The sequence below is a fragment of the Miniopterus natalensis genome, chromosome 5, assembly GCF_054644295.1.
Source record: "Miniopterus natalensis isolate mMinNat1 chromosome 5, mMinNat1.hap1, whole genome shotgun sequence".
Classification (NCBI taxonomy): Eukaryota; Metazoa; Chordata; class Mammalia; order Chiroptera; family Miniopteridae; genus Miniopterus; species Miniopterus natalensis.
Window position 1 is genome coordinate 55098237 of NC_142085.1, and position 126852 is coordinate 55225088.

A 126852-nucleotide genomic window follows, 5' to 3' on the forward strand; every position below is an offset into this window, starting at 1 on the left:
GGTCCTGGGTTTGATTCTGGCCAACAGCATGTACCTCGGTTGCAGGCTCCATCCCTAGCCCCAGTCAGGGTGCATTTGGGAGGCAACCAATTGATGTGTCACTCTCACATCTCTCTCTCTATCTCTCTCTCTCTCTCTTCCCCTTCCACTATCTCTGAAAAGCAATGGAAAAAATAACCTCGGGTCAGGATTAAAAAAAAAAAGGGTCACAAAAGCAAGGATGAAAAACCTAAGACCAGAAGAAACAGCATCCTCTGCATATTTGTTGGAAATGCAGAATTTCAGTCCAGTCCACCTACTCATGACAATCTGCACTTAAGCAAGAGTCCAGGTGGTGATTCCTATGCCTGTTAAAAGCTTTAGAAGCCCTGGGCTCAGAAACCTTCATTATGTTCAAATTTAGGATATACTGCTTCATGAACACTGCATATAATCTTTAGTAATAAAAACAATGTGACTTTTTTGAGGCCAACCAAAAAAGAGTCACGCTTAGCAGAAATGACCATAAAAACCCTTGTTCCCACCCTCTCCTCTTATGAAACATCCTTTCTCTTTTCTGAATCCATCCCATCCACTTCTTCCTAGGTCATTTATTACCCCCTCCCCAAGGCTGATCAGATCTCTTTTCCACTGGTTCCTTCCTTTTCACCAATGAACACACAGAGGTCTCCCTTATGCATAAAACAGGCATATACACACATTTTCTCTCCACCATGCTAGCGCTCCACTAGTCTCTCTCTTTTTTTCTCCATCACTAAATTTCTCAAGAGTAGTTTGCATGCAACCAGACATCTATTGACCCAAATCAGCTCTTTTGAAGGTCCCAAGTATTGAACTGCCAAATCCAGAGGCCTGGTCTCTGTTACTCCCCTAGATTCCTCTGTAGTTTATGAATTCTTTCTTTAGCACTGTTGTCTCTGGCATCTGCTTTTCTTCCTCTTTTTACCCCCAACCATGGGCAGTCCCCTCAGCTTAGCGCAGGGTCTCCTCTTCCTACTATGGGGGATAAAAAGAAAATTAATACTTTTCCTCCCATCATATCTTTTTGGCTGGGCTAATAATAAAACTAACAGAGACAGCTTAACAGGAGAAAATAAAAATTTTAATACATGGGCATGGGGAGTTCACATAAGCATGAAAATTCCAAAGACAATGAGGCAACATTGGGTATATATGACATTTTTAGACAAAGAAGGGGGAGGGGATGGGGCATTAGATTTCAGAAGTGAGAATGGGCAATTAACAGGTAGTTGAGGAAGAGTGGAAGAAAAATTCTTAGCCAAGCAACTCAAAAACAATGGGACACAGGGGGTATCTAGCTAACAGGTACCTGCCTGAAGTTCTCTTATTTATCATACTTAATTCAAATGAGGCTAAGGCAATCATCCTAAGATCTCCTTCCTAAAGCATATTTTTCTGTCTGAATCTCTTGGGCAGGAAAAGGGGAAGGGTCAAAGTTTCTTTCTGAGTCTTTTGTTTCTTAATAACAAGTTTAAAATCAATATCCCAGAAAGGCAGCTTCAGGGGGCAAAACTTTGGTTCTCTTCACTACTCTATACTTTTGCTGCATACTCTCTCCCCTCCTCCACCCGATCCTGCTTCAAAGGTCACTCGCCTCCATGCAGTAAACTACTGGACAGTATCTTCAGCACCAGTCATACCATTGTAATTAGCTAGTTATTAATAATAGGAAATGATCAAAGGGAAAGCCAGACATTATAGGCATGTCATTTGAGCAGCTTCACCAGGAAGCTGCAACTTTTCACTCCCCAGGAACCACCAGTCTATTCCCCACAGTACACTGGGGAAGGGGTCCAACAAAGGGGAGATAGATGCATAAGCACTGACATTGGGATGACTAGGGAAGATGCTTGTCAATCAAATCTAGGAACAGAGATCATTGGCCAGAGAAGGGGTGGAGGCAATGCAAGCCCATGAAAATTTGGGGATACATAATTTCCCAAACAGAGGAATTTGCTCTCTTGTGACTCTTCGCTCTCTTGCATTCACCTGTACGGCCCTAGGCCATGTAGACCCCATACACAATGGACTGATGGACTGCAGTAGGAAACACAAGCTAAGCTAGCCTGATGCTGGATTAGACTATGCCCTAACATGTAATGGAAACTTAGGACACTGGCGCTGATTCTAGCTCTGCTGAAGCAGAAGCTACGCTTCTTCCTTGGCGGAGAAAAGGAGAAATGGGACCTCGGAAACTCAGGGGTATAATTCCACAAAAATAAAGCTTTCTACAATACCTCATCCTCCTGAAATTGTTATTCCAATAGTGCCCCAAGGACCTCTCCCCACTGATAACACTAGAATCTCTAGAACTTCAGTAGTCTTGTATTATTTTCATGGGTTTAATATTTAATAAAAGCCTATGGCATGCTATTGTACTGTGCTAGGCATTGGTGAACAAAGCAGAGCAGACCCATCCCTGCCCTCATGGAACTGACAGCCTACCCGGTAACAGATAGGAAGCAATTAACGCAAGTGAGAAAAATACTGAGGAAAAAGCCAGAGTGAAGTTCCTAGTTGAGGAAGTAGGGTTTTCAGATAAAATACAAGCCATCCAGTTGAAGTTAAATTTCAGATATAAAATACCTTTTCATTTAAGTATACCCCAAATATTGCATGGGATATACTAAAAAAATTATCTTAATTTACCTGAAATTCAGCTTTAACTGAGAGTCTCATATTTTTATCTGCTACATCTGGCAACCCTATCAGAAGGGGTTGGTCAGTAGGAGAGGTAAGTCCTGAGGAATAGAAAGGATGAGTAGGAATTAGCAAGCAAAAGGGGTGGTAGGAGAGGGGAATATTTTGGGGAGACTGAATAGTAGAGGCAAGAATTTATGAGAGCGTCACGCTTTTGAGAATCTGAAAGAAGTATGGTTCAGCTGGATCATAAAAAAGAGGAAGAGTATTGGGGAACAAATCTAATGGGGGGAAGTCAGATCTTGCAAAGTTTGTATTGCAGTAAGGATTTGGAGTACCCTGAAGCCAACTGGAAGCCATTTACAGATTTTAAGCACAGGAGAAAATGGACCTCAAATGATCCTGGTGCCAATTTCAATGTAGAGGTGTGATTGCACACACCACCAACAAGCAGTTCTCCGGAGGTTAAAGATTTAGTCCCAGGAGACTTCCCCCCACCCAGCCCACTTCAGATGCCAACTGTAAGCCCAGATTGCCGCCTGTACTTCTGACTGATCAGCTATAGATTGGGAGTTCCCATGACCCACTTCTCCTTGGATTCAATTAATTTGTTAGAGCAGTTCACAGAACTCAGAAAAACATTTTACTTACCAGATTAACAGTTTATTGTAAGAGGATGTAACTCAGGAAAAGCTAGATGGAAGAGATGCATAAGGCAAGGTGTATAGGAAGGGGGACCACTCTCACTTCGTCTCCATTGACATCACTAGCCCAGAAGCTTTCTGAAACCCATTCTTTTAGGGTTTTACTGAGGCTACAATTGAGGCATGACTGATTAAATCATTGGCCTTTGGTGACTGAATCAACCTCCAGCCCCTCCCCTCTCCCCAGAGGTTGGGGGGTGGGAGTGGGACTGAAAGTTCCAACCCTCTAATCACATGGTTGGTTCTCCAGGCCATCAGCCCCCATCCTTAGGTGCTTTCCAAAAGTCACCTCATTCACATAACAAAACACACCTCGATTGCTCTCATCACTAGGAAATTCCAAGGGTTTTAGGAGCTCTGTGCCAGGAAGGAGGGTGAAGATATATATTTCTTATTATAAATCACAATATCACAGGATCTGAGCTTAAGTTTTAAATGATATTTCTGGCTGCCAGATGGAGGAAGAAATGGAAGGGGCAGGAGTGTATGTAGGAGCTCCATTTCTGAGGCTACTGTGACAAAACCAGAGATAAAACTCAGCCTGTTTTAAACTTCCCTATGTGCAGCCACCAGAGTCTTCATCTCAAAAGGTTGCTCTGAACATATGATCTAACTACGAAAAATATTCAGTGGCACTTACTGCACACCAAATAAAATCTCATCTCTTCTCCATCTGTTGCTGGAGAAATCAGTGGGTCCAATTTCCCCGACACTAGTGGAAGTGGGGTTCTTGCAATATCTTCAGAAAAGGAATTTTCTAAGACTCGCATGGGAGAATGAATAGTTTTTATTGGCATGGAATTACATTTCTTGGGTTGCAAAGTCCCATTGGTCTTAACTCAGTCCTGGTAAAGGTGCAGCTGGGGCTCCAGTAGAGGTAAAAGTAGGGCCAGTGTCCAGAGTGTCCATTCCATGGTGGAATTGAATCCAATGCAGCATTAGGCTAGATTTAGTCCATCAGTCCATTGTGTGGGTCCCCCATTGCCGTGAGTCACACGGGAAAATGCAGGGGAGTATGCCCCCTGCAACAGGAGAGCCATGAGCACAGGCAAGCAGCAAGAGGCAAGAGAGAGAAGGGTGCTCCTTTGTTCAGGGACTTAAATATCAAATCTTCCTGGGCTTGCAGTGGCCACATATATTCTGGCCACTGACTTGTTCCCAGGTGTGACTGACAGGTAAGCATCTTCCCACATCTCCAGACCTTACTGGGCATGGGTCCATCGTCTAGTCCCTTCCTCCAGCGATCCGCAGGGAACGGACTTGGGGAATGTTAACTGCAGTTTTCCGGCAAAGCTGTATAAATGGCATGCTTATATTATCTAGTCTCCCCTTTACTACTTCTTTGTTAATAATAACCAAGTTATTATAATGGTATCATTTAGCCAGGTACTCAGGGGTTTCTATAATCTTGTCAGAACAAAATTTATCCTTCCTGTATTATCTTTGTCATCTTCCTGCAGTGACTTAGGTTCCAGCCAAACTGGACAAACTTTTCTGAGCTTTTATTCATAGGGCTCTACCTGGTTCATTGTCATCCACTTTACTTCTCTCTTTCCCCAGTGTCTTGAATTCCCCTTTCTTCAAGCTCCAGTTCAAAAGCCTCTTCAAAGGTGCTTTTCCAAGCCTACTCAGAATAGAAACATACACCTTTAACAAATATTTAACACAGTCTCATGATGTGTCAGGCACTGTTAGAAGTATGGGATAAAGTCCTCTCACGGAACGTGCATTCTATTGAGACCGGAGTAAGTCAAGGCAACTGCAGGACATGGGAAAGAGTGTGACCTCTGAGCTCATTCTGCCTAGATTTAAATCCTGGCTCTATCACTCACCTTATGATGCTAATAAAGTTACTTAATTGTCCCATGCCTCAGTTTCCCCATGGGGATAATATATCAGAAACTATCTCATATAGCTCTGAAATTAAATGAGTTTAAGACAGTATAGGGGCTTGGGCCTGGGAATGAAAAAAATACTAGGTGGCCAGAAAATCAAGTTAGGACCAGCTGACCATAAGAATGCCACCACTCCTATACTCCCTGCTCAAAAAAAATTTGCAGAAATTAATCTCCCTTCTAACTGCTTACTTTTCTTACCCTGACATGGAAAATTCTAAAAGCCCATTTTTTTCATGCAAGCCTGATTTGTCCCCAGCTTATAAAAACAGCCAAGCAAAGCCACCCCCAGTTAGTTCAAAGGACCTTCCTTTCCTCTGTGCTGTCTTCTTTGTGCTTGAGAATAAGCTTAATAAAATCTGTCTGAAAACTTCTCCAGGGTTTCCTCTCAATTCCTGTCTTGGGGAATCCAACCACCCCAACATTTTGTGTCACCCCAGATGAGACCCCTTGTGTTCTTATAGCAGAGAGACAAAGTGGGGAGAAGAGAAGTTGCGCTCATGGTGTCTGGGGAACAGCACCTGAACTTCTGATTCAGCCCCAGTGTGACTGGCGAGTCTGCCTCCTACCCTCCCGCCCCTCCTGCCCGGATAGATTTTGTCCCATTCTGTTTGTCTCTGTCTTGCCCTTGTGTCCCTGAAAGTGGGTTTGAGTCCCACTGCAGTTGCACTGGCCCAGAGTGGCTAACCAATTGGCAGATGGATTACTTCCCTCTATCCCACCCTGAGTGTCTGGGGTTAAAGCCCCTGAAATTGGGTTTGAGTCCCACTGCAGGCATCGTTTTGTGTTCTATTTCTGTCCTGTGTTCAGGAAGTCTCTTGGAGGAACTCTGCCACAATTTTGTGGACACCAGTGGAGCAGTTAAAAGCCTACCTACAGGGTGATGGCCACATGAAGACGCCCATGAAACGATAAGCAGGTCATGAAACAGGGTAGATTGGCATTAGCCTCCTCACTTCCCACCTATGTGAAGCAAATGTCCATGCAGTGAGGACACCCTTCCCCGCTGCAAACCCATTTTAGGTTTTCAACCTCTGCAAGACCTCTGCTCTTTTGTCTCACTAATCTTTGTCTTCTCACACCTGTTCTTCCTACTTTGGTGTCAGCCTGGCCACTTGTTGGGTATCCCTCTTTAATTCTTCTCAGTATTTCTCCCACCTTCTGTCTTTGACTTGGGGTGCTGAAGTCTCTGATCTTTTCTGTCGACTCTTTTCTCGGATCTGTGATCCTATGAATTCTCATTGCTGTATCTGTGAGTCCGAATTCTCAACCTGGACTCAAATCATCTGGCTTACCCAGGAAGATCTTTTCCTTCTCTTTGTTTGCCTCATCAGGCATCTGATTCACTGTCACTTATATACAGATCAGGGGTGGATTAGAAGTTAGCCAAACTGGACCTGGTATAAGGCTGGGGAAATTGGGTATTTCTACACAGGTCTGGGTTCCCTAGTTGTCCTTGCTCTGACTCTCCCTTCTCACTTTCCTCCCTCTCCTGTCTAGCTGCCTTCTGGATTGCTACCAGGGGCATACCTATTTTCTTAACAATCACTCTACCCAGCTCTTGGCCCCCTGATGGTTGGCCATTATCATGGGAAACACTCCTGGCAGTATCCCAAGAGATTCTCCCCTAGGATGCATCCTCACTAATTGGAACCAATTTAAGTTGAACCATCTAAAAAGGAAGAAATTCATTTTCTTCTGTAATGAGGCCCATCCCCAATATTCTCTTGGGGACCAAGAGAAATGGCCCAAGAATGGTTCTTTTGTAAACGCTCCAGCAAATGGTTGGAAATTCCCTATGTTCTGGCTTTTGTGAAACTGTACCAGGACCCAAAGCTCCGAGATTCTTGCTGTGTCTGCATGGTCTCACTCTCAAAGAAACCTGACCCCATAGCCCTACATTTGACCCCCTTTTTTTGGTCTCCTCCTAATTTGGCTCTGGGAGCCCTTCTCGACCCAGTGCCTCCCAGTCACCCCGTCCTGCTGGCTGACAGTCCCCCAAATCTTCCTGCTCCTAACCCCTGTGCTCCCTCAGCTCTAAACCTTTCCCCTCCCCCAGCTCTATCCCCCACTAGAACCAGCAGTAGATGGCCTCCTGGCCTTCTCAGGGAACTTGGAAAGGAGTCCCCAAGAACCATTTGACAGAAAAATGGAAGGGTCCATACGAAGGAATTTTAGCAGTTCCCACAGCGGTAAAGCTCGAAGAAATCCCCAGCCAGATCTACCTCTCTAGGCTAAACCTTTTCCTCTGCCAGACCCGCAGTTCGACCAAGACGCCCTGTATATCTGTGAGCCCTTGGAAGACCTTCAACACCTAGTCAAGAGGCACTTCAAGTTCAGGTAAGTACTGTGGTGGATAGGCCTAATCTTTGCTTTTGTAACTATTCTCATCTTGGCTTCTGCCGCTTCCCCTGCAATAGTAGCTGAAGAGACTGGACACTATTTCCAGCTCCTCCAAAAACCCTTAAGACTCCCTACCCAAATTTGCACTAGATAACCAAGTAGCCCTACATTATTTATTGGCCAAACAGGGAGGGATTTGGGCTATAGTAAATACTTCCTGCTACATGTATGTAAATACCAGTGGACAGACTGAAGAAAGAACAAAGAATCTAAACCAGGCCAAATGGCTACACAACCTTAATAACCCCAGCACTCAAACTATATGGAACTCCATTAAGGGGTACCTACTGAATATCACTTGGCTCCTTCCTCACCCGGGAACCCTGGTTACGATCTTATTTTTACGACTTCTGGCCCTTGCCTCTTTAACTTTCTTGTAAACCTTGTTTCTTTCAGATTATGTCAATTCCATGTCAAGTTGATGGTTGTGCAAGGATTCCAGCCCATCCTGGACAAGGAAGACTCATGTCCTTACCCCTTTCTAGATCAGATGGCAAGAGAATTTTATTACTCTCAAGTATAGAATCAGTGCATTAATACAGCAGGAAGTAGCTACAAAAGAGACCTCCCACCTTAATCCCTTAAGAAAAAGAATAAAATCTCTCAGGGGGGGAATGAGACAGTATAGGGGCTTGGGTCTGGTAATGGAAAAATACTTGGTGGCCAGAAAGCCAAGTTAAGACCAGGTGGCTAGAAGGAATGTTGGATAGGCTGACCACCCCTCCACTCTCTGCTCAAAAAAAATTGCAGAACTTTCTCTCCCTTCTGCTTACTTTTCTTACCCTGACATGGAAAATTCCACAAGCCCTCCTTTTCCAAAACCTTGTCTTTTCTTGCAAGCCTGCTTTGTCAGCAACTTATAAAAGCAGACAAGCAGAGCCAGTCCCTGAGTCATTTCAGAGGACCTTTATTACCTCTGTGCTGTCTCCCTTGTGCTTGAGCACAAACTTAATAAAATCTGTCTGGAAATTTCCTTGAGGGTTGCCTCTCAATTTTTATCTTGGGGAACCCAAGAACCCCAATACCTATAACAAGCTAATACAGTGGTACCTCAGTTTTCCGTCTCCATTGAGAAACATCTCGGTTTATGAACTCCATAAGCCCAGAAGTAAATGCTTCGGTTTTCAAACACGCCTCAGGAGTCGAACATGCCACACGGCTTCTGCTGAGTGCAAGATCCTGGGGCCTAGCTGTTGGCTGTCGATCCCTCGGTTTTCCAACGTTTCAGAACTTGGTCTTCTGGAATGGATTACATTAGAAAACCGAGGTACCACTGTACTTGAAAACCATTTAGAACAGTGCCTGGGACATTGTAAACATTCAATAACTGTTAATTATGTAGCCATATAATGCAGAGTCCCTGGAGGGAGAATGATCTTGGCATATTCAAGGGACAATATGGGCAAGGAGGCTACTGTAGACATAATTAAATAGCAAAGGCAGAGGGTGATGAGGTCAGAAGCAGGAACCAGGTGGAACAGAAATTGGGAAGAATTTTAGATCTACTTTGGGTGGGATGGAAAGACACTGGAACGCTTTGCTCAAAGGACTACCAAGGTGCCATTTATGCTTTAAGAAGAACACTGTATTTTGAAGACTGAAGAACAAAAATGGAAGCAGAAAGACCATGTGAGTGGCTCCCGTAGCAGTTCAGGTGAGATCACGGTTGCTTAGACTTAGGTGGTACCAGTGTAAGTGGTAAGAAGTAAATATATTCAGGGTATATTTTAAGGTAGAATCATTAGGATTTGCTGGTGTGGAAAGGAGGGATTAAAGATAACTAGGTTAGAAACAGACAGTAGACTTTGGGGCAAGGTAGAATTTATTAAGAAAGGAAAGAGTGGGGGAGGTACGGGTTTGAACGGAAAGTGAAGTTCTACTTTGACCAAATAAAATTTAAGCTATTAGACATCTACGATGAATGTCAAGCAGGTAGTTGGGTATGTCTGGAGCTTAGGAGATAAGTTAATATTGGAAGTAACATATGGATCATGTTAAAAGACATGGAAGGAGCAGACATACTGTGTGTAGCTGGAGAAAAGGACAGTTCAACACTTAGGAGTCAAGAAGAGAAGAACAATCGCTCACCAGAAACTGAGAGAGGCTGAGGTAGGAGGAAAACCAGGAGGGCGTGGTCTCTGGTGATGAAAGTGTTTCATGAATGAAGGTGTGATCAACTGTCAAATGCTTCTGAGAGGTCAAGCAAGGTACCATTTAGTTAGCTCAAAGCCATCCTTCACTCTGCTCTCTTCTCTCATAGGGCTCTATTGGTCCCTTTCTCATTGCAACCTTCAACTATTACGTTGTATCTTTATTTTTGTCTTCTCTCCTCTTATAGAGGCCCCTTAACACCAGAGAACGTGTTGTTCCTCTCAGAACGTCTACTACCCTATTTGCTCAGTAAGTGTCTGAATGGATGAATCATGTAGAATGCTGTAAAACCTGGGAGAATATGCCTAACACAGAGTCAACAATTAGAGCCTGTTTGACTGAGATGCCCTAAGTGGTTTCCTTTAACACTAATGTGTGTCGCCTGCGCTTTGTTCGGCCTAGAATGAAAGATACCCACCATACTTCTCAGACTAATGCTTATCACAATCTGGCTGGCATTTCTACTGTTTTACCCTGTTTCATGCATGGTATAGTCCAAAAGTAACTTTCTACCTGAACGGATTACATTCGAAATCCAGGTACCACTGTAGTCACCTTCGATTCCTATTGACGCTCATACCTAAGGACTGAGAAGGGCTTTTCTCCAATCCACTGACCACTTGTCTTGGTTTCTGTATTTGGATATATGTTTTGTAGAAACTTAGGGTTCCCAGTCCTTTCACTAAATCTTACTCTGCAGGTGCCCTGTCAAATGACAGCACTACTAAGCAGCTGACTATCCACCCAACACTGGCGTTATGAGTTCTGAACCCTTGCATCCCCTGAACATAGCTTGACATTGTATTAGATACTTACTCACTACACACTTGGTGAATGAATTTCAAGAATGACAAAATGGGACAGATCTGGATGATGCAATGAATGGGCTGGAGATATTTTGTTTGGGAGTCAGAAGCTTGAGAGTTTCTTTCAAACCGAGTCACCAGAAAGGGAGAAATTAAACCTTACGTTACACATTCCAGATTGTTAGGATCTAATGACAATGTAGCATTTTCCAAATTACAGTTCAATAGGATGTGGTACTAGGGGGAAAATTCCTATAATCAAGAAAGCTTGGGAAATGCTAGATCAAATGTTTCAGCTTAACGTTAAAACTTCTCAAAGCGTTTACTATGTCCATATGCTTTAGGCTCTAAAAGGGAGATATACTACACAGCATTTTCCAAACTTTTATTCAACAAATATTTAGGACAGTCCACTATGTTCTGGGCACAGTGCTAGGTCATAGGAATACAATACTGAACCAAACAGACCTGCTCCCCGCTCTTATGGAGTTTATGCTCAGTGTGAGAAACAAATACCACACAAATATGTATTATAAACACAGTAAATTATATAAAGGAAAAGTTCATCGGCATTTTCTAAGTAATAACATGAAGCAAGATGCCTCTTCCACTCAATATAAAAAGTTGAAACCCAAATATTTCTCTTAAAGCTTTTCATGAGCATGGTTCTAATAGTCTAGTTTGAATAACCTTGCTTATAGGTCTAACATATTTCCCTTGCTAAAAATGCATTTCTTTTTCAGAAGCAAAGTCTAGAGGCAAAAGCAAGACAAACCACTCATTTATGAAAAGGTCAGAATTAATAAATACCTCCAGATGCTTGATGAGAATAGCCCCCACTTTTGGGGTTGCTTAAATTAGAGTGATGTCGAAACAGAAGATATGTACTGTGGTCTATGCTGCAACTAAAATGAATGTGGACTGACGCAAGGATCCGATCCACAGTGGTTCCTACTGAAAGTAGCAGATTTGAGTAAGCAAGTCTTCATCAGTAATGCAAACCCGAACCAACTGCACTTGGTATGCTGATTTCTAAATGACAAGGTTCTTATTTTTATAGATGGTATTTTTAACAGGGTAATACAACGATTTTAACGTGTCATTAGATACTCTTGAGTTTATTTTTTCTTTTCATGAACATTTGCAAAGCACGAGCTATGTGCTAGACAGGCCACAAAGAACCAGAGAAGACAAAGAGGAAAAAGCCTGGTTGCGTTTTATTTATCCTTGTGATTGGGGGGGGGGGGGGGGGGGGGGGTTGGGGGGAGCTAGAGGGAAAGCCAAATTAATCACTTTCAGAAGAAATCAACTGGTATGTGAAAGCATGCTGACATTTCCAAACCTTCAGATTTGTCTTTATCTCACTGCTGGTCATTCCAGCATATTATCAGTTAACAAACACTGTTAATTAAGTATTTAAAGACCTAAATATTTAATGAACCTCCTAAATGACCTAAAAATTGAGTTCTTTCCCACTGTATGGTTGCTATATAGGGTGGGGCAAAAGGAGGTTTACAGTTGTTCATATGGAAAATAATTAAACAATAATACAAGAATGAACTGTTTTGCATACTCACAACTGTAAACCTACTTTTTTTAAAAAAAAAAGTTTTCATTGCTATCAGAGATAGGTAGGGAGAGGAAGAGAGAGAAACATCAATGATGAGAGAATCATCGATCAGCTGACTCCTGCACGCCCCCTACCAGGGATTGAGCTGGCAGCCAGGGCATGGGCCTTGACCGGGAATCAAACCATGACCTCCTGGTTCATGGGTCAATGCTCAACCACTGAGCCACACTGACCAGGCAACTATAAACCTACTTTTGCCCCACTCTGTGTTATGCCTACTACTCATAATTCACGTTTGAGAGAATTTAAAGCATTCTTTTATCAAATAGTTATATTGTAAATAACATTTTATAATTACAGTGTCACTTAATCTCAAATCATCCAAAAAGAGGCATGTCTCTCTTTCCTTCTTTCCAACAGCCCTACGGGTAATTTTTAACATTTTCAGACCAGGAGATGATTTTATTTAGAAAACACTTAAGAGGATGATAGAACTCAGAAAGGTTAAATATTTTTAATGATTCCGTCCTAGTGATTAACTATGAATGGGATTGACTATTGAAGGGGACCAAAGTTTTGCCACCCTAGAAGCTGCCTTTTGGGAGATTGATTTTAAGTGAGTTTCTAAGAAACAAGTCCCAGAAATAATCTTTGACCCTTACCCCTTTCCTAAGAGAATCAAACAGAAAAACCTGCTTCAGGAAAGGAACCTTAGAATAATCACCTCAAGCATTAGGCAGGAAGGATCCAGCAAAGGCTTATTTACTGAATGCCCTGCTATGTCTTATTGTTTCTGGGTTGCCAAGCAAAAACGTGCCTACCAAGCATGATCCCCTATGCCTCAACTACCAGTAGTTTACTTCTTCCTTCAAAATCTCAGACCCCTACCCCACCCTTTCTTCTTTGTCCAAAATGACACAAATACCCAATGTTTCCTTACTCTCTTTGGAATTTTCATGTTTATGTGAATTCCCTGTGCACAAGTATTAAAATTTTGGGTTTTTTCCTGTTAATCTGCCTGTTAACTTGATTAGCCCATCTAGAAGAACTTAGGTGGAAACGTGTTAAGCAGATAGACATGAGCAGAGGAAGGATGATGGGCCAGGTACAGAAAGGTCATCAGGACAGAAAGCCCCAGGTATCTAGCAACTGGGCAAAACTGGGAAAACAAGGACCTCAGCCCTCCAGGAACCTTTCTTCCCCTAGCTTATCACGGTTTAGACCCCTGACCTTTCATGTTGCTGGTCATGTAGTTTGGACCCTCCCCTGGCAGGCCCCCTTGGAGGGGGAAGAGAGGCCAAAGAGTGGCTTCGTTCAACTCCCATGCGGGCCCTTGCAAGACCACTCTATTAAGCATTAATCTCTAGGAATAACATCTAGGCCTCAATTGTGTTTCAGCTCCAGGCCCAGAAAAGCAGCAGAACCAGGCAAGCGATGCCATGGCTGACTTCAGGACCAGCTGCACTGACTGACGACTCCCTGCCCTGGTGCTGACCAATCGATCAGTGGAGACTGTGACCCTGAAAGGGCACACCTGGAATACTGATGAATATTCAGATCCTTGAGATCCTCCCCTGGGACCTCCTCTAACATTTTCACCCTTAAAAGCCCTCAGGATGGAGGACCCAGCAGGCTCTCCCTCTCGGGAGCATGCCTGTGCCTTCCCAGTCCACCTCCTCTTCCCCTCAGGTGCATCACCTTTCTCTCTCCTAAGTTCCTTTCTTTTGCATCTGTAACTTGTTTCCTAAGCTTGTGTCTTCTACAGATCACTTCTACCTCTGTGACTTTCTGACTAAACTTTTTCTTACGGTCTGAGTCTTGACTCTGAATTCTTTCTTAGCTAGGTTTCAAGTACCAAGGTAGCTGACCCAAGGTCTGGTCTGACTCCACTAGTCTAACACCTGGTGTCATTTTCACTGCTGCCAACAGAAGTTTTGTTTTATTTTAAGCCCCACACTATAAATGTTGTTATACTTGATTTTTATCCTGCTATACCCCAAGATTCTACACTTCTACTTCAACTACGTTGGCACATCTAACAGGAAACCAACTTACCTCAGCCCTAAATATCAACAGTAAGATAAATACAAGTAAGACTCATTCTTTAGCATGACCCACATAATCCTTTACATTTTTCTGAAAATTTAAAGACAATGTTATCTCTCATAGCCTATAAAAAAATAAACATATTCCAGAAAAATAATCATTAAAAGTTACTGTCACTCAATATCAAATCTTGTATATTATTTTCTCAATTTCTTTCTAGTTTCCAGAGAATGGGGGGTGGCGGTAAGGGGAGAAATAAACATAACAGGACGAGTTCACTCATGGGTTCGCTTTGGACTGCTTAGGCTATGTCTATATATGACCATGCTGTAAAGACTGGTAGGTCAATTTCATTCCATTACAATCAGGCTACTTTGGGTCTCTAGGTACATAAGGTGCTTATCAATTCAACTCTATCCATGGTTAGAACTAAGATCATCCGAATGCAAAACATTATGGAAGACAAGCAACTATTTACTTTATTTAGGCTGAACTTATTCCTTCCTGGTTAAAAATGTCAATAATTTTAAAACACATTTCATTCTCTAAGGGGGTTCACTACCAAGGATGAGTTAAACCAGCATAGAAAGATTTCTGGCCGCCTCCAATTTTCTTTCCTACATTTTCCTTTAGGTTTTATTTCTTAGAGGAACTTTTAAGACTGGCATAAGCCTAAGGCGACTTTAATGAGTTCCCTAATAGGTAACTTGCTTTATATAAACTTCATTTCCAACTTCTAGAAATAAAGACAGACAGAAAATTTGTTTGATTTTTTAATAAACCATAAAATTTAAATATTCAAATAAAAAGAAACAAAAACATATTTAAACCAGCACTAATCTGCGTTTCTATTTTCCCTCTGGGTAGCGGAGGCTTGACTTACCTGGGACTAGAGTAATACAGTTGTGCTGGTATAAATCATTAGAACAAGTACATAAAAATGGGTGAGGGCTTGATAAGATCTACTTTCCAATCTGGAAGTAAAGATCAGCAGCAGCTCCCGTGAGCGACTGCAGAGACCTACCCGCGTCTCGCCTGTGGAAGAGGAGGGTCTTACTGCCCTGACCGCACTCGCTGCCTCACGGCTCCGCACTCCCTGGCATTTTCATCCTTTTGCTCACTGAAGCTCACTTCAGTCTGTCAAAACATCAAGGGGGAAAATCCCCAAACTGAAGAGACGAATAAACACTTTTAATGTGAACAATCATATTCAGAATCAACCTCTTTTGAAAAAATACAAGTCAGTGGGTTTTGGTTTTTTTTTTTTTATCCTTAAGTAACTCAAATATTGTTATTTTTTTCCACCTGTACTAAAACAGCACTTTTCATTTTATGGACATTCACCAGTTATTCACTGCTTTCTTCTGTTTTTCTCTGATCACACTAGTACCTATTTTTCTATGTGATTGAGCTTATACCTTTCATTCCAGGATATTTGATCTTTGACTAACTTTATCTCATGTTGGTAATAAGTCTGTTATTAAATCAGTGAAAGTCACAGAAAGAAAAGAGCAGCGGTGAGCATCAGCAGGATCTCACTTCAATATTCATAACTTTTAGAAGAAAAACATCCATTTGTATTGTGCAACCTAAAACCATTATTGTATGATACTATGTCTTTTAGCATTACCCAAATGGGTCGACATTCAGTATGGACAGCTTACAAAGAACAAAGTGTAATGCACAAATACTTCCCGCTGGGAGAATCCCAGCAGTGTGGTAATAAAGTGCAGCAAAACCTTCCTTATACTGAATGAGAATCTAGTCACCCCTGAATATTTTTGGTAATGTTAAGGAAAAGCTACTGCAGTCAGGAGGTCTGTAATCTTTAGACTTCAAAGACTCGCTCCCAGGGACCACAGTGAAATATTAGACCTGAAGCCAATGAAACACACTACCTTGGAAAGGAATCAGTTTTCCCAAAAATGCAAACTTATTCTATACAGATGCTTAGTATACTATGATCTGACAGGTTTGCAGTGGGAAAACAGCAAAGATAAATAACATTATTAATATCTTTAGCATGTAAAGGACACAGATTTTAAAATCGGCAAAAATCGGCAGCTAGAACTCCTAGGAGAGCTCCTGAGACAGGTTATCCTGTGCCGATGACGACCGGTCTCAATGGTAACACGTGAGAGTAAAAACAGTGATCTACTATGCGTGAGTCAAAATACTGGAAAAGTGACAAAACTGTATGTTATTAAATGACAAAACATATTTCGAAGCTTTATTTAAAAATCTCTCACTGTTCATTATCAAAGTTACAAGATTGTTTGCATACCAATAGACAGACTGTAAACATAGGAAATTTTCATTAAGGAAAGATGGGTTTACTGTAATTTGATCTTTTACAAAAAATTGCTGCAAGTTATTGATAACAGAATTTCTCTTTTACTTTCTTAAGTCTAATTCTCTTGAAAATTAAACCAATGTTTCCACTCCCTCGAGCTAAAGTTCAACCATGGTCACCTTAGGAAATACCCCTGTTTATTTGTTAATCAGAAATACAAACTGAGTGGCACATATTTCCATTTTCTTCTTAGGCCAAAGGTTTCGGCTTCATTGTATTTTACAAGAAAACAGAAGACTTGCAGTGGTCCTGTAAAGTCTTTCCTGTCGCAGCTGAGGTTTAATGACGGCAGTGGAGGAAAGCAGTGGTGATGCAAAGCAAGACCAGCCCCAGTGCCCTTATCAGACAGGGAATCTTTTTCCTGTTTGGCTTGCAGCAGGGTTTCTGGTCAGGTTGCCTCCACCAAACCTGACTGAAGCAGAAGGGTGACATGCTCTGGTAAATCCTGTGTAAGGGCGATTCTGTTCAAGCAAGTAGTCGATCCTTCAATCTGTTGGTTGTGGGATGATACTAATATGGAGAAAATTATCCGGGTAGCTCAGATGTTCACTCAGCCACTGTAGAGGTGTTTCCAACATTGGCTCAATTCCATGAATCATCACTTGATTCTTTTTTCCCCCATCTATTCCAAGAAAGAAATCCAATAATAATCAATACGACTCAAAACAGTTGAAGGAAAAATAATCTGCCTTTTAAGAGTCCTTAGTGAATTAGATGGATTTTACAGCTTCAACAGATTAAACCTGGTCTGTCCCCTCAGCAGGAAATGTGGACATGGAGAAAGTTGAAATGTTGCAATATGTATCACCCAAAACAGAAACCTGAGAGTTACAATGAATTCTGATAAAAAAATTCTGTTGCTCTATGTGAAAGTATTCATTCTTTCTTAATTACTGTGCTTACCTAAGATTGACGTTAATGAAACTATAGTGGAGAAAACAGCCCACTGTACCCACTGACCAAAACTTATTTTAGCTGTGCATTAAAAACTGTACTACATGGCAATTAAAAATCGTGGGTCTAAGAAGTAGGTCAATACAAATTAAAAAAAATAAAATAGGTATGTGAGTAGAAATCATCAAGAATAAGATCTATTTAGGAATAAAACAGATGGGAGCTGCAGGTTAATTTTCAGTAAAGTTGTTCAAATATCTGTCAGGAAGTTTCAGAGACATTATTAGGATAAGAGTTCAAGTTTCCATGAGAAGGAACTACGAGTCTGTCGCAGGGATTTGTTTTAGAGTCACGAAACCTGATTGACTCTCGTCAACACCCATTCACTAATTAAAAGGGTGCAGCAATTCATACTTTTCTTTTAAATTCCAATTTCATTACAAATGAAATTAAGGTTAGTTTTGCTTCTTTTATGGTTTTGGTATGATGTGCTGACAATCTTTAAAGTAAACAGAAACACCTAGGAAAGCAAAGAAAGCAAAACCATATATCTCTTTTGGAAGAAAAAAAAAGAAACTTTGCATCACTCCTTTAGCACAATTCTTGGTTTGTCTCTTTTAGCCTCTTCAAAATACAATGTCTAAACCTCTCAGCTTCCTGGAGAGAGAAGACAAGGAAACAGGGAATTCATGGAACCACATGAGAGGGAAATACCCTATTTTCTCCTCTTTTTTCTCTGTTCAAAATAACTTTTGCATCTCTAGTGCTCTAATGTCTAGGCAAAATGGGCTGATGATGTATGGTGATAATGGCTTGGCTGGCACCTGAAACAAGAGACCTTTTAACAAAATATTTAAACTTCCTGTTAGAAGCAGCACAGTCCTGGGAAGTTACAGTCAACAGACTGACAATACGAGAGGACACAAAAACACTACAGAGAATTGCTAGAAGAATGCCCCCAAAACCACCCTTAAACACACTATCAATCCCTGAAACAGTCAAATAAAAGTTCCAAACAAACCCCTGAATCACTGTGTCATAGTTTAAAACAATTTTGGGCCCGGTCGGGTGTGGCTCAGCGGTTGAGCGCTGACCTAGGATCCAGGCGATCGGGGTTCGATTCCCGGTCGGGGCATATGCCCGGGTTGCGGGCTCGATCAATGACTCTCTCATCATTGGTGTTTCTATCTCTCCTTCTCCCTCTCCTGTCCTCTCTCTGAAATCAATAAAGATATATTTAAAAAAAAAAAATTTTGGATTAAAGACATCACCTCAAAATACTACCACACCAACCTAAAAAATGCTTTCATTGTTTTGTCTGCCAATCTTCGTTGTATCTATACATGCATTTTGCACAGTTGTGATCAGTGTTAACACAATGATTGGTTTTCGTAATGATGAGTAAGTATCATCTATAAATAAAGCTATATACAGAATACTATAGAAAGCAGGGTATTAGTACTCTGAGAACACTGAAAACGTTGGTATTCAAATGGATAAGCCCTCCGCTATCTGGAATGATTCACGCTTCGTAAATTCTAGATTGCCAAACTTTACTGTATTAAATCTTTCTTAGAATATTTGAAAACATTTCCGGTGTAGTTCTCTTTATATTCTTATTATATATTTCTTTGAAATATCTTAATATTCTCAGAATCTTCCTCCTACTTAGCACTGAGTCAAAAAATGAAAGAGCAGTGGTGTAAGAGTAAAAGTTCCTTATCTGTAAGGTTTTTCCTTAAACCAGTCACTTTTGGATATTCTGAAACCTAGTAGAAGAAACAAGTCACAACTCAGTATCCAAAATACTGTGCCTCAAGTATTTAAATGTGGGAGGAAATATAATATGGCCCACTCATGCATAGCGTGTTTGAAAGGTGAAAGACAAACCCTGTTACACAAGAGGATACTGGGAGTTAAAGTTGTACAACAGAAGCTGGAGAACATAAGCATGATCCAAACACTGTATAACAAACTCAATAAATCACATAATCACAAACCTGAATAGGCAGCACTGATTCTCTGCTTTAAATTGGGGTCACTTTTAATCTACAACATGAAAGTGTCACTAACTAAATTAAGACAACGAAGGAAGCGGATCTAGAACTGTCATGTCCCTCAACATAACAGTTTAAAATTTCAAATACATTATTTGGTCACAGCCTACATTTGTCCAAACATGTCACCTGTGTAGAATCTTTTTTGTTTTCTGACTTCCTCCAGAAACACACTGTCACAGAGGGATTCTTAGAGTGGTGCAGCAATTCTCCTGGTAACAGTAACTTCAGAGTCTCTCATTCATCACTGTATCTCCAGTGCCTAGCACAGGGCCTGACACTTAGTAACTTTAGTCTGTAAATGTTTTCAGGGCTTGGATAACTTGGCTGCTGGTAAAACACACTGCCAAAATTAATTTTTTGAAAATAGCTTTTGATGGCTAGCATGACTATATAGAAGAGCCCTACCTGTAAAGACTGTTTTGCTTATTAAAACAACAAAAAGTCAAAATGTTTCCAGATAAGCCAAGTACATTTGCTATCACCTAAACTCATGCTACCATAAATAACAACATAGCATGACGGTATTATTGGGACAGGGAGAAAGGTCCCCTTAGCCCTTCAGTTCTTCAGGCTGGCTGAAAAATACAAACAACATACAGATTAACATAAGAAAATAAAAATTTTAATACATGTGCATAGGGAATTCACATAAGCATGAAGACTCCAAAAACAGCGAGGCAATACTGGGTATATATGACATTTTTGGGCAAAAGAGAAAAGGGGGGACAGGGTACTAGATTTCAGAAGTAAGAATGGGCAATTTATCGTAGTTGAAGTACAAGGCAGCAAATTCTTGTTAGGCAACTCAGAAACGACAGGAACACAAAGGTGGGGCGGGGGGTTGTATCTAGCCTAACTTGCCTGGTCTTCCTGGCTAATGCTAGAGTCAAAATTCTTAAGGTGATTAAGTCAAGTCTCCCTTCCTAAAGTAGGAATCTAAGAAAAAGGGGAAGTAAAAAACTCTTCCTGAGTGTGTTGGATTTTAAATGATTTCAGTCTGAAATAATCTGCATGCAGGGTGGCACATTTTGGGGATGCTTGCTCCCGACCCCCACAATACATTCTGGTAACATCAGAAAGAACAAAATGGAGCGGTGAAAAATCAGCAGATGTTTCTTTCCTAACAGTAGAAAGGAAACACTTGATGATACTGCTAAAGCAAATCATGTTTTTGGTAAATATGTCTTTGTGTTTCAAAATGCGAATCTAGAATTTAATACTTGGGGATAAGAAATATGTCACTACAAAGCAAATGACTCAGGAGAAAAATGTTACTCCACACTTCACCCACTCAGATTTTTTTAGAAGTTAGTTTGATGCTTTAAAGTAGGCAAACACTGAGACAGTAATTAAGTGAACTGGTTCTATATGAAATTCTCTCATACAGGGCACTTTTTGGATATAACTTCAATTTTCATATAATTTCGAACATACAGAAAAGTTGCAAGAATAGTATAAGAAATTCCTCTTCTTTCATCAGTTGTTTACATTTTGCTCCATTTGCTTTATCATTCTGTGTATATGTAATTACTTTCTGAATCATCTGAGAGTAAATTAGAAACACTAAGCTCATTGCCCCTAAGTATTTTAGTGTGTACTTTCTATTATCAAAATTAAAACATTTTACCACTGATACTGAAGGGGACAAAGGTTAGCCACCCTAATATTGCTTTCTGGGATGTTGATTTTAGGCTGGTTATTAAGAAACAAGACTCAGGCCCTGGGGTGTGGATCAGGTGGGTGGGCATCATCCCATCACCAAAGGGTCACAGGTCTGATTCCGGGTCAGGGCACATTGCCCAGGTTTCAGGCTCAATCTCAGGCAGAAGGTACCCAATGGATGTTCCACTCTCACATTGATGTTTCTCTCTCTCTCTCTCCCTTCCTCTCTTTAAAAATCAATAAAAAGATAGAGAAAAAAACAAGACTCAGAAAGAACGTCTGGCCCTCCCCTTTCCAGCCCAACAGATTCAGTTGGAAAGACCTGTTTGGGGAAGGAATTCTCAGCATATTCGCCTTATCCTAACATGATTTATGTATGACAGGTAGGAAGACTCCAAGCAGAGACCCCCCACCATGGTCCTATTGTTTTCTGAGCTGCCTAGCACGAACATATTTGGCACTTTCTTGCTACCTATAAATTATCCATTTTCACTTTTAAAATCTAAGACCACCTCTCCCCCTTTGCTCTTTTGTCCAAAGTGACATATAGACACAAACTTGCCTCAATGTCTTTGGAATTTTCATGCTTATGTGAATTTCCTGTTTGCACATATTAAATTTTGAGTTTCTCCTGTTAATCTGCTGTATGTCATTTGAATTACTAGCACAGCTAGAAGAACTTAGAAGGTGAGAGGAAAAGTATTTCTTGTAGCCCCACAATATAATACTATTATGTAATAATTTCAAATTTTATCAACAATCCCAATTATTTTTACTCCAGTCCAGGATCTAGTCTAGGAATCATACGTTGCATTTAATTTTCACTTTTCTATACTCTGGATAGTTTTTAGCATTTTATAACCTTGACAGCTTTGAAGAGCACATGTCATTATTTTGTAAAATGTCAACAGCAAATATTTAAAAAATTATCACCTGAGAATGTGTATTTATTGATTTTTAGAGAGAGAGGAAGGGGGAGAGAAAAACACTGATCAGTTGCCTCCCATGTGCATCCCAACCAGGGATTGAACCTGAAACGTAGGTATGCACCCTGATAGGGAATCAAACCTGCGATTTTTGGTGTTTGGGATGATGCTCCAACCAACTGAGCCACCTGGCCAGGGTTCCACACAGCAATTTTAAAAACTATTTTAATTAATCTTCTAAATATAAAAATAGTCATTCATAAATCCTTTGGGTTTGTGACTTAAGGAAAAGGGTAGAAACAAATGTCTAAGGCATGTATTTTCTTTAGGTGCAGATGGAGCTCAATTCACATAAAGATCATATATCAACACAGAGACTATCAGAATAAAGTTTCATTTCTTATATGTATCTCACTTGTAAGTCCAAGTATTATAAAATAATATAACTTCGTATCATCACCAACAGCCTGATAAAAACAAATTCAATTCTGAGCTAGCATCTACGTTATGGTATTTTTGGTTTTTTTTAATCCTCACCTGAGGATATGTTTCTTTTTTAAATTGATTTTTAGAGAAAAGGGGGGGAGGGAGGGGGAGGAAAGAGAGAAACATCGATGTGTGTGAGAGAGACACCGATGTGAGAGAGAAAAATTGATCATTTGCCTCTCGCACCCACCCTGACCTGGGATCAAACCCACAACCTTGGTATTGGCCCTGAGTGGGAGTCAAACCCACAACCCTTTGGTGCACGGGATGATGCTCCAGCCAACTGAGCTACCTGGCCAGGTCTATATGAGACTTCTATGCCTGGACAGGAAAGCACTTCCTTTAAATTTCAAATTGCAACACTAGTTTCAAATTAAGAGGCCAATCACCTAACCTTCTGAAGTCTGCTTCGTCTCAGTGTGGATAAAGAATTCTAACATCAGGGCTGCATGAAGGATTAAGTGGAATATCCAAGCACAGAACTCAGCAAAGGGTTTGGACATGGTAGGTATTCAAGAGTGAGTGACTTTCTTCCTCATTCTTCCCTCCTGCTCACTCTCTAAAATATAAGTGTCAAATATATTACTAATAGTTAGTGAAGACCTAAGATCAGCTTTTGAAAAGTCATGGGTTGGTAACCAGTGAACAATCACTGTAATTCTCTTCCTGAACACACATTTATGAGAATAATTGTTTTACTACTAACACGCAAAGGCTATGAGCGTCTGGCCTCATGTTAATATACACTCCGCATATTATTATGCAGTGTGGCACATGAATTTTATGACTGTGTTAAGACAAAAAAAGAATGACAGCAACAAAAATCCAAAGACTCAATCATTATGCAAACACCGGAATGAATAACATTTTTAAAAATTCCTCAAGTGCTGTAAACCCACTGGATTAAGCTGGCAGTGCTCTCAACACGGATATTCAGAGAGTACATCATGGCAAGTCACATGAGCCCTATTGTGCTATGATTATGTTGCTTAATAGGCCTTGGTAAGGTTCTTATTCTTTTAAAAGATGAAAACATTCTTGGGGGGAGGGGGATGACTTCTAAAATCTTTGTTATACATTTTTAAAATATTTGAGAACTCACAATATGTGATGAATCTGTCTTTGGGAGATTTCTATTAACAATGGCTCATAGCCTCCCCCATCCCAATCTACATTTTAATCCTTATTTTTTAGCTGTTTTTCAACAAGGAATATGACCTAAATATCTTTAAAAACAGGTCACTTGAGTCTAGAGAGGCGTAAGTTTCATTCTTACCGTTAATAAGTAAACTAAATATGTGAAATCTCTGAATTTAAAGGAAGCTAAAGAAATGGCTAGTATGTCTTCATGGGAAAATGATTTTAATCAGAAAATTTCAGTTTAAATAAAGAACTTTCTTTTTTAGTTCACACTCATGAATATGGAATAATAGAAATCTAACACCATACACTGTAGCTATGTTTTTAGCTTTGTGGCTTCACATTTACATTTTATAATTCAGCAGAAAATGACTTGATTTGCTCTTTTGAAATGTGTGATGCTGAAGGTAAAACTTCTAAATAATACTGAACACTTGTGAAAAAGTTTTAAACAAATAAAGAGATGAGCCATTTGATTACCAATGGTCTGAACAATTTTGTTCAGTCTGACAAATTCTTTAACCTCTGATATGTTCATTAGTAAAACGCCAACTAATTGAATCCATCGACATGAAAAACCACAGGCTGAAATCTGAAGTGCATACATCATGTTGAAGGATTCTGACTCAGCCTCAGCGGTAATAGTCAGTGAGGTCAGGTCAAAGAGGGTTAAACCCAGCCAGGATACAGCCAAAGGAGTACATCAAACGCGGATTTTAAAAGGGCAATTAATCTTAGACAGAAATGCTTCCTGGGGAATGAGGTCTCAATCTTAAGAGCACACTACATGATGTAGCAGTAAAAATGAACATATACAAGCTTACGGAGCTTTTATCCTATGATCACAAACAGAAGGAGAGTGCTGTTTATCAGAGAAATACAAACCCATTTAAAAATACTTACATTAACTTCTTCCGGATCTATACTCACTTAGCAGTACAGGTCTTAATGAACATATTATATCACAGTTAATATGTACCACATATCTCTTTCTATGTATAAATTTTATATATTTAAAAAAATTATTTCTGCCTATGATATTCCCAGAGCCTTGACTCTTAACATTTTATACATGATTTTCAAAACATGGCCATGTTAATTCTTTCATTGACTTTCGCTTATATCTTTATATTTCTTAATGAGGACATAAACCAAAATTCAAACTAAAAAACAATCCCATATAATTAGTTATATTATAAATAGGGCACTATATTAAATTAAGTGATTGTAAGGCCATTTAAATAAACTAAAAGCCTCCTGACAATAAAATAAAAATGTGGTAAAAGTTAGAAATTAAAACTTGCTCATTTACCCCTGCCAAACAACTCTGAAATACAGGTTCAAATGTTTTGATCTGCTTCCATAAAATGACCCAGTAATTCTAGTTGGACATAATAGGGCCCATTAATATTTGTCAAGTATGAATAACAGAATAGCTCAGAATTGGTTCATTTAAAATATAGGCGACAGTTACACAGTTCATATATGGCCAGACTGAGGTTGCACAGGACTTATTTTAATGAAGAGATGACTAGCTTTTAATAGTCTGCATGTGTTACTATTTTGTTAAGGGAATTTTGTTTTCTAGCGCTAAAGATGAAATATTAATTGTGCAAGTGTCTGTTCCCACTTCGAAAAAGTCATGTTAATTGATTTAACTTCTTGAGATTTAGGTAAAGAACAACATTGAGGGAAATCAGAAGCATGTTCTTGACAGGTCTAGTAATCTCACCTTTATTAACGGAGAATAACAAAAATAATCCGTTTATTACTTCTTTGATTTTAGAAGACATATGTCAATGGATTAACTCACTAACAGATTCTAGATCAACATTAATCCATGTTACCCAGGCATTGGGACAAAGAACGGAGATGGAGGGAAAGTAAAACAATTAAGGCAAAGAATTTGACTCATTTTGCTTTAGAATTTGGTGGAATAATGATAAATTCAAGAAAAAAGATATAATTATCAAGTTAAAACTGAGCCTAACAAATTGCTTTTGTCCAAACTGGAGTACAGAAGATCTTCGCTCCTGAGGGCTACATTTGAAAAACTTTTTGAATTCCCACCGTGAATAACACTGTAACATTTTTTTAAACATAAAATATACATCCAATGAGAAAGAAAAAACGAAGAGCAGAGTGTGTTAGTATGAGACTGAAAGGGCAAGGCTCCCATTAGAGTCCAGTGACCCAGTTCCGCATGTTGGGCTCACAGTATCTCAGCAAAATTACAAAAGGGCCTTCTTCTGGGACCTTCTTGTGAATAGCTAGAACCTTCAAATAAATGTGTGTTCTGCTGCTTAGTCTTCAATGAAAAACTTTCACTAGCAGCAACATTTTCAGACCTCTAGCCTTAAGATTTTCTTTTTAATATATTTTAACAAGTAAATGATAACAGAGCTGGCCACAGTGACTATTTAATTTCTAAAAAAAGTAACTATCAGTGGCATGGAACTCTTGCCACAATCTAAACTATAAGAAGTTACAGTATCAGCTCACAATTCAGAGTTCACTATATATTTACACATCTGTACATAGGCTGAACATCAAGTATTTGTCTCTGCAGAGTAGGTTTATCAAAACACCATAAGAAAAAAACATTTATTTGTGAAAAAAATATTACCAAAATAATACAAAAACACCACCAAAAAGCTAACTGTAAAACCCTAGAATAATATTATTATAAAAATCATTTAAACAAACTTTTCATTCATTTAAATCCATCCTCTGAGGCAGGTACTAGCAAGTATTCTCATTTTATAGAATAAGAAACATTAAAGGAAAAAAAAGAACCACTACTGAAATAATGTTCCAAATTAAAAACTGTGTAGATACACAAAGAAATATTAGAATGAAAACAAATTCTAAGTGAGTGAAAAAAGAATTACTGAAATTGTAAAGGCATTATTATTCTTACTTCTGAACCCTAATTCTGATGAAGTTTGGGGGTTTGTAGGTTTTGCATTTTGGTGTTATGAAATGCCACCTTTTTAGGGGACAGTGCCACCATTCTAACAAAAATGACTACTGCTGGTTCAGACTTCAACTGGAAGGATCTGCCTTGGATGAATAAAATGAGATTTAGATATTTCTTTGCTCTAATTGCTTTCTCTCTAAAAAAATTTATTATAACCCCAAACAGTTAACTCACTTTATAAACACAAGCTAGCCATATTATAGAGCAAAGGAGGAAAAAATATGAATACATTATCTTTTCTTAATTTTTGTAAAAACCATTCTGTGGTTTCTCATAAAGCATATAAAAAATAAAGCAATATAAATTTAAGTTAGAATGCCTAAATGGGGCATTATGACTCCCCTAGTCTAAAGTTGTTAAAATTATCTTCCAATGTACAAATTAAGCAAAAAAATAGATAAAACTTAAGTCCCTTAGTTCCTCAGTACTTTTCCCACATTTCTGACCTCACTGAAAAATTTCTGCATATTTATGAGATAAGTAGAAAACTATGGCTAGTCCTTCAGCAAATAGGGACATTTTTGACCAAACAGTACCCCTTAACTAGCCCCTGGATAGCTGGTGAAGGATTCTACCTCTACAGTGGTCATGTGGTATATGATCTAGCCCCTCCTTTTCATCTAATTTCTGCTCACCTTTTAGGACTTATCTCAGTCTTCACTATCTACTCCAGAATGGATAAAACAGGAATTCTAGATGCTTCCTACTATTCTCTGCATATCTCTAGTCCTGTACATACCAATCTGTACATCTTTCTGTCCACTCCAAATGGACCAAAGTTTCTTAAATGTAGGGACTATGTCTTACACATCTTATTATCCCCAGTGCCAGAAGACAGCTGACACAAAGAAATTTAATGATGAATAATGAAATCTACAACATCAACTGGAAACCAAAAATTAAAAATGGTTAGGAAGGGACTCAAAGTAAATAAGGTCCCAGGAAGCAGGACAGAAATGGAAATGAAAAAAGGCAAGTGGCTACAGGATTGCACTTGTTGGAAAGAGAGATGCAGGAATCCTTACTAATTTGCCATGGAATGTAAGCTTTTCCTTACACATATGCTCCATTTGTAAAATATCCATATGAATTCAGGATTAAAACAGCCTGTCACAGAGAACTCATCAACTGGACCTTTGAAATAAGTTTATAAAGCACAGATAGACACTTTTATTCTCCTGAGCCTAACCTACTAGGTTTTTATACATTACAATTAGAAAACTGGGAAATGAAATGATTGGGCAAAGCTTTAGGTGTTCTGCGTTCTCCCGAGTAAAAGAATAAAAGCTATGGGTCTTAACTTTTGTTGGTTTTATTCTGGTATGTTGTTTTTAGTGAAGAAAAAAAATATTTCACTTCACGTCTGGTACAGAAGCTTAGCTCTGAGTCATTTTAACTAAAGCTGACACCACAGAAAAAATTTACCTGAGCTCACCTTTGATTACTTCCTGTTACCTCTAACTTGGATAACTCCTCTAGCCACTTATAAAACAACAAAAAGAAACACACAAAGCATAATTAGTTACTCCACAAGAACAATGACCTAAAACACGTCTTCATAATTCTTAGTAATTCTACCTTCATGTGATGAAATAAAGATAAAATTCTTCATGCATGAATCACTTCTTTTAAGGAGTAGTAGACAATGGTGCCACATAAGTTTTATGCAGTACTTTCTCTATCATGTGGTGACAACCAGTTCTTATCCAAACACACCCAATCTTAAAGTCTCGCTTTCAGCCTAAGTTGGGTGCAGATGTTTCAAAATGCTTCATGTTTGACACTGCCACAGGCATACTGAACCAGACAGTAAACAATTCTTAACTGAAATAGTGACCTGTTTTGAATATTTCCCACAGGTCCTGAAATGACAGTTATTTTCCAATATGAGGCGACAAAAGAAAGAGGCAAATAAAAGTTTTTCCAGATACTCGTGTTAGAAATGTGGCATCCTCCTGGTAGGAAAGGTACAATCAAAAGAACCTCAAGAGTTTAAGTGCTATTTATAGCATTTCAATGATGTCTGTATATGGGGGGGGGGGTGTGTGTGCGCGCGCGAGCGTGCGCGTCCCCATCAATATAAGTACGTGACAATTTGGGTGGAAAGAACACTGTCGCACAAAGATATCCACCAATAGCATCTGAATAACACCTAAAAGGCAAGTTTGTGGATTAAAGTTATGAGTGGCTACCTCACCACACCCCCTTCAAAAAAAATACATGGGAGGTCACCCTGTATATTCTTTAGAAATAGATGTAAATATAGGACATGCTAAAAAATTTAGAAGAGAATAAAGAATCTTTAAAAGACTAAAAGGCCTCACAAATGTGTGTGCGGTTCTTACGCAGGGCCACGCTCGCCTTGCATGTACTGTGATCTGGGTGCAGGGTGGCAAAAGAGCACAAAGGTGTATTCTGCCAGCCCAAAGCACGTGACTGCTTTTCAAGTAAATGCCTTCATGGCACAGCCACCATTTTAATAAATTCAACAAGAGTGGTCAGAATCATATACAGGAACTCTAAAATAACAAAATGAACAAAATAAATATAGACGTTCAGGTTCCTAAGATCACACCTGGAAATACTATAAAAGAGAACAGCACGTAGGTGAGATTAGATACCAAACACAAAACATAAAATAAAGAAGTAAGATAAGGCAAACATTTCAGAATGTTAACTTAAACTAAACAAAAGGGTTGAAAATGTGAAAACGAAAATAAATGGTAGCACAGTAAAGTGGAAAAAACCAATGAACCAGGAGTTAAAGATCTGAGTTCTAAACCTAGTTCTGCAATTAAGTAGCTAAGAGACTTCTAGCAAATCATCTAAAATAAAAAGAATGACCAAGTAACTCTAAGATTCTTTAAAGATATCAAACACAAAACTAACATCCAGCCAATTTCTTCCTGTTCTTCCCTAGGAAGTTTCCTTGCATCATTCTGTGTATTTGTTGATAAGTGTGCTGCTGGTTGGGGGATAGATCATTACAGTATAACAGTTTTCTTCCAAAGTTGAGTTTCATTTTAATATTCTCACTCAATAGTGAAGGATCTTATAAAGAAGTATTATTTTAAATGACACAATATTTTGAAGGCAGATTGTCAAAAAAATCTAAGAAAATAAAAATAAGGTAGCCATTTGAATATCAAGCTATAGCTTAAATTTCAATTACTCTTAATTGATAAAGGCATTTTTTTTTACAATGTTCTTTAAAATACTACAAATTACTCAAGAGAAAAAAATACAGTGCAGACAAATGAATAATTGAAAGCCAATGTTTGCAGTGGGGGTAAGTAGGAGGCCCATGTCCCATCTCTGTTAGCAATAAAAATGATTAATCTCTTAATTATACTTCAAATGGAAAAACTAGTCTATATTCTCAAATCTTCAAGAAAGTAGCAAAACAGACATGAAATAGTTTTTGTTTGTTTTTTAAAAATAAACTCTTACAGCATGGAACACATAAACTGGAACAGTAAGTATTCCTAAATCAATACCAGTTACTGAGAATAGCCCAGTCAAAATTTCTGTAACTTGACTTCAAAAATTAAAAAAGCCTATTTAATTACCCCTGTAAGAATATACAGAAAAATGGCATACTGGTTATCTTTGCAGAGGGGAACTGGGTTAGGAATTGGCGAATAAAAGTTGTAAAAGAACTTTTCTCTAAATTCCTGTAAATACATTTTGATTTTAGAATATATAAATGTATTATTATCTATTAGATAATTTTTAAATTACTAACTGAATACAATACATAAAAATCTTCATCAAACTTAAATACTTTACTCTTCTAAAGAAAAAAAACCACAAGACCCATAATAGGAGAAAATTGTAAATCATGTCTGATATACATCCAGAATATATAAATAACTATCAAAACTCACTAATAAGAAGACAAATAATCTATAAAAATTTGAGAAAAGCATTTGAATATATCCAGGAATAATAATAAGCACATGAAAACACACTCAACATCATTAATCATTAGGAAAATAAAAACTAAAACCACCATGAGATACCACTACACAAGCACTAGGATGGCTGTAATAACACAAAAAGTATATGTTTGTGAGAATGTGAAGAAACTGGAACCTGCATATATTGCTGGCAGGACTGTAAAATGGGCAGCCACTTTGGGAAAGTTTAGCAGTTCTTAAAAAGTGTAACACAAACTACCATACTACCCAACCATTCCACTCCTAGGGATCTATCTACCCAAGAAAAATGAAAACATAGGTCCACACAGTGATCTATGTATGCACACGTTCATAGGAGCATTATTCATAAAAGTGAAAAGGTGGAAACAATCCAAGTGCCTATCAATTGGTGAATGAATAAAATATAATATATATACCCAATGGACTACTATTCAGCAATAAAAAGGAAGAAACTACTGAATATGCTACAAATTGGATGAAACCAAAAACATTATGCTAAGTGAAAAAAACAAGTTTCCATTTTGTATGACTCCATTTATGTGAAATATCCAAAACAGGCAAACTGCAGATAACAAGCAGACGAACAGTTGTCTACAATTGGCAGTGGGAGCACAGATTAGCTGCAAACAAGCACAATGGAACTATTGATGTGATAGGAATGTTCTGAAACTAGACTGCAGTGATGACTACTCAATAAATTTATTAAAAATAATTAAACTCCCAGGAAATTATTTAATTGAAACTCTTACTGAAAACTAAAATTACACAGCAACAAAACAGATTAAGATTTGAAGATAGTATTATAATCAACTTAATGTTAATTATGCTATGACTTAATGATCATAAATAATGTTTCAGGTTAATGACACAAAGAAAAAATTCAGTAACTGTAATTTTGAGTAAACAACACCAGCATTAGAAATATGAGAACATGTAAGGCACCATCAAAAACCTTGACTATGTGGTCTAGTAGAGTACAGTGACAGCAAGACCTAATAATGTATTTATAAACTCTTAAACCAATAAAGTCTGTTCAATTTCAATAATTCTGAATAGTGGTCAATGATATATATTTTTTAAAATATATCTTTACTGATTTCAGAGAGAGGAAAGAAGAGGGAGATAAAGAGAGATAGAAACATCAATGATGAGAGAGTCATTGATCGGCCGCCCCCTGCATGCCCCGACTGGGGATCGAGCCCACAACCCGGGCGTGTGCCCTGACCGGGAATTGAACCCCAATCACCTGGATCCTAGGTCGATGCTCAACCGCTGAGCAACATCCGGCCAGGCGATTTTTTTTTTAAATCAATCTTTCCTGGTACTGGTTCTGTTGGTATTTTAGATGCCCCTTCCCCCCGCCAAACTGAACCTTTGTGTGACTTAGAAGTGCTAGATACACACAGGAATGCCAGGAAAGGCAAGCATATTTGATTAAGAAAAACAAAGGTAAGATATTTTATTTTACTACCTCTTATTCCTTTAGAATGAAGAAACACAGTGGATGATTAAAAACAGTATTTACCATAATATTTACCAGAACTGAATTTACAAATGAGAGAGAACCAGGACACCAAATATGTGATAAGAGGATAATTTAAGAACAGTGTATTTTATTTTGCCAAAGAAGAGTCAATTCCTTATTTTGTTAGTGTCAATAATTTATAAAATAATAAAGTAAATATTAAGTGCTTTGGTTTCAAAAGGTTCTTCCCTACAAGGTAATGAAAATATCTTCCTGAAGTAACTAGTAAAAGTTATTAGATACCTTTGGATATAAATGCAAACGCTTACATTACCTCAGTAACAAAGAAATGAAAGAAATGTTTTACTGTTGCTAATTATATTACCTTCAGGAGCAATTGCAGAAGGACAAACTTCTTTGAGGAGATCTCCTAATGTGTGCAACTGTCCATCTGTAGCCACAGGACGAAAAAGCTTCTGAATGAAAGGTCGTTCAGTTGTCGTCTATTTGAAAAATGAAGAAAGAATTCAAACAATTAAGTCTCTGTTGCTACAAATTACAAGTTAATAGATCAGAAATGTAAAGCTGGCATTAGATACCTTTGGATATAGTACAATCAGAAGCCATACATCACAAATGTGGTATTATTGTCCAGAATGCTTAACATAAAGTCAAGTAAACCTAGTAATGAGAAAACAATCAGACAAACCCAGGATGTGCAACACTCTAAAAACTGGCCTGGACTCTTCAAAAAAGTTTTCAAAGGCAATAAAAAATAAAACAAAACAATACAAAAACATTAAAAGAGCTTGACAAGATATAACAATTAAATACAAAAAATAAACCTTGACTGAATACTGGATTGGGGAAGAACATTTTAAAAATCAGCTATAAAAGACATTTTTGAAATAACTTGGGAAATGAGGAATAAGCATTAGATAATTTTATTGAATTAATGTCAAATTTCTTAGGTGTGATAATGGGGAGGGAAGGGAAGAGAAGGGGAAGGAAATGTAGAAAAATGTTCACTACTGGTGAGTCCAGATGAAGGGTATATATATGGTCTTAGCTGTTCTATTATTTTAACTTCCCTCTATGTTTAAAAGTTTTCAAAATAGCAGATACAGCATTTCTACTGACAAGTGTTTATTAGCACTACGTCATAACTTATTGCTAATAATTTCAATGCTTTATCCACTTTTAAAATTAAGTTTCATTTTCCTAAACTACCTCTACAGGAGCATGTCAGTGATGATGGAAACCTCATCACGACACAGAATGCAGAAGCTCTACAATCAGCCAGTCTACGAAGAGAAGTATTGTTTATGAGCTCTGTGATCTTGCATCCAGTTTCTTAGAAAACTTGGGAAATTCTCTATTTCTTAAGTTTGTTGTGGGAATAATTAAAGAACTGTGCTGAGCACAGAGCAATGTTTTATATTTTATAAGAAAATCGACTCAATTATCTAGCCATTAAAGATAATTTTGCTTTGTTTTGTTTTCTTTTAGCACAGAAGTATACCTCAATTTCTTTGACATAACTGTTACAGATTTGGTTTTAAGTGCAGACACAGACTAAACTGTAAGAAAAAAGAGACATGGTGCAAGCATGTGAGCTACCTTTCCCAACTTTACATTGTGCATTCAGTGGGTATATAATGTTGAAAATAATAGTCCAATAATACATTGAGTGTTTGTGGCAAGTATGAAAGAAAATTTAGAAAACAAAAACCTTGATAATTAATATGCATCAAATATAATACAATTCACTGCAATATTTTAACTCCACTTCTTTAAAAGCATGATTGATATTCTTCAATTTAGGAAACTCATGCTTTTCACACAAGATGAAACTGAGAATAGTATTGTGCAAAATCAAGGATTAACTATGTGAAGATAATAAAGGTTAGGGGCCTTCAGAGAAGAAATAAATGAATAGGGGACTGAAGTAATAATTTAAAATAGCCACCACCCACTTAGGGCTTTCTATGATCCAAGCAATGAAGAGGCTTTTAAGACTTTTTAGCAAAGGAAGTGACATGATGAAAGAGGCTTTTTCTGAAGACTAATGGAAAGCAGCACTGTGTACAATGACTTGGTTAAGAGGTAACATCAGGATGACCGGTGAGAGGCTGTTTGAATAGAGCAAGCCTATGTGATGACAACTGGGACTGGGTAGGTGGAAAAGGAGGGGCAGAACTGTACCCCCAGTTTAAAAAAAAAAAAAGCTAAAATGTATCATCCATAGTCTGATCTGAAAATAATCAGGTTTTAAGCAAAGTCAAAGAAATATTTTCAAGATTCAATCGCCCCCCTACTCAGTGACAAAACTGTGAAATGGTTTAGCTATAATAATGTAATATGTAATAACAATAACATTAAATTTACAATAAAACAATATGCCAAACAGAAAAGGCCAACTAGTCTTAGCTACATTATTAAAATGTAGAAATTCTCCATCCCCGGTCCTAGAAAAACAGCCTATAGTTTCTGTGTACTTCTTTTTCTATTCTCCCCCAAATCTGGGTGATTATAAAAAAAGGTATAAAAATCTTTATAATGAAGTTATTTACTTAAGGGCAGCAGGGAAGCCCCAGCACTATTAACATATTCTGAGTAAATTCTGTAGAATGGTAACCAAGAAAACTCCTATGAAAGTAAAGTGCTGTTTATCATATAACAAAAACATTATTTTTAAAAACGAAGATCCAGCCCTGGCACGTGTGTCTCAGTTGGTTGAGCACTGTTCCATGCACCGAAAGGTCGCCAGTTCAATTCTCAGTCAGGGCACATGACCAGGTTGCAGGTTTGGTCCTGTCGAGATGTGTGCGAAAGACAACCTATTGATGTTTCTCTCTCACATCGATGTTTCTCTCTTTCTCCCCACCCCCCAAAAATCAATAAAAACATATATTTTAAAAAATAAATAAAAGATGAAGAGTCAAATACCCCAATCAAAAATCTAATAAACATTTTGTTTAATACTGATTAATGTGCCTTTAAAAACTTATATATTCTTATCCTTAAAAATTTATTGTTAGAAAAGAGCAATTAAGTGTCTGAGTAAGTCACACCAAATATGGAAAATACTCAATTTCAGGAGTTACACTTAAAACAAAAGCCCTCCACAGACAGATCATACATTCGAGTATAGAGGTTCTGAAAGGCAATGGGAATGGAGGATAAATTCATACAAATTTCTTAACAAATCTCATTAAACCTAAATTGGAGCTAGCAGAGAAGACTAAATGATGTTAGGGAATATTTAAAAGCTATCTTCCTTTTGAATATAGCAAGAATTTTAGAAATACAAAAAGAACATACATTCTTTAAACTCTGATTTAGGATACATGAAAGCAGACAATGCTAACATCCACTGTAATACAAATCTTAGTCTGACAGACAAGAAAGCCACTGTAACAGGAATATAGCCAATACTTACTTAATCTAGCCATTTATTTGTAAATATGCAAACTATTTCAGTGACTCCAAGAAACAGTATTACTCTCTCATGAGAAATAATATGACTTGGTAAAGTCATTTTTGAAACTGCCCCTGTTACATTTGGAATAAAAAACAGGTACTCCCGGCTGGCTGCTCCCTATCTCTCCCTTAGTCATGCACCCTCACCAATGAAATAACAACTTCTCCCTATATGCAAAAGTTATGTTGTTGATACTGGAAATATACTGAACCAAATTTGTAAAAAATATATTTACCAAATTTGGGGGAAAAAATTTTTTTTAAATTCTCACCTGAGGATATGTTTTTATTGATTTCAGAGAGAAGGGAAAGAAACAGTGATGTGAGAGAGAAACATTGATCAGCCGCCTCCCATACTCTTCCCGATCAGGGATTGAATCCACAACCTAGGTATGTGCCCTGACTGCGACTCGAACCCACAACGTTTTTGTGCCCAGGACAATGCTCCAACCAACTGAGCCACCCAGACAGGGGGAAATTTGTAAAAATGTTAGTTAAATATGTAGTGTTCAGTAACCCTACACTATAGCTAAAGCAGATGCCGCCAATGGGGTAAAAGATGAAGGGTACATAGATCTTTGTGTTATTTGTTACAACTGAATGCGCAGATTGTAAGTTAATTTATGCAATGCATTTAGAACAATGCCTAGCATGTAGTAAATGCTCAATAAGTGTTGTTGCTGTTCTTTTAAATGTGACGACACAAAAAATACTAATATGTGTTATGTATTGAGTTGTAATATAAAATACGGTTTTAAGAAGATATACTCATCTTCTAGTCACATGTCACTACATAATATCAGTGTTAATTTTGTTTTCTTAGTCATATATATTGTATCAACACATAGTATGAATTAGAAATGTGGTTTTTGTTAAAAATGACAAAATACAGCTAGAAGGGTACGTATCTGGCTCTCTGACCAAGGAGTCGATGATCATAAAGAGAAGGAAGAATCACGTCAGATAGTAAAGGGAGACTCTATTCACTGAAACAAAGTGATTAAAAGTTATGAAAGATAAAAACATATATTAGAAAGAATACAACCTAAAAGATGCCCAGTAGATGCCTGATGATTCACTGGATTAAAAGGTGGGGGCAGGTTGTGTGTGTCTATGTGAGGCGGTGGTAGTGGTGGTACTGGTGCTGTCTCCTACTGACACAGCAGCAAAACCTGATGATAAGGGGCCCAGTTTGTTAAAACAGCTTGCACAGAATCATCCTAGGTTCAGGAACTACAACCAATGACCTAATCACTATATACTGAATCCCTAATATCCTTTACACTTCAGTGAGTCTTAGATGGGACTGAAGAAACAAATGTTGCATTGATACTTTATATATGCTGAATTTTTCCAGGTGTATCAACAAGTATTGATATCATCAGCTACTCTGTATGTATGCTTTGCTTTTTAAGTCCTCTGAAATAGTCAGGATGATTTACTACATTTATAAATAAAATTTACTTAATTCACAAGAGTTGCTTAAGTATATCAAAGGATTCACTTGTTAGATTTGTGGGTGTTTTTTAAAAAATCAGTATACTGAACTATAACTGGAATTATCAATGTCTATTAAACAATAAAGAATGTAATTAGATTTATAAATTTATTTCATTACATAGGTGTACTATGTGTTGTAGAAGAATTAAATCTGGAAAAGGGATGAATTAAGAAATATCAATAAGTAAAAAGATTGCTCTCATTTTTATACAAAAATTACTATATTTGTAACTAGTATAAATTGAATTGAAAGGCATTAGAAAAACCTATATTTCACAATATACAAGTCTAACAAAGTGCAAATAGCTGTAAGTATGCTGTCTATGCACAAAAGCTACCTTCAATATTAAAGACACCAATTACGGGGGCTGCGAAAATCAGTGTATTTTCACTTGACACAGTTTTAAAATAATGAACTAAATTTACTATATTTGAAAAACTTTACATAATAAGTAGTAAAAGCTTCATTAATACCAAAATGGTGACAATGATGAATACCAATAAAACCTTTCTTATAGATCCTTAGAGTTCAAGAAAACAAAACCACAGTACTTTTGAGAATCACGTAGTTATTAATAGTGGTGACAGGCATTACAAGAATATAAAAATAAATAAATTGCAATGAAGGATATTTTATTTATTTCCTGCCTATGCTAAAAAAAAAAAAAAATTTGAGATTTCTTATAACAAAAACTATTAATACATATATAGCTTGGATATAATTATCCCATCTCTCTTGTATGTGGAATAAAACAACCAACCAACCAAGGTTGGGGAGGGATGGGTGAACCGTTTTTGTTTTTGTTTCAACAAATTGAAAAAAAAAAAATTTAAGGACTAATCCTACTGCATCTGTAATATGAATTGGAATTGGGGACTCCCTTGGTTTGCTTGAGAAATAATGAGATATGAACTTGTATGGTGGCAAAGAAAATGGAGAGAATAGATATAAGGGATGTGGATAAGTGACATGACCTGAAAACAGATTTGTTCCACTGACTCATTCATTTGTTCATTCTTACATTAACCTATCTTTTATTGTATCAAATACTTGTTAGAGGTACGCAGCAAAAAAAAAAAAAAAAAATGAGTAGAGTTTCTGCCCTCACAAAGCTCTCTGACCAACCCTTAGCACCTTAAAGATTAGTCCCACTCCCTAAGTGTTGACGGCTCCCATCCAGAACCACATCCTTTCAAGCTCTTTCTGCTTCCTAGCCTGTTCTCAAACCTCCCAGTTTCTGATCACATCTTACTTTCTTGACTATGGTTCCAGCCCACTTCCTTGGCAGCACTCCAGCTCTCATCTCTGGCTTCACTTCTTAGATTCACTTCCTACTTCCTATTTTGGGTTACGGCTGATTTCATATGCTTTGGGTAAATTCTTGCCTAGTCCAGCCAAGCCCCGTGGTCTTTGCAACTAGGCAGAATCCTTATGGCTGCCTCCTGTCCTCCAAACAGCCCCAGATCCAGGCACTCAGAGTCTAGCCATTAAAAAACAACAACAAAAGAATTACCCCAATAGCAGTACCCTAGTTTAGGGCCTCTGAGTAATGACCAGAGAGGGCAGGGGTAAATTATGGCATAAATCTTCATTCATTAAATATTTATTGAGTACTTTCTAGGGTATCACTCTGCTAGGGGATACAAAGATGAATAAAGCACACATAAATAATTGCAATACAGTGTTCAGTGAAAACAGAAATATGTACAAAGCACTAAGAGAGGAAATTTAAAAGCCCAAGCACAAAATTTAATTCTGGACTTTTTGGCAGCTAGAGCAAAAATAAAACCCCCAAATCATAACTGGTTACATAATTTCATTTCCTAAGAGTAGAAGATGTACCAGTAGGTACAAAGTAAAATATGCTAAGTGTAGTAGAATGTAATGTATTAAAACAGCAGGAAGTTTCAAAAGAGAGTGAAAACAAAGGAAGGAATATAGAAGATCTTTAAGGTTCCAACTTGCAATAGACAATATTTTTTAAAACAGAGAAAGAGATAAGGCCTTTCAGGCACAGTTCAGCACCAACTCTTCCCTTTCATAAGTCCCCTCTCCACTAAAGTATTCAGAGGGCAGCTGGAACACAATGGTAACTGTGAGAAATTAGTGGATGAGGAAAGGTAAGCGGGCTAAGAGTTTAGCATAGAGACCCTGTCATGTCAAATGCGGTAGGATTAGGAAAGGCTTGGTTGGAATCCCAACTCACAACACAACTGACCGTGTATCTACGGCAAATTACATCAACCTCTGGGAGTCAGTTTCTGAACTGAAAAATGGGAATATATATCTCTTTAAAAAATGACTGCTGTGATAATTAAATATGATGAGATCCATAAAACACCTTATGCAACAGGTGCTTTACAATGATTAGTTTTTTTCATTCCTCCTTTTTAAACCACGATTAAGTGCGGAACCAAAGAAAGGCAACACTATTTATTTAGTCTTTACAGAACCACTAACAAAGAGAATGAAAAATAATTGGTACTTGACCATCAGTTCCCTTTGAAGTCTTGTTAATTAGAATAAATATGTGGCATAAATAAAAACAGGGGTTTACACAGGATATGCTCCCAGACTTTACGAACAATGACACATGATATGTGCTTCAAACTGTCACATGCATATTTGGCCTAAGTTATATTCATGCATGTCAAATTTTGCATCACATGCTTTTTAAAAGAAGCCTCATATTAAAATTAGCTTAAGAATATACACAATTACAATACCCCATTAAGTAAAAAAATCAGACCATTTTCAAATGAATGCTTTTAGACCTTTACAGTAAACAGCCCTTTTGGTGGTGGGAAGTGGGAACAGGGGAGCAGGGTGGGGAGTCTGCGCCACTTGATCAGACGACTTTTACCCTCTACGTGGGGGAAACAGGAGGCTTGAAAATAAGCACTTTCTGTAGTTATGCTACCAGAGTCTGAAGTCCACTTTTAATATTCCCGACAACTCTAAAAAATAATAATTAACATTTGAAAAGCTGTCATTATTATAGTCAGGGACACTTAATCCTCAAAGCAGCAGTGTTTCAATTAAGACTATGATTAAATGAAAGCACCATCAGAATTATAGCCACACATCTGGTTTGAAGTTTATGTTTTGTCTTATTTAAATTGTTATATTTATTATAATTCTGTCTAGACAATACCAAATATATTTTATCACACAAAGAGTTAAGGAAAATTTTCTTCAAATACAAGCAACAGTTTGTGTCTTCTCCATATCCTTTCATTGAATATGTGTTACAGAGAAACACCGTTTTCCTTTTGGTCAAAACTGAGATCAATTTGGTGCTGCTTACAAGGCAAATTATAAAACAAGCAATACTGCTTAAATTTTTTTTTATATGAAATCATTAGTAAAGTGGCCAAAGGAGAAGTTTCTTATAAAAAGTGCTAGACTGATGTTTTTAGTAATAATTATCTAACTTCTTTTAAGGTTTCTCAAAAAAGATTTCAAAATCATACCAAGGGAGTTAGTTTAAACTTCATTATCTATAAGAGCTTTAAAATATCTTTGCTAATTTTTCCAAAGCCACACTGAAAAGGTAGGCTAATACAAGAGTAATGTAATGAATAAACTGTTTTCTACTGAAGACTCAAAGGACACTTTTATGTATGGACAACTTCTATCTTTATAGTATATGTATATAAAATAATTAAGCAATACTTTTAAAATGTAGAAATAAATCAAAGTAACAAGAAGAAACATCTGAGTAAAAGGTTTCGATGACCTCAGAATTGAAATTCTGTTCTCTTGATGCCCAGTCAAGTGTCTTATCCACTAGAAAAGTGTTTCTAAACCTGGGTTAGGATCTAGAAAGCTCTACAAACATCTCCAGCCCTCTGATCATGGTCTGTAGGTTTTACAATGAATGCTAAATACAGTGTATAATATGGGAATGTTGATAATTGTTTCTGACACAAATAACTGGCCTTGGGTTTGGCAGTCGTTTCTTAGATATGACAACCCAAAAACAGAAGCAGAAGCAACAACAACAAAAAACTGAACTTCATAAAAACTAAAAATCTCTGTACTTCAAAGGACACACTCAAGAAAAGCAGAAAATCCACAGTTTGGGAGAAAATATTTGCAAATCATATATCTGATAAGGGATTACTGTCCAGAATATATAAAGAACTCTTACAATGCAACGATAAAGAGACAACACAATTAAAAAATGAGCAGAGGATTTAAAGATATTTCTAAGATAATATAAAAATGACCAGTAAGCACATGAAAAGATGTTTAATTAGTAATTAGGAAAGTACAAATCAAAACCAAAATGATAAAAAATAATGAGTATTGGCAACAATGTGGACAAACTGGAACCCTCAAACATTGCTGGTGAGAATGTAAAATGGTGCAGAGGCTTTGGAAAATAGTCTGGCAGGACCTCAAAAGATTAAACAAAGAATTACCACAGTAATTCTTTTTTAGAATAGCCCAGTAATTCCACTCCTAAGTATCTACCCAAGAGAATTGAAAATATATGTCCACACAAAAATCTGTATATTAATGTCCATAGCAGCATTATTCATAATAGCCAAAAGGTGGAAACAATCCAAACATTCATCAATTGGTAAATGGAAATATGATGTCTCCATACAATGGAATATTACTTGGCCATAAAAATGAACGTATTGAAATATGCTACGACACTGATGAAACACAGAACTGTAATGCAAATTAAAGAAGCTAGACATAAAAGGCCATATATTATAAGATTCCCTTTACACAAAATGCTCAGAATAGGCAAATCCATAGAGACAGAAAGTAGATTAGTGGTTTGCCATGGGCTGGAGGGAAGGGGAAATGGGGAGTGACAGATAATGGGGCATGGGGTTTCTTTTTGGGATGACAAAATGTCCTGGAATTACAGCAGGTCCTTGAATAATGTCATTTTGTTATAACATTGATGGGATAGTGGAGGAACTTAATTTTTCTTTATATCATTAGTCTCTGGTAAAACTGATTTCATTATACATTGTTTCCCTTAAAGTCGGAGAACCTATCAAATACATTAAATGAGGAACTATCACTATGTAGTAGTGATAGTTGCACCAACTCTGTGAATATTCTGAAAACAAAAAAAAATCAATAGAGTATACTTCAAGAGGGTGAACTTTATGGTATCAAATTTACACCTCAATAAAGCTGTTATTGAAAAGTAAATGTAAGTAAAAGTCCTCATGTGGGTGGTAGGGGGAGCACTTGATAGCCCAGGTTCATTATAGTTTGATTTTTAACTATTTATCATACATGTTTGTTTAATAAGTTTTTAAAAAAACAATATATTTTGCCCAGCTGGGCGTGTGTCAGTGGTTAAGCGTCGACCTAGGATCCAGGCGATCCGGGTTCGATTCCTGGTCAGGGCACATGCCCAGGTTGGGGCTCGATCCCCAGTCAGGGCGTGCAGGAGACAGCCGCTCAATGACTCTCTCATCATTGATGTTTCTATTTCTCTCTCTCCCTCTCCTTTCCTCTCTCTGAAATCAATAAAGACATATTAAAAAATAAATAAATAAAATAAATAAAAAACAATATATATTTTTAAAAACCTGTAATGTTTTAAAAATTTTTTGAAGGTCAGGAGCTCCCTAACAATAAGGATCAGAGAAATATTCCTGTCCTCATCAATTCAAATAGTTACAGGTTTTTCTTTAAGATGTATATAGATAGCATCATGGCAATTTAAAAGTTGTCTATGGGAATTTAAATAACTTTGCCTTAACTGTCCAGCGAAACACATTTAAAATTCATGTTCTGACACTTAAAATGAAGCCAAAAAGTTGTAAAGTTACAAAATGCTAGTTTAAAGGGGGAAGGTTTACTAAAATACATTCAGAATTTAATAATAATAAGTAATCTCTCTTACCAAATACAGTGTCTGGATCATAAAAAAAAAAAAAAAGTATTGATAAAGTGCTGCCCAAATTGTGGGCTCATTATGTCTACTGTTTCTGAGCTTTCCCAGAACCCTCTCTACCAGTCAGGATAGCAAAGAAACTCATCGTCCTACTTCCTTCCTCACTAGCTTGGATGCTCTAATTCCCACCCACACTGCTGTGATCAAAATGGGCGAGGACAGACTCTGTAGTAAGAAGAAATATTCCTCTTGCAGATTCTCAAGTTAGAATCTGGAACGATACAGGAACAATATTATAAATGCAGTTAGGGTTTACAGTACTAATACCATAGTTCAATTTTATTAGTAATTACATGGCCTGTCCTAGGAATTTCATTATTATTTATAATACAAGTCCTTATCACCATAAAAAAATCAAATTTTTGGAACATAGTATATGAAGAGAAGGCTGTCTACAGAATTCAAAGCAGGGTAATGTTCCCAACAGCATTTTATTTCAAGATAATCTAACATCACCAATTCTGCAAGTCAAATTAGTTTCTTTTCCATAATGGAAGTCTTAAAATAGCATAAATATATTGTCACTTAGTACAATTAAGAGGTGAGTTTTAAATAGGGTATGAAGAGAATTGTATACATCAAAGATTAATTCTTGTGTAATTTAAGTGACAGTTTGTCCATCTGAGAAAAGGGAGACCATGGTGAGGGGCTGAACAAGAAGCATTCCGCTACAAAGAATTCCTTAGCAAAAGAGGATGCAGTGTGGCTGAAAGCTGTAATCACTGCACTTAATTTAAAGTCCTCTTAGGAACCAGGTCTTAAAAGATGATAAACTTGGTCCCACGAATAGTTATCAGCCAAACTACAAAATGAGTGCAAGAGTGTATTATTCCAATTTAAAAGACAGTGCTTTAAGGAATTTTATTTACTGTTCCAAAAACAGCATCATTATTACCCAGAATTAATTACAATGAAAAGAAACCTTCCTTATTACACAGAATGATCACAATAATATTTAATGTGAACACAGTTAAAACATTCCAAAGTAATAAAACTATTCATTTCCATGTGCTATACAGCTTAGGAAGGCTTGGAAGTGCAAAGTTTTAAAAACTTTAACATGATAATGTGGTAGGGAGAAAAGCAAATTTGTTAGTTCTACTCCATTAAGGATTCCTCAAACAGCGTAGAAACCATAGTTCAAGTTACACTTTGATGTGTAGATCTTTTTGAAAGCTACTCTACCCTGTTTTATATGAAGCATCTGTAGCTAAAATGAACACCTAGTGAAGAGTACGGATGCTGCATTACATAAGCAGACGTCAGAACTGTCCCAAGCTGATTCTAAGTTACTTTAAACATGTACACACGCAGAGTCAGAAATTAGCTATGGCGTACTTCTTAGAAGTAACAGATAATTACCCTCATCATGATGAAAAGGATTTTAAATGTAAGCTAATAGAGGTATTTTTCCTTCAGCAAAGCTTTGCTTTTAAAAGTAAACTTCAAAACTTTAATTAAAATAGGAAGTGCTTTACTATGTAGTAAAGACGCTCTTCAGAATAGTGAGGCAGAGAAAAGGAAGGACCTGTCAAGGAGGAAAGGGGAGACAGAAGATGGAAAAAAAGGAGAAAAATAAAAAAGGGAAAGGAAGGAAAATAAAAGAGGGAAAGGAAGGAAGACTAAAAGGACAGAAGTGCCTACTGGAATATATTATTTCCTTCAAATTTTAAACACCAGCAGAAATTCTTTCTTTCACACGAAATAACCAATGTTCCTTTTATCTATGTTTTGAGAAATTTATACAAAATGTTAATAAGCACTACACTAGATTTCTGAGTCTTTAGCTTTGAAAACATGCTATTTCTTAAAATATGTTAACTTTCTACATTTCAAATGTAATTTCCATTTACAATGTTTTGAGGCCAGGTTTAATATGGTGTAAAACATGGTTAAATGAAGTTCGAGAATAAGTAACATACATTAGTTTGATTTCTCAAAGTTTTGTGTACATTAACTCAGCCATATATCTAATATACAAATCACTCATCAGTGAACTCAATAATTATTTGAAATCTTCAGCTTACTAATTCATTTAATCTCACAACTAGTACAATTTTAACTAAATTATGTTTTGTACATAAATGTGTCACACCACATGGATGCAGGCAGGTGACTTTCATGAGATCACACCCAGGTAGACAGACAGTCTACTCAAATATGGTCTCCAAATGCAGGCCTGATTCTGTGCGAGTTAATTATGATCAGACTCATCATTCCATTGACAGAGACCTCTTTTTACCCCACCCCTCAGCAATACACTCAAACAGTGGCTCTTTGAACCAGCACTGACCCTCCTTTAAATTTATAGCCTTTTTTGAAGCAGACCTTTGAGAGATACATCCTGTCTAAGACAAGATATACAGTACTCTGTAAAATGCTCCCAAAGCATCAAAGTAAGCTAATACAATTCAATGTTTAAACTAGGCTATATTTCTTAACTAAGAATTAACATTTTAATATATCGCAATCTGCAAAAGAAGCAACTTGCCTAAAGATCTGAGGAGTTTCAAATATGTATATCAATATCTGTACCTATAAGTAATAGCAATATAGTTGATAATACACACATCAATATATCTGTACATACATAACTGTATTTACATAATCTCTTTAGTGCTTGTCTTAACATTATAAACAATCTGTATGGATCACAAAAACAAAAGTATTATATAACCCCCCACAAAACCTTAAAAATTAAAAACAAAACAAGTATGACCTAACAAGTAAGACATATACTTCATCAAAGAGCATGATACCAGAATATGAAATGTCAAACAAAATTTTCCAGGATCAGATCAGAAATAAAGAATAGGATATTGGTTTTTGTATTTAATTGCTTTTTCCTTCTAATAGTCCTAAATAATCATCCTATATATTACCTACTCGAAATTATTAGCAAGCAGTTATTTTAAAAGTATGAGTAATCAGATCAAAAGCAACTCTCATATTTACCCAAAAGAAGGAACCACTACTAAGAATCAAAGCCTAGTAATTCTGTTCTTTACAGACAGGTGCTGTGTGTTCTGGCATGTTATATGAAAATCATTTATGAGAAGAACAGAAAAAAAATCAGAAGGTAGTTTTCACTATTGGAATAGATAAATGATTAAGCAAATTTTCTTACACTATGAAAAATTGTCAACAGATTAAATGACCACCCTAAGGGGTACCATTTCTGGATGTTGGCATTCTCTGAGGTGAAAAGAAAAGGGAATTGAAAAAAAAAAATGTGATTGTGACAGAAACCAATTTGGGTCTTAGAGATCTTTTTGAATAGTGGGTTGAAGGAATGAACATTCTTTGCATAAGAACTAAGTTTAGGCTGGCAACTGCCAAGACCTTATTAGGCCAGCAGTAAATCGGGAATCTAAAACCCATGTCAGAGAAAAACGGGAAAACTGTGAGTCAGGGAAAGATGGGAATACTGTGAGTCAATCAAGGCAGCAGCACACTCTGCCTGACTGTCCTAAGGTATAAGCTATCTCTGGCATATATTACCAGGGTTGACAATTCCTCCAAGAAACTCAGATATTTAAACTGTAATCTGAGGTTCCTTAATAAATAATAATAATAATAAACCAAGAAGCAAACTTAATTGAAAAATATTTTCTTAAAGGAGTTATATACTAAGATCTTATTTTGTGATACAAATACTATTGAGTACTTAGGTATGAAGAGCTGTTTTCATTTTAGTCAACAGTTAAAACTTTTTAAACCATCTCACATTTAACCTGCGCTTTTGTTAAATTTCAAACTGACCAACTGGAGTCTAACTCATTTTTACTATATCTGCTCATAGTCTCAAAGAGGTATTAAGAAGAGGTGAAATTATCAAAAGCAGAGAATGAGAAAGAAAATACATACCAATAACTGACAGTAAGGTTCATTTTTACATATGCTACAATACTGTAAAAACACACTAAACATCTTACTACAATCAAGAATTTCTCTGTGGCCCTAGCCGGTTTTGCTCAGTGGTTAGAGTGTCGGCTTGCGCAACGAAGGGTCCTGAGTTCGATTCCGGCCAAGGGCACGTTACCTTGGTTGCAGGCTCAATCCCCAGCCCCGGATGGGGTGCAAGTGGGAGGCAACCAATCGATGCGTCTCTCACATCGTTTCTCGCTCGCTCGCTCTCTCTCCCTTCCACTCTCTCTGAAAAGCAATGGAAAAAAATATCCTCAGGTGAGGATATATTAAAAAAAAAAAAAAAAAAAAAGGCATTTCTTTGCGCAGGAAGCTACAAAATCATTTTTAATGAAATAAGACCATCTTATGATAATTCAGTTCTTTTAAAATTAGGAATTTAATACACTGGCGTTTAATATTACCCTATAGTACCACATGCTTACACATGGGGAGTAAAGTTCATTCTCCTTCTAAGTTTGAGAGTTCATATTTTAATGTGATAACTAAAAATTGCTTAATTGGCAATTAGAAAAAGAACATTCTGTAAATAAGAGAAAGAAAACCACATAATTTTAGCTATCTGTTTCAATCTTTTCACACTAAAGGCAGGATGTTATGTTTTTACTTTCTGTCCATGCATTAAAGGACTAAAGGCAGGAAGCAACCGAAAGGGCAGAATAATGAGGAGCCTGGTGTATGTAGAAGGTGGAAAAGTCCCAAATGGAAAGTTATGATACAAAGGGGTAAAAAATAAAAGTAATAAACTTAACAATATGTCAAAGAGCATAGTCATTCAGAGTGTGGGCTCTGGGGCCATACTGCTTGGGTTCAAATCCCAGCTCTTCCACTTACTAAGCTGAGAGACCCTGGGCAAGTTTCAACAACCAACCTTTATTTCAATTACCACATCTATAAAATGGGGACAGTGCTAGCACATATCACAGAGAACTACAGTGAGGATTAAATGAATGAATACATATAAAATATTCAAAATAGTATCTGACACATAGTAAAGTATTCAATAAATGATAAGTTACTGTTGTTATCTGTCTATAATTACCAGCAATGTTTTTTATCCTGGAAATATTAAATGAAACAATGACCTAGCTTAGTGTAACAAATCAGTAATGAGAAAATAATGATTTTGTTTAATAATAACTTTAGTAGTTTAGGATAGTAATTTTTCATTATTTTCATTTTTCTAGCCAGCAATAAAATTAGGGAAAACATATATTATCTGTGTTATTTTGAAATTAATAAATAATGAAAAATTTTAAAAAGCTCTAATAAATATCATTTGCTCTCATCCAACACTTTAAAAACAGCAAATCATCTGCAGCAAAAAGTTCCCCTTCCTATACGTGACAATTGTTTTAAAATATACCTGCCAAATAAGCTGATAATTAATAGTTGCTTTCATTTTTCAAAAATCCACATAGAAAGCTATTTCAATCTAAAACCATGTCAGAGAGTAGTGGCTAGCTCATTTTTATTTAGCAAGAGCAATCAAAACTTGCTGTGTTGGGCTGCCCCCTACAGGTCTCAATTTACCAATTTCTTTTAAAGGGTGCATATATAGAGAATATCATCTGAGTTTTACATTAATATTAATACTAGTGCAGACTATTATTCATTAGCTCATTAATCCATTCATTTGAGCAGAAAATAGTCTCTGAGAAACATCTATAAAGATACAAAAAGAAATGAGACAATTCCAAGAATCCATAGGTTAATGCTTACAGAGAAACTACATAGATTTCAACAGATCCACGGTAAAATACTGCAAAACAGCTTAAGAAATATTTATATTATATTACAATGCTGTATACAGAAAAATAACTAGGCTGGAATTTCAAGGCCCAAGTTCTACTCCTATCTCTGCCACCAAATATCCAGCTGAACACTGGAATATGAGCTTTGTGCAAGTTCTTGTATCTAAAATTAGGTTGGATTAGATGATGCCCAAATACTTCCTGTGGTTCTAATATCCTATAATTACATTTGCCAAAATAAAAGATAGAAATGTTTTAAAACAAAGTTAAAAGAGATATAAGAAATAACTTCTACATGGTATGAAGGGTTGGAGCACATATGAAGAAATCAAGAAACACTTCTTGGGGCAGGTGACATTTGAGATGAGTTTAGAAGCATTCTGGGAGTAGAGGCTATTCCTAGAAGGAATGAACGTTTTAAGAAAATGAAACATCAAGCATGTTTGGGGAACAACATATGATAGTATCTAGTTGCAGTCTAGCTGTGCTTTATGAAAATCAAATTAACAGGAACTAAAAGTGCAAATGACAAGAAGAAGATAAATACAAATGGTTCTGGTACAATGTACAATTCTAGGAAACGATCAAAAGTGATTCCAAGGTACTGAGTCTAGGAACTTGAAGGAAAGTGGTAACGAAATAGGGAACTGAAACAGAGAGAGTAGGTTATGTGAGTATTTGGTAGTGACAAGAAGCAGATTTTGGGGACCAAATAGAGCCTCACAGAGAAGAATAAGCTAAGACCATTTATACACCGATAAATGGAAGGAGCTATTTATTAGCTATGTTCCACTAGTCATGAAAATGAAAGCCTATAGGAGGCATGACAAGCATCATCGTTTCTGATAAAATAATTGACAGCAAATTTGTAATGATTTAAGTCATTAACAGCTAATAACAATACAACAAATAATTTGCATATTATTTACTATGTACCAGACACAACACTGTATTAAAAGAATTACATATAATCTTCATAACCACCACATAAAATATTACTATCCCTCTTTTACAGAGGTCCAGATGTGAGGTGAATGCCCCAAATCACACAGCTAGTTGGGATAAAAAAAAAAAAAACTTCTCTATCTTAACCACTTGCTATATCAATGAATGTTATAGATTCAATTCTTCCAAATTTTTCAAATTTTCAATTTATCGGAGAAGCTAAGTGGAAGAAAATCCCAAATAATCAAGAATGTATGACTTTTACAAAAAGTAATCATATATCATTTATAATAATATTTATGTTCTTAAGCAATATATTGAGTTAAAATTTTTATATTTAGAAATAATTAGAAAGGACAGATTTCTCTTTTTTAAAAACTTAGAAAATTCCTTAGTGTTTATTCTCTTCCCCAAATTTCTATGAAATCCACCTATCTAAATTTGAAGATTAATAATTATTATAATTGGTGATGTCCTCAGTAACTGCAGTAAGGACCTCAAATATCCCTTTCTCCGTAACAGCAATGAGAACACTGTCAAAAATATGAACATATCTATGACAAATAAGAGACTGAATCAGTAATCTAAAAAACTGCCCACAAAGAAACACCTGGGACCAGATGCTTCATGGGTGAATTCTACCAATTATTTAAAGATTTAACATCAATAAAGGTGTTAAATCTCCACACACTCCCAAAATAGGAATAATAAGAAACTCAATCTTAAAAAGGACATCTATGAGAAATGTATAGGCCAACATCATACTCAATAGCAAAAGATAAGCTTTCCCCCATTAAATAAAAAAGACAACAATGTCTGCTTTTCCAAGTCTACCTTGACACTGTACCTAGGGGTTCTGGTCAGGAAAATGAGGCAAGAAAGAGAAATAAAAGGCATTTAAAAATGGAAAGGAAGATCATTGGAAAGAAAGAAGTAAAACTATCTGTAGACATAATCTATATAGAAAATTTTAAGGAACCAGCAAAACAAAATATTAGAGGTAATAAACAAGTTCAATGAGGCTGCAGGATACAAAATCAATATGCAAAAATATTATTTATATACACTAGCAATGAACAATTCAAGTATAATAAAACATCACTGAAACAAACTGAACACCTAAATAAATGGAAAGGAACCCTTGTGTTCATGGATTGAAAGACTTAATACTGTTTAAGAGCGATAACGCACAAATTGATCTATGCATTCAATACAATTCCTATCAAAATCTCAGTTGCCCTTTTTGCATAAACCAACAAGCTGATCCTAGAATACATATGGAAATGAAAAAAAAAATCCAGAATTAGCCAAAATAATCTTGAAAAAGAGAACAAAGATGGAGGACTCATATTCTTGATTTCAAAATGTACTACAAGGCTATAGAATTCAAGACAGTGAGGTGATGGCATAGGGTAGACCATAAAATCAATGGAATAAGATTGAGAGTCCAGATATAAACCCATACATTTGCAGACAATTCATTTTCAACAGGAGTGTCAGGGCACTCCAATGAGAGAAAGAGTATTTTCAACAAACCATGCTGGGAGAACTGGAATACATACCCACATACAAAAGAATAAAGTTGGACCCCCTACTTTGCACCATATATGAAAGTTAACGCAAAATGAATCAAAGACCTAAACGAAAGAACTAAAACTTTAGAAGAAAACACAGGAGGAAATCTTTATCACCTTGTACTAGGCAATGGTTTCTTAAATATGATAACATAAAAGCATAAGCATGCAACGAAAAAATGAACAGGACTTCATCAAAATGGAAAACTTTTTGTGTTTCAAATGACACCACCAAAAAAGTAAAAAGCCCACAAAATCAAAGAAAATATTTGCAAAGCATATATTTCAAGTAAAGATTTCGTATGCAGAATATATTTCTTAAAAACCCTTACAACCCAGCAATGAAAAGACAACCCAATTTAAAAATGAGCGAAGGTTTTAAAGAGACATTTCTCCTAAAATATACAAATGGCCAGTAAGCACATGAAAAGATGTTCAACATTCTTAGTCATTAGGGAAATGCAAATCAAAATCACAATGAGATACCACTTCATATTCACTTAGGATGAGTACAATAAAAAAGATGGAGAAGTGTTGGCAGGGATATGGAGAAACTGAAACCCTTATACACTGTTGGTAGGAATGTAAAATGGTGTAGCCAATTTGGAAAAGCTTGGCAGTTCCTCAAAGGATTAAAAAGAGTTACCTGCCACATGAAAGAAAGCAGACACAAAATGACATATGTTCAAAATGGCACATACAAAGAGAATGTAGATTAGAAGTTGCCAGGGGCGAGAGCGAGGAGGGAATGGGGGTGACTACTAATGGGGCTGGGGTTTCTTTTTAAGGTGATGAAAATATTCTGAAATTAGATAGCGGTAATGGATATACATCTCTGTAAATACGTTAAAATTGTGTATTTTAAAGGGGTGAATTTTCTGATATATGAATTATATCTCAAAAAAATTAGAATATTTGAGTAAATTTCACACAAGTTTTTACACTAAAGGTTCTATGGCAATTCTTTGTTTTACTGTCAAGTATCTTTTAAAAATTTGCTTCAGAAATCTCTAAGCTAATACCTTACACTATGCCATTTTAGCTGTTTACTGCTACCTATAATAACTTCTCTTCAATTCCCGATCAGTACCTTGTGGCGCTGAAGGTGCTTAAGATTCCAGATCTACACTGTGGGAAATAATGTAATAGCTAAGACTATAAGAAAATTAAAATAGGCTTGTCTGATAACTACATGTAACACTGTAACTGTTCTTGTACTATATGATTATTGTCAAGTTATGACCAAAAATTAATGACTGAAATACAAAATAAAGTGAAATTGTTTTTACTATCAAGTAAAATTAGAAGAGAGGTTAACTGCAATTCACACTAGGGAAAAGGGTAAGAAATCAACTCAAACCAAGCAGTGAAGAATTTTTTAAAATGTTAAGATTAAAAACAACAAAAACAATGAAAAGCAAAATAAAACAACCCAGAGCCTAAGCATATTATAAGAACCTAACCTAACAAGGAGGGGCTTAAGCGGATTAATTTAGTTTGGATGTAATCATCATGTAAGAAATTCCCAGGGCTCTCCCCAGTCCATAATTTGATTGATTACCTAATTTTAAAAATTTACTAAGGTATAAAATTACATAAAATAAAATGAACACATTTTAAGTGTATAGTTCAAACTGTAACAAACTGTTACAGTTTTAAGACTATCACCCCAACAAGATACAGGGCATTTCCACCATTCCCCAAAGTTCCCTCTTGCCCCTTATTAGTTCATCCCCCCCCACTTGGTCTTCCTTTCTGTCACTACAGACTCATTTTGTCTATTCTAGAACTTCAATAATAAAATTTTTTAAATAATTAAGATTCCAATTAATTTCAGAAAATAATTTGAGAGTTTGCATTGAAATACAGTACACAGAAGGAAATTTTTAAAATTAAAGCAAAATGAAACCAAATAAAAGAATGCTGGGCCTTATTTCTTTATTCCTTTAAAATGCAAATCACAATACTCCGAATGAAGTCTTCATTAATTGAACCAACCTACACCCACAGAGCATTAATCTCATATGCAATTGCTAAAATTTCAACATTCACCTTCTTGCAAAAAAGATACTCTTTTATACTATGCCCATGTGTATATGCCATTTTAAGACAGATTTGCACTCCAGTCCCTGTCCCACTGCTCACTAGCTGTGTGTCCTTTACCTTGTCATTAATTTTCATCTTATAAAAAATAATACTTGCCTTGCCGGTGTGGCTCAGTGGTTGATCCATGAACCAAGAGGTCATGGGCTTGATTCCCAGTCAGGACACATGCCCCAGTTTCAGGCTCAATCCCCAGTAGGGGGCATGTTTCTCTCTCCCATTGATGTTTCTATCTCACTATCCCTTTTCTTTCCTCTCTTTCTAAAATCAATAAAAACATTTAAAAAAAATAATAAAATAAAAATAAAAAATATTTGTCCTGTCTATACAAGAATGTTATGAAAATCAAATGAGGTAATATGAAGGTATTTTACAAAATATAAAGTGCTATACAAATATAAGATGACTTTTTTTTATTATACACCCCACAGTGCTTTGTTCTACAACTTTACAGCAATAGTAGAGAATGGGAGTTATTGCCTAACAGAAAATTCAGCCCAGAATTCTACAGTAAAAATGTATGGTGTGACCATTACATAAAATTTAATATGAATGCAGAATGACCACCACTTTCATAGGTCATCAGGACTTCCTTAGTTTGTTCATATAGTTTGTGTATTTATTAAGCACCTATTACGTGTAAGGCACTGTGAGAAGCACAAAGATAGAAGCATAAAGATAGAAGTTAACTGCAGAAGATGTCTCCATAGATGTTAAATAATGTTTAAAATACTCTGGGAAGAAATTAAATTAACTCCATAAATTGACCTCAGATTAATATCTATACTTAAAAGATGAAAATGAATGCTATGTCTTCAACTGGCAAGTTATTTATCATTTTATAATTGCTCACCTGGATCAGAAGTGAAGTTACTTTAAAAACTAAGCATCCATACTATACTTTTTATTTATACGAGATATAAATTCTATTTTTAAACACAGATGTCTCAACATATATCTGAGCATGCTATTCTACAGCTAGGGTGTCAGTTAAGAATTAGACACCTTTCCTCAAGGATTACTGTTATATAATTCTTTATACAAAAAACATTAACAACTATACATGGAAAGGATTCTGGGAGTATGGAAGCTTAATGCTTCCGCTTCTCCCCAACTACCAATTCTATCTCCCACCCAACACAGCAGCTCTCCTGAGCTAAAGCAGCTGCTGAAGTGAGCAGGCAGGCAGGACCTACATGGAGGGAGCTATAAACACCTGCAGATTTCATCTGAAAAAAACCTTAAAATCTATAAGAACATAAAACAAAATGTGAATAATAAGAAAGATGTATCATGTTCTTATGTGATAAGATTTAATAACATAAGGTGAATTCTACCAAAATTAAAATAGAAATGTAATGTTTTTCCACTTATAATTCAATAGGACACCATGGTGTCCAATAAAATGGACTTCAATAAAATGGTTTAAAAAGTCAAATGGAAATATTAAGAATGAAGACTAAACATGAAGCCCAGCTGGAGTGGCTCAGCTGGCTGAGCATAGACCCATGCACCAAAGGTTGCTGGTTCAACCCCCAGTAGGGGAGCATATGGAGGCAACTGATGGATGTTTCTCTCTCAAGTCGATGCCTCTCTCTCTCTCTCTCTCTCTCGCCCCCCCCTTCTCTCTCTAAGTGTGTCCTCGGGTGAGGATTAAATTAAAAACAAAAAAAAAAAGGATAAACATGAAAAGGATGAAAAAAGGGGGGGAATTTCCCCAGCACATATCAGAAGACTAAAATCACATAAAAACAATGCTGGCATAAGAATAAACACACAGTCCAGAAACAGATCCCAGTAGTCAAACTATTTTAATGTAAAGCAGAGGTGGCATTTTTATCCAATAGGAAAAGGACAGTTTATATCAGGAGTAATACACTATGGCCTGAAAGCCAAATTGTGCCCTTTGAGTGTTTTTGTAAATCAAGTTTTATTGGAACACAGCCATGCCCATCATCTGCAAATTGTCTATGGCTGCTTTCAAGCTCCAGAGTTATGAAGTTGCGACAGAGACCATCTGGCCTGCAAAGCTGAAAATATTTACTATCTGGCTCTTTAAAGAAAAAGTTTGCCAACCTTTAGTTTATATAATAAATGATCCTATTACAGCCAGCTATCACCTGGAAGAAAATAAAGCTGTACCCTTATATCTCACACAGTATTTAAAAATAAGTTCCAGATGGATTAAAGACACACACATACATATATATAAAATCAATCTTACAAGAAAAGCTAGGGAAGAAAACTATGTATAACCTGCAGCTATATGGGGAGAGGCCTTCTTAACAAAGAAAGAAATCCATATACAACGAAGAAAAAGATATAACTGGCTATACAAAAGTTAAAAACCTTTTTATATAAAGATACTATTAAAAAAATCAAGACAAATCTTACAGTTGTGATTATTTTTATAAAGTGATTTACAGAAAAATGGTTAATATTCAGGGTTGGGCAAAAGTAGGTTTACAGTTGTGAGTACACAAAATACAGTTTAGTCTTGTATTATCATTAATTATTGTATTATTTATTTGTATTACAACTATAAACCTACTTTTCCCCGATCCTGTACATAAAAAATAATCTTTTAGCCCTAGCCGGTTTGGCTCAGAAGTTAGAGCATCGGCCCTTGGACTGAGGGGTCCTGGGTTCGATTCTGGTCAAGGGCATGTGCTCCAGCCCCAGGGGGGTATGTGTAGGAGGGAACCAATCGATGTCTCTCTCCCTCGCTCTCTCTCCCCCCCTTCCACTCTCTCTGAAAAGCAATGGAAAAAATATACTTAGTGAGGATTAAAAAAAATCTTTTATACAATAGTATCAATAAACCAAAAGAAAATATGAAACACGAGGCAGTTTACAGGAAAGCAAATCCACATGGCTAGCAAAGGTGAATGGATGTATAAACTTACTAAGTGTGAGAGAAATACTAACTAAAGTAACAATAAGATTGTCTCTGTATATGCCAGTTATAACACCTATTGCTGGTGGAGATATAAGGGGAGAAGCATACTTTCCTATCTTATTGGTAAAAATCTGAATTCATACACTGTTGGAAAGTAACCCGGCAACCTTTTTTTAAAAAATTATATAATCTCTACCTTTTGACTCAAAAATCCATTCTTGGGCATCAATTCCATAGACCTAAAAAAATACATATACGATGCTGTTTACTGCACTACTTCTGTGGTGACAAAAACTGGAAACAAATAGAAAACTGGAAATTAATTTATCAGTAGAGGATACTGAACATGTTATAGTATACCTACAGACTGAATATAATGTAGACATTAAAAATAAGAACTTGGGTCCTACAATCCAACAACAAAAAAACCAACCCAACTTTAAAACGGGCAAAAAGACTTGAATACGCTCCAGATGAATTAAAGATTTACATATAAAAGTCTTCATATATATTTCTCCAAAGATATACAAATATCCAAAAAACATATAAAAAGATACTCAACATCACTAATAAGTAGGGAAATGCAAATCAATACTACAATAAAATACTACATCCCACCCATTAGGATGGCTACTATAAAAAGAAGAAAAACAAACAAACACGATAAATAACAAGTGTTGGTGAAGATGTGGAGAAAATAGAACCCTTGTGCATTGTTGGTAGAAATGTAAAATGGTGCAGCCACTATGGAGAACAGTATAGCAGTTCCTCAAAAACTTAAAAATAAAATTGCCAAATGATGAAGAATTCCACTCTAAAGAATCAAAAACAGGGTTTCAAATAAATATTTGCATACCCATTGTAATGGTTAATTTTATATCAACTTGGTTGGGCCATGGTACTCACATAATTGGTCATTCTTCTGGATGTTTGGGTGAAGGTAGTTTTTGGATGAGATTAATATGTAAATTGGTGAACTTGGTTTGAATAAAGCAGATTACCCTCCATAATGTGGGTGAGCCTCATCCAATCAGTTGAAGGCTTTACAAAAACAAAGACTGACCTCCTTTGAATAAGAAATTCTGCCAGCAGACTGCCTTTGGACTCAAGAGGCAATTCTTCACTGAGTCTCCAGCTTGCCAGCCTATCCCATCAGATTTTGGGCTCACCAAGCCTCGACAATCATGTGAACCAATTCCTTAAAATAAATCTCTCTCTACATCCTGTTGGTTCTGTTTTTCTGGATAACTCTGACTAATATACCCATGTTTATAGCAGTATTATTCAGAGTAACTAAAAGGTGGAAATAATCCTAGTGCCTGTCTACTGATTGAGGAATAAATAAAATGTGGTATATACACATACTTGCTACAACATGGATCAACCTTGACAATATGTTACATGAAATAAGCAAGTCACATAAACACAAAAACAATGACTTCACTTATATGAAGTAACTAGAGTACTCAAGTTCATAGCTGTTTAATGGCTATAATTCTGGTTTGCAAGATGAGAAGTGTTTTAGAGACTGGATGCACAACAACGTGAATGTATTAAAAATTACTGACGTATACACTTATAAATGGCTAAGACAGTAAATTTTGTTATATGTATTTCATTTTACAATTAAAAATTTTTTTAAATTTTAAAGAAAGGTATTATAAATAACTCTTAAAAAATTAAGTAAATATAAGCTGTAGAATAGAGAATATTTACATTCTAACCTGTTAAAGATATTAAATATCCCTGCACAGTTCAAAATATATTACAAATTACTAAGTATTTCTTTTTGAAATGACCAAAAACCAAAATTAGAAGCAATAACATTCAGTTTACTGCCCAATTTAAGTCCCTCCTCTTGTCCTCTGGCCTTTCTGCTAGATGTTATTGCAAGGTATTAACTAAAATGGAAAACAATGAAAGAACAGAATTATAATGTCTCACCAAAGCTGCCACAATCCTGGGAGAGGAGGAATTCTAACAAATAATGCCATAATTCGCCCCACAGTTCTCCTGTCTTCACTTTATCAGAAAACAAGCACTGCACTGTTTATCACCTTCATGTTTTTGTTTAAACTAAAAATAGTGGTATACTGGTTCCTAAAAGCATTCTCTGAACTTATTTGTAACCTCTAGAATAACATATAGAACAAAAAAAGGTGATTAAATACTCTTTATTGAATACAGATATTCAAATTATTGAAAAATATCTATAGGGCCTGGCCAGGCGTGGCTCAGCGGTTGAGAATCGACCTAGGATCCAGGCGATTGGGGTTTGATTCCCGGTCAGGGCACATGCCTGGGTTGCGGGCTCAATCAATGATTCTCTCATCATTGATGTTTCTATCTCTCTCTCTCCCTCTCCTTTCCTCTCTCTAAATCAATAAAAATATATTTTTTAAAAAATAAAAAAATAAAAATATCTATAGGATAAAGAAAAAATTCCTTAATATGGTCCTACCTTTACCTCTGCAGCCTTATTCCCATCCCCAAACTCTGTGCTCAAGACTAACAAGTTGTCCTCATATTGAAAATGTGCCCAAAGACTACCTTAATTCCACCCATTTGCAGCATCTCAAGCGATATAACATTATCAAGAAAGCCCTCTTTGCCCTCCCAAACTAGATCAAATTCCCCTTAAAGGAATTAGGCTTTTATTGCACTGTATACCTCTCCTTCCCAGCACCAATCACAGGTGTGATTTTACATTACTTTACATACTTATTTGATTAGCTCCTTTCTACCTCTACATTATAAAATCTATGAAGGGTGAGGTATAATATTAATCACGACTTGTAGCCCTGTGCACAGCACAGGGCATAGCATGCAAATATCTGTGAGTAAATGAACTTGTTGAATTAATGAATGGATAAGACAAACTTTTCTTACACAACGTATATTGGCAGGTTAACATTTATAAATCCATTGCTTCTTGGAAAACAGAAATAATGTGCCAAATATTCACTTACAGTCATTATACAATCTTTTTAACAGACATCTTCATTAATCACCATCTGTTTACATGCGCCAGTCGAAATAACATTTTAGTTCCATTTCTGAAACACTTCCTGCCATTAACCTCATCTCTAGAATACTGGCTAATATGAAGCACCTGGATTTCAGGAACACAGACCCGAAACTCACACACCAAACTAAACTGTTATGTAAATGACAGAAATGACACATTTTGGTCTGTAATAGGCCTCTAGAATACTTTTGGATTTATTTTACTTATACCACTAAAATTCTGAACTAGAGTATAGTCATTTTGAGCCCATGATAAGTGAATTATGGATGAAAAAGAATTGAAGTTTTCTAACAATTGGTACAAAAATCAGCCTTTAAATATCACCAGTTAGCGATTTTCAAAGGTTTCTATCAACTTTATTTGGTCAAGGTGTACTTCACTTTATGTGATAATTATGTCCTAAAAATTCCATAAACTTAACTTTTATAAACAAAATCATACTTTGTAAGTCTCACCTAGGTCTGAATTGAGCTCTTCCATTTTTCATTTGTGTGCTCCTGAGTAAGTGACTTAAAAGTCCCTCAGCTTCAGTTTCCTTCTATATAAAATCAGATAATGATCCCTATATCATCATAAAATGGTTTTGACGCTTCAAAGATAAAATGGGCCTCACTCAAGCATGCTCAGTGCCCTTCTTTTTTACCCCTTGCTACAGAGGGATTCTATTAGGATTCTGCAAAGAAAAAAGTATTTTAGCAAAATTATGCCCCTCATATATATTATTAATAAATCTGGACTTTCAAAGTTTTATTTAAATTTACTAATTTAAGGTCTCAAATAGTACAGAGATTTATATCTAGTATGTTTAAAAGGTGCAGATGAATCAAAATGCAGGGTAAGTAAAAGCTATGTAAATCAATGGAATATGCTAACATACCAACAAATCAGCTGTAAAGGAGTCAGCATCAAAAATCTGTATTACCTTTAGATCATATAATTAGGAAAACGGAAAGCAAAGCCCTCCTTCCTTTGGTTAAGGCAAGAATGAAAAATCGAAAATACACGATAGGGAATGGAAAAAGCTAAGAAAATAAAAATCGGCAAAAACTGAGACTCCTAAATTTTTATATTCACTTACAAATCTCACTTCTAAAATTTTAACAAATTCAAGTAATTACCAAACTGGAAAAGGGGTAGAGCCAACTAGAAAGTCATATAGGACAGTTGAGAACCTCAGGCTCTGTCTCCTATTTGAGAAAAAAATACTATCTTGACACAGGAGAGATCAGGCAGCAAGCTCTGCCCTAACAGAGGTCCCACCTGGCAGCCACGTTTTGTCAAGCAAATTTTGAGAATTCTTTAGCTCCCTACTTTCTATCTAATTATAGAACTTTATGAAAACCATTCTCTTTCTCATATTCATTCTCTCTTTCTCTCCCCCTCCCTCTCTCTCACATTCTTTCTCTCTAAATCCTCTGTTATGACACCAGTAAGAGGTATGATACAAATGACAATTTTCCCCAGAAAAGAATGATAAATGTGAAAAGAAAGACCTCCATTCTGTACATCTGCACTATTATTCTAATAATAATCCCTGTGTTAAGTAATTGCATAACACATTTTCCCTATAGGTGCTTAAAGTATTTACAATACAGAAAGCACAGTATAGTTAAATATACATGCCAGCATAAATAAATGCTGGGAGGTATACATCTCAAATTAGTTTTGGAACTCTTCTTTTGGGGATTCTTCAGAGTCTCATATATTTTATTCAACTATTCCACAAATAAGATGCTTTGCTAAACCCTGGGAATGTATTATGGCACATTATTATGGAGGTCATGGAAAACAGAACAGCCCCAAATCAACTACTAATTACTGATGAACAAATTTAATGAATTAACAAATATTCACAAATACCTACGACATGCCAGGCACTTTTTAGAGCCTGGACACACAGCATGAACAAAACAAATGCTCTGCCTTCATAAAAAGATGAACCACCTGAAAAGTATAAATTTCACTTTTAGAAGTGATTAAAAGTCATACGGCACCACAGGAGTTGAGTCAAACCGTGCCATAAAGAAAAGGACTGTTGTAAAAATGATCAACCTGCTCTGAAGCCAGGAGTTTAAATGTTTTAGAAAATAAGAGCTTCACTCGTATAATTACATAAGCCAATCACATGGCTTCTTGAAAGAACAACTGCAACCAGGTGTATGAATTCACTCAGTCACGCCCCTTTCATTTTCAGGATGAGGAAACAGAGGCCCAGGGAGGCTGAGGAACCTCCTATGGAGGCGCAGGTGTCAGTGTCAGGCCTCCCGCAGAGCCTGAGAGGTCTGCCTTCCAGTTCAGTGCTCTTTCTAGAAAACAGCTTTTTCTTTCAAGGTCAATAGCTTTATCCTTTTTGTCTCAAATATTTTACAACTTTCTGAGCTCAGTGAGGTTTGCATGTAGGCACAAATCATCAGACTAGGAAAGTGAAGCAAAAGGTGGTCAAAATAATTTTCTACTAAGCAAGTAAGGCAAAACCATGATCTTGGCCATACACTGTATACTATGCAACCCTTCCAACAGCTCTTTCCCGCTTGTTCCTACTCTTCTCCCATAATTTCAGTTAATTTTAAAAGTGTTTTGTGTTCTTCAACTGCTACAACAGCACTGCCCTTGTTAAAAACCACCATACATCTAAAATCAAGGAAACTCTGCTAGCTTTTCCAGGTTTGAATTATTTGAACGACAATGTCCTTTTCAGCTCTAAAATTATGTGATCCTTGAGGCTTTTAATGCCCCAGGATTAAATTAAATAACTACTTATGAAGCACTTACAGTGTAAAACCCTGTGCTAAATCCTACATAGATTTTTTTTTTTTTTAAGATTTTTTAAAAAATTGTTTTTTAGAGCGAGAGAAGAAGGGAGAGGGAGAGAGAGAAACATCGATGTGAGAAAGAAACATGTATCAGCTGCCTCCTGCATGACCCCCACAGGGAATTGAGCCAAGCAACATGGACATGTGCCCTGATCAGGAATCAAACCAGCAACCTTTTGGTGCATGGGAGGTCGCCCAACCAACGGACCAACACCAGCCAGGGCCATACTACATAGATTTAAACAAAAAACATCGGACCTTACATCAAAGCTATTACTGGCATGTTGAGGCTATTACTGCATGGGTGCTAACTAGATCAAGAACTATCTAACTTGGGCAAAACACTGAACCTGTATAGGCCTAGAGAAAGAGGTAATTTTCACACTGTGCTTCAAAATTTCCATAAATATCTGATGCTACAACTTTTGGCCACAGAAGGAGTGTCTAGCGGCCTGAGTCAACTCCACTGGTCCCCATCCACCTACCTCACCCCACCCCTTTTTTTTTAATCCCCACCCAAGGATATGTTTATTGATTTGGAAGGAGACATTGATGTGAGAGAGAAACAATCGGTTGCCTTCCACGTACGTCCCAACCAGGGATTGAAACCACAACCTAGTATGTTTCCCAACCAGGAATTGAACCCAGGACCTTTTTGGTGTATGGGACGATGCTCCAACCAACTGAGCCATCTGGCCAGGCCACCCACCCCTTCTAAGCTGAGAACCAAAGTGGGCTGCTGCTTAAAAAAATATTGAAAACCATTCAGAAAAGTTAAGGACTGCTCTAAAATTCTATGATAACCTGTTATTGTTTTTAATTCATATTTTAATCATCAGTATTTATGTCAGTGATGGTAAAGAAATAAATCCCTATGAAGAATCTTACCCACTCTACATATTATACTCAGTCCATAAAATCTCACTCTATTTTGGCTTTTCTCTGTGGAATAACTAAGCATATCACTACTAAATCCAGTTCTGTAAAAATACTCCTAAAGCTCCTTTTAAGGAATGTCAAGGTGGTGAATACAGATTCATCTAATGTGAGATATTTCTTCTCTCAATATAAACGACTAGGCGTCCTGCAGTCTTTCTCAAATTTTTTTAAAGCAAATATTGGAACTGTACTATTTGGCCAATTTGGAACAGACCAGTTGCCAAAACTGTTAACCCCTCTTCTCAGAAGATGGCTTTATTCCTTGCTGTACAGAAAAGACTGAGACTTTCCCATATGAGCAGCAACAAATTTTCCCCTCCTTTTCCTTAACAGTTCTCTGCAGTCCTCTCCTCTGCTGGGTTAACCTTTACTAGTTAATTCCACTCCTCAACTGCCATGCTCCATCAATTATTTTCCTTCTTATTTGATAGACACATTCTTCCATAAAATAACCTAAAAATCCTTTCTGTCTTAGCCTTCTCATTACTTCACCAATTCTGTATTATACTGTGGATGATCAATGGCTTATGATATATTGCCCCGATTCCTCTAAATAAAATTTCTTTCCTATGTAACTGTTAACACCCAAGAAAGTTTAGCTTTCCCTGACAATAAAGTTTTCACTTTATTGGGGGGAAAAATTATACCTCATCACATTTTCCCCCCTTGCTCTGGTTAGAAAAAAGCTCCAGGTCAAATTTGCAGGTCAATTTTAATAAATTTGAGGGTCTCACTTATTAAAAACTTATGTAATTTCACGCTGAGTTTCCATTTTATATTTCAGTAGCTTTGATTTTAAATTTTAATTTTTTTATATTTTGTGATTATATACTCTTGTACATTGCCTCAGATTCTTCATGATATAAGATAAAGTATAAACAATAAACTATGGTATTTCCAAACCCACTGTAATAATTGCTTAACAAAGACTTACAGAATTAAAATTTTACTTTCCTATTTAAAAAAAGGAAGCCGAGGAGTGTGGCTAATTAGATAATCTGGTCTTATTCCACTGAGCATTTTCCTCATTTTATTCCTATTGTACATATTATGAATCTATGATCTAAAAAATAGTTTGTCATTATGTTAATAAAATCAATGAAAAGTAACCTTATTTAAGTCAGAAATATTTTTCATTCTTTGAGTATATTGGGATTTTTGTTTACTTGTTTTCAATTAGACAATTTGTTTCCTCTTTGAACACACAGTTACATAATGGCTCTATAAAAGATTTAAGACGAGCTATCAAAGTAACTATGAATAAAGACTGTGGGATACTGAAAATGGCTACAAAGAGAAGTTATGACACTTCGTCTTTGAGTCTGAATGGAAGTTTTGCCAGATTAGAGTCTATGTCTTTAATATTATGTTTCCAATTTCTATTCTTAACTGCTTTTTCATATAGGTAACTTGCTTTCTGCAATACCATTCACTCAACAAATATTTACTATTTGCTACATGGCAAACATATAGGAGTTTCAAAGTACTCTACAGAAACACGGAGTTTCCTGACCTCATGAAAGTGTGCTGCTGCAAAGAGCTCCCACCATCTATTTTTTTGCACAACAATGAAGACCCAGCTTCTAAAACACACTCGATTCTTCTTATGTGTGGTAGTTATTTATAGTCACCACAAACACTGAATTAGCAATACTGAACCATTGCTCCTAGGGGGGGTATAAAGTTGGGTTACTGCAAACCTCTGGTCACATGTTCTTCAACTGATCAATATATCACTTTGTTTTATGTGTGTTTCTGTATAAAGACAGCACTTCAGCACTATGCTTGGGAGCTTTTTTAAGGATCAAAATCACCAACAAAAAGCACAAAATGTGGCACTAAATAGAGAGGAAAAAGTCACTGGTTCACAGTAAGAGAGCAGAAACAAGTCACAGCAATGCTGAGAATGTACGTATTGGGCAAATCAAATTTTTCGTCCCTCTGCACATGTCCAGGAAAGCACTGTTGAGTGCTGGCTTTGGGGTTACAAGTGAATTTTAGCAAGCAGGAAAATCTGCAAATACAGAATCTGTCGATAATGAGGTTCAACTGAGTATGAGTCAAATATTTCAGTGCAGTCTCTTATTTGCACCAAAAGAGAGAAATCTGGAAAGCCCTAAGAAATACTACTATGTTACTATGCAAACTTAAAGAGTTTTGGACTAGGGTACTTCAAGAAGTAAGATAGCCTGGCCGGGTGTGGCTCAGCGGTTGAGCGTCGACCTAGGATCCAGGCGATCGGGGTTCGATTCCCGGTCAGGGTACATGCCCAGGTTGCGGACTTGATCAATGACTCTCTCGTCGTTGATGTTTCTATCTTTCTCTCTCCCTCCCCTTTCCTCTCTCTGAAATCAATAAAGATATATTAAAAAAAAAAGAAAGAAAGAAAAAAAAGAAGTAAGATAGATGTCTTAGGCTTTCATAAGTTGTTACTGTTAAAAATGTAACTTCCTACCTGATATATTCTAAAAGGGATGTAACGAAATCCATTTTCTTCTGCAGGATATTCCATGAGTTTCCGATTGATGGCCCAAAACTGGTCAAATCTATCTGTAACGATAAATTATTTATTAAAAATGAACATTATAATTTATTTTTTAAATTTATCTTTATTGTTCAAAGTATTACAGATGTCTCCCTTTTTTCTGCATCTGCCCTGCCCTCAGGCCCTCTCTACACTACTGTCTGTGTCCATGGGTTATGCATATATACACCCACTCCCCTATCCCACCTTCCCTCTGAAATTCAGCAGTCTGTTCCATGCTTCTATGTTTCCGGATCTATTTTGTTCATCAGCTTATTTTGTTCATTATGTTCCACATGAGTGAGATCATGTGATACTTATCTTTCTCTGACTGGTTTATTTCACTTAGCATAATACTCTCCAGGTCCATCCATACTGTCCCAAAGGGTAAAAGATCCTTCTTTTTTACAGATGCATAGTATCCCACAGCTTTTTTATCTACTCATCTATTGCTGGGCACTTGGGCTATTTCCAGATCTTAGCTATTGTAAATGCTATGAACACAGAGGTGCATAAATTCTTTCTGATTGATGCCTCAGGTTTCTTAGGATATATTCCTCGAAGTGGGATCACTGGGTCAAATGGCAGTTCCATATTTAATTTTTTGAGGAAATTCCACACTGTTTTACATAGTGGCTACACCAGTCTGCATTCCCACCAGCAGTGTACCAACATTATGATTTAATACCTCACATGGGAAGATAAAAGTTGTTAAACTTCTACCTCTTAGAAGTTTATTTTTTTCTTAAGCTTATGTTTCTATAACTAGACAGAAAACAAGATATAAAATTAATTTTCTACATTAATGCTTCCTCTTCCTAGGTAATTCATAGACATTTTTTCTCATAAGAAAAAGCCTAAACAGATTATGACTACATGTGTTATCAAGGCAAAAAACATCAGACAAGGATGAATGTCTTGATTTTCCTTTGCTCTATTCTTACTGACTAAACTCTAAAGGCAACAGCTTCAAATGACCTAAATTTTAAACAGAACTTGCTTAAAGAAACAAAGTAAAAATACCAAACACAGTGAACATTAAACAGCAAAAAAAGATAAAATTACAGGAAATGCTTTGAAAGAAATGTGAACTGACTATCAAACAACACCTTTTTAAAATTTTCAGGTTCAAATTTTTTAAAAACACACTTTACTGAGATATAATTCATATATCATAAAATTCATCCTTTTAAAGTGTACAACTGAGTGTTTTTTAGTATATTCAGAGTTAAAGCAACTACTGCCAATGTCTAATTTCAGAAAATTTTCATCATCCCAAATCTGTACCCATTAATAGTTATTACCTTTCCCTCTCCTCTATCCCCTGGAAATCACTAATCTCTATTCTCTTCCAGATATTTGATATAAATGGAACGTACAATATGCAGTCTTTTGCATCTGTTCTTTTTCCCCCGCAACCCCTCTCTCTTTCAAGCCTATGTTTTCAAGGCTCATTTATGTTGTCGCATGTATCAGAACTTCATTCATTTTTACGGCCAAATAACACTTCATTGTATGGAGATACCACATTTTGTTTACCCATCCATCAGTCATGGAGCATTTGGGTTGTTTTCACTTTTGGCTACTATGAACATTCATGCACAAGGTCTTCTGTGGATTCATTTATATTTTCAGATTCACACACACACACACACCCCTAGGAGTGGAATTGCTGAGTTATATGGTAACTGTTCAACTGCCACATAGTACCTATGTCTTAAGGAATTGGCAAATTGTTTTTCAAAGAGGAAATACCAATTTACATTCCCTTCAGAAACGTGTAAGGGTTCCAACTTGTCCAAATCCATGCCAACACTTGTTATTGTCCATCTTTTCTACTATAGTCATCCTAGTGGGTGAAGTGGTATCTCCTTAGGGTTTTGCTTTCATTTCCCTAAGGACTAATTATGCTGAGCATATTTTCATTTGTTTACTGACCATTTATGCTATCTCCTTTGGAACAGTGTCTATCAAATCTTTTGTCCCCTTTTAAATTGGGTTGTTTTTTACTGTTGTATATTATAAGAGTTCCTTATGTATTCTGGGTACACGTCCCTTATCTGATAAAGGATAAGCAAATATTTTTTTCCCCATTCTGTGCATTGTGGTTTTTTTGTTTTGTTTTGTTTTTTAATATATCTTTATTGATTTCAGAGAGAGAAGAAAGGAGAGGGAGAGAGAGAGATAGAAACATCCATGATGAGAGTCGTTGATCAAGCCCGCAACCTGGGCATGTGCCCTGACCAGGAATCAAACCCCGATCGCCTGGATCCCAGGTGGGTGCTCAACAGCTGAGCCACGCCCGGCCAGGCTGTGCATTGTTTTTTAACTCCTTAACTCACCCAGAATTTTACCTTAAATTTTTTTTCCCCCTAGAAATTTCTCTCAGAATCAAATCTCTGTAGAGCACAAAACAGCTCCAGAATTTCAGATCAGTTTGGTTATTAAAGCACAATTCTCATCTACTAGATTAGTCTCAATCCAATTTACTGTCTATCCATTCATTCTGTTTGGCCCATCAAAACTAGATAAAAAATAAAGTTTAGTTGTTTCTTTTTATACTGTGACAGGCCGTAGGCCTTCTCTACTCTCACCCTCAAGTCCAATCTGGGGAAAGACTGATACTACACTAAGACTGGTAGGACAGGGAATTTAGAATCCAGCTAGTTCAGTGCAGTTTCACAAATGACAATTAAGGTGTAGGTTGTGATGAATTTAATTCAGAATGAAGACCAGACACTTGGTCTTTTGATTCAAAATCCACAACCATTTCAACAGCTGCAATCACAAAACTGTATCTTGATGTTAAGAGAAGCCCCTTTGACCACAGTCCTTTCATATATGAATCAATTATTCTTTCAGTGCTTTTAAATGAGAACCTTTGTTCCATCAAGTATTAAGCAAAAATGTGACAGCTAAATGATTCTTCATGCACACCTGAAATTTTACTGCCTCATCATTAATGATCTCTAGCACCTACCTACAACGCATGCATATATATGCTCAAGCCAAAGAATGAATGACAGAATATTATGTATAGAACTTTTCATGGAAAGTTTTGGGTTCTAATTCTAGGTTTGCAACTAAATAGCTAGGTAACCAGAAACAAAATTGAAAATTCTACCCTAATTCACTTTCTCACCATTCAAGTCTCAAAAGAAGTGTCACATCCTCAGAGATTTCCCTCATAATTGCAGCTAACACACTATTCATTTTTCTCCTTAAACACTTATCATTACTTGAAATTACCCTATTGCTTAATTATTAATTATCTCTTTCCCTAAACTAAAATATAAGTTCCAGGAGGGTAAAGCATTTGTTGTCAGCCCTATAAAGTTCCTGGCACAAAGTACATGCTCAATGAAATTTTGTTGAATGACTGATTTAGGCAATTGGGGAAAAACAAAATAGTGTAGTATAGCATAGTGGAAAAAGAAGACACTCTGGAGCTACACCACCTGGGTTTGCTTCCTAAATTTGCCAGTTATTAATATCTGGGTAAGTTTAAGCAACATACTTTTAAACTTCGTGTACTAATTTCCTCATCTGTGAAATGAAGATACTGAGAGTATATATTCATAAAGTCATTGGAAGGAATAAATGAATACACGCAAAATACTTACAAAGGTACCTGGCACAAAGTAATACTACAATGAGTGTTTTGTCTCTCAGGCTGCCAAAGACACTGAGCTTCTAGAGTCAGCAACAAGGTAAATGAAAGGTCAAAACCAGTATGGGAAAGTGGTTCTGCTAAAACCCCATCATTACAAGATTGCTGGAGTGTTCAGTCTGGCTCAGAGTGTTTAATTCTATGTGAATGCTACCCCCTGAAGTGATACGACTGAATGAACTTTGCCAGCAAGGTGGGGAGAATAATAGCCATAACATAATCCAGATGCAACACTTCACAACACCAAATGCCCTTCAGGTTCCATCTTGCTTCCTCCAATCCTTTCAACTACTATATAAGGCCCTTTTTTTTTCACTCTGTGGGAACAATTTAGTTGCCGTTTACCTTCCATCAATTTCAACTGCATTAATCTTCAGCTATATCATGAAATAGGTAGTGGGGGCAGGAATGGTGGTCCAAGAACATCTAAGTCAACATTTGGGGAGTCCTCTAGTCTTGACAGGCTAGTCTGAGTTCCACCTTTACTACCTTTAAGATCTAACAACCACTCCTTCTCAACCCCTCTCTCTCCTAATATGTCTTAAAATATTAGGGAAGAACAGAGTGAAAAAAATGAAGTTTCTTATTAATCTGGGAAGAGGCTCACAATTGTTATACCTGTACAGCATCAATCTACCAATGGAGCCAGGCAAAACTAGTTACTTTATAAATGGTTAAAAAAAAAATTGCTGAAAACCTAAAGAAAGCTAATCTCATCAAGGATTGGAAAAAAAAGCAGGCTGTAAATTTTAACTTTGACATCACAAGCCAATAAACCATTACTGCGAGTTACAACATCTTTAATGTATTCCGAGTCAATCCAGTAACTAGCTTTATTTTTAAGCAGACAGAATTCAATTATAGTATTCCAACTAATTAAGTAAAGTTTATTTCAAATTTGTTTTGAAATTGGGCCAGTAACAACATAAGAAAGATTCAAAATTTAAAATTTTCACAATGTAAAAAAACCCCCACTTATTCTATGTGCAAAGGAGAATAATCTTCAATTAGACAGCAGTCTTCACTCTAAAAGACAATCTTTAAAAATTATCTTGTTTGCCAGAAAGAGATTTACAGAGCTGTAGTACAGTGGCAGGCCAAGACTAATTAACTAAATGTATTCCTGTATAAATCACCTATAGATTTATAACCAATAACCTGATTTATTACCTTTCAAAACTACTATAAATTGAGCAAATGTTTTCCTCTTAGGCTAGATTATAGCTTATCCCTTTCCTATTTCAGGAGGCCAGACACAAACTGAAGCAGTAATCAAGCTCATTTTCACTTGCGCAGAGAGCACTCTAGAGTCATGGCAAAAATAAAAATCTATCTTAATTTTTGAAAGACAGACACAGAAATGGATATTCCATTACATTCACTGTCTCTTTGCAGTTTATTATGCAGGATATGGTCATTTCTAATACAAATCCCTCATGCTTCTGATAAAACGTAAATGAGAAAATCCTACTAATAATTACTCACTGGAGATGCAGTAAGTAATGCAACATTTCTCAGCATTAGGTGCTCCCTTGGATCACCAGAGGAGCTTCAAAAAACACTGTCAGATTCCAATTATTTCAGATTCCCTGACAACTGTATGGGAAGCTCTAAGATGATTCTAATATGTAGCCAGAGTTCACAACCTACAGATGCAATGAAAAATACTCTCATTTTAGAATCAGAGATCTAGGTTCAAAGCTTGATCCTACCTCTTACTAGCTCTGTGAGATCATTTGCTCATTTTCAAAGTTGATAATGTTTATCTAATTCTTCTGAGGAATCACTGAGATAATGCATATAAAAGTATCCAGGATTGGGCCCGGACAGGCGTGGCTCAGCGGCTGAGCATCCACCTAGGATCCAGGAGATCGAGGTTCGATTCCCAGTCAGGGCACATGCCCAGGTTGTAGGCTCGATTCCCAGCTGGGGGCATGCAGGAGAGGCAGCCGATCAATGATGACTCTCTCATCATTGATGTTTCTATCTCTCTCTCTCTCCCTTCCTCTCTCTGAAATCGCTAAAGATTTATTAAAAGAAAAAAGTATCCAGGCTTGGGACACCACAGGGATTTAGTAAATGTAATATAACTCCAGGTAAATTCTGTTCTATTTCAAATCCATCTAACCTGTTTATGGTGGTTAGATGAAAAATACCTCTCTTTAAAAAGGTCCCAATTTGCAAACAGTTCATATTGTGAATATCTAGTTTAATTCTAGGCAAAGAAGAAAAAAGAAAGAACAAAACAGTTGATAAAAGGAAAAGTGTACTCAAACAAGTTTTTACTTTGTAGGATCTGCACAGAGTTAAATCTATCAAACTTTATTTGCTCCAATTATATACCCAAGTGAATACTGGGAGCTCTAAAGAATTAAAAAAACAAAAACAAACAAAATAGAACATGTATACAATAGGCTTTTTCCTTCACTTAATATGTAGTTGGGGAAGCCAATTGACATACATAAAGTTATCGCAAGTTTTAATAGGCCTGATTAGTCCTTTATGTTGAAATCAGTAGTGCTTGACGGTTCAAGTCCTCCTCCACCCTGCCCCCATCTCCTCAAAGACAGATGACCAAGTGACAGATGCTAAAAAGCATGTTAAAGGTTAGGCTGGTAAAGAAGTGGTACTAAACAAAACACGACTAAAGTGATGCTAGTTAAAAAGTTGTGGGTCCAGTCCTGGCTGGTGTGCCTCAGTTGGCTGGGTGTTGTCTCATGCACTGAAAGGTCACTGGTTTGATTCCCAGTCAGGGCACATGCCTGGGTTTCTGGCTCAATCCCCAGTAGGGGGCATGTAGGAGGCAGCCTAAAAATGTTTCTATCTCACATCGATGTTTCTCTCTCACTCCTTCTCCCTTCCTCTCTCTCAAAATCAATTTAAAAAATCTGTAAAAAAACCAAAAAAAAGTTGTGGATTCTGATTGTAATAGGACCTCAGAGATCATTTTTATTAATAATAATATACCTGAAGAGAATTTAGACATTTTTAAAACTCAATATGGGTTTTACATCGATTTTCACAGCATTTTACATAGGAGAAAACTGTGGTTCAAAGCAGGTAAATGATTTACCCGAGGTCATCGAGCCAATAGACTCTCAGGGATGCTACCATATCACAGAAAACTCAGTTACATTTCCATAAATAAAAACGATAGTTGCTTGGTAAAATTCCAAGTTGAGTCAATTCAATAACCTATGATTCATTAACAAGAATCTGGGAAACCATTAATGAATGGAATGTTCATATTATCAAAAATTCCAGAGTTCTATACTTCAAATTCATGGTAGTGTCAGGTATAATAGTGAAGGGGACCAAAGTTTTGCTACCCCAAAGCTTTGCCTTTTGCAATATTAATTTAAGCTGGTTATTAAGAAACAAAAGACTCAGGACCTTTAACCCCCTCCCTTTCCTGTACAAGAGATTCAGCTGGAAAGACCTGCTCCAGGAACGGAAACTTAGCATATTCACATTACACCATTAGATAGGCAGGCACCAGGCAGTGGCCTAGTTGCTAAATGCCCCCATGTCCCATTGTTTCTGGGTTGTCTAGCAAGAATTTGCCTGCCACCTGTGTTCTGCTCTTCCTCAGCTACCAATAAACTGCCTATTCCTTTGAAATCTCAGAGTCATGCCCCCTTCTCTTTTGTCCATAACAGCATATAAACCTCAACTGCCCAGTGCAGTTGAGGTCTCATTTTATATGACACTCTCAAATGTGCATTCACATAATAATAAACTTTGAACGTTTTCTCCTGTTAATTTGTTTCTGTCCATCAAATTACTAGCCCAGCTAGAAGAACTTAGAAAGGGTGTGTGTGTGTAACTTTTTTAGCCCCCAGAATAAGAGTAGTTTAATTTCATCTCCTTTGGCAGTTATAGATGACAAAACTGAACAGTAAGCAAGTCACTGTGCAGAAATAACTAATATTTACTTCAAAATGTTCACTAAGTCATAATTTTTTCAGTGAGAACCAGGGGAAATGCACCATGATAATCAAGTGAAAACACTCAATTAGGAACTACCTCTTAGAAGAAGACAAGGACAATGATGAGTGAAACTGAAAAATCATAGTTCAAATTTTAGCCATTAGGGATTATTCAGGTAGCACTTACAACAAAATTAATTTGTCTTAACAACTCTTTCATTTCCAAAACAAAGTTGATTCTTAAAATTACACACATACCTCAAAAATTAGGTATACATTTTATTTCCCAAAACAAGTTTACTTTGAGCTAAATAGTATTTTACTTTTTTAAAAAATTGATTTTTTAGAGAGAGAGGAAGGGAGAGGGAGAAAGAGACAGAAACATTGATGAGAGAGAAATATATCAATTGGCTGCCTCCTGTGCAGCTCCTACTGGGGATCAAGCCCGCAACTCGGGAATCAAACCATGACCTCTTGGTTCCTGGGTCGACACTAAACCACTGAACCACACAGGCCGGGCAAGCTAAATAGTAGTTTAAACATATTCAGTAGCTTTTAGTGATGAATGATATACAGAATGTATTCTATATAGCACAAAAAATGTTAATAAGAACTTCCAAGAATTCTAACAGTAAAAACAATAGTTATTAAAATTTGAAATTATCCTACCCATTATTTCTCAACTTACTCACTTACAACTCAAATATCTGAATCTCACACAGTATTCTTTTGAGTATAATAACATTACTTGAGTATAATATCATTAATTTGATAGGTAAAAATATTGGGGGGGGGATTTAGAAATGTAAAGCCTTTCACCTTAACAAGCCTATGAGAAAATCTAAGAAGTATATTAACAAAATAAGAAGCTAAAGAAAAACAGCCACAAAATCTTGAGGTTTAGTTTTGAGTGTGGCTTATGGTAATTTGAAATAAAGTGACATTTTGTTGGTTAAATCTTTCATGGAAATTAACTCCAAGAATAGTCTGAATCCTAAATGGACTATGTGGGAAGAAATGCTCAAGTAGAATGTTACTTTGAAGATAATAATCAGAACTTGACTGAACACGCTGCATCTTAGATGAACAAATTTGTTTATTTTGTACTCATTTTTTTTAATGGGCTGCTTCTTTTCTAGTGTTTGGTTAAAACCTTGCAGCTCTCTGAATTCAGACAATGAAAACACTGGCAGAGTTTAATAATATTTAAATGTGATTTTCACATGAAAGGATTTCTGAACCTTCTACAGTTTTTAAAACAGTGAGAGACATGCAATGAATAATAAGAAATTAGCACTATTATAGAACTGCACTTACTTCTTTGGTTCAGGAAAAGACATCATTAATACAGAGAAATCTGACATCCAGAACTCATTTTCACAGCCACTAAATCAGGCCTGGTCTGCATAGGCAAAGATGGAGTAAACAGAATGCCACAGGGGTAGGGTGGGAGAGTGGTAGAGAGGCTTAAAATTCTGAAATTCTGAATAAAGTAATTTCCATGTCTTTGTTTAAAAGAACATGAAATAGGTACCTGGGAATAGGTCATACACTGGCCAGCATTAGTTACAGATTGTTGAGCTAAAGTATTTATTGGGCAATCCAGACCCCAGAAAGATAATGAAGAAATGGGTTGGAGACGAGGTAAATTTAAATGAGAGGTAAGAGAGAGAGGTGTTATTAACACATGTAGAACCAGATCAAGTGCCACAAGGAAAGCTGGAGAGCGAGGTAAAAGGAAGCAAAAGAAGGAAAAGAAAAAATATAGAAGACACGTTACTTCAAAAATGTAAGCACAATTAGTCTTACTGAAATGACAGTATACTATTGATTTACTTGTTATTTAATAGTCACCTCAGAAAAAATAAAATAACCCCCATCGTCCAGTTTACATAACAGAGTTGACTGGCTAAAATAACTTTTTAAATTTGTTTATATGCCAAATTCTTTTTGTTTAAACAATATAGTTCCAAATATGGTCTAATGAGTCATTAAATTAACAACTGAAAGCACTAGTTCTCAAGGGCTGAGCTGGTAACACAGATGAGAAACTTCATAAATGGTTTGGCCCAGGCTTTACATTTTCAAACATACCTTGCAAGGCTGTTGTGATGACAGTAGCAGTTCATGAAAAATGCCTAGGACAGAACTTGGGGATCCAATAAGTGGTCACTGCAGCTCTAAAGGAGAAGCAGTTTTATCCATTAACTCTACAGCACCTCTCTCCAGAGCAGTGGTTCCCAAATGGTGTGATTCTGTCAATGACGGGATATTTGGCAATGTCTAGAGACATTTTTAACACCATGATTGAGAGTAGGGAGTAGTGTGCTACTGGCTTCTAGTGAGTGGGTGAAGGATAGGAATGCTGTCAAATATCCTACAGCACACAGGACAGCCCCATCCCCACCCCAACATCAAAGAATTAACCAGTCCAAAATATCTATAATACCAAGGTTGAGAAATACGGCTCCAGTGATTCTCAAACTAAGTCTTGTGTACCACAATCATCTGGAGGAGGGTTTGCTGCACCACAGGCTACTGGGATGTACCCTAGAGTGTGATTCAGTTGGTTGAGAGCACATTTCTTTCTTTCTGTTTTAATGTTTTTTACTGGTCTTAGAGAGAGGAAAAGGGAGAAGGAGAGAGAAACATCAATCGGCTGCTTCCTGCACACCCCCCACTGGGGATCAAACCCAGAAACCGGGCATATGCCCTGACCTGGAATCGAACCAGAGACCCTTTTGGGTGCACAGGAGGATGCTCAACCAACTGAGCCACAGCAAACAGGGTGAGAGTGCATTTCTAATCAGTTCCTAGGTAATGCTGATGCTTCTGGTCAGTTGTCTACACTTTGAGAAACACTGGTCTAAAGAAAAGTGATGAAGAGTTAACTGACAAAACAAAAAAAAAATAGGAAAGTAAATACATCTTAGCTTTTCTGTTCTGTTAAGGAGAATTATGAAATTAAGTTTTGAAACAAAACATTCAAAACAAAATAAGTTAAACTATATATGCATATATACATTGGTATAGGTCTTGACAATGATTCTTTTGGATTTGACACCAAAAGCAAAAGCAACGAAAGTAAAAAAATAAACAAGTGGGACTATATCAAACTAAAAAGCTTCTGCACAGCAAAGGAAACCATCAACAAAACAAGAAAGCAACCAATCAAATGGGAGGAAATATTTTGCAAATGATATTTCTGATAAGGGGTTAATAGTCAAAATTATATATAAAGAACTCAGACAACTCAACAGCAAAAAACAAAACAAAAAGCCTTAATCTGATTAAAATGCAAAGATCTGAATAGATTTTTTCCAAAAATGACATACAGATGATCAATAGGTACATGAAAAGATGCTCAGTATCACTAATCAAGGAAATGCAAACTGAAACCACAATGAGATATAACCTCACACCTGTTAGAATGGCTATTATAAAAAAGATAATAAAAAGTGTTGGAGAAGATGTGGAGAAAAGAAAACCCTTGTGCACTGTTGGCGGGAATGTTAATTGGTGCAGACACTAAGGAGAACAGTATGGCAGTTCCTCTAAAAATTAAAATAGAACTACCATATGATTTAGCAATTTCACTTCTGGGTACTTATTGGAAATAGAAAACAAAACACTAACTTAAAAAGTTATATGTTCACTGCAGCATTATTTACAATAGCCAAGATATGGAAACAACTAAGTGTCCATTGATAACAAATGAATAAAAAAAATGTGACTGACATGATGGAATATTATTAAAAAAGAGAAATCTTGCCATTTGCAACAACATAAATGGACCTCAGGGGCATTATGCTAAGTGAAATCAAAGACAAATACTGTATGATCTCACTTATATGTAGAATCTAAGAAACAAAAACAAACAAAAAAAAAGCTCCTAGATATAGAGAACAGATGGTGGTTTGTCAGAGGAAGGGTGAAGAGGTGAAAGAAATGAGTAAAGGAGGTCAAAAGGTACAACTTTGTATTTATAAAAGAAATAAATCCTGGGGACATAATATACCGCATGGTAACTATATAGTTAATGATATAGTATTACATACTTGAAAGTTGCGGAGAGTAGATTTTAAAAGTTCTCATTACAAGAAAATAATTTTTTTCTAACTATGTAAGGTGATGGGTGTTAACTAGACTTATTGTGGTGATCATTTCTGTAATGTATACAAATATTGAATAATGTTGTACACCTGAAATTTAATATACCATTTAATGTTAATTATAGCCCGGCTGGTATGCTCAGTAGCTGAGCGCTGACCAATGGACCAAGAGGTTGCAGGTTCGATTCCCAGTCAGAGCACATGCCCAGGTTGTAGGCTAGATCCCCAGTAGGGGGCGTGCAGGAGGCAGCTGATCAATGATGTTTCTTTCTTATTGATGTTTTTCTCTCTCCCCCCCCTAAAATCAATAAAAGCATGTTATGTTTTTATTCAATTATACCTAAATTTAAAAAAAATTTTAAAATATTTTTAAAATTAAAATCAAAATAAGTTAAACTATAATATGTGTGTGTGTGAGTGTGTGTGTGTGTGTGTGTGTGTGTATGTAAGGCTGAAAGGAGGACTCCTGCTCTAAATTCAAATAGTAATGATGTTCATGACCCCAAGAGTGAAAATCATTGACCAGACAGATGTTTGTTTGCCTTTCCTCTATATAGTATACCAATATTCATAAGGAAAGCTTCTTAAAGTTTTTTAACTGGATCAAATATAAATAAAAGATCTAAGATAGCCTTTTTACTATAGATGATTTGAAATTTTATTTAAAAGGATGTTACAAACTAAACCTTTGTATTGCTGCAACATGAGTTCACCAAAAATATTTTCAATTACTAATCAGAGTTTAGGCTGAAGTATTAATCTAGTCATATAGATTTATACATATATCAACTGAATCTCATACAAAATGTATTCCCTACCATGAAAGATCTCTGGGACATATGACCATTCATTGTTATTAATGGACTCTTTCCAATAAACTTATGTTAGTGTAATTTGTAGTGTATTATGAAATAACTGTCTAAATGTTTTCAACATGTAGTTTTATTATCCATGATGTTCATTGCCAAGTATACCCAAAGCACTGTAAGAAGAGGCTATGATCCAAATTATTACCAAATTTATTCACTTAAATCATGTAATTTCCAAGAGCAATATTTCTCCAGAAGCCTAGCAGGGTATATTTATGGCTTTATATTAAAATGGCAATGTATAAACTTTTTAGATTTCCATCATTATTTTTAATTACAGAAAGTAGAATACTGAGAGATTGATTTAAAACACGTAATACAATATAGTAAAAACATTTGTTTGTTCCAAAGTAAAATTTAACTGAATGCTCAAGCAGGTTACAAATTTGTTTTAAGCAAACTTCTCAAAGTGGTACATTCTTGAATGCCACACACACACACACATGCAGAAAGAAAAACACATGATTTAGTGAATATAAGAAGCTGCCAAACATGCAGGATATAAGGGGCTGCTCCATGTTTCATTGCCCTGTATCACTGGGAAGATTAACTGTCACACCTTAAGAGATGAAATAAAGATGGCAGTTATTGTGAAAGTAAACAAGTATGTAATTAGAAGCTGTAGCATTTGATTCAAATCTGTTAAGCCTTCTCCATCCACTGGCACACACAATACTTAACACCTAACTCAATACATCTCCACATGAATGTCTCAGAGACATTTCAAACTTTTGACCTCAAAGCTGATGTTTTCAATTAGGCTTTGTTCCCCATCCCAAACCTATTCTCTATCTAGTTACTTCATGTCACAGTATAAAGATCACTATCCATCTAGCTGCCCAAGTAAGAATCCAGGAATGATTCTTTCTTTTCTTTCGCCCTAAATTTACATCTAATCTAACAACAGATTCTGTCAATTCCACCTCTAAAAACAGCCCCAGATTCATTGACTTATCTCCATCTCTACTACTGTTACTAGTCCAAAGTTCCTGTGCCCCCATGCTTCAAAAGGCCAAAACTAAAAATATCAGAGTTTGGGGTAAGGAAAGGTTTATTGATTAAGAAGGCACCGAGAAGATGGGAGACCTAAGCATCTTACGAAAGTACAGAGTTCAGGCTTCCTTTAGGCCAATGGAAGGGGAAATGAGAGGGGCAAGAGATGACTGATAAGCACAGACATCTGGGTGCTAGCAGGGGTCTGAGGAAGATTTTGTAGGAGGTTCCTACAAATCTCTGATAATCATTTTTTTTTTGTACACATTTCCCTCATCTCTTCTGTAAGGGACTGTTTTTTTGTAAAACTCAAGCCACAAGCAGAATTCCTGTAATGATTATTAGCATGTCTATCTGCAAGACTAAGTAGAAGCTATTACCCTGGAGACCATGGGAACAAAGCAGGCTTGAACAAGGTGGAGTGAGAAAGGCTGAGCATTTCATTGTTACACTATTGTCACCCTAAAGGCCATTACCATCCTATTCCCAGATCTACTACTAGAGCCTATTTCCAGTCTTCACTCACTTTCACTCTCCATTCAGCAGCCAACATGTCCTTATATTATTTTCTACATCATCACTCTTACAGAGTTGAGTCCAAAAATCTCATGTCTCTCTGTTTTAGTAGTATTGCTATTATGACACCACACATTTCTGGCAAGTTATCTACTACCTTCCACCTACGTCCTACTTAAAAGGGACAGGAGGAAAAGGGCGAGAAGGTGGGGGGTGGGACAACAAAGAGGGGAAAAAGGGAGGGGAGGGAAGAGAGAGAGAAAAGGGGGAGAGAAATTATGAACACTAATTATTATTCCAAGAAGTCCTTCTGGAATCAATTGAGAATATCTCATTATCAGAATTCAGATATAAGTGATTACCACTTTACAATCCTTGGATTTTGAGTCTTGTGGGATTTTAACACTGCATTTATAAGGAAACTTCAGCTTACAGAGTAACCTGCCATGGCCACACAACTGATAAGAGATGGCAAAGTAATGATCGGGCCCAAAGCTCCTCTGAGCAACAGATTCTCAGTCAAATATTTATTCTATTATATGCAACTGACAAAAACAAAGCAATCTAATTACAACCAAACTGTCTCTACCATATAAGCCTCCAAAGAGCTAGAACCACTGCATTTATCTTTTATATCACCTACCCAACAAAAGTACTTTCAAAATGTTATGACCTGTTACAAAAATCACCTTTAAGCTAATCACTATTTCCTCTTAAAAACCAGTTTTAAGTTAGAATGGTACACTACAAAATAATTTCTCTAAAACATTACCTAGCTCAAAGTGATTAGCCACACTTTAGAAACAAATGTATATATTCAAATTTAGCAGTCAAAACTTGCATTTATTTGAAGAATTTATTTAATGGCATCATTTCTTCTACAGTATATTTTAAAAAATAAGGCTGAAAACTAACTCATATACTAAAAATATTTTTTAGAGATTTCCTCAAATCTCTAGCTTATAAGAAAAACAGCTTGAAATTTAACAGAAAATAGCCTGCACATGTGACAACTGTCTTATAAATAATAAAAATGGTACTTTTTCTTTTCTTTCTTTTTTTGTGGTCACTAACTCTGTTGTACAGGGAAGTTAAATACTTTTACATCAAAAATGAAAACCCATAAAAAACACTGAAAGGCAGAGTATGTCTTAAATGAGTTTTCTTGGTTTCAAAAGCTTTTCTTATTTCTCTTTCACAGAGATCTGAAAAATTAAAATTAGCATTTGAAAGTATTCAAAAAATGTTTAAATCGTTTAGTTGTTATGCTCTACAGGTGCAGTTCTGAATATATAAATTTACCATCTGCTGTGTCTCAATCTTGACCAATTTGCAATTATACTAACCAAATGGTGAAATGCCTTTGACTTCACAAATTAATAGGACTTTCTTTTGGATGGAAAAATTCTTAAACATAAACTCTATTTCAGCAAATAAATTCAAACAAGGCACTTCCACAATTTTATACTAATATTAAACTATTTATAAAAAGCTGTAATATGACTTCCTTATAGTATGAGAAAGAAATAAAGGAGTCATTCAGTCAATATTTACTTTGTCTACTCTATGCCTAACACTAGAGTAGGTGCAGGGGATACCAAAATATGTAATATAGTCTAACAAGGAGAAATTTATATTCTAGCAGAATGCATAAACTATAACTATTCCAGAGTATGATGAAATATGAGAGCAAAAGTGCACATAAACAGACAAGGTGCCAGGAGTGTATGAAAACAATAGTTCTGCCTCCACTGGCTGTAAGCTCCTCAAAGACAGAATCCATATTTATTCAATCACTGCTGGGGGATTACTAGCTCCCAGCATAGTGTTGGGCACATGGTAGATGTTCAATAAATATTTGTTGGCTAAAAAAGAGGGAAGGTTTCACATAGAAGGTGACAAAAGAGATGAGCATTAAAACACAAGTAAAAGTTACATAGACAAAAAGGATGGAAAGGGCATTCCACTCAGAAGGGACAAATTAATTACACCCACCTTACACTAATTTACTCTAATGTAAATAATAACATTTTCTACAACCAGCCTTCACCCAGCTAAAAATTTCCTAAAATGAGTATTTTCATTTTTAAAAAGTAGAAAATAAACTATCAAAGTCTCCACTATCCACAGGATACCGCACATAAGATTTTAAGTGTATCAGCCCAATCACTACCAGTACAAACAAAACCAAAGAAAAGTAATTTATAACTAAGTACAAAAATGGAATAAAATAGTTTTAACCACATACCATTTTAAGTTGAATTTCATGAAACTCAAGTTATAAAATTTAACTTACTAAGTAATATGAGCTAAAACAAAAATAGGAAAAAAAAATTTAAGTCTTCACCTGATTTGTTCTGATTTTTAGAGAGAGAAGAAGGGAAAGAGGGAGGGAGAGACAGAGAGAGAGAGAGACAGACACACCAATGCAAGACAGAAGCATTGACTTGTCTCCCAGACATGCCCCAACCAGGGATCGAACCCGAAACCTAGGTATGTGCCCTGACCGGAAATCAAACCCGCAACCTTTTGGTGTACAAGATGATGCTCCAATCAACTGAGCCACCTGGCTGGGGTGGGGAATTAATTTTATTCCAAAAAATATCACTGAAGGCAGTTATTAGACTAAGTCTGATACGTTATGTTATACCAAGTTCTGAGTGTGTGACATTTTCAGTCATGCTTTAGGTCAATGATAAATATGAGCTAGCTGTTGGTTTGGTCAACCTTCTATGGGCTGACAAATATTTTCTAAAATGGTCAACAAAGGTAGTAAATATTTTAGGCTGTGGACTACATGGTCTTTCCACTATTTAACTCTGTTTTTTTGTGGCATGATAGTAGCATAGACAATACATGAATGAATGGGTGTGGCAGAGTTCTAATCTTTATTTACATAAACAGTAAACAGGTGGCTGGCCATGACCACTGTTTGCTAACCCCAGGTTCTAGAGTCTCAAAGTGACTTCTTCATAATTCTTTTATCAAGACAGCTTTCAAACACTTTCACACATACTGTAGTAGTACAAGTACCACATGACCTTACTCATATGTGGAATCTAGGGAATAGAATAGACTGACGAACAAGATACCACCACAGGTATGAAAGCATGGAACAGACGACAGATCTGAGGGGAGGTGGGAAGGAGGGCGGGAAGAGATTAACCAAAGAACTTACAAGCATCTGTGAACACTCTCCAGGGACACAGACAATGGACAGGTGGGGGCCTGGGGAGGGGTGGGAGATGGGTAGAGGGGGGTAAGGGGGGGAATAGGGGACATCTGTAATATTCTCAACAAAATAATAAATAAATAAATAAATAACAACAAAACCCAGTATGTTAGTGTTTCACTAAAGCCTCTAGAGACACCTGTAAGAGAAACAGAGATTCTCTTGTTTTACAGATAAAGAAATTGAAGCTAAAAGAACTGAGTGACTTGCCCTAAGAAGCTACTAGCAGAACTGATAACTAAAAACCAGGCCTTTGTGTTCACAATTGTTAATCATCACCCTCCATACCCAATTCTCCAATGCCTCAAAAGAAACATTTCAATCTTTTTTAGAATCCTCTGCCTAGGGATAAACTCTCTATTGCTGACTCATCACATTCACAACAGAGTTCAAGAACATACATTTAAATTATTTACTTCAATTCTGAAGCCAAATTATTCTCAGATCCCTTTTCTCTTTGGAAGATTCCTGGCTTCTTCCATTTAGGTAACCTGATTCACAAGTTTCCTAAAATGTCACTTCATCTTCAAATAGCCAGCAAGGAAACAGGAAAAGTATACCTTAAAGGATTGTAAACTCTTGATCATTTAATAAAAATTTGTGTATTCAGTAATATAAATGAGGTGAAAGGCCTGGTGCCTGCCTCTGAAATAATCTAGTTGCTAAATACCAGAGGTACAAATATGAAACGAAGGAGCAACTCCATGTAACTCAGGTCAAATCTAAGAAACTTAAAAGAAATGAGAAAACTTAATTTACAGTACAGTGTCATAAAATATGTGCCTTTTGTATACGAGTCAGATAATACTCTATATTTTGCATAATGAAAGTTTAATACTATTAAACACCTCTTTGACATGGTAATAATATAGTCCAGAAGATAAAATTGTATCACTTTTGTTTTTTACATTATAGTTTTTTGGGGGGGAGTAGGGCCTTCATTTTTATTCTAATAGTTGCTATGAAAGAGTGCCTTATACTGGACTAACTCCCTGTCCAAAAACAATTCTGAAAGATGGACAGAATGCAAGCAGTCCTTGCTTTGCATAGTAGTGTGGGACTGGAAAAGTGACCTTGCAAGATGTGAACATGTAAAGTGATCTTAACAGTTAATGGGAAAATTAAATTGTTCTGTGATCCTTACAAAACTGTCAAAACATAAAAAACTCTGACAGTTACCAATGTATAGAAAAATGAAAAAAGTAAATACGACTAATACTGTATTTATTTAGTACACAGTAATTTAAAACATTAGGAACATGGAGAATTAAAGTATTTTATTTTTTTGTAAAAAAAAAATACATAAGCATGTTTGAATAGTGCTTGCTTCCAGGACATGTAACTTACCAGCAAGCATCTTTCATAAACCATGGTGAACTGTCATACTCCTCTCCAAGTTTGGATCAATTTCTAACATACCACCAATTTGCGCTTTCAACATCATGAAATATCCCTGTCCCTTTAATGAGTTTTTTTTGCCAGCATCACTTCCTCTGGGGTAACTTCATTCTTTTCATCACAACCCCTTCCACATTTATGTGAAAAAGTTCACCTTCACTAATTTCCTGTGGCTGCTATTGAAACTCTCTCAAATGGTGGTAGTGTCCACATTCTCACAGTCAGCAATGTCTTCTATAATTCCATTAGTTCTATTCAAATTTCGCTTCCAAGGTTATCACTTTTTCTTTCTTTGCTTCATTTTCACCTTTCTTAGCCAATTCCCTCTTTTAATTATCCAGTGTTTAAAACATTCTGTGGGCTTATCACTGGAGACAAGGAGGTAACATAACTATATGCTTTGCTGTCTACAGATGAAAATAACAGATGCATAATGATGATTCACTGACAGACACTGAAAGAAGTGAAGTGACTGACTGATCACTGATCATGACACATATGCATTGTTGCACAATGATTCATGGACCAAAGAGCAAGCAATAAAGTTTGTACTTTATGTAATTATTCAGTTAATATATACCATGGCAAATAAAAGTGAACCAGTGGAAGGGGTCAATGAGGGAAAAAGGTGACATCTGTAATACTTTCAACAATAAAGGTAAATTAAAAAAAATAAAAATAGTAAAATTTTGAACCATATTCTTGGGAAACTGTTTTTATTTCTTTTTTTTAAAGTTGGGGTATAATTAACATATAACATTATATTAGTTTCAGGTGTACAACACAATAATTCAATATTTGTATATGCTGCAAAATGATCACCACAATAGTCTAGTTATCATCAATCACCATATAAAGTTACAAAAAATTTTTTTCTTTTGATGAGAACGTTTAAGATTTAATCTCTTGGCAACTTGGAATGGTGTTATTTAACTAAAACATGTTAACTAAAATTCATGCATACTGGACTTGTGCAAAGCAAGGACCTCCTGTACACAGAACTGTTTGAAGGCACTGGAGGGCAATCAGTGCAGGAAAGATTAAGGAGCTATGACCTCTAAAAGATGAAGAATACAGAGTAAATTGCAAATTGTCCCCAGTTTTTTCCTTGAGTACATTTTCCAAGTCCCAGCCAGGAGAGAGAATCTAAGCACAAAACAAGTCTTACTGTTCTGAGAAAACAGAGGTTGGAGTTCATACCCTAACCAAATGGAGGTACTTTGGTATGCAAACAGGGTATCAATTGCAATTCCAGAAGGATCATAATTAGGAGAAAGGCACTTTTTCCAGAAGCTAAACACAGGAAGTTTCTACCGTCATGTTATAGGCAAAGCAATCAGTCTAATGCTGGGGAATCCAGGAAGACAGGAATGTTGGAAGGGTACAATGTAAGAGATGACTGAAGGTAGCTTCTTTGCAAAATTTTGTGCTTAGAGATTGGAATCTAAACTTGTACCACCAATCCTAAGATGCACCAATTACTCACAGATTACAGTGACTTCATACTTTATAAAAGGGTATTCTGAAACGAAACAGTTATATTTACCATTATGTAGTCCCATCCAGAGCTGCTTGTGATCTTTTTTCTGCATTTCATTGATTACTTGACTTTTGTGCTTTAGAGCATCAGCTTCTTTCACACAAGACATAAAATGAGCTTCAACTGCGTCTTTAGATGGACAGTGCAGGAGGTCCTTTTCTGGAAAACTCTATCAAAGGGAAATATATATATACATATAAAACAGTGTAAAATTAGCTTCTTAAAGAACTGTATCTCCCCCGATTTTCCAATATTTTTAGTAAACCATCTCTTACCTTTCCAATAAAGAGACTTCAGTACAACTAAAGATTTAGGTATATAAAGGTATATTTTATACCTCTTCCAAATAATCCTTATATGATATGTTTATAACAACATGAAAAAAATATATGAAAGAGTACTAATTTTAAAAGTAGCTTTCTGACTGACCATACCCAGTGTTGGCAAGAGTGTGGAATGGAGCCCGGGCAGGCGTGGCTCAGCCATTAAGCGTTGACCTGGGATCCAATCGACCGGGGTTCGATTCCCGGTCAGGGCACATGCCTGGGTTTCAGGCTCAATCAATGACTCTCTCATCACTGATGTTTCTCTCTCTCTCTCTCCCCCTCTCCTTTCCTCTTTCTGAAATCAATAAAGATATATTTTTAAAAAAGAAAAAAAAAAAAAGAATGTGGAATGGAATTCTCACACACTGCTGGTAGGAATGTAAAATGGTACTACTTTGGAAAGCAATGTGAAAGTTTCTTTAAGCAAAGTAAACATATACCCACCATCTGATCCAGTTATTCTCCAACTGGGTATTTACCCAAGATAAAAAAGCCTATGCACACACAAAAACTTGTACATGAATGTGCATAGCAGCTTTATTTGTAAGATCCAAAAAAACAGGAAACAACCTAAATGTCAGGTAAATGAATGCATAAATTGTGGTATAAACTTATCTAAGTATACATTTTTAGTATGTATAGTTTGCTATAGACCAACTAGAGCTTAAGAAAGCTGTTAAAATGTAACTTTTAAGGTCAAATAGCTAAATTTATATCCTATACCTTCAGTGAATCTTTCAGGCAGTTGAGGCAAAGATCATAGGTCAGATAAGCAAGCAGTTATGCAAATGAGATGACTAATAAACTTTTCACTGAAAAAAAGAAAGCTAACAACAATAGCTAACACTAATTGAATACGTATGAGATACTGTGCTAAGACTTTTTATATGATTATAATTTAAACTTTATAATAACCCTTGAGGCAAATACTATTGTCATTGCTATTTTACAGATTTAAAAAAAATTAAAGCTCAGGGAGTGGATAGTCATACAGCTTGCAAGTGGTAGAGCTAGGATTAGTCTGACTCAGAGTCCCAAATCTTAACCACTATGAAATACCACTTCCTCCGTAACACCTAAATACTTAATGATTATATTCTAACGTTATTTTACAGGAAAAGACTTTGTTCTATAAGTCCTTCAATAAAAAGAGTCAAATAATAATGGTAGAAAATAGCATTTAGTCATAGCCTACTCGTATTGCTATATTAATAGAAACACTCAATTATTCAAGTCCTGGAAAGCTCCTGCATCATTTTTAAAAACTTAAAGTAGATGCCCTCCTACCAAGAGAAAAGTTACTTGACTACCTATAGCTATTTTCTACATTATATTCTTTAAATGAAAATAGTCGTTATCTCCTGTTCTCATGGAGTCTGATCTCATAGTTTCTGCTGAGTAAAAGGTGAGCCGCTATATAAACTACCCACTGGTCACAGTTACCTGGAGCAGAGGGAAACAGCTGAGACAACTGAATTGTTTCTCTAGGTACAAAGGTATTCCAGATTCATAATGCTCTTGCACTAGAGGTCCATAAAGAACTAAGGTGGATGTATTCATACATAGGAACACAAAGGCAAAGCATATGAGAAAATGTAAAATTTCATAAAAACGAAAAGGCAAAAGGAGAATGAGAGAGAGAAAGGAGAAAGTAAAAGATGGGAGAGGATATGGTGGCAGAGAGAGAGGGTCCCTGCCTTAATCAGCTTTATAATCAGCTGTATTTGCTTTGATTCAGCTAGATTAAGGGGATTTGTCCTGGCTTCCTGACCAAAACAAAGAATAAATATATATCATATCAAATCTATTCAAATGAATTAGCATTATACCAGTTATTTAAGAAAATTTTGACTCTGTTATACTTGATCTATAAATTTAGAATAGCTTTCAGATATTGTAGAGTTCTCTGCACTGCTAATTATCCACAATTGGTTATGAATGAGTGGCAGAAAATAGTAAAGTTCATATTCTAAAGAAAATATTATTATCATATAGTTTGAATTTATGACCTATTAAGCTTAAGTACTGTTAGAATTTGTTAAAACTGTACGTAAACTAATTATGGAAAGAAGGAGTTAGGATCTCTCAAAAATAGTTGCTTGAGAAGTTGGGGGGTAGGGAATATCTCACCATTTTTTAGTATTGCTTCAGAGTAGGCAAAGCCCCTCAATGGCTCCTATAACTGGAGAAGGTACTAAAGTTTTGCTTTTCTCAGACTTCCTTTGCTTTACAGGTTTCTAAACCAATGCTGACACCTATAACTGACAGCTGACAATTACAAATGACTAGTCTTTACAGCAAAAGAGGGGGAGTCTATCAAGAGAGTGCAGATATTTGCATACCTACCCTTCAACAGAGAATGTTCTCACTCTATCCAGGAAGGAGGTGAACTCTTTCATGAAATGAACTCAGGGTAAATGTGAAAGCAGTAACATAAAAAGAAGTTATCTGTTTAAGCAGCCACAGCAGTTGAATTAATTGTGACAATAAATAAAGTGACAGATGTCTCAGCCAAATGTCCCTCAACTCCTACTCATGAAATGCCCTCCTTTCCCATGATTAGGGTAGGAGTGGAAAATCTTTTTTTTCTAAAGCTTCACAATCAAATTACAAGCAGACTCTTGATTCATTATATTTCTAATCTCTTCTTACATATATTAGCAGTTGTGTATAAGTTCTTATCTTTTAGTCCAAACAAACTGTTACAAATAAAGGGGAGTTTGACACCAGGTTTACTGGCTTTCATTAATTTTCATGTCAGAATGTCTGCTAAACTAAATCTAATTTTACTCTTACAGAAATGACTGGAAAGGTTCTATTTACTTAGATATTATTACCTGTGTCCTTTAATTAAAATATTAATCCAGACAGTCTGGAATATGTCCAGACATATTAGAGACAACCAAATAACACTAAACTAAAACTACTCTAAGGTAAATGGGAGAAAAAAAAGACTCTTAATCTTTTAATAATACTACAAGCTCATTTAAGACAATGCAGCAAAACAAACAAAAAAACATTTTCCATATAATTAATAAAGAACCTAACTTCTAATTGAAAATACAAAAGTTGCCAATACAGCATTGTAGACTCAGTGTTTGTGCCCCCCCCCCCCCCAATATTCATGTGTTGAGGCCCCAACCCTTCAGAAAAGTGTGGCATTATTTGGAGATGGGACCTCTATGGAAGCAATTAAGTTTAAATGAGGTCATAAGGGTGAGGCCCCAATACAACAGGATTAGTGTCCTTAAAAGAAAAGACAGCAGAGAGCTAAGTCTCTCTCCCCATACACAAGGAGAAAAGGCCATATGAGGACACAGTGAGAAGGCAAACATACAAACACCAGGAAGAGTCCTCACCAAAACCAAACCCTGCTGGACCTTAACTTGATTGTGGACTTTCCAGCCTCCTAAACTATGAGAAAGTGAACTTCTGCTGTTTAATCCTCCCAGGCTGTAGTATTTTGTTATGGCAGTCAAAGCAAACATCCATAGCAATGTGCTTTTATTGCTGATTCACCTCTAATAGTAGACTCAGCATTCTGAAGGGAAAATATGAGGCCATAGTCCAAAGGCTTACTTTTATAAAATCTAAAATGTTTCCAAAATCACTTTGGTGAGTGTGCATGTGGAAATGGAAAGGGAGAAGAATTTTCAAAAATATTTCTTCCAAAGTATCATTTTCAGGATGAGAAAAGAATATACTATGAAAAGGATGCTAACAGAAGTTAACTGTATCAATGCTAAAATCAGCACTAAAATTTGTTAAAACTTGCTTGATGTTCTTAAATCTCCTAATTTTACAAAGATCCAATCTGCAAACTTACCTGCAACCAATCATCTCCTTTCCTGGTACAATCTAAGGTGTATCTTCCATCCTGTTTTCTAGATCCCATTTTTTTTGTATCTTTGAAATCCAGCTCAATTAATAATTCCCCTCTCTTTTAGTAACATAATCTTTAACAGTTTTTCTGTAATTACCATTTCCTTCGCTGTTCTTAAAAATAAAAGCAACCCCCAAAGCAAAAAACCAAACCTTTCCCTCACCCTCAACTTCCTCAGGCTAGAGCCCTCTCTTCTCCCCTTCAGAGCTAACCATGAAACACAGCATTCAGCTCTTACTTATCCATGCAATCTGTCTGCTACCCTTATTGTTCCACTAACCCTGCTCTCTTCAAGGTCAACAATGATTCCTTTCAGTCCTTAACTGTTTTAAGCCCTCATCAAACACCTAATAACACTGTTCTAGGAGCTTGGGATATATGACATCTTTGACTATTCTCCTTGAAGCAGTCATCCTCAGATCTGTGTTACCATGTGTGGTAATCTGTCACACAGCAATAGATAACTAATATCATGTGACAGATACTATAAAACACCCACCAATATTTAGAGCTAGGAAGTACAGCTATCAGAAGCATGAGAAAGACTATAGAATGTACTCAAGAACAAGGAAAGCTACCTCACCTATGTCATCCAACACACAGTGGAAAAAGCTGGCATATGGTAAATTACCTGAGAGGTACAGTGGCTCTCAGCCTAGCAAAAAAGAACTTGTCCACCAGAAAATGGGCGTGGTCAGTCATACAAGTAGTGCCTTCCCAAGCACTGTAAGACAGGCAAGAGTGCCTTGCAAAAACCTAACCTGGCACTTTGAATGGATCTTTTTACATGCGCATGATTTTGTAACATCATGCATTGGTCATTTGGAAAATATGTGTTTACTGAGTTAATGTAGATCTTCTCCAAATGTTGACACGTCATTATAATAAAATTTCTTAAAAATAGGATTTGTTAAAATGACCGCAAATCTCATAAAAAATTCTTTTAAGAATAATAAAACTGTCAAGGCTCACGGTAGCAGATAACATGTTTTCCAAAATTCTAACTTTCACTTAAAAGTTCAAATTTTGTCACTGGCAACAAACACTGTCAGTTGTTTTACTTGCAATGAGAGGCTTTCTTTATTTTCAAGAAACTGTCTGGCAAATGCCCAAGTCTAAATAACCACAGTTCGTCTATCAGTCACTCCTTTAAATAAAAATTGGTGTTTCATGAAAAAAAGTGGCTTACTCAGCTTGCAACTCAAGTAAGGGCACAAGTGTTTTTCCTTAGAACAACCACAATATTTTCCATACAGCAAGTGTTTTATGTGTACTTCCTATTTCATTGCACAGGAGATTAAAAAGATATATACTTAAAAGTCAAGATCAATAATAATTAATAATTTGTACTGCTTCAGCCAGAATAGTCAGTGTTTGGAGGTGAAGAATACTAGTAGTTTGGTGCACTGCCTTACTTTGTGCTAAGGTACCAACAGTTTTACCCACCAACACTTTTGCAGATTAGTACAAATGTAAACACACTGGAAAGGACAAACAGCATCTTAATATTATTAAAGAAATAGATTTGACCTCATGAATTCCTTAACAGGATTTTGGAAACTTCCATGCGTTCAGAGTGACCTTTGAGAACCATTACACTATACCAATCCTAACAATTCTAAGCCTTTCCTATCATTATTACAACCCATCAGCTCATTCAATCAATAATTACAGAGGGCTTAATATGTAGTGCCAGACAGGTACCATAAAGTGTCTGAGTGTCTCTACATCATTCACTCATATATCCCAAGCTCCTAGAACAGTGTCTGGCTGACACATAACAGACTCTCAATATTTGTTGAATGAATGAATAAATGGTAGCCATTATATATTTTAACATAAAAGGTCTTTTAGAGTGCATTACACACACACACACACGGTAATTATTGAAATTATTTTCCAATATAATGGGAAAGACTTGTTAGGAAATATGGGACCTCTACTCTTATTATGCTTGGAGTAGTTTTATCTTTACACCATTCTAAATTTTAATTATTATATACACAGACAGTCCTTGCTTTGCACGGTACCATGGAAAGTGAAACTCAGGTATATCAGAACCATGTCCTCTGTATGGTTCCGTGTTAACTAAAACCTTTGGTAACACGGTACTGTGCAAAGGACATCAGTGCAAACAACAGAGAAATAAATTCCAATAACTCACAAATTCAATTTCAGTAAGACAGGGAGGAAAGCATCTTAGGAAGAATAAGTGAGCCTCCTTTGGGCAGTGATTTTGAATGTGTCCCTTATAGGAAAGCAAATCAAATAACTAAATGACTTTTCAAACTCTTAACAAGCCTCCCTCCCATTGTTCATTGCCAGTTCAGAATCAATGCCTAGTGATCAAATAATGAAGGTGGTTCAGTTCTTCATAGGTGTTTGGGAATTGCTCAGAGGGTAGGAGATGGAAAATCAGGGTAGTTAGGGGGAAAGAGGGACCAGCACTTTATAAAATACTGAGACAAAATTAGGTTATAAATCTAGCTTGGTCTCTTTAAAACTATGGGAATTAATATTTCTCAAAACAGAATTAGATCAATTATTTTCTGTCTCCTAATCCTTCTCTCAATTCAACCAAAAAGGCCTTAGAGTTACCCAGTATTTTTGTTTTGTTTTGTTTTTAGAGAGAGAGGAAGGGAGAGAGAGAGAAAGCCTCCTGCATGCCCCCTACTGGCAATCGAGCCCAAAACCTGGGCATGTGCCTGACTGGGAATCAAACCAGCCATCTCCTGGTGCATGGGTCAATGCTCAACCACTGAGCGACACTGGCCAGACAGCATTACCAAGTTTTAAGTTTTCTCCTTTCCTACTTCCATGCCCACATCCACAATGAGAATTTTGTTCTTCCTATTTGAGATTTATTTTTTTAATTAATGAATATAAATATCCCAAAATATTATAAATTTTAAAGTTTATTTGGCTCCAACAAAGAATAGGTATTATACATTAAATGTTTAAATAGATCTGCCAAGAGTTAGGAAGAAACTGGAAGGTATTTTATAGATAAACACTCATGGCAGCTTAGCAATTAAAAAGTGCCATGGGGAAAGCAATAAACAACTTCATTTTTTAAAAAAAATTCTATTCTAAGTCTACTTACTAAGTACCACAAGTGGGACAAATGGGAAATGCTATTTAAACTATACCTTAAAATGTACTGTGATGTTCCAAGGAAGAGCTGAACTTGATGCAAGAAGATCAAATAGCAAACCAATTGGATAATGCCTAAAAATGAAAGAGTATATTTTAAGAAAGAATAAATATTTAAAGTTATAACTACAACTCCAAAATAAATTTCCAGCATGTTTTAATGTCAAGTATCAGGGGACTTCTAACCACATATCACAGAAAGGTGACATTTTATACTCTTACGTGCCTGTGCTAATATGGTATAATTTTCAGGCATCAGGTGGTTTTCTTCTAAATCATTTCATTCCCCAGGGAAGCCTCAATCTGCATAATGGTATTGTGCTAAGGCATCTCTTATCACCCATGAGCACTGTTATGCTACACTATTGCAATACCTAATTATCACCCCAGTATTCATATTGGGCAATCAGTTTTATAAAGCTTTTTTAAATATATTTTCGATTTTAAAACAACTTAAAATTTTAGAAAATTTTAGAATTGAAAAGAGCAGCTAAAAGACCATGCAATCACCTATTTTGTGGTTATTATTACTAATATTATAGCATATAAATTTCCAGTCTTTTACTTATGTGTACAAATCTAAATATAGATTAGGATTTTCCTTTCCAAACTGTTATAACCCACTTTTTTCATATAATATGTGAAAAATTTCCAGAATGACTATTCTTCTGTAATCTAATTCTAAAGTGATTTTTTAAAAATAAAATTTGGACTTCCTAAATAAGAGAACATTTCCTAATATAATCATTACTCACAAGTGAAGCAAATTATTTACCAATACGCAAAAGAATACAAACCTTGCTGATTTCAGTGGACAAACTTTATTTTTTAAATTATCCCTTTAAAGAATCTAAAGTAGCTTAATCAGTAAATCATAATTAAATAATAATCCCAACAAAGGCAAAAGAGAACTATTCGGTGTTATATACAGTCCTGTTGTTTCCCATATATTAGCGAATTACTCCTAGATTTAAGAACTCAAAAATCTGAAAATACACCTTATTTCCCTCAAAACAAGTGACCCAATACATTTTCTCACTAAGATTCAAATATTAGCTAATACTACTTATGTTTGCTTATGTCTATAAAGTATAGTTGTGGAAAGTTATCAGTCATTAGAGATCATATATTTATTTAGAATAAATTTAAGATGAATGCCCTGCTAGTAAAATAAAACAGTGGGTAGCTTTTCATATTAGTTGTATTTCTTAATAGTAACCCTTAAACTTCTCTTTAATCAAAAGTCAGCATCTATTACAAGTCTTTCATAAGTTGAAACGAATAGGGTCGGAAATTTTAGACTACGTAAATAATAAAATGTTAGCTTCAGGATATTCTGAAACCAGAGAAAACTCTGGCCTCAATCAAAACCTAAAATAAAAACAATTAAAAAAACATTGCACTAGAGACAAGTTATAGATTTTATTCAATTCTGGTCCCTCTCTCTGAATTCTTAAAATTGTACAAGCTCTACATAATGTCTTATACTTTTTTACAAAAAGGACCTTTCCATTTTTTTAAAAAAAATGTTCCTCTTAAGTGTCCATAACTAAGTTAAGAATGAATGTGGCTATTTAAGCTAGCAGAGCATATTGCTTTCCAATCCCTTTAGCAAATTAAGCAGTTGACATATTGGATAGATTCACCAGAAGCCCATAAAATGGCTAGCAATGCAGTGTTGTGCACATTCTCTGCCACTTATAATGAAACTGTATGCAAATTCTAAAGTGAAATCAAATATTATTGTAAAGCAATCAATAATGTCATATAAAATCAAGCATAATTTTAAAAATAAATAATTATTATTTGGGTCAGAATACAAGTTAAACATAAAAAGATTCATAATTATTATCTTTCCCTCAATATTAAAAAAATGACTGTAGGTGCACAGACACAAATAGCTGTGAATGCATAAATCAAAGAGCCACAAAATAGGTAACCCTCAGTATACCATAAAGATCCAATGGACTCAATTTTAGGTTCTGAATTTCTTTTCTGAGCAGCTTTAATTTAGGTTTGACACTTCATAACTTTTATTCTTTCTTAAAGGTCTGCCAAAAACCACAGAGAAAACTCACTTTAAAAAAAAAAAAAAAAGATGAAAACTTACTCATCTAGTAATTTCCATGTGGATCTACTGGACCCTTTTATAAATCTACGCTGTCTTATGGGATTCTGGTGATCTTGTTTTTTCCTCTATCTTGAAACATTTTGCTATTTCATCAGTCTCTGAATTATTTTGTTACTTAGCAATTATTCCCAACTAATGCTAAAAAAACACGAAAATAGTAAGAATTTGGAAGAAAAATAGCATGCCTAGAAGGATGATACATTAATGTATCCTCTTTTCCATTTTCTTATTGTGTCACTTAAAATATCACATCATATTTCAATAAAGTTTAAAAAAAGGATGCAGACTCCATCTTTGGAGTCTGCTTTTAGCCATCACTAATACAGCTAAAAATTCAAAATGTTGTATTTTCCACCTATAATAGGAAAGAGAAGAAAACGGAGAGGAAGATGTTACACACTCATTAGGATAAACGAGCACTTTTGCAGAGACAGATAACAGTACCTCAGACTTTAATGACAATGGTAAAATTGAAGGTTTAAGTGAAACCTCTGACTGAGTCTTCAGATGATGATATACTAGATATATTTTATAGAACACAAGAACTAATGAAGAAACAATATATTTCTAAGGACATATGGCATTTTTATCCACTTAGTCATTCAACAGAAAGGTCTAATATATAAGTAACAAATACAAATTTTGAATACTTGAGTTATGGTAAGAAGAAACTTCACTTCTTAAAATGCAATGTTAGAGCACCCTCTGCTGACTAATCAACTCAAATCACTCTAAAAAAAAAGAGCTTTTGAGTTAGTTCAGTACTTTCTACTTTCCAGGTAATTTGAAAAAGTTAGACAAAGGACTGTAGAGGCTAAAGCACTAATCAGATAAAACCTCCTTGTAATCTCTCTACAAATCAACAATATATTAAGTATTCGTTAAGTGTATGACACTGTTCTTAAATGTTCTGCCACTCTAATACAGACAAATTAAATAAGCAATTAGAAAGAAATACAAAATTGGAGAAAACAATAACTGACAAATAGAGTATCAGCAGGTGTGATGGAAAGAGCCCTGAACTAAGTCTCTCAAAATCTGGCCCTACTTGCTTATTTGAACAAGTTATTTTATTTATTTTAGCCTCAGTTTTCTCAATAAAAGAGACTAATTTACATTTATCCATTCCTTGAACAAACATTGACTTAGCATCTCTTACAAGCTACTGTTTACGGTAAAAAGTCCCAGCTTACGCATCTCACTCAGATATTTAAACAATTATAACAATACAAATAGGAAAAGGAATATCAATTCACACTTTCTTTTTTTAAAATAAATTGTCTAAATTGGTGTTTGATTTCCTCTCTCAACTGAATTTATTTAAAACTCCAGAGAATCAAGTATAAGAAAGATGCTATCATCCTACTCAAATAAATGCTCCTCTACTCTTAAGATACTTTCATGGTCTCAAAAGCCCAAGTCCTACAAAGCTTCAGTAGTAGCTGCTACAATGATTAACCTATCCTATGAGGCCTACTAAATACCAGGTAGATACTGATAGCCTATTTCCTGGAAGATAATTCTTTTAACAAAGGAGAAACTTGCTACTGTTGGGAGCAGAGAGAGAAAAGATCAAGACCTAACTCAGAAGTCCTGGTAGTTACATGCCTACTACACTCATGCCTCTGGTAGTTATTCATTCCTTAAATATATGGAGTAACTAACAATACTAAAGGAAAGTTGTACCCAAAACCATTAAATACAATGAGCTTATAGCAAGACATAACTATGCACATGATATCATGCATATCCTCAGAACTAAAATGAACAAAGATCTGTAAACACAATTACTTTCATATACGCTCTCTAAAAGGGAAAATAATTTCACTCTTCAATAAAAGACAAAGGTATAAATACTGACAAAGTAGGAACATGCTGTATTTAAGCCAAAAATATTACTCCAGAATAACAGGGATATATGGGTCCAAACATTATTTATTGATATCATATGTAGAATACAAACCTAAAGAATACAAACCACATCAAACAAAAAAATAGCCTCCACACAGGACAGATTAAAACATCAGCTGAAGGATGGTAACTTAATCATTTACTATAAAAGCTAAATTGGTTTCCTATCTTTTCCAGAGTTTTTCAATTGGGGGTGGTTTTGCATCCCATATAAAACACTTATTATCATGACTAGAGGAAATGTTTACTGGTGCTAGTGGGTAGAGGTCACGGCTGCTGCTAAAAATCCTACAATGTATAGGGTGCCCCCCCCCCCAACAAAGAATTATCCAAGTGAAATTGTTAATAGGGCCCTTGTTGAGAAACCCTGCTTTACAATGGAAAAATAGCAAAGCCTGGTGTCAGTCACACAGATTCTTACAATAATCTGTAATACACATGAATCAATACAATTACATTATCCAACTACAATATAGATAGGTCTGTCAAGAATACTCACCCACAATCTTTCCCCCTCCTCCCTTTCCCACTACTCTCCTGATTCTTGCTCCTTTTAAACTTCTTTAAGCCACTTTCCCATTACAAAACCTTCAATTCTTCTGAGAAATAACACACATAAAAAATTAACTTATCTATCTTGTCTGAGGTCTATAATTATTCAAGTCATGAATCTGATATATGCTCATGAAGCTCCGTATTGTCTTCTTTTTTTTAATCCTCACCAGCAGATGTTTCCATTGCTTTTAGAGAGGAGGAGGGAGGGAGAGGGAAAAGGGAAAGAGGAATGGGGTGGTGGGGAGAGTGATCAGTTGCCTCCCATACGTGCCCAAACCAGGGAACAAACCCAAAACCCAGGTATATGCCCTGACCAGAAATTGAACCCATGACCCTTGGGTGCATGGGAAGACACTCCAACCAACTGAGCCACACCGGCCAGAGCAAACTTAGTATTGTTTTGATTTAAAATTTTACAAAGAACTTTGTCATCCCTTCCCAGAACCACCTCAAAAGAACAGAGAAGTGACCCATAACAATACTAAATATTATCCTGTATATTTCTAAACCATTATGAAAAATTTACTCATTCATCAGCACAAGGTGAGTTCCAAAAGTTCATTCCTTGTTTCTAAGTAATCCTTGGATTCAGCTGCACTCATTAAACACCTACTAACTTCGTTTTACGTCTCCTTTAAAATTCATTTTAATACTCCCAGATTCTACTCTTCATATTTCATTTAAATTTTGATTCAGTCTGTATCCATTTGGCAGCACTTCCAACACTTACAACCATTTTTTCATATTCTCTCTGTAATTTCTCTAGTTTCATTAAATACTTTTGGATGCATAATGAACAAAACTCCCAATAATAGAGGAAGTACAAAATACATCATCTGTATATGGATAAACCCCGATTCAGGATTAATTTTCAATACAATTCTTAAAAATAATATAATATCAAAATTATTTTTCACATAAAAAGGAAATCAATGTATTTTAAATACTAAACCAAGGCTAGATAAGATGTGCCTATGGTACAGTGATCAACTAAATGTGGCCATCAGTTTGAAAGATGCCATTGAAAGGAATCGCGTGTATATAAAAATATGTAAAAGATTTTGGAAATAGAAAGAAAATTGAATAGTGTCACAAAGTGACTTATTTATAAAGGGGTTTTAATTATATCTGGGGGAAAAAACTAACCCGTAAGCAAATACATTATATTATGCCATATAAAAAAATCTATTGAAAACATACAAATCTGTCCAGTCTCCCATGCATCCAAATGGAAGGTAGAAATATTTTCAATAAAATAGTCTAACAACAGTTTGAAATTTACTGTATTATATAAGCTCAACCAGTGATTTCTTTCTTTATAGAACTTTTTAAAAATTGCTTCAGGGCACTGTACCTTCTTAAGGTTAGCATATGCTTATTAATACAGAAAAATTCACTCACCATTTCAGTGGTGTGCCTTCATGTTCAAACCATATCTCACTAATGTCTTCTTGTCTCATAACCTTCTGAAAGTGCTTCTTCACTTTGTCAGTTACCAATGTCAAGTAACTAACTCTTGGCAAAAGCAACTGAAATAAAAAATTGTGAAACAATATTTATTTACTATTTTAACACACACACACACACACGCACACACACTAAATAGGTAAATAGGTTTTTGAATTTTAAGGAAAAACAACCATGTTCTTTGCATATTCTGAATATTTCAAAGTCAACTGCTTTTTGTAACAAATCAAAGGCCAAAGGTTAGGATGTTTTAAAATTTCTTATGAGATCATTACTTTAAGTACAGCTTACAGCATAAATGCCTAGAACAAACAACACATATCTAAGTACAATCTTTCCATAATTTTCTCCAAATAAAAGAACAATGTGATCAGATGTCAAATCACTCAGGATACGTAGTATTTCAACCAACTTTAACTTAAAAATATGAATCACCAGAGTTAATTAAATTGTTCTGAAAGGATAATCAACTCGGTCCTAAAGTATACCCTGACTGATCAATCAGGACTTCTCAACTAGTCTCTCACGTTTTGATAATCTGCCATGTATTAGATCAGTTGCAATGAAGAATATGAAGACAAAGACACAATCTGTCCTCCTCTGTATGAGGCTAAAATAGAGGTTAAAAAAATGAGTATATTTTATAACTACTTATAAAAATATTCATGGCAGCAACAGATCTTTAAAAGTCAAACAGAAATTTTCATTTGATAACAACAGGGGTCACTACCCCATTACCCCATGAATAAAAGAATGGCATGACGAGAAACAGTATTTGAGGAATATTCTAGCAGCTGTATATAAAAGACTGAAAAGATTATAGACAGGAAACCTGTTAAGGAAATATTACATAAGGAGATGGGGATCAAGAAATGGAAAAGTGGGGAAGATCTAGAGATCAGTTAGAACATATTTTGGTGATTACTAATGAAGAAATCAAACAGATCTTTAAAAGTCAAACAGAAATTTTCATTTGATAACAACAGGGGTCACTACCCCATTACCCCATGAATAAAAGAATGGCATGACGAGAAACAGTATTTGAGGAATATTCTAGCAGCTGTATATAAAAGGCTGAAAAGATTATAGACAGGAAACCTGTTAAGGAAATATTACATAAGGAGATGGGGATCAAGAAATGGAAAAGATGTTTAAAATGACTGACTTTTGAGCTACACACATAAATCTTTAAAGTGCAATAAAGTGCAAGCTTAGGTAGAATGCTGGTAGACTGGTGACCCTGCACTATCAATTAACTCTCTCAACCCTGTCCTTACGAAGGTTGGGCCTTGGACTTTGGAGAGAAAAATCTAGGAGGGAATGCTGGGCTAGGTAAAGCCTCAACTGGATTACTGTGAAAGCCATCACTGTTTTTACCCCAGGAAAGGTACTCAGAAAGAAAATATAAGATAGCAAATGAAAGGAGAAAACTGGTGAGAATTCATGTCTTTTCCACCTTTGCCATAGTTCCTCTAGCCATTTCTTGTTTTTCTAAGCTTCTGTTTTCTTTTGCTGGTAAAATTGTTTTGGTACTCTTTCAGCTGCTTTTGTGCGTGTAACTCTGCATCATTTTTCATACTGCTTATTCAAGGTTATGTCTTCTGATCAGTAAAAATCAAGTACAACTACTGGGCTGGGGAATACAGACAAAGAGAGATATTCTGGTTAAAGGAAATGATACTTAAACACTGAAGCTTAAGATAACAGGCTCCAACCAAGTAGGTATGAGAACATGACAATGATCCTAGGGGCTACAGAGAACGAGTGTGTGGGAGGCATGCTCCAGAATGGAATAGATGGCACTAATACTACAAACAATCTGTTGGATAGTAGTGTGGATTCAACAGAACATAAGGTCCTCTTTTATAAAGTAACAACTAGAATGTGATTAGCAGAGAAAAGAAAAAGAGAACTAACACTAGTATAAGGAAAAGCACTAATTGTTTTACAAGAAATATTATCACCTCTATTTTATATACAGCTTAAATAACTTTCCAAAATCATATTCTACTACATAAATGGCAAAGAAAAGGTTCATTAGAGAGAGAAACAGCATCAAATACACATGTAACATGGACAGTCTCTAAGTAGTTAAAACAGTATGGTAAATTGGCCATTTAAAAAAAAAAAATACATATAATCTATCAGTCGAGTAAGTTCTATATTACAAGTCTAGAACTTTACCTTAAAATGTCCGTTAGGCATTTAATAATAATAGTAATCACCATCTGTTCTGTAGAGAATGATATTAACTTAGGGAGATTGTAAGAAGGAAGACACGTTAGGACTAATGAGTATGGACATCAGCTCCTGATTTCGGAGAGTGTTACACTACATGCCTAGGGTTTGATCAAAGTTGCTGAAAAATTCACAAATGATTTTCAGGAAACCAAAACTTCTTTACAATAAGGAGATGAGGAACATTAGAATGTAAGCTCCATTAAGAAAGGAATATTTGTGTTTTGTTCACTGATACATTCCCAATGCCCCCAAAATTATAACAGGCACACAATAAGTATTTGCTGAATGAATCAGAGATGCCAAAGGTTAAACTGGGACAAAAGGCCAAAAATGATAATAAAGAATGCCCCTCCTTCAGTCAGAAACTATAGGGAAATGTAGTTGGCATCTTCTGTTTCAAATTGGTCTATGACTGATATAAATATCTACAGTAACTCTAAGATTTAAGAATGACTATATTAGATACGATTTACCTAATAAATTTTAAATAAGCACTTAGTAAATATTTAAATAGGTAAAAATGAAAAGAAAATAACAGCAAAAAGACATCATCCTGCCTTGTATATCCACACTGTACCACTCATTTTTCTTAGATTTATCTCATTGGTTTACTTTAAGTTCTTTTTATAAATCCTGGTAAAATATACCTAGCATAAAATTTTCCCTTTTAACCATTTTTAAGTGTATAGTTCAGTGGCATCAAATACATTCACACTGTTGTGCAGCCATCAACACTATCCATCTCCAGAACTTTTCATCACTTCAGACTCAAATTCTGTACTATTAAATGATAATTTCCCCATTGCTCTTCTCCCTGGCCCTAGGTAATCACTTTTCTACTTTCTGTCTTTTGATTTAGACTATTCTAGGAACCTCATATAAATGGATCATAAGCCCTGGCTGTGTGGCTCACTTGGCTGAGTGTCGGCCCATGCACCGAGGTCACTTGTTCGATTCCTGGGCAGGGCACATGCCCGGGCTATTGGCTGGATCCCCAATAGGGGGCATGCAGGAGGCAGCTCATGGATATTTCTCCCTCTCCTTTCCTCTCTAAACTTAATAAAAACATATTAAAAATAATAATAAATGGATCATAAAATATTTGTCCTTTTGTGCCTGGTTTATTTCACTTCCATTAATGTCTTCAAGGTTCTTGAAGTTCTTTTAATATGAAAAGAATTAATCCCTTCTGGGGATATTGTCAACTATATGGAATTTAGCATTCTCTTGTTCCTCATTTAGCACTGTCAAGTACTCCAGTGAGTATGACACAAGTGACTCATTTTCTTCTATATAGCTTGTAAGACATACGTTTTATATAGTTGTATGTTACTTATGTTTCTGAAAATGGTGCCTCTAATACTGTTTGTTCATGCTAAATCCTATTTTGTTTCATCATTTTCAATTATAAAATTAGAAATTTACTTATTTAGAACAAAACTAGAATTACAATATACTAGAATTCTGTTCCATTTCAATGTGTGAGGCATTTCACCAGGCAATAAGGATACAACACTGAATGAAACAGAAAGTTCTTCCTCTCATGGAGCTTACAGGCTAGAAAGGAAGACAGTAAAATTGAAATTATAAATGTGATAAATTCAAGGAGGAAGTAAAGAATGTTATAAGAACAAGTAGCAAAGGATTTTAACATAATCTATGGGCTCAGGAAAGGCTATTTTGAGGTAACAGTCAAAAGGCAAACAAGAGTAAACCAAACATAGGTGGGTGTGGGTGTTGGGTATGAGTAGGGTAAGAGACACTGCTGTTCACTCATTCCAGACAGAGGAAACTGCAAGAAGGCATGGAGTGAATACAAAAAGACAAACTAGCACATTTGAGGAACTATAAGAAGTTGAATATCACAGGAATGTAGAGGGTTGGGACAGAATAAGTACTAAAGCAGCAAGGGACCAGATTATGAAGAACCTTGTAAGCTACATCAAGGACCCTAAAGATGATGAAAAGCCATGAAAGATTTTAAGCAGGCAGGTGGCAAGGTCAGATATGTGTTTTGAAAAGATTACACCAACTGCAGACTAGAAAATGGAAAGAGGACAAGACTGAGACCAGGGAAATTAGTACTATGCAATCCATCAGTTTCTAAATGGTGGTTTGAAGTAGGCTGGTAGCACGGGGTATGAAAGGAACTGGTAAGTTTGAGATATTTCAGATGTAAAATCAGATGGACTAAGTTACTGACCAAATGTCAGGAATATAGGAGAAGGAAGCATCAAGGGATGAGTCCCATGTTAATTACTAGTAGGAGTAATTAATTAGCTAGATGATAGGTCTACTTGCCAAAATAGGGAGGAAATATGGCAGATGACCAGGTTGTCTGGGGATAAAGATGATGAGTCCAGTTTCAAACATACTCAGTTTAACTCCTTTGAGACATCTGAGTAAGGATATCCACCAGACATATAGATTGAAGCTCAGAAGTAAAATCTTGGGAGTTGTCAAGACAAAAACACTCAAGACATAAAAGTAGATAAGAAGCCTAGTCAGACTGGCTCAGTGGTTACTATCAGCCCTCAGACTGAAGGGTCTCAGGTTCAATTACAGCCAAACGCAGGGACCTCGGTTGCAGGCTTGATCCCCAACCCTGGTTGGGGTGCCTGCTGGAGGCAACCAATCGATGTGTGTCTCTCTCCCCCTTCCACTCTCTCGGAAAAGCAATGGAAAAAATATCCTTGTGTGAGCAAAAAAAAGTTAAGTTTTGATTTTCCCTCACTAGCTTGGCTCAGCAGTTGAGCATCAACCTACGATCCAGACCTCAGTTGGACTCTCAGGGCACATGCCCGGGTTGTGGGCTCAATCCCCAGTAGGGGGAGTGAGGAGGCAGTCAATCTATCGATATTTCTCTCTCATCGATGTTTCCCTCTCTCTCCCTTCCTCTTTCTAAAATCACTAAAAAATATATAAAAAGCAAAAAAGATGTCATTAGTGACTGGCAAGAATAGTTCTGTTGTAGTAGTGAAAATGTGACTACAGCGAAGTAAGTGGTAGGAGGTAAGGAATTGATGGATACAGACAACCTTTTTAAAGTCTGGCTATGAAGGGAAAGCAAGAGGTTGAAACAGAGATGGGTCAACAGTGTTGTTTTAGATAAGATTTAAAACAATATAAATGCTGAAAAGAAGTAGCCAGTAGACAGAAGTTGAAAGTAAAATAAACAGAGAAGGCAGCAGTGGGGATGAAAGACTCTTAGAAACCACCAGCTTCCTTAAGAAGGCAGGAGATGGGTCCAGAGAACAGATGGAAGATTGGGTCTTGTCTAGAGGAAGAATACCTCTTCCATTAGCAAGAGAGAAGTAAACATGTGTGAGTGCAAACAGGATTTGCAGACTTGGTGAAAATTATGGGAGGTACTATCACATAGTTTCTATTTTCTTTGTGATGTAGGAAGTGAGGTCACCTGTTTAGAGTGAAAGATGAGGTCAGGGCTCAGAGAATAGTTATAATGGAGAACACAGAACCTGACTAAGAAAACATGAAAGGACTGCTGGGTAATGTTTAGGGTTCACTTAGATTGATGGCCATATTTCTGACTGTGTTATTTCCTCTGGTAACAAGTCACAAAATATGAATCCAAATTAGTATGTTTTTCCATTATCTAAATGAAAAACAACAGCTTAAATGAATACAGCAGAAACAACAAAAATTGAAAAGCTGCCTAGATTCTAACAAACTTTCTTCCTAACATTCCCTGAAAGACAGAATAGAAATTCTTTTTTTGTTTTAATATATTTTTATTGACTTCAGAGAGAGGAAAGGAGAGGGAGAGGGAGAGAGAGAGAGAAACATCAATGATGAGAGTCACTGATTGGCTGCCTCTTGCATACCCCCTGCTGGCCCATACCCCGGCATGTGCCCTGACTGGGAATCAAATGGTGATCTCCTGGATCACAGGTCGATGCTCAAACTCAGAGACACACTGGCTGGGCCAGAATATAATTCTTAATGATAGGATGTAGGCTGAAAGATTTATGAGAAGACAACAAATCAAAATGTAGATATAGGAAATTAACATTCATATGCTTTTCCAATGGAAACAGAAAACTCTTTGAATAATTATTATTTAACTTATAAATTTGGTATGAGTGGACATTTTAAAATCTAGTTTCTAAGAAATAAACCATAAGCATTATAAAAGTAAACTACATTTCCACTCACCTATCTTTATTTTACCTGAACATGAACAGACTTTTCAAGCCATGGTGATAACCCTGAGCTTTGAGAATTTCTGGGAAAGAGGTACACTGGCTATCAGGCCATGATATTTTTACCTCATATCATCCAGAATCTTTAAAACATTATTATTATAAACCAAAGCAATTAAAAATACTTTTAAACTTAATTTACAACCCCAACATATGTGAACTAAAACCATATGGGCACTAAAATCCTCACCTATAATTCTAAGACTAACCACTACTGTTTTTGTATATTTTCTTCCTGTATGTATTAACTTGCACTTAAAGAGCAAATTCTGGATTATGCTACATGTTAAACCCTAGTTTTTATTTAGTATTTATTATATGCCTGTTACCCAATATTCTTCAAAAACATCATCATTATGACTATAAGTTTCTTTTGGGTGAAGAATTAGAAAGAATTCAAGACAAAAACAATTACCTATTAGATAAAACAATCCTTTTCCTCCTACCTCTTGCCAATTTCAATTCAATCAGAAATAGCTAGAAAACAACTTACACTCTAGTTCTCAAGCCAGTCTTTTAATAATTAAACAGATTTATACATAAAGAAGAAAAAATACTGTATTCTTTCCTTGAATTTTTTAAACCGCAGGAAATGTGTCAAATATCATATTCTGATGCAAAAGTAAACCCACTTAAGTGATATATTTTTCAGTTTTTGCCACTTTGACCAACTAGATACATATTTTCCTTTTGTTTAGATACTATTTGAAAGTTATCCACAGTTAAAAGTTTTAACTAAAACAGAAAATTCAAGTTTGGAAACAAAACAAAAATGATATCCTAACCCATATAGAAGAATTAGAGAAAAAATACATATAACAGATGAAAATTCTTCTAAAAATAAACTATGGCCACATTTTGTTTTTAACTACAGAAGTTTTTCTAAAGGGAGAAAACTGTTGAGCTTTCCAACAGCCTGACTTTCCATAGCTTGAGCAGGTTGAGGAGCAGTGCTGCCTCCCAAACAGAAAAGGGAGAAAGCAAAGGGCAAGCTTTATTAAGGTGAAACAAGAAATAGTCCAAAACCACAAATATATTTCCCACTTTTCCAGAACCTCCTGGGTAAACAATATTATGTATAAATCAAAGCAATTAAAAAGAAAAGCACTCAAATAATGACAACTGAGAATGTCTATGCCTACCAGGGGCTATTCAGTAAATAGGCAGAAAACTATGATTTCCGATACATGCTTAAGTTTGGATTATATGTGCACTTGGAAAAAAAAGAAGGAAAAAAGAAAAACAGGCTAAATTCAGAAGATATTTGATATTCTCTTTAGAAGAGATAATACACTAACTCAAACTACAAGTCTATATACAGCAATTTGTTATTAAATAATATATTTTATCTAATATATATTAGCTCATTGACATATGAAAACACACATATGCTCATATGTTCACTGAGCTATAATAAAGAATTTGTCAAACAGTTGCTTGGAACCACCTAAATACAAAGAATGTGAACATATTTTCAAAATAGCTTCCTGTTAAAAAACAGCATATAACTTATCATTCCATCATCATATATATGCATACGTGCATAAGAAAAAGAAAGTCAAGAAGGTCCCATATCAACATGTCAACAGTGGTTTTTCCATTTGGGTGGTAAGAACAGAGGCAATTTTAATTTCATTCTTTTTGCTGATCTGTGTTTTCTAATTTTCCATAATAGGCAAGTACTAATTGTATATAAATGTTGAATAACAGCCTCCAGGTTCTTAGAGCTTTATTTACAAAAATGAACAAAGTCAAATATCCCATATGCCACCATCAACATACTTACATAATATGGTTCTGCCTCCCGTTCAGTTATCTCATCCTGATACAGGGTAAAGCAAGTTGGAATTCGTCCAAACCACACATCTCGAAGCACATCTTTGTCATCTGTCATTCTTCCAGTGGTTAAAGCAGTACATATAGGCTAAATTCTTTTTTCAACCAAAGCTAAACTGAAAATAAAATAAGAAGCATTAATCAGATCCTTGAACCTGCTCTGAAACAAAGAAAGATTATAGGAAAAAATGAATGCCAAAATCAGTACAACAAATTCTAAATGCAGAGCTATTCTTTGAAGGGATCACAGACATAACCAATTCAAAATTATGTACACTAACTAATGAACCACAGCCAAAGTGAAAGTATAGAGACATCATTCCCTCAAGCCTCATCTAAAGTAAACTCCTCACTTATGCTCTATCGACCCTTATAAGCCAACTCCAAAATGTCATTCCACAATTATCCCTGTCCCATATTTTAACCTCTCCTACTCCAAATAGTTCAGACTCTCTTTCTGGGAAAAAAAAACAAAAAACAAAAAAACAAAACACAAACAATACCTCTCTCATCTTGGAAAAGAATCTTTGTACAAACTTATTCCTATTCTAAATTTCATCCTGCCCACAATCTTGATTCCACCAATATTTCCAATCTTATTTACTATATTTCTTTTTAAACCCTCTATCAAAACTGGTCCCTTACAACGCTGCTCTCTGCCCTACGATCCCCCCTGACTAATATCCCCTTCTCTCACCTCTCAAATCCTACCTACTCTGCAAACATAGCTCACAATCCTCTGACCCAATGAAACAGTAAAAGTTCTACTCTGATGCAGAATATTCCCTATACCACAAATATAGCACTAAATCTGCAAACTAAAATATTCTGAATATGGTAGAAGGACATGGCTTTTGTCCAAGTGTCTTCCAGCACTAATAATTACAACTAAACAACATCACAATATACTGTTGGAGTAAATGCTGAAGTAAATATTGCTGGTACCTGACTACTGAGATTCAATAGCCTTATATTTGTGTGTGTATATATTTTCCATCTTTCATAAGCTAGCTAATTCATAATTTATCATACTGTATCCTGTAGAAACATTTTAAATAACTGTATTAGTTTAGCTAAATATCAATTATTACCACTGAATTATTCAAGGGGCTTTTCTCTCTCTCTTCTCTCCCACTGGCCAATGCCAAGTACATCAAGACTGCCATAAATTAATTAGTCAAAGAGAGAAAAACTCCAATAGAGTTCTAAGTTTGTATCACTATACTTAAGAGTACACCTTGGAGGTCAACTGGATGCAATGTCATCTACAGGTAAGTAAACTGAAAGAGGTGAAAAACTGTGCCCAACTAGAGCACTAATTAACACTCAAACCATAAGAACTCTGTTCACTTAAACTGAGACCAGTGCTTTTTCTAGCATACCAGTGTTTTAACTTTTATTAAAATATATCCATAAACAAAACTTATCTCTTGAGAGGCACTATGATGTGGGGGTTCAAAATGTAGAATATGAAGCCAGATCACTGGGACTCAAAACTTAGCTCAGCCACTTACTATGTGACCTCAAGTAAGCCACTTAACTTCTCTGTTTTCTCATCTGTCAAATGAGAATTACAGTGCTTACACACATAAAACATATAAAAATTAAATTAGTACTATGTAAAGTACTTAGAGCAATTTCTATAACATAGTACTATAAAGTATATCTATCATAATTTACAGAACCAACAAGAAAGAGCATGTCTCAAAAAATGTTTAAAAGTCCTAAAGACTTCAAGAACTAAGAATAATCAAAAGTATTATATAATGTAAGCAGGAATAAAAACAGTAAAGGAAATTAACTAAAAATTATGCATTAAACATTGCTAATAATCCTTAATGCAAAGTCAATAAATATTTGCTCATTTGATATTCCCAGCTCTGTGGCAGGTGCCGAGGGTATGTATACAAGATGATGATGATGGTGATAATAATAACTTTTTAAAAACCTTAGGCATTGCCCGGAAGGTAATTTATCTAAATCTACTAAACATATCATGCACTTGCATGTCCTTTCCAGGGCTCTGCTCATACTGGTGGTTCCTTACTCTAAAGTTGCCTTCTCCACTGTATCTTTCCAATTTAGACATCCTTTAGGACCCAGCTCAAATACCCTTTCTTCAACACATGACTCAGGTAGAACCTGTATCCTCATCGTACCTTTATTTTTCTCTACTAAAGCACTTATAAGCTTACAGTAAAGATTTTTTTCAACTCTGATTTCTAATGTCATACTCTTTCCATTGCACCATACTGATTGCCAACGTGCCTTCCAACCCCAAAACATTCATGGTTATAATGAAATGTTACTTGCAGAGAGCTTTCATAAGGAAGGAGGGAAGGAAGTAAAATATTAATATATCCTATAGTGTTCGGGGAAGAATTTTAAAAGATATGGAAACTGAAGAATGGGTAGAATATGGGCAGGCAAAGAGAAGAGAAATATTCCACTCAGGGAAAACTAGCACTGATAAAGGCAGAAAAGGAGCAGAAGCAGTATGTTTGCAAATATTTTAGGAAACTCTGGGTTGGGAGTAGATAATGAAAGAGATGACACTGTAAATTCTTAATATCACATGTAGACCCTGGGCAAATCACTGTACTTCACTAAGTCTCAATTTCCTTACCTGTAAAATTCACCAGGCTATTCTGGAAAAAAAATACACAGTGCTTGAAAGGGTATTGGACACATACTAAGTGCTAGAAATGAATTAGTATTCTTTTAATGTCAAATCTGTTAATGTAAAATAAGACTAGATCATGAATATTGTGGGTTCTCAATTTCATCCAATAAGCCTAGAGAGCCTGTAAAGTTTTATAACGAAATAAAAACAACTAAATGATAGTAGTGAACAAAAGGAGATCCCAAGTCAGAGAGAATATAGCCAGGAAGCAATTTTAGCAACTAGGGCATATAATAACGAGTGCCTGACCTAGGCCCATAGCAGTGGAATGAAAGACAAATATGAGGTCTTTCCAAGGAAGAATGAAAAGTTGATGAAAAACTGGCTGAAAAACAAAGAACAAGACAGAGAAGATTTAAATGCTGACAGCAGGCAATAGAGTAAGGTAGGTAGTTAAGGGGTTTTGAAATTAGATTGACATGGGTTTAAACCCTGACTTCCACCTCTAAGCTGTGTGTGTGTCCTTGGACAACAAATCTGACATCTCTGAACCTCATTCTGTAAAATGAAGATAATTTTAATTTCAGGGGGCTCTTGGATGTTTAGCACCTGGTTATCTCAATAAATGGTATATGGATTTAATATATAGTTTCTTTGTGCTTCCATGGCCCCTCTGCTTGAACAACCTTTCCCTCTTCTTTTGCCAAACTCTTAATCCCCTTTTAAGCTTAACATCAGCTCCTTGGGAAGCTTTCCGCTAAGCGACCTCCAATCTAATTACTTCTATAACAGCATGTTATAACCATGCATTGCAGATATGTTTATCTTATCCGTCTCTTGCCTCTCCCCACACTGAACTGAGTCCCTTAACAGCAGAAACTGGATACCTTTGTATCCACAATATTAGCATAATTAGCACAGAGCAGGCTCTAGAATTTTTGTTGAACAACTGGAAAATTCATGTGTTGAACACATCAATATATAAAATATATAAATCCAAAAGTTATACTAGCTACTTAAAAATTTTTTCCATCTAAATGCTTTTCCAAATCAGTACAATCACACTTTAAATTCATCAAATTTCATTATTTAAAAAAAATACTTTTCCTTCTCAAACATACAATACACTATTATCATCATGCATCCAATTTGAAGCAATGTTTTGGAAGCACAGAAATCCCAACCCATGAGGCAGACTACTAGAAGCAAGCTGCTTGAGGGCAGGGGCTACTTCTGACTGCTCTATTCTCTACATCTATTTCAGGACCTGGAACAGAGCAGGTGCCCAATCAACAACATTTAGCAAATAGCATAGTGAATTTGACAAAAATATAATGCACAATAGTCCCTTTCACACTACACACAAGTAAGGCTAACCAATTATTGCCCAAAGCTATTTTGCTGACAAAATCCCCAACTACCTAGAAATTACTTAAAATATCAAATGCCTACTAGTAGTAAATTTGTAAACATCTAAAAATAATAGATCTCTCTTTAAATTCATGAACACTATCTTCAAAAGTGGGCCCTAAGTACTGCCCAGGGTTCCTCCATTTCCCTAGTCCATTTATTCTCCCACTGTCCTACATCACCATTTCATATCTCGGCTCTCCTCAGATTTTCACTTTTCCTTCCTTACTCTCTCTCAGCTAAGGACCTGGCTTCTCCTTTCTTCTACCTTGTGTCTAAAGATCAGTGGTTCTTGACAAGGGTTTTAATGAGCAGCCCTACCCTATCCTTGGGGGAGTTAGAAAAATCTCACCTACCTCCAAATGTTGAAGGCCAGAGCTCGGTCCTTGAACCATACCTTTGGAAGACTCTCATGGCTTTAAATATCACTTATACATTAACAATTCCCACATTTACATTCTGAACTCCAGTTTCATATATACTACTGCGTACTGACATTTCATTTGAAAATTTAGCACATTACAAAACTTAATGATTTCAGGTCTTCCTCCCTCCTCTCCCTATTACTCTATGCTAACTCTATTCTTTAGTGATCAAGCTCTAAACTTTGGAGTCATCCTTGACCCCTTTTCACATCTGATGACTCTAGCTTAGACACAAGTCATAAAATCTGCCATTTCTCACCACCTCCACTATTAGCACAGAGCCAAGTCACCATGACCTTTAACCTGGAAACATGTAACAGCCAATAGGTCTCATTTCTGCCCTTGCTGCAAACAGACAACAAAGCAATCAGAAAGATCCTTTAAAACACAAGTCAGATCAGTTTATTCTTATTCAAAGTAAAAACTAAAGTTCTTACAAAGTCCTACAAGGCCATATATGACCTGGCCCCATTCTAACCAGATTATTTACCTCTCTTCCCCCTTGCTCACTCAGTTCCAGCCAAACTAGCTGTACACTCCTGTCTCGGGGACTTTGTGGTTGCTTTGATGGGTCTTTCCACTACATCCATACAGCATTCTTCTTTAACACTTTTAGGTCTCTGCTCAAATATCATCTCTTCTAAGGTCACTACTGCAATCTACGCACACCACCAGCATTCCCCTTCATTGCTTTTTTTTTCTCTCGCTCGCACTTCTCACCATCTGATATATATATATTTTAATTAGTTTTTATATTACATCTCCCCAAGGTGAACTTCGTGATGGCAGGGATTTTTCTAGTTTTGGCCACTGTTCTGCTTTGTTTACTTTTTGCTTAGTGCTGGTACATTAACAGGCACTTGGTATTTGTTAAATTAATAAAGCTAACCTACACTTGAAATGTACACATTATTCTAAAAACATATCCATATAATATCATTCTGTTCATTTCCCACTGATTTTAACCAGCACATCTTTGAGGATGAAAGCACATACTTAAATCTATTGCAAAATTCTAAAATTCCCCTCAACTACCCTCAGCCCAACATCTTTACTTTCAACTTCAAAATTCAACCAATAACTCCTTCTATGGAAGTCACAAATAATTCAGTTCGGATCAAAGTACTCACAGTCCCCAAAACTCTGAGATTTATCAAGTGAATTCTGAAAGGCCTCGTAAGTTCAGTCTGCATTATGGTCTCTGGGTTCTGATTCTTGCTGAAGACCTGCTGCGCCTTCCCCCCCTACAGAAAAATCTAGAACCAATCCCGTTTCCCTGGGTTCCTCAAGTGCTTCAGGTATGATCTGAAAACAATCCAAAGTCTAATGAAAGTACGTGAAAATACTTTGCCAACAGAAAATGGCTTTGTTAACACTAAATATCATTAAAATGAGACTGAATGAACGCCGATGAGAAAATAAGTTGGAAGAAATACCCACTGAATTCAGACAGAACTGAACTGTCTGTGAAATGATTGATTTAAATAACTGTTCCACGAAAAATGCAGGTCTTGAACTAAACTCTGGAGCCTAGGTTTCCTACCTTAATAAGGGAGAGACAGACGTATTCCCCCAGAGAGATCGCCCAGGCTTCGCCCTCGGGCCAGCCCACGGGATCAGAGGGCGACGCCGGGCCAGCCCCACCCCTCCCGGAGGACCCACCTTTACCCGCCACTGCCGCCCGCGGGAGCGCTCCTCCAGCCTGCCATTCGCCGCTCCCTTTTACCACACCTACCTGGCATCTCCCCAACCCTCCCCCTTCGGGCATTTCCTCGTGGGGGGAGGGGGACGCGGAGGACACACTCACACAAACACCCTACCAGAAGCGCCGGCTCCTCCTCCGGCTTCCCGCACGGGTGAAGATGACCTGGATCCTTCGACGGCGCAGGGTGCTTGACACAGTCCCGCAGAGACGCGCGAGCCCGGAGTCCCCCGAGCCCGCGCAGCCGCAGAAGGGCCCGGCGAGGAGGTCGGAGCCGAGCCCCGCTGCACTTCCGCCCTCCGGTATCCAGCAGATACAACCCGCGGCGCCGCAAACCCCTGGAAGCCCACCCCAAGTCCAGTTACCCTGGGCGCCCGGAGATGACGTCAGGGACCCCACGTGGCCCGCCCTCCGCCCTCGGAGGCAGCCCGGCCCCGCGAGGAGGCGGGAGCAAGCATGCGCGGACCGAGGGAGCGCGGGAGTGTGGGTTCCAAGCGCCGGCGAGTTCGCAGCCTCTTCCTCCGGAGAGTCCCCTACGGTTTGCGCAGTCATCGCTGTTCCGGAGCTTAATGTAGCAATTCTGCGAGCGCTCAGAGTTTTGAAAGTACTGAGACACTGCCTCACGGACACTTGATTGCAGCATCCCTCTCCTACCTTTGCAGAGTAATTGTAATAAAACGTTGGTTTTCGAAGTTTTTATATCTATTTTCTCTTTGTTCTTCTCAACTTTGTCGGAGCCACATTAGAGATTAATAGTCGCCTTTAACAGAAGATTAAAATACGTAAGTACTGAAGTCCTCCCATCGATCCAAAAGTGTATATCTATAGCTTCCTGTTTGTGAAAATAAGCAATTAGTAAGCTTACTCCTGAAGAGTGTATGAATTAGATCTATCCAGAAGCCTTACCAGGCATTTAACTTTTTTCTCTTAAGATTGCCATGTAACATAACGCTATGGCTAAGTAAATGCTGTGCTCGAGAGTCAATAATTTCCTGATAATTGGAAAGATTAGGGAAATCCTAGCTGTAGCCACCGGCTTCTTTTTAAAAGACCTCTTTTTGGAGGTTGACGAGTCTAACCTTTTTCAAATGGTGAGTCACAACCCAATGGTGGTGGGTCATCAAATCCAGCTAGGAAGTCATGACTAGTACTTTTTTTTTTTTTTAGAGAGAAATCGATTTCTTGTTCCACTTATTTATGCCTTCATCGGTTGCTTCTTGTATGTGCCCCAACCCCGGGATCAAACCCTCAACCTTGGCATATTGGGAGAATGCTCCTAACCAAGTGAGCTACCCTGCCAGGCCCACGATCAGCACTTTTTAAAGGAAATAAAATAGAAAATATTGGCATGCTTCACACATGTTAAGGGGAAATATTGTTTCCTGAAATTATCACTTTGGTATGTATGTAGTGTACACTGGATAGGAGTGTGAAATACATTTCTTGGTGTGGGTAGCAGTCAAAAAAGTTTGAAAGCCAGTTTGGTCCACTCTACCTACTCAATGCAGAAATCCCCTCTACAGCATCCCCAGTGGATAGCCATTAGTGTCTGTTAAAAAAGCTCTTGGCCCTGGCTGATTTGGCTCAGTGGTTAGAGCACTGGTCCTCGGACTGAAGGGTCCTGAGTTCGATTTTGACCAACAGCACTGTACCTCAGTGGCTGGCTCCATCTGCTCTCCCGTTGGGATGCATGTGGGAGGCAACCAGTCAATGTGTCTCTCTCACATCGATATTTCTTTCTCTCTTCCCCTCCCACTCTCTGAAAAGCAAGGGAAAAAATATCCTCAGGTGAGGATTAGGAAAAAATAAAAATAAAAAAATATATATATATATATGCATGTATAAAGATTTTACCTTGAAAAAAAATGCTCTTGGGATTAAGATGCCATAGATTTCCAAAAGTATCCCAAACTATAAGGAATTTACTGAAATGTATCCCAAAAATTAGATGGATTGATGAATGGACAGAGGGGTGGATAGATAAATATGTGATAATGCAAGTACAGTAAAATGTTAATGGTAGAATCTAGGTGGCGAGCATGTAGGCTTTCACTGTAAAATTCTTTCTACTTGGATGTATGTTTGAAGATTTTTCTAATAAAATGTTGGGAGGGAAACTATGTATGGAGAACCTAATAGGAAGAAATCTTTAAGAATTGACCCCGTTTTTCCCTTTCTCTCCTTGTTCCTGTTCCACCCTGTGGGTAAATGTATAATAGAAATATTTAACCCCAATTCTAATAGTACTTCAGATATGAAAAATAGTTCTCATACCCCCATAATCCACTCAGGGATAAGCTCTTCATATTTCTAAGGCACTACCTACCTCAATTCTTTGCACATAGATACTAATGTTGAACAAAAGACCAAAACAAGCAGTCCAGAATGCATTACACTGAGGAATTTAACACACATTTGATTGCGATTATGATCATATTTATGATTCTAGGATTTTTTTGCAATTCTAAGAACACATGCTTGAAAGTTGGGAAAGTATCATTATATACTATATCATTATTAGTGTTTTCTCCTATGAGGTGAGAGAATATTTGGAGGATCCAAATATTATTTTGAGACTTTCCATGCTCAGCAGTCATAGGAATTCCATTTTGTATCTATTTAATTGGCATTCTAAAATCAATCCAGGAGCTGGATGGATAGACTCTTTTAGCTTTTTTAAAAATTATTATTATTGACGTTAGAGAGAGGGAGAGAGGAAGAGAGAGAGAGAAACATTGATTTATTGTTCCACTTATTTATGCATTCACTGATTGCTTTTTGTGTATGCCCTGATTGGAGATGGAAAGTGCAACCTTGACATATTAGGATGATACTCTAACCATCTGAGCTACCTGGCCAGCGTCTTTTTAGCGCTTTTTAATTTAATTTTTTTTTCTTTACTTATTTTTTAAATATATCTTTATTGATTTCAGAGAGAGGAAAGGAGAGGGAGAGAGAGAGATAGAAACACCAATGATGAGAGAGTCATTGATCGAGCCCGCAACCCGGGCATGTGCCCTGACCGGGAATCGAACCCCGATCGCCTGGATCCTAGGTCGACGCTTAACCGCTGAGCCACGCCTGGCCGGGCGCCTTTTTAGCTTTAATGATAGACTTTTATTCACTTTGTCATTCAGTCATTTTCACATTTCTTGAGTTCACATATGTGCTTGATAAAGTGAAAATAGCTCTTAAACAACAGCAAAGAAATCCCAAAAATTGAATATGTATTTTAAAGTCATAATTTCCCTATGACAACCATGTCATGTACCATATGTAATTCTATCACTGGTACAGATAAAATGCGGGTTCCTATTGAAAACATTGTGTTATTAAACTGTATGATTACAGTTACTCAGAGCTTTTTATCTTCTTGTCTACACGGATGGATTCTGAGGGGTGGATTAAAGTAATATGTCAAATATTCTTTGAAAAAATACATATTCATAACTCATGCATTTGTGTTTTAATTTTGATTCCATAAATTAATATTATTCTAAATTTTTTTGAATTAGATGATTTGATTCTTCCCGTATGAATATTTTTCTATAAAAAGTCCTTATTAAAAAATTGGGACAAATCAGGCAGTTTTCAATCCGTTTTTTCAGTGAGAACAGAAGAAAAATAGTTTGGGAAGTGGGAAGTCTTTTTTAAAAACCCTGAACAGCCTGACTTGAAACAGCAAAATAAATCCTTGCAATAACACGTTGTTGTCACCAGATGTCACAAATGACCAGATACAAAGCTTAGCCTGCAAGGCTAGTTAACAGCACCTTCAATGAAATAACAATGTTTTCTAATAGGAAACCTCAGGTTACCTCAGGAGATCTTGTGAAAGCCTTAGAAAGTTCTCAAAACAAAGTTATTTCAATCTGAAAAAAAAAACAAAACCCACTTTCTTTTTTTAATCCTCTCCTCAGGATATTTTTTCCATTGCTTTTCAGAGAGTGGAATGGAGAGAGGGAGAGAGAGGAAGAGAGAAACTTTGATGTGAGAGACACACATAGATTGTTAGTCTCCCTCACCCACCCCAACCTTGGGAGCTTGCAACCAAGGTATGTGCCCTTATCCGGAATCGAACCCAGGACCCTCCAGTCCAAGGGCCAACGTTCTAACCACTGAGCAAAATGGGCCCACTTTCTAAACCTTTTCAATACTGATAAAATCTCTTTCAAATTTATTTTCCTCTCCACATCCTACTCTTGAAATCATAAGATAGTGCAGCATAGCATAGTTGAGGACATGGGCTCTTAAATCCTATATCTGACATCCATTACCTGTGTGGCCACAGGCAAAATTATTCAACCAGGACTGACTATGTAATGCACCATAGTCAGTGCAAAATGAAAATGAAGCCCTTGGTTAAGAAAAGGAATTTCAAGATGGCAACAGCAGAGCTTTATATCAAGCACTGAGCAATTGAACAGGTCGCTCGCCCAAGAACCTGGCTGTTATATAACTTCTCCAAGTATCCACTTCATTTTTCTTGAGGTAAAATGAGGATAATGATAGCAACTGCTTCATAGACTTCTTGTGAAGATTATGTGGGATGATGCTCATAAAACATTTATCAGAGTGCTTGGCACTTAGTGAGCTCTCCGTAAATGGGAGCTGTTGTTTTTATGTCCTTTATTAGGCTCTGTGCCTCCTCTCCCCCTCACCAACCCATTTTACAATCTGCTGCCAGAGAATCTTCTTTAGCACAGTTCTAATTATGCCCCTGCTCTGGTTTTACAAAAACCAATCCTCACTGCCTACAGAAAATAATCTAAATTTTTTTGGCCTAATCCCAACCCAGTTTACCAGCTTCAGCGCCCATCAGTCTGGCTCCTGGTGTCTGTCGGACCTCACTCACACCCTGTGCCTTTGCTTACTCCATTCCTTCTGTTGGAAATGCCCTTTCCCCAGGGCTGTAGGGAAAATACAGGTATCAGTCACAGTTCTGCCTCAGAGTTGCTTACAATCTAAACTGGGAAACAGAATATTACACAGAGATTTAGCAACAATGCAAGACAGGACAAAAAGAGTGATCGAGAAAAAAAATGTCATAAAAGTTCAAAAGAAGCAGAAGTCATGACTGAAAGAGCACTTTCTTAGAGCACTTTTATTTCATAGTTTATTAGCAGTTACTATATTATGCATAGACCATATGTTATATGTATCAAAACCCATAGCTCCATGGATTCTTTTTCAAAAATAAAATTCATATTTTTAAAGTTATTAAATGCTGAACTTAAAAGAAGGGCAATATATTTTTTAAATTAATTAACTTTATTTTTCAGAGCAGTTTTATGTTCACAGCATAATTGAGCAGAAAGTCTGGAGAGTTTCCATACACTCTGTCTTCACACACACAACCCCTTCCACTATCATATCCTGAACTGCATGGGTATGTTTGTTACAATTGATGAGCCTACAGTGACACATCATAATCACTTAAAGTCCATAGTTTACTTTAGGGTTCACATTCCATGGATTTAGCCAAATATGTAATGATATGTATCTACCATTATAGAATCATGCAGAGTAGTTTCACTGCCCTAAAAATCTTTTGCACTCCACCTATTCATCCCTTTCTGCCTCCAAACCCTTGGCAACCACTGATCCTTTTATGTCTGCATAAGCTTTGCCTTTTCCAGAGTCATACAATTGAAAGTATAAAGTATGTAGCCTTTGCAGAGTGGCTTCTTTCACCTAGTAACATGCATTTAAGTTTCTGTTATGCCTTTCAGGGTGCAATGTTTTTTTAAACAAAATTATAAAATTTTAAATGAAACATTTAATTACACAGAGCTGAATATTTAGATGATTTCTCTCTCTCTTTTTTTTTTACCTTAAAATATATTAATTGAGATGTAATACAGACTTTGATCAACAACTCTGTATGGGGGACCTTTCTGTGGGATAATTTACCCACATACATTAATTGTCAGAATTGCCATCCCAGGGATGTTCCCAAAGGCTCTCTGAATTTTAGGAATAAGCATAATGGTTTAAAACACCTAATTTATTAAAAGAAAAATTAAGGTATTCAGTTTACCTAATAAAAAAGTCTGTCATCAAAGAACTTGAATTTTTGCAAAGCCCATTTTATATTCATTACTCTTTCATGTTCACCTCCCAGTCTGATGGCACAGTGAGCCCAGGTCTTCCTCCTTTAGTACTATCACTGCCACAAACATGATATGGTTTGTTTTTCATGTTTTTCTAAACACTTCAAGTGAAGCTCTGTAACTATCACTGTGTTTCTAAGATGCATTCATTACTTTGGGCTTTAAAGGACTGGCATGATTTTAGAGGCTGAGAGGGAAAGGAAAGGTACAGATATTTAGGAAAGGAATAAAGAATAGTCAAAAGCAGGGATGAAACACATATGCTCACGCAGGGGTGTTGTGAGAGGATTTTATTACAAAAATGTAAGATAGTACATGTCAGGAGGTTAGGACATTCACCATGTATATGCAACTTACATAGCTTTTGTGTGTGTGTGTGTGTGTTTAATATATTTTTATTGATTTCAGAGAGAGGAAAGGAGAGGGAGAGAGAAATAGAAACATCAATGATGAGACAGTCATTGATCGACTGCCTCCTGCCCGCCCCCCACTGGGGATTGAGCCCACAACCAGGGCTCATACCCTGACTGGGAATCAAACTGCGATTTCCTGTATCATAGGTTCATGCTCAACCACTTGGCCACACTGGCCGGGCACAACTTATTTATATAGCTAACACATGCACAACATACTATGTGCTGGGCTCAATTCTATAACATTTTTCTAATATCCTCACCAGAGTCTCGATGCTCATACAATTTGGGAAGTCCTCTTTAGAAAGCACATATATGAATGACTTACAAATACAAAATTAGGTAATCTTAGAAAGGGCCCACCCTAGTGACTGGCCTTGAAAGTTTAGCTGCACAGTAAAACTATTGAGAAACTGAAGTTAAGACGTAACCTTCAGGCAGCTTGACTCGTCACCGATCTCAGGTTCCAAGGCTGCTTCTGACCCATGATCTAATCTTCTCCATAGAAAAATAGTTCATCTGGGTTGTATTGCCATTGGAGCAAAAGGCAAAACTGAATAGGAACTGTTCATGTTCTGCCGGCCACACATTACTGTATACCATTGATGCACCACGATTTCATTCACTGGCTTATTCTAGGCAGGTTTTCTAAGTCTTTTCATCCACTAACCATAAAATGACATTTCTGTATTCCTGGAAGACAGAGACAATAAAGTATCATTTTCTGCCCCCTCTCTACCCTTTCCCAGCAATGTATAAAGTGATTAGTGTTCTCACAGAACAGTGTGCTAGGTACTCAAGATAATAAGAAGCATCAGAAATCATTTCTTCCTCAAGGAACTCACATTCCAGTGTGACAGAACGGATAAGTAAACGAATGACTGCAACAGTCCCTCACAGGCCATCATGGAACCATGCACAGCTGTTGTGGGAACCTAGCTTCAAGAACAGCTACCAGAGAACATTGTGATAGTTGCCAGATGGGAGGGGGGTGGAGGGTTGGATGAAAGGGGTGAGGGGATTAGGAAATACAAATTGGTAGTTAACAAAATAGTCATGGGGGTGTAAAGTGCAGCATAGGAAATATAGTCAATAATATTGTAATAACTATATATGGTGCCAGGTGGGTATTAGACTTAATGGGGTGATCACTTTGTAAGGTATATAAATGTCTAACCACTATGCTGTACACCTGAAACTAATATAATATTGCATATCAACTGTAATTAATGTTTTTTTAAAAAAGAGCAACTAAGTGCTTACAACTCTTTTTGAATTTGTCTCATAGTCTTCCAGTCTTTACCGGAAGGCCCAAAAAATTTTAAAAAGTAAAAATAAAAAACCAAAAATAACTAAATAAAAAAGAGCAACTAGTAAGAATGTATAAAGAAATCTTAAAGGATAAATAGGGTACAATAGATGGACAAGGAAGGAAAAGGCTATTAGGCCAGGGGCTCTTAACATAGGGGTACATGGATCAAATTCAGGGTTTCGAAGAATTTGCATTGGGAAAACAATTACATCTTTATTTTCACCAACCTTCAGTTAGAATTTTAGCATTTTTAAAATTATAAATATAGGCCCAAAACTGGAGTAGAATTAGCAATACTTGTACCTTGTCACCAATAGAAACACAGATATATTCAACCTATATATCAGTTGACTCAGATCTTGAAATGCCATTTACACTCATCACTACTTGAAATTACAGTAGGTATTAGTAGACCCACTGGGAGACCTTATTATTTGGTGCATCAATAGAAAACATACTATAACTCAAACTTTTTTCTAATATTGTATAATTACATATAAATATAATTGGGTCTCTTTATAAGAATATGTGCATTTAAATACTTTATTCTGGGAAAGCCTTCATAGACATGACCAGACTGTCCAAGGTGTCCAGTGCTAAAAAAAGGAATAAATAAATAAGGTTAAGAACATCTGTTCTAGGCAAAGGGAATGGAAGACACAGCAAGTGTAAAATATGAGGATTTGTTCAATTTTTCAATCACCACCCCCCAACCCCGACTGATGTTACTCAGTGGGTAGAGCTTCAGCCTGTTGCTAAAGGATCTCTGGTTCAATTGCCAGTCAAGGGCAGTTACCTGGATTGCAGATTAAGTCTGTATTCGGGAGGCTACCAATTGATGTGTCTCACATCAATGTCTCTCTCTCTCCCCCCTTCCACTCTCTCTAAAAGTCAATGGAAAAATATCCTCAGGTGAGGGTTAAAAAAAAAAGAAGAAGAAGAATACAGTAGAATAAAATAGAAAATGTCAAGAGTTCATCCCAAGCAGCAAGGATAAATTTCTTTCATAAAACTTTTACTTCAGGCCTCAGACTGAAGGGTCTCAGGTTTGATTCTGGTCAAGGGTGTTTACCTGGGTTGCAGGCTTGATTCCCCAGCCCTGGTCAGGCATGTGCAGGAGGCAACCAGTCGATGTGTCTCTCCCACATCAATGTTTCTCCCCCTCCCCCCCCCCGAAAAGCAATGGAAAAAATATCCCCAGGTGAGGATTAAAACAAAAACAACAAAAAAACCCTTTTACTTCAGTTATGCATATCCTATATGTAAGTATGTGTGCATTGTGTTGTGATGTGGAATTTATTTCTTCCTGTGGTTGGGTCACATCAAGCAGGTTTCTGAAGCTGCTGCTGTAATCACAGGAGAGACATTGAAGGGTCTCAGTTAAGAATGTGAGATGATCAGATTTGTGCGTTTGGAAGCTTCTTCACACCATAGCATGAAGAGGAGGCAATGGGAATAACTGAAAAGCTACTATAGTCAACTGAGAAATGAGAAGAGTTATCACGGTGGGATGGAGAACGAGGAATGTGAAGGAGACATAGAGACTGATTGGATTAAGGCTGTGTATAAGGGGGCCTCATCCAAGAACTTGAATATTTCAGCAGATCAAGATGGGTGTTGTCCTGATTAGTTATTTAGGACAAGCTAGGAGGAGAGGAGGAGTAATAGTGAACTAAAGTGCAGCCATAGATGAAGACAAAAATAAAAATTATTAGTTTTTATACACTAGATTAGTAATATTTGTAATAATAGCATCATCAAGTGCCATAGAGATTTGATTGAATATAGATAGGAGAACAAATAAATTTCGTGACTATAAACAAATATCTAGGTACAAAGATATGTGTTAAATATTAATATATAGCTAGCTCAAAGCAATATATTTGGCTTCAGATTATGCAGTGAAAATGTTTGTCCACTCTTAGTGTTAAAAGATTCCTTGATAAAATACATGTTTTAAGGGGTGTAACATATTTCTAAAACAGACTCGGTTTTAGCTGTTAACTAATTAGTTTAACTATAGCTTGAAGCTTAAAACAGCACTATTTAGTTAGCTCATGATTCTGCTGGGTGGGGACAGTCTCGGTTGATCTCTGATGACCTCTTTCATGTGCCAGGGACTACTTGGTGGCTTAACTGAGGGCTGGCTGGTCCCAGATGGCCTCATTAATATTTGTGATATTGGCTGGGGTGATGTGGATGACTTGACCACAAATCTCTCATCATTCAGAAGGCTAGCTTAGGCATGTTCATATAGCAACAAAATTCCAAGAGAAGCAAGGACACTGCAAGCTCTTTTCAAGCACTGCTTGCATCACGTATGCTAATGTTTCATTTGCCAAAGTAAGTCACATGCCCAACCCAGATTTAGGCACTGAGAAAACAGACTGCGTCTTTATGGGAAGAGTCAAGAATTGTGGGCATTTTTACAGCCTACCACAATGTCAAATTCAGATAGAAAGTGTAACAGAAGACTAGGGAGAGGAAAAAAGTCAGGGTAGGTCAGAGGGCATTGGCCTCTTGGAGGATGAGTGGAGATCTGAAATGGATCTCAAATTGCTGGACAGAGGGAGACGAGTGCAAGGGGCATTGTATAATAGAGGACCTCTCTATCTAGCTATTAAAATCTCAATGATAGAAGTCACATGCCTTTGCCCAGGGGCTACATTGTGCCCCACATGTCCTCCTACCTCTTCAGCTGCTGTCTGGACGCTGCTGTAGGTAGGCTCTCCTTTACCAGCCAAATACGTAAATGTTAGTGTTACTCAGGGTTTTGTCCTTGCTCGTATTTTATCCTATTCTACACATTTTCTCTGGGTGATCTCATCCAGTAATGATGTCTGAATCTACATAGCATAGCCCTGACCTGTGATGTCCAGAATCATATTTTTCAATGAATTAAACATTTCTGTCTATGTAACCTCCAAGCATTTCAGACTCAGTATGTTTAAAACCAAATGTATTTTCATGCCCAGAGACTCTGATCTCCCTCCTGTTTTCCTGTTTTTAGTTAATGGCTTCCCCTCCATCCGTTTACCTAAGCTGGATCCTAACCTCACAGTTATCCTAGATGGCTTCTCTTTCATTCACTACAATTCCTGGTGATTCCATCTCCTACAGGTATTTTGTATCCATACTCTCCTCTCCATCCCTCACCCCTCACCCCCTCACTGCTTTGGTGTGGGTTCCCATCACCTCCCATCTGACTCTTTTTTTTTTAAACATTTTTAAAAATTACCGGTTGATTTCTGTATGTGCCCTGACCTGGGATCAGACCTGAAACCTTGGTATATCTGAACAATGCTCTCACCAACTGAACTGCTTGGCTACAGCTCACCTGACGTCTTGTAGCAACCTCTTGACTGGACTTACTCAGATAGTTTCACCTTACTAGTTTTTCCTGACTCCTCTCCATTCAGGGTACACTTTATAAAACCCAAGTTTACTTATGTCACTCCTCTACTTAAAAATGTAAACTGAGTCCCTTCCCTATTGCCTACAAAGCTAAGTCCCAATTCCTTAAAAGCATGGCTTACCCAGTGCTTAGCAATCTGGCCCCACCTGATTTTACCAACGTCATCTCCTGCCACTCTGCCCCACCCCATCCCCCTTTTCTCCAACCTCACTCCCATGTTGTTTACTCTTCCTGGATTGCCAGCCCTCTCATTTCCATCTGATTAATTCTCATTCATCTGCACAGCTCATGAACCGGCCACCTCCCTGCTGATGACTTCTCTGAGCCATCCAGAGCTAATCACTTCTGTGTTCCCATAGCTTTTGCCCTTTCCTTTGACTGTGACCATGTTCATGCTTTTGGTTGCCTAGTCCTGTGCCATGTTTGGCAAATTTTTAGTCACATGATTTCCATCTCTCTGAGGTAGAACCCAGAAAATTTAAATTTCTCTTGCAGCTGGGATGCTGTTAAATGACTCCTGACCCAGGACTCAGGAATGAAAGACTGAATTACTGAATTTGTAAATATTTGAGCAAGTGTATATAAGATTTCCTTTTTCCTTTCCTCTCCTCCCTTTGCTTCTCTTTTCCCTTCTTCTCTTTTCCCTTCTCTTCCCCTTTTCTTGCTGTTCCCTTTGCCCTTTAAGGCTCATATCGAGGGCCAGTTTTACAATAAATCCTTATTGGCTACTACTCATCCTCCTTCCCAAACTCCCAGGCTCTGTAAGTAATGTTCCCAAACTCCCACAATGCCTTGTCCATACCTCTACTGATTCTCTTACCCTTCACTGTATATCACTGATGCATCTGTCAGTCATTCTCCTCCCCCAAGTTGGAGCCTAGCAAATAATCAATACTCAATAAATATTTTTTTGGTATTTTTTAGTTTCTTTTCATTTTTATGGTTTTTTTTTTCTTTTTTTGTTCAATTTTTCAATAAATATTTCTTGAGCCCTAGCCTGTTTGGCTCAGTGGGTAGAGCATCAGCCTGCGGAGTGAAGGGTCCTGGGTTCAATTCCGACCAAGGGCACATACCTCAGTTGCAGGTTCAATCCCCGGCCCCGGTCTGGGTACGGGAGACAACCGATCATTGTGTCTCTCTCACATTGATGTTTCTCTCTCTCTCTCCCTTCCACTCTTTCTCAAAAAAATGGAAAAAAATACCCACAGGGGAGGATAAATAAATAAATAAATAAATAAATAAATAAATAAATAAATAAATAAATATTTCTTGAGATGCCCATCAGAAAGACCAAATGATAAGGATTGGTAACATCAAAGGTTGATGAAGATGTAGAAAAACTGGAAACTTCAAACATTGTTGAAAGGAGTATAAATTAATACAAACACTTTGGAAAATTGTTTGGCAAAGTTTACTAAAGCTGAACATATGCATATTCTATTCAATATGTATATACCCAAAATAAATGAATGCTTATGTCTAAGAAGGTTCATCATGTCAACTTTATTTATAATAGCCCAAACTGGAGACAACCTAAATGCCCATCTACAGTAGAATGGATAGGTGAATTGTGATATATTCATATTGTGGAATAGTATACAATAATTTTTCTTAAAAATGAAAAATGACTACATGTAACAATATGGATGATTCTCATAGACTAATATTGAGCAAAAAAAAATGCACAAAACACAAACACAAAAAATTACATATTGTGATTATACTTAAATGAACTCCCAGAAGAGGCAAAATTAGTTACTGGTAAGAGAGGTTGAAATAATGGTTAACTTTTACAGAAAAGGCAGGGGTAAAGCACTGAATTGGGATGGGAGAGAGACTTCTGAAGTCTGAAAATACTTTTGATAATGGTATATTTAAAAGCCACA

At 36.5% G+C, this 126852-nt stretch overlaps 1 protein-coding gene and 1 non-coding gene across 4 annotated transcripts; one reads left to right on the forward strand and one right to left on the reverse strand.

Moving 5' to 3' along the window:
* Positions 1–16436: 16436 nt before the first annotated feature.
* Positions 16437–114047, reverse strand: ATG5 (autophagy related 5). Of its 3 annotated transcripts, none has more exons than XM_016217513.2 (8): positions 113832–114045; positions 107504–107669; positions 99188–99315; positions 93186–93264; positions 85834–85996; positions 65500–65594; positions 32529–32646; positions 16437–17211 (listed from the first exon to the last, which is right to left on the reverse strand). In XM_016217513.2, exons 2-8 carry the CDS (start codon positions 107609–107611, stop codon positions 17075–17077), a joined length of 828 nt encoding a protein of 275 aa, XP_016072999.1. In that variant the 5' UTR covers positions 107612–107669; positions 113832–114045; the 3' UTR covers positions 16437–17074. The 3 variants fall into 3 exon arrangements, with proteins under 3 accessions (XP_016072999.1, XP_016073000.1, XP_016073001.1); XM_016217514.2 differs by lacking the exon at positions 113832–114045 and adding an exon at positions 113555–113610; XM_016217515.2 differs by having other exon boundaries at positions 17125–17211; positions 65500–65590; positions 113832–114047.
* A 7445-nt stretch (positions 114048–121492) lies between these two features.
* Positions 121493–121554, forward strand: LOC148093106 (U7 small nuclear RNA). Its single transcript, XR_015714649.1, has one exon. It is a non-coding gene; the product is annotated as a U7 small nuclear RNA (small nuclear RNA).
* The last annotated feature ends 5298 nt before the right edge of the window (positions 121555–126852 follow it).

Coding starts and splice junctions, on each gene's coding strand:
- ATG5 (XM_016217513.2), bottom strand. CDS start 107,611: ATGACAGATGACAAAGATGTGCTTCGAGATGTGTGGTTTGGACGAATT. Junction 65,595..85,833: donor CTGGATGGGACTACATAATG/GTAAATATAACT, acceptor TTATCGTTACAG/ATAGATTTGACCAGTTTTGG. Junction 17,212..32,528: donor TTCTGCAATTGCTCCTGAAG/GTAATATAATTA, acceptor TTCTTGGAATAG/ATGGGGGAAAAAAGAATCAA.